At 38.9% G+C, this 123,166-nt stretch overlaps 4 protein-coding genes and 1 long non-coding RNA gene across 7 annotated transcripts; 3 read left to right on the top strand and 2 right to left on the bottom strand.

The window, feature by feature from the left end:
• Nucleotides 1-13,834: 13,834 nt before the first annotated feature.
• LOC131540400 (uncharacterized) lies at nt 13,835-14,953 on the bottom strand. Its single transcript, XM_058775164.1, has 3 exons — nt 14,868-14,953; nt 14,422-14,786; nt 13,835-14,340 (listed from the first exon to the last, which is right to left on the bottom strand). The coding sequence occupies exons 1-3, from the start codon at nt 14,951-14,953 to the stop codon at nt 13,835-13,837; spliced, it is 957 nt and encodes a 318-aa protein (XP_058631147.1).
• A 3,524-nt stretch (nt 14,954-18,477) lies between these two features.
• Nucleotides 18,478-29,447, top strand: zdhhc23a (zinc finger DHHC-type palmitoyltransferase 23a). Of its 3 annotated transcripts, none has more exons than XM_058776263.1 (9): nt 18,478-18,740; nt 20,002-20,353; nt 21,570-22,220; nt 23,551-23,718; nt 23,816-24,083; nt 26,193-26,310; nt 27,261-27,581; nt 28,709-28,797; nt 29,053-29,447. In XM_058776263.1, the coding sequence occupies exons 2-9, from the start codon at nt 20,232-20,234 to the stop codon at nt 29,203-29,205; spliced, it is 1,890 nt and encodes a 629-aa protein (XP_058632246.1). In that variant the 5' UTR covers nt 18,478-18,740; nt 20,002-20,231; the 3' UTR covers nt 29,206-29,447. The 3 variants fall into 3 exon arrangements, with proteins under 3 accessions (XP_058632246.1, XP_058632247.1, XP_058632245.1); XM_058776264.1 differs by having other exon boundaries at nt 18,478-19,078; nt 26,268-26,310; XM_058776262.1 differs by having other exon boundaries at nt 18,478-19,078.
• A 2,278-nt stretch (nt 29,448-31,725) lies between these two features.
• On the top strand, nt 31,726-34,843 carry ctsll (cathepsin L, like). Its single transcript, XM_058776265.1, has 8 exons — nt 31,726-31,867; nt 32,240-32,378; nt 32,502-32,624; nt 32,791-32,943; nt 33,051-33,275; nt 33,391-33,559; nt 33,706-33,823; nt 33,934-34,843. Exons 2-8 carry the CDS (start codon nt 32,253-32,255, stop codon nt 34,031-34,033), a joined length of 1,014 nt encoding a protein of 337 aa, XP_058632248.1. The 5' UTR covers nt 31,726-31,867; nt 32,240-32,252; the 3' UTR covers nt 34,034-34,843.
• A 396-nt stretch (nt 34,844-35,239) lies between these two features.
• Nucleotides 35,240-103,114, top strand: LOC131541459 (uncharacterized). Its single transcript, XR_009271513.1, has 5 exons — nt 35,240-35,614; nt 35,821-35,908; nt 100,465-100,566; nt 100,639-100,747; nt 102,999-103,114. It is a non-coding gene; the product is annotated as an uncharacterized LOC131541459 (long non-coding RNA).
• znf703 (zinc finger protein 703) lies at nt 49,555-53,366 on the bottom strand. Its single transcript, XM_058777211.1, is given in 3 exon segments — nt 49,555-51,111; nt 51,114-51,866; nt 52,636-53,366. Coding segments are annotated over 3 exon segments (1,779 nt in total). The 5' UTR covers nt 52,894-53,366; the 3' UTR covers nt 49,555-50,343.
• Nucleotides 103,115-123,166: the final 20,052 nt, after the last annotated feature.

Raw genomic sequence — 123,166 nt, 5'->3', positions numbered from 1 at the left:
AGATCCCAAGTAGGGACAGTGAGGGGACGAGGTGGGTTCAGCCTCCTGGACCCCTTCAGAAAACAAACGACTAAGTTGTTCCTGCCCACCGACTGGCCTGCTATAGGAGCGTGTGAAGCTGCTATAGCTACATAGACCTTGAGTGTGGAAGGGGAGCGGCCCTTGTCCAACAGCTCTTGCAGGAAGGACCCCGGTGGCATCAGGAAAACTGTGCCCAGCGGGCACATGCATTACAGTAACCCTCTGGCAGTCTGGTTTTGATGGATACAGCAATGAAAGGGTTAATCCAAACTATCAAGACTGTGAGAGACACACACACACACACAAACAAACACATACACACAACAATATATAACATTTTGGTAACACTTTCAATAAGCTTTCAGTTTTTAAATTAACCATATTAATTAATATGAACAATAATTATATAGCTTTTATTAATGTTAGTCTCTCTCTATCCTCTATCTCTCACACACACATAAAGAACAATATGTAAATCTTTTGTAACACTTTTCAACAAGTTTTTAGTTTTTAACATTATATAAGTTAACACGAAGTTAACATGAACAATAGTTTTATAGCATTTGTGACCCTGGACGACGTCTTAAGTGTCAATTATTCGAAATTGAGATTCATACATCGTCTGAGAGCTGAATACGCTTTCCATTGATGTATGGTTTGTTAGGATCGGACAATATTAGGCTGAGATACAACTATATGAAAATCTGGAATCTGAGGGCGCAAAAAAAATCAAAATATTGAAAAAAATCGCCTTTAAAGTTGTCCAAATGAAGTTCTTAGCTATGCATATTACTAATCAAACATTAAGTTCTGATACATTTACTGTGAGAAATTTACAAAATATATTCATGGAACATGATCTTTACTTAATATCCTAATGATTTTTGGCATAAAAAAAAAATCTATAATTTTGACCCATACAATGTAGTTTTGGCTATTGCTACAAATATACCCCAGCGACTTAAGACCGGTTTTGTGGTCCAGGGTCCCATTTATGAATCTTGGTGTATGATATGTTCAAAATTGACTACTACATTATTAATTAAAATTTCTGGTTAATGTACATTAGTTACTGTACCATAAACTAACAAAGAATTTTTTACTAACACAAAGAAATATAGTAAAACATATGTTGTTCATACTTAGTTTGTAAGTTTTGAATTAACTCATATTAAAAACTATATTATTGAACTATACTAGTTAGCATGAACAATAATTATACAATATTTATTAATGTTCAGTTAAAAATTTATTAATACATTATTAAAATTTAAAGTTGTATCTTAACATTAGTTTATGTTCTGTGAATTAACATAACATTAATATTTTTAATGTCAGTATTAACTAACATTAAATAAGATTAATATAATATAAAAATATATTGTTCTTTTTAGTTCATGTTAATTAATGTAATAACTTATGTTAACCAAAGAGACCTTAATGTAAATTGTTACCAATACTTTTCTATTCTATTCTATTCTATTCTGTTATATTCTATCACTATAAAAAAAAAAAATATATATATATATATATATATATATATATATATATATATATATATATATATGTAAAAGAATATTGACAGTACAGAACATTTCAGCTGATTCTATGCATTACTTTTTATTCTGATAGACATACAGGCAGCTCTTGAAATTTAATGCTATGCCTCCATCTGGTGGTCATCCTTGGTATTACACTCTTGGTATTAACTAACATTAAATAAGATTAATAAATGATTTAAAATTATATTGTTCCTTTTTAGTTCATGTTAATTAATGTAATAACTTATGTTAACCAAAGAGACCTTAATGTAAATTGTTACAAATACTTTTAATATTCTATAACTATTAAAATTTTTTTTATATATATATATATATATATATATATATATATATATATATATATATGTGTGTATGTGTGTGTGTGTGTGTGTGTGTGTGTGAGTGTGTGTGTGTGTATGTGTGTGTGTGTGTAAAGATACTGAGAGTACAGAGCATTTCAGCTGATTCTATGCATTCTTTTTCATTCTGATACAAAGACAGGCAGCTCATGAAAAATAAGGTCATGCCTCCATCTGGTGGTCATCCTTGGTATTACACTCTTCACCTTTAAACCAATTTCAGTTATAGTTTTAATTGTTTTGTGGCCCCTGAGCATGATACATTTTTGAAACTATGCATGTTTCCTCAGAATGACTTGTTATATTTATGTAAAAAGTTTTGAAGTGTTTGGAAACTGCACTTTAAAGATATAAGAAAATTACTGCTATTTGTTTTACTTTAATAAATCAGCATTACCACACCGTTCGAGATATCCTAAATCCGTCCGCAATTTAAAATCTTCAGTATATTGGCATCATGTTGACAAAGTTTGGTGTGAACTACTTGTTTCTGCTTGGAGGAGTATGAGTTTATTTACAGCCTGTTTTCTCAAAAAACAAACATTAAAATAAAAATAGCCGACTTCCTGTTGGTCGTAGCTAATGACTGTAAATTAGAAAGTTGTCCGGCTTAATAAGAACAATTTATGTACCGAGTTTGGTGTCTGTAGCTAAAACTAACCCCCAAACTTTTGACAAAAGGTGGCGCTATAGAGTGCCTCTTCCACGCCCATTTATGAGCTTTTGTTGGTGTCTAACTATCATTAATACGGATATGTGTATTGAGTTTCATGGAATTCTAAGCATGTTATCTGCCTCAAAATAACCGGAAAAAAATATTCAACTTTGACATATTACCACGGCAACAATATTTTAAATATCAATATTCCCTTCATAGTTTTACATCGGCCGTGTTTTGTCATTATTCTGATGAAGTTTGAAGCAAATCGGGTAAAAATAAGATGCTGAATTCAAAGCATTTTGAAATGGACACATTTCCTGCTGCCAGTTGGTGGCGCTATAACTTTATCTCATAATAGTCACATCTATTCGATCGGCATCATACAACGAACAAACCCCTGACGTTTGATCAAAATCAGACAATGTATGTGGATGTTATTAGACATTTCGTGTCTCTCATTTTTCGCCATAATTCATCACCTCGCCACGGGCAAACCGTTCGAGATATCAAAAATCCCTCCGCAATTTAGCATCCCCAATGTCTTGAGATCATGTTCACCGAGTTTGGTGGCAATCGTATGGAAGTCCTCAGAGGAGTATTTCAAATTCCAGAGCATGCGCTTTTCAAATAGCCCTAAATAGCCGACTTCCTGCTGGGCGGAGCCTATGACATGTAGCGCGACAGTTGTTCAGCTCATCTATATGTGTACCGAGTTTCATATGAATACGTGCAACTATGTGTGAGCTACACATCAAGTTTTCAGACTGTGTTCCAGGGGGCGCTGTAGAGCCCCTGTGCCACGCCCGGGTCCCAGCCTAATGGCCGCGGATTCCAACGTGTGTGCAAATTTTCAGGAGTTTTTGAGCATGTTAAGGCCCCCAAAAACCCCCGGAAGGTTGAAAAAAAAAAAATAATAATAATCCTGAAGGAAACAATAGGGCCCTGCGCCATTTTGGCTTGGACCCTAATGATATGTCACAGGAAAATGGGTCATTACCGCGGGTTGTGCACCAGGCAGACCAAGACAGACCATTCGAGGGCGTAGAGGCGTCTCGTAGACGGGGCTCTAGCCTGAGAGATTGTATTCCGAATGCTCTCGAGGAGGTCTGCAAGCTCCCATCGAGAGACCAAAGGTGCAGAGCCCACTGCCTGAGAGAGGAGGTGCCGTCACAAGGGAATAGGCCAGAGGACTGCAGCGAGCAGCTGAGACAGCTCCAAGAATCAATGTTGGTTCCTCCAGAGTGGGGCCACTAAGAGAACCTTGTGTTTGTGTTCCCTGATTCGCCTGATGGGCCTGAAGAGCATAAAGTAAGAGGTTGGACCAGTCGTGGGCCAACGCATCCATGTCCTTTGAATAATAAGTCGGGCAATGAGAGTTGTCTTTTGTGCGAAGAGGTCGACCTCTGCCTTGCCAAAGATCTCCCAGATCTTCTGAACCACCTGCGGATGGAGCGTCCACTCCTCTGAGGGGACATTGCTCCGTGTCAACATGTCCCTTCCTTGGTTCAGTCTGCCCGGCACATGCGTTGCTCTCAGCGAACGCAAGTTGAGTTGAGCCCATTCCAAGAGGCGTTCCACTAGAGTGAGTAGGTGCCTCGAGGAGAGTCCTCCTTGGTGATTTATGTAGGCTACCACGGTCATGCTGTCTGAATGGACCAGAACGTGGTGCCCCCTTAGGTCTGCCAAGAAGAACTGAAGGGCTTGACACAATGCCAGCATTTCCAGGCAGTTGATGTGGAGTCTTCCTTCCTCTTTCGACCATCGGCCAAAAGTCGGTCGAGCACTTGCACAGAGCTCCCCAATCCGTGTTGGATGCATCTGTCGAGACAACCTTTCTCCTGCAGACCATCCCCAAGGCCACGCCTTGTTCCATCCACTGATGGCATTTATGGCCAGAGCACTCTCCGGAGCGACCACTGCCCTCATTTGGGTTGAGTCAAAAACTGTTCCCAGGAACGATATCCGTTGGCTGGGGCACAGTGCGCTCTTGGCAAAGTTGACCCTTAATCCCAGGCATTCTAAGTGGCTGAGAAGGAAGAATCTGTGCGATAGCAATTCTGCCTCTGACTGGGCTAGGATGAGCCAGTCGTTGAGGTAGTTGAGAATTCCCATCTGCCTCAGAGGGGAAAGAGCCACATCCATGAACTTTGTAAAAGTGCGAGCAGCCAGGGACAGTCCAAAGGGTAGGACCGTGTATTGATAAGCCACTCCCTCAAAGGTGAATCTCAAGAACCGCCTGTGATGGGAGGCTATCTGGATGTGAAAGTAAGTGTCTTTCAGGTCAAGAGAAAAGATGGGTAGCCGGATGTGCAGGCTTCGCGGGCTGGGGAGTCGGCACAGACCTGGGGCGACTCGAGCCAGCTGCAGAGCTTGAGCGCTTTGGCAAGAAGTGTTGCATTGCCTGAGATGACTTCTGTGCTGCAGTGAAGCACTCTGCGAAACCCTCAACCGTGGGTCCGAACAGGCCAGTGGGGCAGACCGGTGAGTCCAGGAAGGGGACCATGTCTGCATCCTTGATCTCTGTCAGCATTAACCACAAGTGGCGCTCGAGCACCACTAGGCTCGCCATGAACCTGCTGATCGCCTGGGTCGCGCTACGCAGCTCCCTGAATGCTGCGGGGTCCTGGCCAGACTTGTCCATGCAGCAGAGGAGTTTGGCCTGAAAGACCTGGAAAACTGCCATGTAGGCGCGTCCAGCGAGGGCTGAAGTTGACCTACAAGGCTTGGATGGGTGGGCGACCTTCACCTTCCAACCGATGGCAGTGGGCGGTCAGAGATGCGTGGCCACCGACTCATCCAAAGGAGACATCCTCTATTACCCTTCCTCTTCAGCAAAGTTTACTGAGGTGAGGGCGGATGAAGAGAAAGCACGCAGGTGAGCCGAGTAGGGGGCGTGCCACGACCTGGTGAGTTCTTCGTGGACCTCCAGGAAGAACGGCGAGACTCGCTGACGAGGGGCCTGGTGGTGCCCCGGCAGAAACCACTCGAGGGGCGGAGTCGCTTTCTGAAAAGAAAGCTATCCGTTTCCGCAGAGAGGCGAGACTCATATCCACACAATGAGGACATTCCGTCCGGGTGAGTGCAGCTTCAGCGTGGGCGCTGCCCAAGCAGGAAGTGCACTCGCCGTGACCGTCAGCGGTGTGCAGGGGAGCCCTGCATGAGCGAAAGTAACAGCATGGCATTTGCAACAACGCAGAGAAATTTGCTCTTTGAAATTTGCTCTAAAAGTGCTCGCCAGATGGCGGGTAGGGGACCGTAAGAATATTTTAATTGAAAATATTAATAAATTTGCAACTGTTATTAAGAGTGGTGTGTATTGTTTTATTATAAACCGGCTGCTGCCACTGGTGGTCCGTAACGATGAGCAAAATGCTGGTGAACCCCATGTAGTTATCGCTGCAGCCCGGAGACCTGCAAGTGGGAGGAGCTTACTCCAAGAACAGCAAGTGGGAAGAGCTTATGCCGCAAGTAGGCTGGATTTCATCGTAGTTTAAAATGATATAAATATAACGCATTTTCATAGTAGTTTAAACCGAAATTCTTAGTTTTGTCATTATTGTGTGTATCCAATACCATTCACTCTCAACATTGAAATCATGTCTTATTCTTAGTTTTGTCATTATTGTTTGTATCCAATACCATTCACTGTCAACATTGAAATCATGTCTTTACACCTTTTGCCATGCTTCGTGATGGTGTCATTTTAAATCCTTCAACTGTAGTAATTTAAGCATATTTCTAGATATTACATTTTATTTCTACAATTCTTCTACAGTAGCTTACCAAGGAACATTAAAGTGAGATGCAGTTGCACTTAGGAGGTAAATGTGTGATACATAAAGAAAATGTTGAGTACTGTTAAGAAAATGTAGTTACCATTTGCCTGTACTGCATTTTTTTTTTTTTAAATCAAATTACAGCAAATGACAGACTAATGTTCTTCAGAACATGTTACACAAATCAGTGTATTAATTTGAAATCTCAGGGTGGGTAAATGATTTTATTTCTGATGAATCAAATTATGTACAATCATTCATTCAGCACAATAGACTTGCATGAAGTGGACACTGCAAAATCCCGGATGCATTGCTTCCGAGTAAATTCCACGGAGCTCGCCTTGCTTGCCCTTCCTAACATAACCTGGTGGGTAGGCAAGAAGCACAATGAGCACTACGGTTAACCCAAATTTAAAACATTCTCCCCATGCCATCCAATATGCATGACTTTATTCTCTTGTTGAACATGTACAAACATTTCAAGAATAATTTCTCAGCTCTGTAGGTCTATGCTATGCAACTAAATGGTGTCCAGAAATTTAGACCAACATTAGGCCAAGTAAATTAGACTTTATTACTATTTTTAAGGGGAGACACCGCAGGCAAAAACACTGTTTTTTCATGCACCTGTCAATTTTGAGATTTTGGGCTTTTTGGTTTTTCATAAAGTGTTTTTTCAGACTAGTAGAACGAAAACATCCAAAAGACACTGTTAAGTGTTTCTTTTATAGCACTTTATCTATTTGTGTCAATAGATTTCAATTACAATACATATTTTTAAAGGCCGTTTTCACAAAATGAGTTTTTTTTCCTACACTGAGCCATAAATCTCCACTTCAGTAGCACTTACAGACACCAAACTTCACATTTTTATTCCTGCCTATATCCTGAAGGTTTTTACAGAGGGATTTGTTCATATATAATTTGCTTGATTATATACAACATTTTAATTCCCCCAAAATTTTCAAAATATAGTGTTTTCTGTCTGTTCTAAGTATTTTCTGAATTATGGAGTGACAAAATGAGATATCCAAAATTCCCTCTGTAAAAACTTTTGACTGTAATATGTCAAAAAAATGAAACAAGAATTTTGAAACTGACTTCATCCAGTGTTTAGATTTTTGTACTAGAAATGTATGCAAATTAGTGCATATTTCATTAAATAATGCCTCATTTGCATATTTAAACCTAACATTTTAGAAAACTAGTAATACAAAATTTTTTTGCAATTATCAATGTAATCAATCAACTAGGTAAGTAAGGCGATAACTATTAGTAAAAAAAATTACCCTATTCACCTGCAGTGTCTTGCCTTAAATGAAGTATTTCTTTTAAAAACCACTAGACAAAAGGCTAGTTTATTCACCATTAATTTACACAAAACTGATTATTGATTATTATTAGAATTGATTATTTTTTTATTATTATTTAAACCATGTTTTAATTATATTACATTGTGGATTAGGAGGTTAGGAGATGTGTTCTAATACTTTTGAAAATGTACCTTATTCTTTAGAAAATAAAACAAAACAAAAAAAAAACTAAAGAAAACTTCAATTGGTAACACCTAAAAAAATAAGTTTTTTTCAACTTAATTCATTACCTTTATTTTTAATAAATTAAGTTGGAAAAAAAAATTAATGTCAGTTTTTCTGTTGGGGAACCATCAAAATAAAGTATTAGCATATATTTAGCAGACATACTACTAATACTCCAACGACTGCTAGTTGACATGCAGTTGCAGAGTTACTTAACAACAGCTGTCTAAAGGGTACCATCAAAATAATCAAACTGATATTAAAATAAAAATAGTTCAAAGCAATCTGATCTGATATCTGATCTTATGGCAGTTTGAGAGAAAAAAATTATTACCATTATTATTACTATACATATAAGTGGTCATTGATGGCTTTAAGTAAAGTAGCATAAGAAAGGTGGCAAGATATTATAATACATTATAACTATGAGAAATATAATCCATTGTAACTTAAGTGGATGCAATGTGTTCACTGTGTGTTATAAAATCATCATACTCTTAAAAGCTATAACCACTAAGAAGTAAATATTATAATACATTAAAACTGTTCTTATGAATATTCATAAGATGATATAACATATTATAAGGTTTTTTATAATGCATTATGCATTCATTATAATGCCTTAAAATACCCTTATAATGTATTATAAATATGGGCTTCATAGAAAGTGTTACAACATTTCAATGCCATGCAATTACATTACCTGCTTATGGTCTTCTGTATCCATAACCTGGAGAGCAAATTAGTTGTTTGTAGAAAAAAAAGATATTGCACATTACAGATTGTAAGCTGTGTGTGGTACTAAGAAAATGTTGTACAAAAGCCACCAAGAAAATGCACTTTTCACAGCTTGTAATACTTTTTACAAAACAAAACAAACAAAAAATTGTATATCACGCTTACCTCTTCCACTCATCTACTGTGCCGCCACTGAAAGTCGTCTTCTTTGTGTTTTTTTGACGGATTGCAAAAAATTCGCCCACTAGTGCCAACAGAAGCGTGAACCGATACTACAACCCACACAACATTAAACAAACCAATCAAAATGCTCTGTTGGTTTGTACAGCCCACTTGCAGCTTAAGTCCCACCCACTTGCGGCTGGCCCACCCATTTGCAGCGGGCTCCGACCTCCGTTTATACCCATCTCGGTGAACCACACCCATACAGAGCAGCCGGTATTTACAGCTGCATCGTCCAAACATTGGCCAGAGAGCATTTCCGATCAGCTGCCGATGTCGCGGTGACATATTCCCGATTAGCAAACGCTCAATGAGTGACATCTCACCGATGGAATTTTGTATGTCGTCGACATTGGCCCAACGTATGTGTGCTGTAACCAATGCGTGTTTGAACAAACCAATATATTTTAACAAACCAATATATACTCGAAGAAACCAGTTATACAAACCAATACATAGTTGTGAAAATGTCTCCGGTTACTGTTGTAACCTCGGTTCCCTGGGAGACGGGAACGAGACATGGCGTAAACGCCTTGGGGACTCCCTTCCGTCCTAACCTACCTGAAATCTTATTGCACAACGCCAGTGAAGTTGCAACTCTCACTGGCCAATGCCAGCCAAGACGGCTAATAGGGGCGGGGCTCCCGGCGCTATATAATACGTTGTTTTGGCGGCATAAGCTCAGAATCTTCCTACTGAACCAACAGCACAGCAGACCTGAGCAGCGAACACGGCGGCCTACGCCATGTCTCGTTCCCGTCTCTCAGGGAACCGAGGTTACGACAGTAACCGGAGACGTTCCCTCTCGAGATATACGATATGATATAATCATATACAACCGCATCTGAGGCGCCACAGTCTTAATATGACGATGGCCGCGCCCCTGATCCCTCTATACGACCTAGTCGAAACCGCCAGCACAGTCGAAGTGGTTGCAGGTAGAACCAAGGGCCGTACTCACTGACAGGACCTGTGTGGCTAATGACCACACGTCCAAATTGTAAAATCTGGCGAAGGTATTCTGCGAAGACCATCCAGCCGCCATACAAATTTCTTTGATTGAACTGCCCTTAGTCCACGCCCACAAGGAGGCAACCGCCCTCGTCAAATGGGCTTTGACACCAATAGGACACTCCACTCCCCGGCTCGAATATGCCAAGGCAATAGCTTCGACCACCCAATGTGATAGCCGTTGCTTGGAGACCGGCTGCCCTTTAGTGCTGCCTCCGAAGCATACAAATAGCTGCTCGGCATCCGATGAACTCGCTGACTCTGGCGTGAAAGCAGAAAGCGCCACCACTTGCACTCTGAACGGTGTTGAGAGTGATTTCGGCACATAGCCTAATCTCGGCTTGAGTGAGACGTTACAGTCACCTAGTCCAAACTGCATGCAGTCCGTATTCATAGAGAGCGCTTGTAAATCCCCCACGCACTTGACAGAAGCGAGGGCGAGCAGCAGTGTGGTTTTAAGCGAGAGCTCCCGCAAGCCGACAGTCTGAAGTGGCTCAAAGGGCGGAAGGGCCATCGCCCCCAGCACCAAAGCCAAATCCCAGGATGGCACTGTAGGGAGGGCGAGAGGGTTTTAGTCTTCTCGCACCTCTCAAAAATCTGATAACTAGATTGTGTTTTCCCACTGAGCGCCCGTCGATGGCGGCATGAAAGGCTGATATAGCTGCAACATAAACTATAAGCGTGGAGAGCATACTGCCACCTTCCATCCGTTGTTGCAAAAAATCCAGAATGTCAGACACGGGGCAGTTTTCTGGGTCTCGATCATTCGATTCACACCATCTCTCAAAGACTGCCTATTTTCCTCCGTAATCGTGTCCACCACGCGGCGAGGCAACGAGCCCTGGTTTACCGGTTCCTCCACATATGAAGTTTCCACCATTCGGGGTTGGGGTGTCACACCGAGCCGTCCGCCTGAGACAGTAAATCCTGTCTAAGTGGGATTGGCCACGGGGGAGCCGTTAGTATCTCCAGCAGATCAGGAAACCAAGGTCTGTTCGGCCAGTACGGAGCGATTAATAACACTGACGCCTTCTCCTCTCTGATACTGTGTAGCTTGTGACAAAATCTTCAGCGGGGGGAACGCATACAGACAGGCATTCGGCCACGTCACCGTGCGTGCGGGGGCCTAGGGGACAGCGTGACAGAGAGAAGAACAGAGGGCAATGCGTGTTCTCCTCCGTTGCGAACAGATCCACCTCCGCTTTTCCAAACCGTTCCCAGATCAGCCTCACTGTCCTGGGGTTCAACCTCCATTCTCCATGAGGAACCCCGTCCCTCGATAGCATATCTGCGCCACTGTTCAGGCATCCCGGAACATGCGCCACTTGAATGGAGAGCAGATGGTGATCGGCCCACAGCAAAAGGCGTGCTGCCTGTTTGCAAAGGGCTCCCGAGTGTACCCCGCCCTGGCAGTTTATGTACGATTCCATGTTGTCAGTGCGAATCAACACGTGATACCTCTGGACTTGTGTGATGAAGCTCTGAAGAGCCAAGAAAACCGCCTTCAGCTCGAGGCGATTTATGTGCCATGATCTCTCTGTATCTGTCCAGTAGCCTGAGGCCGGTACACCGTCGCAATGAGCTCCCCAGCCCGTCGTCGACACGTCCGTCGTGACCACATTCCGCCGCGTGACCAGACCCATCTGGGCGCCGCGTTGGTACAGGTCGAGGTTCTGCCATGGTTTCAGCGCATTCAAGCATCTGCGAGTGACCACAACGCGAGCATGGCCCGTTTTCCACGCCTTTCTTGGCATCTGTGTTTTCAGCCATATCTGGAGGGGGCGCATATACAGCAGACCGAGGTGACACACCGTAGTGGCCGCCACCATCCGTCCCAAGAGCCTCTGATATTCCTTTAGTGCCACGGGACGGCCCAGTCTGAATACATTAAGAGCGGACATTAAATCTCGCATGCGCTCCTGACACGCTCTCATCAAGATCGAATCCAACTGCACCCTAAGATACATGATTCAATGGCTGGGGCGTAACACGCTTTTTTGTTTGTTCACACAGAGACCTAGGCTCTGTAGGTGAAGTAGTAGAGCGTGTTTGTGGCTGTTGAGCACATCCTCCGAGTTACAGCTAATTTCAAGGCAAATAGAACAGTTTGCGCACTGCTTTGAGTAAAGCTTACTTAATGTATTCAAGTAGCCACAAAGGAACCAATGACATTAATAAACCAGTGAGAGGCAGCAGTGCACTAATATGTTGCAAATGTGCAACATAACAACAGAAGAAAGTATTTCTGAGGTGGGTCAATTCTTAACAGACGTTTCACTCATTTCCTCCATCTTTGACTAGTTGCATTCACTCGTTTCCCAAAGTCATCTTGAATTTTCAATACAACTGAAATATTTGAGAGAACATCACATAAGATGACTTCATAAATTGATGTTGATATTCCTAAAATGTTTTTTATTTATTTATTTATTTTTTACTCACTGTTACAGTGATTAATGTTCCCTTTGGTTGGGCACTTGGAACTTCGTTTATATTATTATTACATTATTAGCCTATCATTTTCTTTCTATTGACGTAGCAATGTATCATGAAATCAGAGTTGGTACAATTCAACAATAATCGGTAACAATTCAATTTTACTAAATTTTATTAATTGTAACAATAACCATTTTAATTGCTCTCTTTGTTGTGCTACTACTGACACAAGACAGCAAATAAAATTGGCAAATAAAAACAACAACAGTAAAACAAAGCAATTGCATAATTTATTCATACCGCAAGGCACTCTGGGAGTCAGTGAGTAGCTATATTAAGTCGAGTAAACCTAAAGTAAAGGATCAAGTACCCTCTACAGTTCTTGTGTAGTTACAAGAACTCTCGTGTAGGTAAACTATGCTAACAAAGCAGTAACTAACTACATATATAATCAGTGAGTAGAGTAACTAGTTACATGTAGCGCAATTACGTAATTTAATTACAAAATAAATGTAACTGTAATCTGTTACAGTTACTAAGAAAAAATGTGTAATTAAATTAGTTACTTATGAAAATGTTAAAGATTACAAAGAGGGTTACATCTGAATATTTTCACATACATACAGATTTGATTGATTTCTTTCCCAAATCTATCTATCTATCTATCTATCTATCTATCTATCTATCTATCTATCTATCTATCTATCTATCTATCTAAACCATCTGTCTGTCTGTCTGTGTCTATTTATCTTCCAATATTCTGTCATTGTACATAATCGCCTTCCATTATGTGCCATAACTAAATTAAGTGGCTTCTGTCAAAGGGTCTTTATGCAGTTCTCTTGATTCTGGCTTAAAATCTCCCGCAAGAGCAATGTGAGCCCTCCAGAGTCTACAAAGTGTCTGCAGAGTCTATTAGGGGAAGATTACATGATGACAAATGATGTGGTTTGTTGTGTTGAGATGTGCAGTAGATATGGTCATCTAGCCTGAAACTCAACTCTACTGTGAAAGAAAGGAGGATGAACAGATTACTAAGTAGAATATTTAGTTAGGCTAATGTATACCGGTAAAATAAAATAAATAACATTTTGTATTACAAATAAAATATGTATTAATCAAGCTGAATTTTTAGGTATGTTTATTGAGTTTGTTGAAATGCTGTCTGGCTGTTTGCAAATTCATGTCTTTCAAAAATCCTTTTAGGAAGGCCATTATGAATTTACATGCATATGGCTCATGCTATTTTAATGTGCAGGATATAATTAAAAAGACATTTGTTTTACAGTTTATCATTACTGTTACGGTGTTAGCTAATAAAGCACACGACGAGGGAGAATAAACAAAAACAGTCTTTTAATAAGAATCCAAACAAGAAACAGAGATAATCCAGGAGCGAGGGGTAGCAAACACGTAGATCAAATAATAGCAGACCAAGAACCAGGGGAGAACACAGGCTTTAAATACTAAAAGTAATCAAGAGGAAACAGAAACAGGTGAGCTAATTAACTAATCAGGGGAACTAAGGAAACTAGGTCAACATGTGACATATCGCCCCCTCCCGGAATGGCGCGTCCCCACGACGACAAAAGCAGTCCAACAGAGGAGGGAGGGTGGGGGTTTTGGAGGTGGGCGTGGAGCAGGGACGTGAAGGGCAGGCAATGGGAAAGGGGCACAGTTCATAGGGCCAGGGTGAAGTAGATGGAGGAAGGAGCCAGGGAGGAGCCCGGAGCAGGAGGAGCCAGGTGGCAATCCAGAGACCAGCCAGGATGGTGGCCCACGGTGGAGTTGATGGCGGGATGAGCCATGGTGGAGCAGGGACCGATGACACCAGGGGACTGACTGATGGAGACTGAGCTGCTGGAGATGGAGACCCAGGTGGAACTGAGCAGATGGAGAGCCGGAGCGAAACTGAGGATCCGCAGGGCCAAGGCAGAGCTGAAGGCTCAAGCGACTGAGGTGGAGGCAGGGATCCGGAAGATCGCGGTGGAGCCGGTGCGACTGAGGATGAAGGTAGAGCTGGAGGAAAGGAGGAGCCTGACAGAGCCGGAGGGATGGAGTGACGAGGCAAAGCCAGAGGAGTGGAGTCCCCGAGGTGGCGGATGATCAACGACTGACCAAGGCGGAGCTGGAGGGAGCCCGGTGGAGCCAGTGGGATGACGGGCCATGGTGGAGACGAGGGAGCTAGGAGCCGAGGTGGAGCCGATGGGTCGGAGGACCGAAGTGTAGTCCAAGGCTTGGAGGCTGGAAGTGGAGACAGGGGATCCGCATGTCTGGGCGGAGCTGGAGACTGGAAGTTCCGAGGCGGAGGAACAGAGCACATGGCAGGCACTGACTGAGGGTGAGCCGAGGGACTGACAGGCATCAGCGGAGATGGAGGCGAGTAATTAGCTGGTTTGAGAGGAGGCGGGAGAGGGAGGCTGGGAAGGAACACAGGAGGACATGAGCTGGACGGAGACAGCGGAGACGCAGGAGATTCAGGGCTGGATGGAACCAGCGGAGACGCAGGAGATTCAGAGATGTAGAAGACGCATAGTGAGCGGTCGGGGAAGTGGGTAAGGCACGCCAGATCTAGAAAGTCCCTTGTATGGTCCTCCAGCAAACGGTCCATCTGCTCCAGGCACAGGAGTTGGACGGCGAGCAGATCCATTCCCGGGAGAGGACGTAAAAAAAATAAACAGAAAGAAAAACGCTGATTAAAAATAACTCACTTTTTGGTCTGCTATTCTGTTACGGTGTTAGCTAATAAAGCACACGATGAGGGAGAATAAACAAAAACAGAGTCTTTTAATAAGAATCCAAACAAGAATCCAAGAGCGAGGGGTAGCAAACACGTAGATCAAATAATAGCAGACCAAGAACCAGGGCAGAACACAGGCTTTGAATACTAAAAGTAATCAAGGGGAAACAGAAACAGGTGAGCTAAGTAACTAATCAGGGGAACTAAGGAAACTAGGTCAACATGTGACAATTACAAAGGGTCCCATGTCACGCCCTGCTCTTTCTGTTTGTCTGCGCCTCTTTCAAACTGTCCAGCTTGCTCATGATTTTATTACAGAGTGTGCGTAGAGCAAATACAGCAGTCTCTGCAAAAATAGGCACACGCAATTTGTCTTTCTTCCTTGCTCTATCAGACATAAAATGCATAACGCTTATGGATAAACTGAGTTTCCGGATCATAATGTCATCTCCGTCAGACAGAGAAAGACAACAGGCTACATCCATAGATGCATTAGACAGACAGACTGCATTAGACCAAGTGCATTAAGCCTAAAGGTCGGCTGCCGTATATGAGTGTGTGTGAGCGCTAATCATATGCAGGCTTTTAACACACTCCTCCAGTTAATTCCGGTTCACTTTTAGTCTTCACCACAGAGAAACTCAATACCAACTGCATTACTGTAAGATATTACAGTAAGAGCTGCACTATCACGACAGAGCCTAGATAAGACTCCAGAGCCAGTGTGCTGCAAGATATTTTTACACACTAATGTTTTGTTAAGTTGATTATGGCTGTCTTTAAAGGGATAGTTCAGCCAAAAATGAACATTCTGTCATCATTTACATTTTCATTATTTTCCCTCCTCTGTGAAACAATATTTTGTTGAATAGTGCATGGGGGGCCTTCGAGTCAAAAAGGTTGAGAGCCACACAGTGTATGTGTGTGCTTGCCTTTTTTTCTTATTATTTCATTGTATAACCAAACAAGGTCTGTGATTAATTGTATTCTCAGATGAAATACTCACAAGCACACACAAAAGCACACCTGAGGTCCTGCATACCAACTGGGGAAATGGAGCCAAATCAGCAGATTATAAAGACCAGTTAGAAGGGATAAATTCTTCATATTTTGCTTGTGTAATCTGTTTACTTTGTTTTGCCTCAAACGATGAGGTCATAGCAGAGGAACACCTGTTGCATTTTATAGACTGATTATCAGCAAACTGCGGCTGTTGAAGCCTCTTGCACTTGAGAATGCCGCTTCGTGTGTTGCTAATCATGACTGGTGTTTATACCATTAAATGAACTGAAAGTAGACATGCATTTTATTTAGAAAAAAAAATGTCTTGCACATACAGCCTTTTTTGTAAAAGCAAGTTCATATAAAGCCAGGGCTTGCGCTTGAGAATGTTTTTATTAAGTGAATATTTAATCCATTTCTGTGTTCGTGAAACTGTAGTCCCAGTGTCATTTGCTTTTGACAGGTGCCTAGTGTGCTTTGCAGTAGCAAGAACCTGCACTGGTTTTATGAGGGAACATTGTGTCCCCCTGTTGGGTCAGGTCAGCACCTACAAGAAACCTGATCTCAGAGGGTGTGGTCACATCAAACGGAATCACGTCTGTCCAAACTATCGTGAGGAGGTCACATATCATCTCTGCTGTGACCATAGTTTGACCCTGACCTCCAAATATGGCTGCTAAAGATCAATGCGTCAACTGCTGAGTACACACACAACCAAATTTGGGGTGGAGGGAGTTATGAGCACCGTAAGTGATCCGATGACATGTATACAGCATCAGTCAAGACTTGGCAGTAACCTAGTATTTTGTTTTTGGATGGGATTGGGGACTGCAGGAGGTCCGCTCTCTGCCACCATATAAACTCCACGAGGGACCACTGGCTCTCCCATCATGTAGCATCTGCTGACCACCGGAAGGAAACTTTTAATGGCTGACTTGCAAGAATCGTGCTGGATGAGCAGTAGCACACCTGGTCTACGGGCATTCGTGATTCTGCTTGAGAAAAGCTCAAATGAAATGCCGATGTTTCTAGAAAGTTAGTAGCAGAGATGTCATGCCCATTCATATTCCTTGGTTTATGTAAAAAAAAAAAAAAACTTATATTTTGTTGCGATTTGAGCCCTAATAATCTGAAACTATAATGAAACACAATACTACCTGACTAAATGATATCATAATCATAAATCATAATATATTTATTAAAATTTGTTGTGCCACTGCAGATGTTTGGATAAGTGCTGCAGTGGTTTTGTTACCATGTCTGTGTTAGGAGAAAATTACATCCAAGAGGATTTTTATCCCAGGGGCCTTTATCCCCACTGTACTCTATTATATAGAATGTGTGAAGTATTTTTATATTTGAAAAAGCAAATGTATTTAACTATACAGAGACAATGCTTCTTACAGTTTCAGTCTCTCCCCGATAAACCCAGAACAGACTCCCTTAGAAGAGATTACGGTTACATTTTATTTGGTCCCACTTTATATTAAGTGGCCTTAACTACTATGTACTTACATTTAAATTAATCATTTGATACAATGCACTTATTGTGTACATACATGTTCTTACATTGTACTTATATTGTTAATAATACCTTTATGTAATTACATCTGTAATTAATTTCTGTAATTACATTTATAATTACACTGTTGACCCATCCCTTACACCTTAACCCACCCTTAAACCTACCCATACCACTTAACCTGTCCCTAACCTTACCCGTATCCCACCTCAATAGCAGCAGAAATGTTTTGCAATACAATATGAACACAATAAGTACATTGTACTTATTTTTTGATGTCCTTGTAGTACATAATAATTAAGGCCACCTAATATAAAGTGTGACCCTTTATTTTAAGGCATCCTTATTACAATGTAACTATAATACATGTAGCCTAAGTACTGAGTAATATTAATTAATTACATATACTTACTATATGGTTAGGTTTTGGATTAGGGTTTGGTTTAGAGTTACTTGCATGTAATTATGCATACTTTATTGTTATTATAATAGTAAGTAGCCTACATGCAACATGTAACAAGGACACCTTAAAATAAAGTGATAAATAATATAGGTCTAAATGTAATAATGAATATAAATAACAGTAACAATAAAATTCTAAGTATTTAAGGCTACAATGGAGGGGCAAAGGTGAAAGGTCTTGACATGTTCAAATTTGACGTGCAGCTCACAGATGTTAAACTTTTTAAAAAAAATAATTATTGTCATAAAACTAAAATTAACTTTCATTATGTTTGTTTACATACAATATCCCAATACTTGACAATAACAAAACAGTATTTACAGCGTATTTATTACCAAAAACGGGTTAAAATCGACGGGAACACAATAGAAGGGTTAAAAGTTGAGGTGAAAAGGCGACTGTGACCCAGTGTCTGGCCCGGCGGTTATGCACGGTATGCGCGCAGCCACCTCTCCGCGACGTTTCACGTTGTCGCTGTCACAGTAACACCTGCCAGCTTCCTTTTTCATCGCCGCCACCCAGCCCTAATCGGTAACAACGCTTGTAAACAGATCCTCTGACGCGCCTGCTCTCTCAGAACGCTTGAGAGAGCGGAGCGTTTGCGCTCAGAGTTATCTATCACTGCCTTCCGGACAGTCCTGAGAGGCTTCACGGGCTGCACCTCATAGCCCGATAAACCCTACAAGGACGCGCCTTTCTGTTTATTGGAGGTATTTTAAGGAGCAAACGAATGATGTATCTTTTTAAAAATATATATTTTGCTTTTTAAATGAAACGAAGACGAGCCTGGACTTCCATCTGCGTTCTTTTACGGGAAGTACTCATTTGACAGGGGACAAAAAACGGATTAACTGGAAAACTTCAGCTGGATTTCTGTGGATGGCATTTTGACACCTTAGGCTAATAAAAAAACTGGAGTGACCTGTTCTTTCGCCAAACTTCTAAAAGTGCTTCACAGAAGATGAGGAACTAATTAGGACTTGCCACAAATTAATGTAGCCTCTTCCTGGGATGCACTTCCACCTGTGTTGAGGCTGTTAAACCATAGGTAATGGATTAATCTTGAGATCATTTTAAAAAGTTTTAAATAAAATGATTGTTGATAGCCTACATATTTTAAGTGGTCTTCAGAAATGATAATCATCCTGTGTAGGGTTAATTTTAAATCACAGCACACTCAAGGGCAAACCTTTTGTTTACTCCAGGGAACAAATGTAATTTAGAACATGTCAGACACATGCCACTCAATTATTTTCTCTATCCAACAACTGTGATGGAGAATGGCCTCTCAGGGAACAGTTTTCTGATGGCCCAATTACGGGATCCACATGAGACGTGAGATGGCCTTAATTCAAGATACAAAGAGCGGATTCAGATATTAATATTTTCTGCTTTGATTCACTCCATGTAGATTATTTATAGACCAGTACTTATGTTATTGTGCATCCTCCTGTGCCAGTGAAGTGTTAGACAGTGTTTGTCTGTGACCTAAACCTAGTTAGTGTGTTTAGGCCACAAGTGTGTAAGTTGACTATAAAAATTATTCAGCTTCTTTGTATTTCTTTTATATTATTTTCGTATATATATATATATATATATATATATATATATATATTTATGTTCATGATGATGACGACAACAAAACACTCTCTAATTTCAAAGAAAATTGCTAAATTCGTTTAAAATAAAATAAAAGTAAAATAAATCAGAATCAATCCACCTGGTGAAGTTCATTGTTAAATCTAAGAGAGAACTGAGAATCTGCTGTCCTCTAAAATTACACAAAAGAACCGGGATGGCTGGGGTAAATGAGTTATTCACATTTCATAAATCTATGTCATAAGTCTGTGAATTGCTCATCGTGAATTGTCTGATAACAACTGAGATCAACAGGGGAAAAAAAAAAATGTGTACAATAAGAAGAGTATGGTGGTGGAAATCATTATTTTCGATTTTATGCTTTTTTTCCAGACAGTGAAACGCATGATTTTTACATGAAGCTTCTGATGGAAAGAGCAGCAGATGATGAGTAAAGAAGCTGAACAAGAAATCTGCAGTCATCTGTTCTGTCAACTATCTGCTAAAACTACCAACAGCCCTCTTCCAAGTTGAATTAACCCTTTCCACTCAGCTGTGATCTAACCTACTCCTAAAGAAAGCTTGATTTCACAGTGGAAGCAGGTTGTCTCTGACATAAAGAGATGAAACGAGAACGTTTTAAGCCCCCAGAACCAGATGACCCTCTGTGCTGCTGTGGAGACATCGACCAGCAAAGAGAGTACTGCTGCTGTGACTGTGAAGAACTTGATGATGCCTGTGAAAGGTCAGAGATCTATCAGTTAGGATCATTGCATGCAGAGGACGTTTGTCATTACATTTGTTCATATAAGCTTTTTAAAGTGTAGTTTACTAAAATATTCTAGGCATGAATTTTGTGCATTTATTTACTCACCTTCATGTTGGTCCAATCTCCTTTTATTTTTATCTGTGGAATCCCTTGTGACAGGGGCAATGAATGTGCACTTGTAATATACTTCTAATCCTAAAAGTATGTTTAAAAAAATTGTGCTTGCAAATATAATATAATCTTAATTAAATAAATGGCCACTTAAGTGTACTTAATAAGAGTGCCCTTTTTAAAAAGTGTACTTTGTAATAATGTCAAATTAAAATCATGTTTTAATAATCTTTGTCACTCTGTGAAGTGCACAAAAGTGTGTTACAAGTTACAAGTTTCAATGGAAATGAATATTGGTTAGTACATTAAGCAGTGACCCAGGACGACAAAACCAGTCATAAGGGTCAATTTTTTGAAAATGAGATTTGTAAATAATGTATGCTTTCCGTTGATGTATGATTTGTTAGGATCGGACAATATTTGGCCGAGATACAACTATTTGAAAATCTGGAATCTGAGGGTGCAAAAAAATCTAAATATTCAGAAAATCTCCTTTAAAGTTGTCCAAATGAAGTTTTTAGCAATGCATATTACTAATCAAAAATTAAGTTTTGATGTATTTACAATAGGAAATTGACAAAATATCTTCATGGAACATGTTCTTTGCTTAATATCCTAATGATTTTTGGCATAAAAGAAAAATCTATAATTTTGACCCATACAATGTATTTTTGGCTATTGCTACAAATATACCCGTGCTACTTATGACTGGTTTTGTGGTCCAGGGTCACATATAAAGATGTACTTAAGTCCTACTCAGCCGGGTTAAAGCACTATAGTTTATCTAACTGCATTTAATATACATTTAAACTATTAATACATTTTCATTTAATTGAAATGAATGTGTAAATATGTGTCTAAAAACATTACATTCAGTCTGCAGTTAGCTATATTCTTTTATATGTATTATGTCGGTTATAAGTGCTGATTTTAAAAGTATGCAACTTTTATCATTTGCAACTTGCAGTCAGCGATAACATAAAGGTGTGTAAATGATGACAAACTTTTATTTTTGGGGTGAATCCATCAACAATTGTTTAGCTCTTTTCAGTGAAATATTCTGTATTTCCTCTGTCATTAGGTTACTTAGAGGAGAGCCAGACAAGCCAGACATCTTCTCTCATTTCATCTCTCGTATGGCTGATCGTTTGGGTTTGCCATCTTGTGCCATAGGACCCCTTCGTTTGGAAATATCTGTCTTGCCTCCGATGGTATTAATTCCTGGCCTGCTGCGAGTGGCAGCAATGAACTGTGTGTTGGGAGTTGTAGTTCTAACTGCCCTGCCAGGACTGGTGCTTTGGTATTACTATGTGACTCACAGAAGGAAAAGACGCACATTGTTTTTCCTTAGCTTAGCACTTTTCTCCCTTGCCTACATGTACTACCTTTTCCTTACTGAGATCGTTCCCAGAGGAGACGTCAGTAATCTGCAGCTGGTTACTGCGACGACAGGCATGATGTTGACGCTTATCTCCCTTGTGCGCACCAAACAAGGACCAGGCCTTGTCAAATCCCAATCATTAGCTCAGGGAATTAACAGTATCTCTACAACCAATCAGAGCACAAACATACCTGGAGACTCTACCCCCTGCAATGGAAACAGCCAGTCAAATGGGGAAAAGGAAGGAAAGAAGAAGTTATGTCCTGTTTGCCGATTGGTGCGCCCACCAAGGGCAGGGCACTGCAGGATCTGTGGAGCTTGTGTCCTTCGAATGGACCACCATTGTGTTTGGTGGGTGTCTCATTCATTCTTCTTTAAAAATTGAGTATGAGCACTTTAATCCTAGTGTGAAGTGAATTGAACATTGTTTTTTTAAGCCTGCATTTATTTAAAAATACAGTAAAAACTATCAGAGATTATTACAATTAATATAACTGTTTTCTTTACATATATATATTTTAAATTTTATTTTATTCCTGTGATTGGCAAAGCTGAATTTTCAGCATCATTCCTCCAGTCTTCAGTGTCACATGATCCTTCAGAAATCATTCTAAATATGCTGATTTGGTGCTCAAGAAAAATGTCTCATTATTTTTAATATTTTTATTGAACTACATTTCTTGATTAATTGAAAGTTCAAAAGAACAGCATTTATTAGACATAGAAAATTTTAGTAATATTATATTATAAAAGTTCTTACTTGTCACATGTGATTAAGAAAGTAATCATTTATTTTTAATAAATCTTACCAACCCCGAATTTTTAAATGGAAGTGTAAATGCGGATATGTATATGCTAAATAATAACTCCCTTTAAGGATGTAACTTTAATCCATTTATAAGTCTCACATAGCAAATATGCACTGTATAATTTATAAAAGTGTTTATTCTTATATTTTATTATTTTTTATTATAATTAATGTTTTACAAATATAGAATTTTACAAATACAATATTCAGTTATTCAATAATTATTTTAGAACATTTATATAAAATCTGATATATAAACAATAAAAGGAGAGAGAGAGTCAGCTCGGCTTCACAGACTTACCATTGCATTGTAATTTTAGATGTTCATTAATAACATCACTTTATACTTGTTGGGTAATCAGTCAACTGAATATATTTTCTGTTTTGCGTTATTATTTGTGCTTTTCCTCATAAGATGCAAATCCCTACTACAGGAATAGTTTAACAATTACAAAATGAATTGTTTAACGTAGTGCTTATGCCAATCATTTGATTCCTTTTCTGATCTTTTCACACTTGTATGCATGTATTCCCTACCCCATCAGACACACACATATGTTCAAGCTGATTCCCAAAAGACGTCACTGGAGCAGGCAGGCTGGTGAGACATGTGCAAAGGCCACAGGAACGCAGCTTTCAGCACAGTAAAGGGAGCTCTCACCAGGCCAATCTGTCTCCATGCTGCCTCAACACACACACACACACAGCCACAAATAAAAATACGAACATGCCATGAGCCACATAATTCTCATTAAAGTCACACTGAAAGGAGAGAAGATAGCGTAACTTTTCTTTGAATGAGAATGTTTGTATGTGTGTCTATATGGCTGCCTACTTTTTGTGTCTTTGTATGTATGTGACTTTCCATGACAGGATAAACAGCTGTGTAGGTCAAGCCAATCACAGGCAGTTCATTTTGATGCTCCTTCTCTTCCTGCTGACATCGTTCTACGGGATCGGTTTGGTGTTACGGAGTATATGTCCAAGACAGAATCTATTCACAGCCATGTTATACTGCCCTGGAGTCTATAACCAATACAGGTACATAATCCATTACTCTTATTTGATGGAAAATATGCACATACAATAGTGTGTTTTCAGCCTAATGTAATGCATTTGTGTGTGTTTTTGTGTGTAGCACAGCGCTGTGCTTTACATGTGTGTGGTACAGCGTTATCATAACAGGCGGTCTGCTCCACCTGTTCATCCTTCAGATCATCAATGTCAGTTACAACGTAACAGAACGCGAAGCTCAGATCGCTTTGCGCAACAAAACTGGCAGACGGCGCTTCTGTGGCCTGGTTGTGGAGACTGGCGTCTATTCACGAGGCTTCCTCCAGAATTGGATTCAGTTCCTCACAATGAGCATGGATGAGAACGGTTCCCCTTTCACCTTCACAGACATGGTATGAGTCAAGGGACTACAGATGTGATCCTGGGCGGTATTTAAACTATAATCATGTGATATGTTAAACAACTAAGCGTCTGGTTAGGCTTAAAGAGTTGGTTGACACATTTACCTTGTTTGCACTGGTTGTATTGTTAAGGCAGTCAATTTAAACTGATGAACAAACATTAAATACCTAAGTTTTTGGTATTTTTTTTAGATTTTTATTCCAGCAATGTTTTCATGAAATAAAAACTCTGTTCTTAAAGACTGCAACTTTATTGCATAAATAACCAAATTGTATGAATGAAGCATGATCATTAAATGATCAGACATTAGTGGGAAATTTTGTAATCTGGGTAGCAATTAAGTGTGTATGTTGTTAATGGCAAGTATAAGAAATATTATGAAAATTTGATCTGATGATAGAACCGGGAGAAAAATGTGACACCCTGAAATGCTAATAAACCAAAAAATACATTTTACACCAAATTCATAATCCTTGTAATTGTAAAATATGCTACTACCTTTGTAGTGTGCTCCCTCTCAGGACAAATGATTTTGAACACTTCTGTAACTACAGGTTTCTGTGTTCAGTGCTCACTGAACAGCGTGTTATAGGGGTCATGAACTGATCTTTTGATATAAAGTCACTGTGCTTTATATCAACATTTTGTACATTTCAGAACTCAAAACTTGCTCTTTAGTCTAAAAACAGTTTATATTGAAGCCAACCTGTCAAAAGACAGGTTATGGAATGTGCTATTTTATGACATAATAGTGTGGCTAAACATCGCCTCCACAGAAGAAGATCAACGCTTGCTTCTACATCACTGCCTGTTTAGCCCCACCCACTGATTCACTGTAATTAATGAGAGAGGAAAACGCAAGTCTACGCAGAAATCGAACAATAAACTTTATTTGATGAATTTTAATTTTAATGAAGTTCCAGATTGCGTCAGTAAGAACTTGGTCCTTTGTTCACTTTTCCTTTGTTTTCATTTTTCCGCGGAGTTCTTTACAAACAAGGCACAATTCGATGCAGGTTTGTCAGATACTGAAACTAAATGATCATGCTGTGCCAACTATATTGGATCCGACAGTAATGTAACTGTTTTTATTACGTGGTCACTATTGCTTTTTCTGTTTTTACAGGTTGTTTGATATTTACTGAGTATTAATGTGTTTTTAACTTAAATCATAGCAGCGTCCATCTATGAAGGACGTAGACTGTCAAACATATACAATAGTTAGCCAGTCATAGCAGTGGGCGTTTACAATCCGCTAGGTCTATTCAAACAGAGCGTTCTGATGAGGGGGTCAAAACAAGACAGAAGGTAGCCTATTGCTTCTACATTATTAAGTTTTTTGATGTAAAAATATTGATAACATTATAAGTGGACCTCAGAGAACAATACAAAATAAAAAGCAAAGGCAGTTCATGACCCCTTTAAGCTATGTTGAGGTGTACTTTACAGTTATGTATTGTCATCTTGAATTAATGAGCATCCATCGTTTCATATGTGTAAAAATACATTTACAAAATAAATTAAATTAATTCTGTCATGCACAATAAACAGACTGCCACTCGCTTTAGTAAGAGTCATTAGTTGTGTTGATTACTGTGGAAGGGTCGTGTGAGTGACCTAGCTATCTTTGCAGCTGAAAAAGACAGGAAGTGTTTTTAGAGCAATGCTGGCCCTCTTGCCTCTGTGCAACCACAATGTAGATTCAGAGCAAAACAGAAAAAAATGCTTCCTCCTACAAATATGCAAAATAAAGTGAAAGTGCGACACCAAAATATTACAGTTTTAATTCAAAAAGATTGATATAAGAAATGTACAGCTTAAAATTTTATTTAAGCAAATTGCAGTGTACAAAGAGTGTCAAAGATTTCAAATCTGACTACTTTAAAAACAACATAGTTTTCAATCTAGAATAGAAAGTACAGTCACACCTGCTCTACTATACAGACCTTAGAAGTGATAATTCTTTTCATGAAGTACATTTATATACAGTATATTTTTTATAGATGTGATTTACTATGAGACCCTGCCCCCACCTTACGTGGTATAGAGCCATCAGTGTTGTCTTTGTGGTTACTGTCTGTCTCTGCTTAGAACTGTAGCAGACGGCATCACACGTCCTGTGTAGCACAACCATGAGGATTGGACAAAGTAATTCTTTTCTTTTGCCTGAACAGCACTGGATCCATCTGTTGATATTCTTTATAACCCTTATAACAGGTATGTGTGAGAGAGCATGTGACTGTCACACACACACACAAACATACACACAAAGAGAGAGGATTTACTCTTTTATATTTAGGCTGGGACCATTCAAAATGTTGAGGTCTATACGTTTTTTGTGAGGATTTTGAAAGAAGTCTCGTGCTCACCAAGGTTGCATTCTTTTTTAATCATAAATTATGTTGTCGTAATAAAATAACTGCCTAACTGTTTTCTTTTTAAAAGTAATTTATTCCTTTACATTCTTAAAAATAAAGGTGCTTAAAAGGTTCTTCACAGCGATGCCATAGAACCATTTAGTCAAAGGTTCTTTAAAGAACCATCTCTTTCTTACCTTTTTATAATCCGAAGAACCTTCTTTCACCACAAAGAACCTTTTGTGAAACAGAAAGGTTCTTCACATGTTAAAGGTTCTTTATGGAACCATTTAGACAAAAAAGGTTCTTCTATGGCATCGTGAAGCATCTTTATTTTTAAGAGTGTAATGGCAAAGCTGAATTTTCATTGTGAAAACAATTGTGCCACTTAATATGTTCGTGGAAAGCATGAGGCATTTTTTTTAGTATTCTTTGATTAATAGAAGGTTCAAAACAACATTTATGAAATATTTCATAACAAGGAGAAGTCTCTACTGTCACTTTTGATCAATTTAATGCATCCTTGCTGAATAAAAGTATTGTTTTCTCAAATTAATTTCATAAATGAAAAATCTTACTGCCCCCAAACTTTTAAATGGTAGTGTATTTAAAAAAAAAAAAAAAGATTTAAGGAAACTGAGTTAGATACAGGAAGAGAAAATAAAGATTCAAAAGCAGCTAAAAAATAAAGAACATTTACATTTACAGCTTCACTGATTAAAAACTAATATACTGATCACACTGAAAAAAAAACTTTGGACAATTACATGGTTCTTTATATGCACTTCTTTCTCTGTTTGTTTTTCATAGGGGCCTTTACAGATGACGATGTGATAAGAGCTCTGTTGGGTGGGAGTGCGTCTTTTAACTTTAAGGTTACAGCAGACATGAAAGTAACCCTAGCTGTATGGAAAAAGTGTCCAAATCAGAAAGTTTTTGTGTTCAGCCCCATCCATGGACTTACTATAGTTGACAAAAACTATACTGGTCGTCTTTCCGTAAAATCTAACCACAGCATTATACTGGATAAATTACAAGAGAGTGACTTTGGGACTTACTGTTACAAACTCACCACTTTCCCAAATGGGAGTCTTCAAGGACAAAATAAGCTAGAGAAAACAACAGAAAATGGTGAGAACATTTATTTTATAAGACATCTTCCTCAACATAACACCAAGCATTGTGTTGTTATTGCAGATATTTTATATTTATATAGAAATATAACCATTTTATGGCTATTTACCTAGTCTCACCCATATCTGACTGTCATTTAACATTCAGAATCAAGTATCAAGTATGAGGGTCACGATACACATAACATACAAGTTAAATGCATCCTAAAGTTTTGACAAACTTCTTCTTGCCATACAAAAAAGAAAGGATAACAGAGTGTGATCTGTGAATATATGTTTGAATATTTCTTTTTGCATACTTATAGGTTGTTTTGACTCGGTTGTAACTGTATAGACGGTTTCATCGGGCCCACGCGCCTGGACCGAAGTTAACTTCCGGTCTGTGTTTGTTTATCGGTCTTGTTAGTGGCACCGGCTACAAACACAGTTAAAGTTAAAGTGATGAGTAATGACGTTGGGCTCAGGTTGTTGTGCTGTGGGATGTGTTTCACATGCATTTATTTATTTGTGGCGACCCGCCACGATATCAAAACTGACTGATTTTCCGAAAGGCTTTGTTGAATAAACATGAGCACGTAACGCACGTTTAAAAATCAAAACGAGGCGCGGGTGTTTTTATATCACTGTATTTCTGAAGGAACACTGTCTTTAGAAAATGTTCGATGTCATTTTCATTTCATCTTGCATGTTATATGCCTGATAAAGCAGAGTTTGTAAACTCAGCCCAACAGCCGTTTCCGGGGAAACCTCTAGTTCTCCCGCTTTAAAGGGCCTCCTGCTGGCAGAGAATGAATTTGCATTTTTAATAAGTCCGTCCAAGTAGTTATCGCTGCATCTCAGTCCTTCTGATTTACGCAGCAAACATATTTTGCTTGTTATCAAAACATAATCTACTCTAGAGGTTGTTACTGATTGTATTTGAATGTCTACCGGAAGTTAAGTTAGGGCCACAAAAGCACGCATGCGCAGTAACGTTTGTTTATGTTGTTGCCTTTGAAACCGTCTATAATTTGAATATAAATGTAGTGATGTTTGTTTATGCACAGACCTGCATTTTTCGCAATAATAAGAAACAGAGAATCTTAAAGAAAATAAAAAAGAAACATTGTGTTAATCTTCTCACAGGTGATGTGCCCATCACGATAATCTCCGTGGGTTGCAGCATAGGTTTAATAGTATTATGTGGAATCATCGTTGGAGTGGTCTGCTGTAAGGTAATAATCCCAAACTCATCCACATTCTAAAGAACAAAACAGAATCTGCTGATTTCAACGCAGCAACATATGACCGAGTGGTTTAGTGAATGATTACAAAGAAATTCATTCTGCTAGTGTTTAATGAATAAAGACCAATGTGTGTGCCACACACTTCTTAAAAAAGTTTTGGAATGTCTTCTGTAAATGTGTTTTAGTAACATCAGGTGTCATGTTTCACCATATGTTTAATTTGACCGATGTCTCTTCTTCTAGAAGAGGAAAAGCAACACTGCGTTGCATACTGGAGGACCTCCTGGCAGTCAGCCCTCCGTGCGGCTGAAAAATAAGAAGCGACCCAAGCGCATACGCTCACAGAATGAAGAAGGGGTGGAGAATGAAGACTTCAATTACCTGAATATTAATTAACCTACACACTATGTCTATAATGGATATTACTGTGGATAATTTTTTACAATTGACTGTTTTAATGACAAAAAAGAAGTCAGTCCAATTTGGAACAATAATCCCACGTGGACTGTATATGCACTCATAAGCTTTTCTTCCTAGCTTTTAAATAGACTTTAGTTCAGTCTTATTTTGTATTCATTTTTATCTTGTAATATACAACTTTTTTTTTTTGTCTGTGGCAGTAAACATGTTGTCTCTTTGTTTTGTTGTTTATGTTGTTCTTTTTCCATCAAGGTAACTTAAAAATATGATTAGGATGATTAGAAGATGTTTATTGGCAGTTTTGTTTTAGTCATTGATCTGGCCTCAGTTAGATCAAAATCAAATCGGTGTTAACATCATTATACTCTAGCTGAGTTGCAGATATGATTAAAGTTTCCTTTCTTGCCTGAAGTGTTTCATGGAACGATCACTGCAAATTGCAGAAGTCAAAAGTGCAAAAAATCAGCTTAATTCATCCTACCAATTTGCATTACCCTTGTTATTCAGATGGTGGCAGTGTACAAGATTAAATGATTCTACGCTTGGCTGCGTTGCATATAATATTTGTGAAATACCGCTTCCAAAAGTATTATTAACAACAATGCCATTAGTAACTTAGCAGAAGTTTCAACTTTTGTGAACTGAAACGGAACTAGTTGCATGTGGACTTTTTATTCAGTTTCTTCAGTTATTCAGTTAGCCACAAGAAAAGTCACTTCCTGACTTCTGAGTGATCTTTCTAGATTAAACAGCTCATCAGCAGGAGGAGCAGAATGGTCTCTTTTTTTGTTGCATTGTTTGAAGTCTGATTTCCTCTCTGTTTGATCAATTGCTCTGACTCCTCTCAGATTCTGATTACATCACTGCTGATTGACTGAATTATTCATGACAGTACATTCACACAATAGTCATTAACACCTACTACAGATAAACATGTCACATCTCACTGCTTTCTCTTCAGCAATACAAACATACAAATAAAGAGCTCTTGCACAAAGCCACAGATTAAACTGTATTACATGTGATGCAAAGTGAAACAGGTAATATCCTGCTGTGTCTTTTAGGGTCTAACCAATGGTTTTTGTCATTGTTAAATTGCACAGGTTACATGTCAATTTAGAGTTCACTCCATCAAACGTCAAACCACAGTTTTGTTTTCTGTTTCCTTTTTTCCTTGCTTATGCTGTATGCAAGAAATATCAGTGGTTGCGTTGTGGTTTTTGGTAACCGTCAAAGGTTTGTGTTGAATAAGTGATTTTTATTATAAACCAAATACTTTATGACAACCTTTTGTATCAATAAAACATGACTTAAGCCATCATCCTTAGAGACTAGCACTTGTATAACAATAATGATATATGAAGAGTTCCAATGCAAAAGCCTCTAAAAGCCATCTTGGTCAAAAATGAGATAACGATACTGAGTGAATGCTCTCCACACATAGTATATGTTCATCAAGTACTTTCACTTCAAATGTGTTAAATCCCAGCCTCAACCTATTCAGAAGTACCAGTACTTACATACAAACCTATACATAGTAGCCAGAAAGAAATGCTAATTTTAAAGAAAAATGGTAGACGTACTTAGAAGCTTTTGCATCTGAACTCTTCATATGTTTATTAAATAAAAACAATCAAGTCCAGTATATATAATTTTTTTTATATACAATATACCTGTATTTGTAAAAAGAGAGTTTCAGGAGAACCACTGCATTAACAGACATTTCTGAAGGAATCAACTTTTTTTATTGCATTAAAGGCCACTTTTAATGTCCAAGAATCCTTCTAGAGTTTTCCATTCATGGAGATACTGTAGATTCTATAAATAATATAATTACTGGAAATTATATAAAGGTTATATGATATTCAGTATGTATAGTTATACATATTAAGAGCAACAACAACAAAAAGGTTTAAACTTAAAATACATTTTGAAAATGATGTCACGTGTGTTCTCTGCAACTGAAAGACCAAGCTTAGCCAATGCTAAGAAGTACTGTGTCTGCTACATTTAGTATACTGAGTCATACAAAACACAAGCCGCTGATTGTGCTTCAAAACGCTAAGTTAGGGAATTTTCTTTAGGGCCTAAGCGTTTTCACTTTGATTATTTTCTGTCTGAGCATGTTGCATTTTTCAGGCACACTCTTCATGTCATGATCATGACAAGCACAAATTAAAATAAAAATTAACACAGAACAGAGAAAAGCACAGAATTATCATGAGCACAATGCATCCTTTCCAATAACCTGCATTTAAAACTTTTATTTTAACTTATTGCTAATTCTCATTCAATCTCAATTATTTTCACACCACCAAATCAAATGTTTATTTTTCAAATTAAACTAAGTTCCCCTCGTATGTCATAAACGATTTTTATTATTTTTTTAAACATAGGAATTTAGGAAAAGAGTTATCGGATGCAACTTTTAATCTTGTTACAATGCAAGTGATGAGTTCTCGATCTTGTGAAGCTGCATCACATTAGTAGATAAGATTCTTGCTTGACTGATTGGCTGTGAACACTTTGCTCATCATCACCCTCAGCCAATGAGAGGCCCGCCTCTTTGATCAGACACGCTTTAAATCCCGCTCAGTTGTAAACAATGACAGTCAATTATTTCGTTCTCTGGTGAAAGGTGAGTTTATTATTTACATTTCGGCTTTAGTGTTTTTCTTTCTTTCTTTTATCTCCTTGTGTATACGGTGCTCGAATTATATTTTTACTTGGATTTCAGCTTCATCTGTAGAGGATCATTTGGTTTTGCAAAATCGCTTGTTAAACTTAAAAAAATGAAAAATAAAAACAAAAACCTGCTTGAATGTCTTCTAGGCTAGTAAAACTTCCAAATGAAAATTTCTGTTTTATTATCGTCGTATTATGTGGCTTTGTACATGTTCAGGGTCTTATTTTTTTTAGGGTAACTTGCACACTGAAGTTTTTCTGCGTCATTGGTTAGAACATTTACTGCTGCAGTCTCAGTGTAACTTGTTACATTCCTCTGTCACAGTCTTCCAGGCAGGATGATGTTGCTTGCCTCGCTCCTCACGCTATGCTTGAGTGCGGTGTCTGCTGCTCCAAGCTTAAACCAGCAGTTAGACGATCACTGGCACCTCTGGAAGAGCTGGCATGGAAAAAACTATCATGAGGTTGGTAGTATAGAGTCTATAGCCAAACGAATCAATTTTCAACACAATTGAAAAGCAACATCTTGACAATCTTTATACAGAACTAACTTTTCAATGGCTGCAATATCTGCTTTTTTTCCTCAGAAAGAGGAGGGCTGGAGGAGAATGGTGTGGGAGAAGAACTTAAGGAAAATTGAGCTGCACAACCTTGAGCACTCTGTGGGCAAACATACCTTCCGACTGGGCATGAACCAATTTGGTGATATGGTAAACTGTTCAATATGACTTCTGATTTGTTTTTCTCTGCAACATCTAAACTGATTGATCTGCTGCAAACTGGCATCGTTTTCATACTTCTGATTGACACTGGATTTTTTTTTTTTTTTTTTAGGGCTGTTTTATTAAACCCTTTTGTTTGCGTTTTCCCTTTTAGACAAATGAGGAGTTCAGACAGGCGATGAATGGTTACAATCATGACCCCAGCCGGAAATCAAAAGGCTCATTGTTCATGGAACCCAGCTTTTTTGGAGCCCCTCAACAAGTTGACTGGAGAGAGAAGGGTTATGTTACTCCTATCAAAGACCAAGTAAGCAGTTTATCAAACTAGTTCCTGGAGCATGTTTATGGATCTGTGTTCTAAAATCTGCATGTTGCTTGACTGTTTGGTAACAAAGTCCTGTTTTGTGGTTCTAGAAACGTTGTGGATCTTGCTGGGCTTTCAGCTCAACAGGTGCCTTGGAGGGTCAGCTGTTCCGCAAAACTGGAAAGCTGGTTTCTCTGAGTGAGCAAAACTTGATGGACTGTTCCAGGCCAGAGGGCAATCAAGGCTGTAATGGAGGCCTCATGGACCAGGCTTTCCAGTATGTTCAGGACAACAATGGGCTGGATTCAGAGGAGTCGTATTCCTACCTTGGAACGGTAAGAATCAGTGGTTTGCGCTTTCTGAGTTCTTCTGGTAGTGACTCTATTGTGGGTGTCTCATTGAATATTCAGTAACCTCAAATATAAAGTGATTTTTATTTTTTAAATGCAGGATGATCAGCCGTGCCACTATGACCCCCGTTATAGTGCTGCTAATGCCACTGGTTTTGTGGACATTCCCAGTGGTAAAGAACGTGCTCTAATGAGGGCTGTTGCTGCTGTGGGTCCTGTAGCTGTTGCCATTGATGCTGCACATGAATCCTTCCAGTTCTATCAGTCTGGTGAGTGATTTAGCCCTGAGCTGTGTAAACGGTCTAATTCTGATTAGTTTTGAATTATGCAAAAACTATGCACTTAAAACTACATGGCTTTCCTATAACCTGGAGTCAGTCTGAACATCTTGCTCATTTCTAACTTTCTGCTGTAGGCATCTACTATGAGAGGGAGTGCAGCAGTGAAGAACTTGACCATGGAGTCCTGGTGGTTGGTTATGGTTATGAGGGTGCTGATGTTGCTGGGAAGAGATACTGGATTGTGAAGAACAGGTATGACTTGCCTTTGGCATCCTTTTAATGATGCGCACAATTCTGATTTTTCAATAACACAACTTCATTTGCATGGTTTTTAAACTTGTTCTGTATATCTTTTTTTTAAGCTGGACTGAGAAATGGGGTGACAAAGGCTACATCTACATGGCTAAAGACCAACATAACCATTGTGGCATTGCAACATCTGCCAGCTATCCTCTAATGTAAGGCCACTGGACTGTTCTCTGCAATCTGGAAGTGCCAGTAGTTCACTTTTTCTTTTAATATTTCATGCTGTTTTAATTTTTTTATTTTGTATTAAATATTGTTATGCATCTGTTCTTTCTGAATGCTTGCTTCATTTAAGTCTGGAACACTGCAAGTATATTGTAGAAAGTTTCTTCTATTGAAGTTAAGCTATCTTGGAATGCACAAATCTATCAGAAGTTTGTTTTTCTTTTGATTCAATGAACCATTTTCGTTTGTGATGCAAGTCACTGTATTTTAAGCTTAATATTTTGAGCAGTGTTAGAAGTAACATTTGACATGAGCCATGTTCACATGCATTTGTACTACAAGTTGTGCTCTTTCTACTTTACCTGTAAATGGATGAATATTAAATCTACTGGTATAGAGTCATGAGTGTTTATGTACACATGGTATCTCATGCAAGCATGGTCTGTAAGAAGACCAAATTGTGGTAAAACCAAAGGGCCAAGCAACAGTTCTGTTCTGAGGAGCATCATTAAAGTTTAGACCCTTAAGCCATTTTCTCACTCTACTGAATTGTGCTGTGTAGCTCATAAGCTTTTTTAATGTTAGGCAATAGACTGTCAAATCAAAATCGACTAGGACAGCACTACCAAACTTTTTTCTTTTTTTGCAGAATACTGTACCACATCATCCATAAATAAAATAGTCTGTAATGGACATACAACCTGTTACTAAAGTTGTTTATGTGCTTAACATAATGCTTGCATTATCTTTGTGCAAATCCTTAGTACTGGTTTACTGCTCTTGTAGCTTAAACCATGCTTCCCATGCAAAGACACGCTTAAATTGTCCTCAACACTTAAATTGTACGGAACAAGCATGTTAATGGCCACATGAAAAGCGCTATTACTGAACTTATACATCTAACCTACTTGCTTGTATTGCAAGTATTATGCTTGCTTGCTCAACGTCATTGTCCGACCGGGTAAAATATATCTTTGTGTGTATCTATATTACCATAGCCATTCTTTTACCTTCTTATTTTACTACATTCACACGTAAGATTAATTTGTACCTATACTCCTAATTTTTATTCTCATTTACTCAAATTCATGAATGTAAATTTCCTTATTAATTCTTGTGTAAACATGCATTAGATGGACGTCTTTTAAATTTGTGCCGCCTCTTGTTACTTTTCCCAAATGTTCCGTATATGAGCGCAGTGTTAGGACGCCATTTCTTCTTCCTTGGTGTTTAATGGCAGTTGGCATCCAAAAAAGTTGCATTTCTGATACAGGACACCATTTCAAGTTAAAAGAGAAACTTCTAGGCCCTCAAAGTGTGCGCGCACGTTGAGGTGATCACGCGCGGACAGTTTGGCTCTCATGGCAGGAGCTCGAGATGGTAAACAACGCTAAATGACGATTTTCCTGAGAAGTTTGTCAAGACGAGAGCGGTGTTATGGAAGTCATTCAGCGTTAGTCAACTTCCACTTGATGCTTTAAAAGTAAGTGTAGTTGTCAAAGACATAATATTTGACTGTTGCATTAAAACTACAAAAATGACAGCGTCTTCGCCAGAAAGTACTGACACCAGGTTAGTAACGTTAATTTTGTTGTCAGTGAAACAGTACAAACCGTTTGGCCACTGAAAAAGTTTAGATTTTCTCATTTTGTTAATGATTATAAAATAAATTTGTTAATTTAAAATAAAGTATAATAATAAATAATAATAATAAAATATAAAAGACTCGAGTGCTGAGGGTTAGGCTATTATGTAAGAAATATAATTTCCCCTTTCAGACACTTACTGGATACAGGTCCAAGCTGTCTAGACAGTGGATATAAACGTGTATGTTAATTCAAGATCTGATGAAACAAGTCAAGCAAGGTACTGTACAGTGTATGCACAACACAAAATCCACCAGTACGTGTTGGTTATGTGCCTAGACATTGAGACAACGCTACTTAGCTTGGCTTTGAAGTTTGAGCTGTAAATATGAGAGGTCAGTATGCTGTGTGTGCTTGTTAGAGAGTCATTCTGAGTCATGTGCTTGGCTTTGCCATTTCACTGCTGTTCTAAGCAGCTTCTTGTTATAATATCAGCCCGCTTCATGGTTATCAAATGTTATCCATGTTATCAATTTCTTACAGCATTTGCTTTGATTATACAGGTGCTGGTCATATAATTAGAATATCATCAAAAAGTTGCTTTATTTCACTAATTCCATTCAAAAAGTGAAACTTGTATATTATATTCATTCATTACACGCAGACTGATATATTTCAAATGTTTATTTCTTTTAATTTTGATGATTAGAGCTTACAGCTCATGAAAGTCAAAAATCAGTATCTCAAAATATTAGAATATTACTTAAGACCAATACAAAGAAAAGATTTTTAGAAATCTTGGCCAACTGAAAAGTATGAAAATGAAAAGTATGAGCATGTACAGCACTTAATACTTAGTTGGGGCTCCTTTTGCCTGAATTACTGCAGCAATGCGGCGTGGCATGGAGTCGATCAGTCTGTGGCACTGCTCAGCTCTTCTGCATTGTTGGGTCTGGTGTCTCTCATCTTCCTTTTGACAATACATAGATTTTCTATGGGGTTCAGGTCAGGCGAGTTTGCTGGCCAATCAAGCACAGTAACACTATGGTCATTGAACCAGCTTTTGGTACCTTTGGCAGTGTGGGCAGGTGCCAAGTCCTGCTGGAAAATGAAATCAGCATCTCCATAAAGCTTGTCAACAGAAGGAAGCATGAAGTGCTCTAAAATTTCCTGGTAGATGGCTGCGTTGACTGTGGACTTCAGAAAACACAGTGGACCAACACCAGCAGATGACATGGCAGCCCAAATCATCACAGACTGTGGAAACTTCACACTGGACTTCAAGCAACATGGATTCTGTGCCTCTCCACTCTTCCTTCAGACTCTGGGACCTTGATTTCCAAATGAAATGTAAAATTTACTTTCATCTGAAAAGAGGACTTTGGACCACTGAGCAACAGTCCAGTTCTTTTTCTCCACAGCCCAGGTAAGATGCTTCTGACGTTGTCTCTGGTTCAGAAGTGGCTTGGTAGCCCTTTTCCTGAAGACGTCTGAGCGTGGTGACTCTTGATGCAGTGACTCCAGCTTCAGTTCTCTCCTTGTGAAGCTCTCCCAAGTGTTTGAATCGGCTTTGCTTGACTGTATTCTCAAGCTTGCGGTCATCCCTGTTGCTTGTGCACCTTTTCCTACCCAAATTCTTCCTTCCAGTCAACTTTGCATTTAATATGCTTTGATACAGCACTCTGTAAACAGCCACACTTTTCAGTAATGACCTTCTGTGACTTACCCTCTTTGTGGAGGGTGTCAATGTTCGTCTTCTGGATCATTGCCAAGTCAGCAGTCTTCCCCATTATTGTGGTTTCAAAAACAAGAGATACCCAGAATTTATACTGTAGGGATGGTCATTTATTCAAACTCAAATGTAAATATTCTAATATTTATACTTTCATGAGCTGTAAGCTCTAATCATCAAAATTAAAAGAAATAAACATTTGAAATATATCAGTCTGTGTGTAATGAATGAATATAATATACAAGTTTCACTTTTTGAATGGAATTAGTGAAATAAATCAACTTTTTGATGATATTCTAATTATGTGACCAGCACCTGTATGTCATGAACATAATTTGATCATGGTGCATGTCAGCAGTAAGTCCAGGAATGATATGGAGTTTCATTGTTTATTTGTAGATTTTGCTTTATTAAAACGTGCAGTTGATGGAGTTGAAGTGAAAAGGCTGGTGAAAAGTTGAAGTGAAAAATGATTGACTGGTTGTGAACCCTGTCTTTGTTTATTTTTCCCTGTTTGCAAGAATTAGAAGGCATTGGTTGTAGTGTTGTACAAGTGTTTCTTCCTCTTAAAAGTTCCTCTCATCTCGAGATAAAAAAAACATACATGTTTATTAGCTTGGAATACATCCGTAGTTTTAAAGTAATAACAATTACAAAGGTTGTAAAAGAAAGTCTTATAATAAACATTTCTGTAGCAAGAGCGCTCTCTGCTGGTAGAGACTTTCCTCAACATTCAAGAACATACTATAAATGGCAGCACAGTTAGTTTCTTGTTTTCCACTGAATAATCAGTCTATGGGAAAGTTCACCATTTCAAAAAAAGGTATAGTAAAAAAGTATAGTATTCCTGTGACATGCTTGTAGTTCAGACAAGGGTGGCAAATTAACAATGTGATTTATTGTGATATAGTAATATGGGGTAAACAAGATCAAGATCACTTTTCTATAGTTATATTAAGTCTTCTCACAAATAGGTTTTTGATTAAGATAGATACAGATTGTATTTATGGACCAGGACAGTAGAATACTTAGATCAATGCCATTGCCTATTTTTTATGTGAATAGTCATGCAGTAAATTCCACTTCTTTATTGCCTATTTTCATGTGGGGTGTGGCCAAATAAATTTCAATTTCAACTCATAAATTGAAATAGAGATACTACTTTAAGTGTGAACTGTGTACAGCAGTGTTTGTGATAATTTGTTCTCAGTAGACAGAATATTTCAGATATGTCTTAAAACAGTAGATCATTGTTGGGTTGCAAAATATGGGCCCTGATTCAGTAAGGATGGTAAGCACTTATTTTTTAAAAATATTGATTTAGATAGCAAAGCACTTGAATGTGTCCCAGTAACCACAGCATTTTTTCGCCAGTGCACAGTGTGTTATGGACATTGTGTGTTCAAGCTTGTAATTGCTACTTATCACTTGTGACTTTCTCTTATTTGCTATGTATCTCTGTAACAAGGGGTTCTCCAAAGAGGCTTGAAAAACTAACTGTAGTCCAAGCTACTGTACGCTGCACTAATGAAAACCAAATGTTTCCATGTTTGTTAGCTTTCAGTATTGTACTTTTAACCCAGGCTGGTGGCTTGTCTTCTACACAGAGTTAGGGTTAGATAGATAGGTTAGAAGTGTTCATCCTGTTATGAGATTCTTAGAAAATTTCTTTGATTTATTTGATTGGACTTGTCTTGATAGAATTACAGCTTACTAGCGTGGTAGGCACAGCAGATTAAAGACCACTCTTGCATGACAGTGAACTATTAGCACTGAACAGTTTGTAAAGGATATTCCTGCTCAGCAGACTGGTTATGACTCCCATTCTAGCTCAACTATGACTCAAAGTGTTTTGCAAAATGGTAGCAACTACATGAAAATGCTGCAGCGCTTTTTATGTATTGATGGTATGTATTATTTATGTATTTTCATGTATGGACTTACTTTGCTTTTAAATTGCAACAACAGAGCCCCCTGCTGGTACAGAGTACAGTCTTCACCGCAGAGACAAAATGCATTTAGAGAGAAGGCAACAAAACAGCACAGCTGTTTTCTCTCTTTTTCTTTTAAATATCCTTGATGCTCTTGTAACAGAACTGTAGTGTTCTGTTAAAATGACGCAATTTTAAGTTTTGTAACGTCACAGCATAGACACATATCACAACTTGGGGAACCGTTCTCCCAAGTGTGCTTTCTTTCCTATCCACGCTGCTGATTCTTTATGAACACTAACCATCAACAACATAGTTTGCATTTCCTTTCCATAGTAATTATGTTAATCATGTTGTTTAGATTGCCTTTGAATTCATTTAAATTTCAAATCCTAATGTAGTCTACAATGCAGCAGGCTGAAGGCATGTAAGATATGGATATGCAAGCTTCTTTTTTTCTGATTTACATTTTTAAAATGAAATGGGCAATTTGTGCTCAAATTCAAATGTTGATATATGCTGTTTAAAAAAAAAAAAAAACATATATCTGTTATATCTGATTTCTTCCCCCTCATTGCTTAAAATGTAATTACAATAATACAGTAAGCACATCATTTTTTTTTTTTTTTTTTTTTGCTACTACTAACTGCTAATCAGCGTGTATTATGTTCATCTTAAATTTAAAGAAAGTTGTGTGCCTTCTAAAAATGTCTGGCTCACAGTTCATCATTTTCAGTATGACTGAAAGTGGTGATGTCCGAGTGTGTAACTTGTTTTCTTTGTAATTTGTCCATCCACTTCCACCAATTTTACTAATTCAGGCCGATTTCCAGACCTGTTGCTAGCATGATAGGTGGTCATCATTGCATTGACAGGCTAATTATTTTTAAAGTATTTTTTTTTTTTTTGTGCTTTACACATTATTTAATCTTATATTTTGTAATAGTTCTGCCTCTTCTGAAAAAAATGCCACTGATCTTTGTAAAGTAACAATAAAAATGATATATTACATGATCTTCCACTGGAAGGCAGTAAGTAAAATCAGCGCATGTTGTTTGAGACACCGCAGACCTTGTCCTGTAAGGCCACTGCGACCTTTAGTTCTTGGAACTGAAGTTGTGGAATGTCTAATGACTGCAATCAAAACTACTCAAATCTGAAGTATGAACAACAACACGAGCTGCCTGAGAAACAGCCGACGTTGCCAGCGGTGTTATAGGCTGTGCTCCTCGACTGCGCAATAAATATGAAAAGTTTGACCTGTGCTTTTGTGCGGCGGTGGCAAATTTAGCTACATTGGGCTTCTCTTAAATGGAGCGGGGAAAAATAACTGGAACACAATGAGGGAAAAGAAGTTTGTCAGACTTCATTAAGTATCAAGGGAACATCGCTGGAACTGGCAACGCAAAGCGCACCGGGCCCGTGTGCCATTAATCACGTCTGACAAGGAACCGGAGCAGGGGGCGAAGGGAGGGAGCGCAGTACGCGGGTGCCGCTGCCAGCGGCTCTGTTTATGATTACTGCGAGGGGTCCTGACTAAGCTAGCAGCCCGAAGAGGAGTGGAGCAGAAACCCAAGATCAGGAAAAAGTCAAAGCCAAGGAGCTCTCATCCAGCATTACTCCTTCTCCCTTTCAAAATGACACAGCCACCAATATGATTAGACCAGGGCGCAGACTATCCTCCAAACAATTACTAAGCAGTTGAAAAATTGAATGGCGTAGAAAAACGCTGAGATATTGCCTTTCAAAGCAAAGTCATCAGTATATAAAGGTTCGCTCTACTTTAATTTGCCATTGTGCAGGCTTGTATCGGGGGAGGGGGAAAGACGGACGGAAAAAAAAAAGTCTGCTGACTGCAGCTTCATCTGCGTTCTCCGTTTTGTAAGCTCTCGCAGCAAGACCGTGTCTTTCCTCCTTTCCTTGGTCTGCCACCCCAGATGCAGAAAATAAATGGGAGTGAGAGAGGAGGAGAAAAGAGGGCCTGTGACTGGTGGAGATGGAGGCCTGTGTTAAGTGCTGTGCTTGAAAGCACGTCTGGCCTCATTAGATGTCAGTTGTAACAATACTGAACTGGCAGCAAGGACTGCTGTGAGTCTCACAACCATAAATCACACTCTGACAGCTCACTGACAGGGCTGGGAACCGGCACACATGCAAACACTGACTTCTCTCTCTCAGCCGCACATTCTCCTTTTTCTCTGACGCACAACATCTTTCTCTCCTGTTCTTTTCTTTCTTTCTTTCTTGCGCATAATCAGTGCACAAAACGAACACTGCGGGCTCTCTCGCCACGAATCGCACAGTGAAATTTGGTGCTCTTTTTGTTTTGTTTCTCTTTCAATAAAAACATGGGATTTTTGACACGCATGCATGTTCTTAATGTGTGTGCGAGTCTGGAGCGACAGGCAGCTCCCGCCACTGTCTGCCTGTGTCCATTAGGCTGACATGTGACGGTGTGTGTGTGACATCGTTGCTGAGGAAGGAAGCAAGAGAAACAAGGCCTGTGGGTCATTAATCACTACTCCCTCTGACACACACAAACAGAGCTTGCTTCTAGGGCCTCACACACACACACACACACACTCACACACACAGCTGTTCTACTCTCAGCTCTTCAGGAACATTGACTTCTCCATCCAGCCTTTCTACCCGTGCCCTCCATTAACTCCCTTTTGCCCGTCTGTTTTCTTTCTCTGAGCTTCTTCTTGTCATCATTCTCCCTCTCTGACATGTTTTATCTTCTCATGAACATATTGAGGGATATGTTCGTCTGGAGAGTTTGAGGCTGCCTTTTAAATCTCCATTCCCTTTTCTAATTTTTCATGTCATCATTTATACTGATAGCTGGTAATTTAGCATGCTTAGGTGCTTCTTGCCATCATCTGCTTATAGTTCTGACTAATAGAAGCTGTTTAGTCTGAGTATTAGAAGCCAGATTAATGAATGTTTTCTAGTATGTGTGTTTGAGTGAATGTGTTACAGGTCAGATCAGTCTGTTCAATGTCTTCCATAGGGCTGTACTGCTCTATTTAGTGTGAAGATATACAAAGGTACAGTGTGTGTGTGTGTGTGTGTGTGTGTGTGTTTGTGGCATGTGTGTTTCCAGGGAGGCACAGTGAGGGGTTTATGGGAACCGAGAACAGAACATTATCATGAGGGAAATGAGAGATGTACAACTTCACATTCTGTCATGTTAAGAGAGGTTCACAGCTGTTAACCATTTTATTAATGTACAGGGAGTGGAAATGAGAAAAAAAGGTCATAAGGAGACCTAAAAACTGAAGCAAAATAATTACAAAAATAAAAACAACTGCTGTTAGAAGTTGTTAAGTTTCCTGCTGCTCAAGATCTGTTTTGGGTATTTTTATACTGAAATAATTGGTGCTCTCTAATGAGTATATACATTTTCCACAACTTCAAACGCTACATCGAAATGTTTTATGTCTAATTTCATTTGTAGCATTTAAATATTTGGTTTTATTTTTTACTGTTTAATTTTTTTACATTTAGACAAATGCATTTTTTTTATTGCATTTTTTCATATCAGCCATTTGTAAGTTAATGTACACTGCCATTCAAAAGTTTGGAATCAGCAAGATTTTTAATGTTTTTTTAAAGAGAAAAAAATAATAATATTGTGAGATTATTACAATTAAAAAAACTATTTTCTATTTTATTGTACTTTAAAACCTAATTTATTCTGTGTGCAAAGCTGAATTTTCATCAGCCATTACTCCAGTCTTCAATGTCACATGATCCTTCAGAAATCATTTTGATTTATTACTGATTTATTATCAATGTTGGAAACAGTTGTGCTGCTTAGTTCTAATATATATATATATATATATATATATATATATATATAAACCTTTTTTTTTTGGACCCTGATACTTTTTTCAGGAATCTTGGATGAATAAAAAGTTAAGAAGAACAGCATATTCAAAATAGAAATCTTTTCTAACAGTATGTCTTTACAATCACTTTTTTTGTCGATGAAACACATCCTTGCTGAATAAAAGTGTTAATTTCTTTAAATTCTTTAAAAAAAAAAAAGTTTTTGAATGGCAGTGTACACAAGGCAGTGAAAATAATTACTGGCTTATTCAAAATAATTACCGGCTTATATTATGTCAGCCAGAATTGTACCCTTCACTGAGATCTTTACATTTTCTGAAGATTCTAAGAAATGTATCAAGTAATAAAGCAGTGGTCAGTTGGATGTGGGAATAGTCTAAAGAAGTACAACACTGGTAGGTTAGTGGCAAGCTAATTTTGTACCCAACATGTGGTTTGAAAAAACTGTAACCATTGAGTTTAAAGAAGACCTCCCAGCACAGAGCAATAGCTCTGCGGTCCATACAAGAATTGTTAGCCTGTCTGCGTTCCTGATGAATAGCTTACAGACCCATTGGTTTCCAATACTGTCAATGAGACAGTGGCTAATGAATGTGTGCTCTGTGTCATTATGCCACAGAAATCTTAACCAGTGAGAGAGAGAGTGTGTGTGTGCATGTTGTAACCGCCACTCTTTAAGGTCAGCAAAGTGAAATAGTCAGGTATCAGCACTTTAGCTCCTGCTAGGAGGAAAATCAGTCATTTCTAAGGTCATCTGTCTGACACACACACACACACACACACACACAGAGTCTCCCACAAACACTGCTAAGGTGTTCCATATGATTTGACTACTTCAAAACAATGCCGAGATCCTTTTAGAGCTGACAGGATCTGCTTTTCTTCTTACTCTAATGACTGTTACTTCACTGCAAGTCTGTCGTATGCTATAATTATTACCACGGTTATTTATGCCATAAATCACATGCGTGGTATTTGTTCAACAGCCGCAAGTTTGGCCAAAAACATCTAATGAGCATATTTGTGAGGTGAAGCCATGCAGCGTTGTTGTTTAAACTCATTAAACCTCTAAAAAGTGGCAGAGATAAAACTGCTGTTGACTAGTAGGAGCTTTCTCTTGTCTCGCTCCCTCTCTCTGCAACATCCTGTGACGTTCTATCTCTCTGCCACACTACACGTCCTTCCACTACCTAACACCTACCCCCACCACCCACTCATCTCACCTCGCGGTGGCCTCACGCACCAGCACTGCCATTAATCAGTGGCCAGGATCATGTCTGCCAGTTAGACTAAACAAGAGCATTTGTGAGGATTTGCTCTCCCTCATTAATCATCTTGACAGTTTGAAAAACACATTTCCCCTTTAATGACTGTATTTGGATAATCAGGTCTGTTCCCTTCCCTGCCAGCTTTTCTCTCTCTCTCTCTCTCTCTCTCTCTCTCTCTCTCGCGCACGCTCTCTGTCCTTCTCCTGCCTTCGGTTTTTCCTCTCCCCAAAATGGCATTGAGAACAGCTGGGTTAGCTTACCGCCAAGACAGAGAGGGCAAGGAGACCGAGTGGTTACCATCACCGCTGCTAAAAGGGAGGGAGGGGGCGTTGAGTCAGTAAAAATAATCACATTGCTCTGGAAAACTTTTGCTCTTACTTAAGAAACCCCTGCCGCTTCTCATAACATTAACTTGGCTGTTCTGCCGTGCACGCTTGCTACCACACACACACACACACACACACGTACACACGTTGACGGTCCATAAAATATCCCGACATAGGCGGAAGGAAAATCTTGTGACTTAGAGGCCTTGGGTAAAAGTTTCAGAGCTGCGTGGTATGTGCAGGCTTGTCACATTATGAAGAAAAATGGCAGGGTGTTGACAAGAGTACTTTTATCTTTGTGTATTTCATTAAACAAGACCTGACAGATTTCTATACCTTTCTGTGCCCTTTGGTTTTGAGTGTGAGGACTCGTATTTAACCTTTAATAGTAGTTCTATATATAGTGAAAGGGAGAAAAAGAGAATTGTACACCTTAGTTTTAACTCCGCCAAATTTCTTTCTGTCTGCCCGTTGTGTGTCAGAAGGCAGCTCAATACATGGTGTTTAATGGATTGGTTGACCTTTGGGTTTAACACATCGTTGTGTCATGCTCGCACCTAACATTGCCCGTTGGAAGTTTATAAATGATGTCATAAAGTCCACTTAAAGCCGGACTGCACATGACAGCAGTATTTAAACATTAGGACAATGTTATGCCAAGCTTGAGGCTGAGGGCAGCAGGTAAAATAAACAATTACAAAGCTCTCCATATTCCACATGTCCTCATAGTGGTGTTCACAAATTACAATATGCTAGTCATTTTATTCAAGAACATTATTCTGGATTAATGTAGCTAGTTGTTTGAATTATATGCTGATTATATATACTATTTATATATACTGACACTGAAGTGCACACAAAGCACAGAATGAACATAATGTCCAATCATGACATGAAATTAATCAAAATAATTACATAATGAAACTGAAAACATTCCCCAGCAGATGTCACTACATCATTCTGCAGAATCTATTATAGGGGTTGTTCAAAATATGACAGTTTGAATTTTTAATAGTATGTGTTCCTAGTATATTAGAGGCATTACATTTCAAAGATCCCATGAAATGGTTTGATGAAGGCAAGTTTTCCTGTGTTGATGTTTTCGTTGAAAACAGGAAGTTGGGCCGCTGGGACATATAATGGGATATCTTTTTTCTTTTCTTTTTTTTTACGTCACCGCCTTGAGCTATGATTCTTGCTATTCTCATTCTAGAGAGAGAGCATTATTTATTGGACAAAATTTGCATATTTCAATATTTTTTGGCCACTTGTTTCCCAGATGTGAAAAACCTTTAAATGTGTATATCTGCTAGAAGCACAGTACAGCATATGGTAACATTCGAAAGTTTGATTATATTTTTGTTGTTGTTGAAAGTTAAATAGATTCAGCAAGGATGCATTAAATTGATCAAGTTGCTCAAATTGACAGTAAACACTTTTACATTGTTTCAATTTAAATTCAAATTCAAATAAACGCGGTTCTTTGGAACTTTCCATTCATCAAAGAATCCTGAAATATTGTATCACAATTTCCAGAAATATTAAGCAGCGCGACTGTTTTCAACATAATAATAAAATATTTTTCTTGTTCACCAAATCAGTATATTAGAATGATTTATGAAGGATCATGCAACTCTGATGACTGGAGTAATGGCACCTAAAAATTCAGCTTTGCCATCACAGGAATAAATTTAACACATTATCATATTAATTCATTTTAAAATATATGAAAATAGAAAACTGTTATGAATATTAAATATTACTTTTACTGTGTTTTTGATCAAATAAATGCAGTTTTGATGACTTCTTTCAAAAAATTACTACTTTTTTTTTTTTCTTGCATATATGGTCTCAATGCTAATAAACATAAGACTAAAAGCACAAAAAACCCTCAGTTGAATACACTCTCTATCATATTATAGAGGAAGCATGACGTAACTGAAACATTTTCCTACACTGAGCAGGAAAAGGTCCTGTCACTCCGGGCATGACTCGGGATCAATCTTAACCCCTCCGTTCCGGTGCCAAGACACGATTTTTCATGCACACAACGTTCGTGACATCGGTGCCGCGCTCCCCCAGCGCGTTTGCAAATGGAATCCAGCTGTAGCGGTGGAATGCATTATTAGTGGTTAGCCATAATTGCAACACACTCGTTTGCCTGCGCTGTCAGGCTGTCGTCACACATGCACAGAGTTTCGCTAGACAAATGGGATGGCTAAGAGATCACTGGGTAGAGGTGCTCACCGCCACAATTTTTTGTTGTTGTTGCTGGCGTATGGAGCGGTATTTTGTGATGCGGTTGATGTGATTAAGAGTCCCGTGGAAAGTCCTCAATGGATTTTTTTAGTCATGAAGCAGCAGCAGTCGTGTGATTGATTGCTTTATGAGCTTGAGGAGTGTGTGTGAGAAAGAGAGTGGTCTGGTCTGTATCACCGTGACAAACAGTCATCAGAGTACTCATGCAGTAATTAACAGAGTGTAATGTATATGGAAGTTTGCAAAGGGAGAGAGAGAGAGTCTACATTAGGCTAACATAATCAAAGAGACAACAAGAAAGTAACAGGAGAGAAGCCAGGGGAAAAAGAGGGTGTAGGTGAAGAGAGACAAGAGACAAGATCTAAACAGAGAGAGACAGCCCAAGTAAAAGAGTTGGGGAGGGAGGGGTGAGCTAACGCTCTCCCTCTCTCTCATTCTTTTTCAGGTTGGGGCTGTCAGCCTCATGAGTTGCTGTGGACTTGGCGGCTAATTGAGGAGCAGCTCCACACCCTGTCGTCATTAATCACTGGGGCTGCCGGGCTGCCTGCCCGGGACACTGCTGTGATGGGCTGCAGCTCTCTCTCTCTCTCACTCACAGTCTTTCTCTCTTTAGTAGTTGACTGGACACATTGGGAATGGGGGGGTCGCACCCCCCCACCTCCATTCTAAGCCCAGTGGGACAGCAGAGAAAGGGAGAAAGAGATCAATCAAACAGGTGTAGCCCTGCTGAGAAGACACTGGTCAGGGACTAAATTAACTCCACACCCCCACCCACACATCCATCCAACTCCCCTCCCCTCCACAAGCAGGCGACAGAAACAGAGTGACTGCATATTGACTCAGCTGGAGCCCGGGAGACGAGGGAGAGAAAGATAAATGGCAGGGAGAGATTGATGAGGAGAAAGACGGAGAGAAGGATAGAGCAGGAATGTGATGAACGAGTGGGAACGGGGTGATGGCAGGATTAATCCTTCACCTTTGGATAAAATGTGAAAATTCCTCCTCTCCATTTAACCTTCCTGTACTTGCTTTAACTAATATTTTGTCTCTTTTTTCCCATTCTTCATCAAAGTACTGTTTACATGCTTGGAACATGGTATGTTATGCATTTTCTCATTTTTACAAAACAAATTGTTGACTAACTTCAGCGATTTCATATTATTTATTGAAGTTGCATTGCTTCACCACTAGGGGAGACGTAATCCATTTTATGAAGTTTTAATTCTCTTGGGTTGTGCCCAAATAGTCCGTAACTCCATTAAATAACTTCCTCTCTGAGTCTCACAGGAAGTTATTCAAGACCATTTCTAAAATAGACTCTTGGCACTTAACCTTACTTTTACATCTGTACTTCTCTTTATGTCAACAAAATGCAATACTACAGTTTAGATACTCTCCACTGCAGTTTTGGGTAATGCGAACTCAGAACCATAAAGCACACATGTTTATTCTCATCTCAGCTCTTCCTCCTTTAGTCTTGACCTCCTGGTTTGCCATAAGAGGAACCGTATGCTGTGTCCTTGCTGGATAGCCTGAGTTAACAGAGGCGGTGGAGTGATATATTCATTTAATGGCCCTGTCAAGTGACACCTGTGCTGCGTCCTCTCCTGTCTGAAGTGCTAATGAACTGAGAATCTGTGCGTACATGTGTGTGTGTGGTTCAGCTTAGCGCTTAAGAGCATTTCTACTCATCCTGTTTGAGGAAAATGGTTCTGAAGAAGAGTTTACACACTGGCCACTTCTGTTTGAGACATTAAGCCTGACATAGTCACGCAATCACATCAACAATATTGAATCTTGACCCTCTTTGTAGCACAGCATTAAGCAAGACTTTCTAAACCACAGGACACAACACACTCGGGTCAAACAATGGGGACTGCACTCCTGGGGGTCATGTCAAGCATTTGATAAATATTTCTCTATTAACAGCCTCCCATTGTCATCTTTTGCCCTTTGTGTAGCAAGGCAATCCATCAGAGTGCACTGGGAGTGAGTGCATGGCTCCCATGGGTTATTACCAGGCTATCATTGAGCTGTATTTAAGACCCAATACTCCCTTGTGCTGAGGCAGCTCTTTACACAATGCTGCAGAGGCACAAACAAGCAGCAGTGACTAACACTGCACTTTCACATTACGAGCAGAACAGTAAACAGACAGAGGACCTTATTTTGTGTTAATAGCTTGAACTAATAGGGAACAAAACTGTCAGTAGTGTAGAAAGCTAAAGTCAAAGATTAGTTGCTCAAGTGAAAGTGCAATTCTTTTTTAAATACCAACCCAAACAAAAAAATCTGTAAATGTTTAAATATGCATTTATTATAGGTATAATATATATGTAGCAGATATATATATATATATATATATATATATATATATATATATATATATATATATATATATATATATATATATTATAAGTTTTGAGATCAGTGTGTACACTTCTTCAAAATGTGACTGTTAACTATCTAACTTTTGCTCAAAATTGCATATGGGAAAGCATGCTTGTTATTAAGAGTGTAAGAAATGTATATGCAAGAGAAGCGAGGGACATCTATCAATGTAATCAAGTATCATTTATTACACAAAATAAGACTTTGTTAAATGGATAGCGCTGCCATCACAACATAGTACTCTTATTTGAATTCTTTTCCCCTCTCCACTTCCATCCCCAGCTTGCAGAGTCAGCTACAATAGAAAATATATCACATCTTTCCGTTTTATTCTTTGATCTGTACAAGTACAAAATTAACGCCAAATCATAAGGAACAAGGTAGCTATTGACCGAGTCATGCTCATCTGTTCTCCAGTAAAGAAAATGAGTTGCACAGATCTAACGCATGAAAGAAAGTGACATTAAAAGAAAGATTTTATGTCTGAGAGACAATGTCGTAGTCTGTTGTTGCAAACATTGCATTATTACAAAGTGTATGAAAGAAGCAACCATGTTCATACTGTGAAAATACTGCTCCTGTGTGAAAATGATAATGAATGAATATTGGCGGTAAATGTCCCATAGAAAACAAAAAGTCAAGCGCTCAAGTGAAAAATAAATACACACTTTTGGTAAATTGAAAAAAAAATGGATCAGATAAAATAAATTGGGTTCCGGCATTCTCATTCGCTCTTCACCTTAAAGTTCATATGGGTTCCCTAATATCCTAATTGAAATTTGGAATGACCATTATTTAAGCAACAGTCATCCAAAGCAGATGAGATTTTATTCCTCATTGCGAATATAACTATTCCATGTTTTTTGCTTCATTCTTTTTAGGGGAATCCTGCATGTTCCTGTGCTTTCCAGCGAGCTCATGCCAATATCTTTACACTGTCCAAAGTCTTTTAATCACTGGTACCCAAGAGCTGAAGCTGAGCCCAGTCTCTGGCTGTATAGAGCATAGGGAGAATAGTAGGGTGCTGTGGCTGGGAGAGAGTGCATAGGAAGGGATGGAGCTCCTGGCAAGTGTGCCTTTCCGTAGGGGTGATACCGTGCCAAACCTAGCCCTGGTGATCCACGCAGGGAGAGGGAACTGGGAAGGGCTCCTGGGCTGCTGGGAGGAGGCAGGTGGAGGTGGCAGGAAGCGGCAGAGGAGACAGATGAAGGGTAGCCGGAGAGCAGCTTCCCATCCACACCTGGCAGAGCTGTGTGCGTACGCAAATGGGCCAAGAGTTCCTCTGAGGTGGAGAAGCGTTTGTCACACGGGCCACCCACTGAGACCCAGTTACAGGCATGAGGGTGCGTTTCATTGGGCAGCATGAAACCGTAAGTATACAGAGGATGGGACAGAGAAGAGGTGGCGCTAGAGGACAGAGAACTGGGGTGGAGGGAGTGGAGGTGATGGGTGGGATACATAAGAGGGAAGCCAGTCTTTAGGGCAGATGATGGATCATGAACGCAGGAAGAGCAGTTGCTGCCCCCGAGATGGGGTGCATTGGGGTAGGTGAGGCAGTATGGGTCCCTGCACAACCCTTGCATGAAAGAGGGAGGCGAGGCCCCTGTGAGAGGACTGGAGCTGGGATGCTTTCCTGGAACACCCATCCCAGCACCAACTAAACTAGATTTAGCGTGATCCAGCCCAGGCACAAACTGAGAAGGATAGCCAGTATAGGCCCGACAATGGAGCCGTGGTAGCCCATGGTGGAGGATGGGAGGGGAAACACCGAGTGGCCCGGTTTGAAGGGAGACACTGGGGCGATGTGGCCTGCTCCCAGGCTGGGCTGAGGGGGTTGGGTGTCAGACTTACTGTCAGGTTGAGGACTGCTGGAGGAGCTGGCATTGCTGGAGTTCGCACTAGCACGTGCGTGACTGGAGTTGGCGATTTGTGCAATGTCCAGGCTTCCAGATTTACTGTGGTCTGAATCTTTTTTCCCATTGCGATCGCCACCGCTGCTGCTGTCATTCCCTGGGTCTGAACCCGCAGCTTTGGAGTCCATGTGGGAGGTTTGTAGATGCGTTGGTTTCTGCGATACGGGAGACTGAGACTGCCGGTGCGTGTGCGACTGTCCTGATGTCTGCTGAGAAGGAGAGCTGGCCCGTGGAGAGGGAGCATGAGGAGGTAAAGAGGGGCACGTCACAGCTGCAGAACCGCTATTTGGCACTCTGAACCCCGCTTTATCTGCTGAGCTGTTGATCCCAGTGCCATCCTTCCGGCATTCTGATCCAGTTTTAGAGTAAGGCTTAAAGCTGGACTTGTCATCTAGGTTCTGATGCTCCGCAGGCTTCAGGCTGGAGCTGTTGGAGCGGCTGTCCTTGTCTCCATGGCTGCTGGAGGAGAGGGATCCCAGTTTGGAGGAGGGAGGAGGATCTGGTTTACCAATCTGTGAGCAGGTCTGGGCCAGCAATGCTAGGGGACTCTTTTTAGCATCCAGCTATGGGGACAAAAAAGACATTTTCGGTTAACTCTATAGTTTTCTTCTCATGGACTGACAGAAATGACCAATTCAAAACCTATTCTAGGGAATGTGCTGAACAATTTCAACATTGCTCATATTTCTTCACAAAATATTAGGACCATTCTGTTAATATTTAGATTAGGTTTGAAACTGTGTGACATCATCCTAAAATGCGAATTGAGATGTTTTCGTGGTATAGTCACATTTTAAATATATTAGGTGGAATAAATTGCTTTGAAATCGTTTTTGCGGCACCTAAACACACAAAGTACGCTGTGCAGTGTTTTATTTAATAAACAGTCGTACACTGCACAGTGTAGGCTACTTTATGAACATCTATTGCTTTATTTAAATGTAAGATAAGCTGGTAGATAAACAGAGGCTTTAAAAATTTAAGTACCAGAAAAACACGTCAGTAGCGATCAGGAAATGTGAAACCTTAAAATGCTGCCAGATAGTGGAGCACGGCCTCATCCAGATCCGGGCTATCCATTCAAATCGGCGCTGAATCGCAATCTTGACGAATTCCGAATTAAAGAATTAATTCGAGGAGCCCGAGATAAACTCTAATACTGAGAAACGATATAAAACGTAACAAACGCGCACGAAACATCTATTAACACCCTTTCACTCAGTAGAAACGCAAAAACTCGAACAACCGAGTAGCTTTTCTGAGTGAAAATATTGTTATTTGTTTTATTAGAATGAAGTGAGAAACAGATGCAATAGAAAGGGTAACTCGTACCTCGATGCTCACTGGCGCGGAGCTGAGCGGCTGGAGATACTCTGGGTGAAGTATGTGACTTGTGTGAGCGGTCAACATTTTGAGAATCCGTATAGGCAGCCTTTTTTCCTGACGGGCGGGATCACGGTACGGCAGTGAGGCGATCGAGTCGGTTTGGGGTCTTAAACAGGTGGGCGAACTATCGTTGTTAATAAAACGACTTTTAAGGGTCTGCTGGTTCCGTGAACTGACTGCAAATCCAAGAGGCAGTTCGCTCATCTGGATCGGGGCGGATCAGAGACCTGTCGAGGGCAGCGACGGGGCGGGTGTCCTTCAGTTTTCATTTAGAGATATCCAGTGTTTTCAAAAAAGAGCCAAACGACATTATATCCTCTTCTACTGGCAGTTAAATATCCCGTTGAAACATCAGCTCTGTGTGTAGTCCAGAGAAAGAGAGCTGTTATAGTCTCTATGAAGAACGTACACTCCGTCTCCACATCGTTCCGTCGCCGAATCAGTGTTGCCTTGAACCCCAAAGCGATCGCGAGTCCTTTACGCGCAAACGACGACTTGTAAGAAAAATAAGAGAAGTCTTGTATACTTGTCGTAAAATAAAAAGAAAGAAACTACGCAACAGAACTACTGGGAAATATGGTGTCAAATAATGGCATTCCTTTGGTCCGTGCGCGCTCCGGTGTGTGCTCCACAGCCTCCGTACGCATATACACTCTGGTCGTGAAGATCTGAGGGAGAACTTCAAAGCGCTCCGCCGCCGTCCAATCGCCTGCATCTGCATTAATAATAAGTGGGTAGGCACAACAGAGGCGGAGACTGTCCTCCTCGCTCCTGACCCGCTGGCCAAGTGCTTGCTCGTTGTGTGTCAAAACATGCAAAGACTCTGACATGCCGTTTTACCATTTATTTTATTACTTATCTAGTTTTGTTAATAGTGGATATTTTTATAGTTAATTTTTAATCACCAGTAATTTAGTATGACTTGAATTAAGAGTAGCTTATTTTGTATTTAGGCTACTATTTATTACAATAGTAACTTTAATTAGAGTAGACTTTACACTAGTAATTAATTCCTTGCTACTAGTCACTTCAAGTAGGCTATCTTTCTTATTCTGTTCTGTGTTAATGTAAAAGTGGCCATTTTTGCCACTGAATTCTTTGGATCTGTGGTGATGTTGGCTCATTTATAAATATTTTTGAGTAAATATGTAAACTGCTACTAAGCTTGAATTTACATTAGTAAGTATTGGAATAGTCACTATTGGATTAGTCATTTTAAATATGAGTAATGCATTCTAGTTAGTTTTAAAGAATAAATATTGAAACACCTTGTGAACAAAGATATTATAGATTCATCACTAGTTGACAGTTTTTCAAACATCGCTACTAGTTATTAATAAGTAAACTAATTCAGATGTATTTATACATGTCGTTCAAAATGACATTCATACTACTATAATTTGTCTTTGCATGAGGTCCAAACGTTATATTAATAATATAAAATAAATAAAAGAGTATAAAATAAAGAGTATTTCACACTTATACACAAAATTATAATTTAATGCTGCCAATGCTAGTTTTACCGTATTTAACTGTAATAATAGAGCATTGTGTTAAAAGGAAAAGCTGAGAATGTGGTAGCAGTTTCTTTTTTAGGTCAAACAAGTCAAATGGTATTGAGCAATACATTCATACATAATAACAGCACATGCCTGTGTGTGCGCCTCCAGTTCTGGAATGTTAATAACTTTATTACATTATCCCATGTTACTTTGCCATTGAAGTAATTTAGCTAACTTAATTATGCAATGAATTGGCTTAATCATTGAAAAATGAAGCCTGACAGAGGCTATTACAGGGAGACTGTGCTAATTCGTGTCTAAGTAACTTTGAAGTTCAGTATATTTAATGGCTTTGATTGTTCGTAAGTGCTTATACCCAGTATTATTGAACCTCAGACATTGGACCGAGTTGTATTACATTATTTTGGCAAGCGTGTTTGTGAAGCAATCTTGCATGTATAGACAAAATTGTTTGTGACTTCTGTATGCAATCAAATATGATATGATAGCTTGCATATGTCTGTGTGTGAATTTATTTAATTTGATTTAGCTGTCATGTATTGATAATGCATTGTCCTTAGGATGAGCCATTTTTCAAACTGACAGCATAAAAGTTGCCCCCATTTGCACAGTGCTGTAAACATATGGACGGGAGAGAATATTTATGTTTCTCTGAATGGCAGTACCTGTCAGGTGAGTCAGAGAGATGAGAAAGGCCTGATCTTTGGAGCTGTTCTCGGGGTTAAAAACAAAGAGCACCTGGGAAGCTTCTTGAAAGGTGATGTTGCCTGCCTTAGTGTAATAAAAATGACAAAAAGACAGAATGCATGAACTGTTGACCTAGGGAGAGGAGGAGCCACAGGCAAACATGTGTTTGCAGGGCTTTGTCTCGCGTATCTGGGTGGCAGAGGTGAATATTCATTTAATAATGGTGTGCAGGGAGGAATGAAAGCCTCGGGACACTGCATTTCAGAGGCAGAAATAGTTTTAAGTTTGTCAGCAACCTGTCATTTTAGATCCCACATACAGCACACACACAAACAGCCTCCCACACTTTCACAAGTACCTACAGACAATCAAAGGTGACTGGAGTGGCAAAGTATTAAACCGCTCTCAATCATACATAACAGTTATTTCTGTCTTGCAAATCTAAGCTGTTAAATTAATTAAACTGTCACTCTGTCTCACAACACAAAGATCCATCTCAAAATATAGTGTTTGTTAGGTTTTAAACCCACGTTGTCTTATTTATTCAGGAACTACACATTGTCGAGTCAACGTACAGGCGCATCTGCCATTGTTAAACAAGGATCTCTTTACCCGCGGCGTCTAAAGCCATTTAACGTTCTGCACGTGTGTGTGTGTGTGTGTGCGCATGTGTGTTGAGAGATAGCAGCGATGGTTGTATGAAGTCACCTCTCCTTCTGTCAACAGCCCTGCTGTTTGCTTTGTCATTATTAGTGTCATCCATCACTTGCCACCTATACAGGAGTCTGTAATGCCTGTGCAAATCTGAAAAACTACAGAAACATTCAAATTCAGATGCACTCAGGGTTAAGTGATATGATGCGATCGCTTCCTTTGAACAGATCAGTTGTCTTTGCCCCACACAAACAGATACTTCAGGTTATGACAGGTGTGGTCTAACCTGTCAACGAGAGTATTAATGCGGGTAGACGTTTTTTTCCCCTTCTTTTACAGTCGATCCATCCCTGTTGCCACTCTGTAAAGTTTGGTCGAGATGTCTGGAATGTTTCCGTTTGTCTAGAAATGATGTTTCTAGTCAGAAACCCAGAATCACAGGGTGTAACCATTGTTGTATTCTTAGGACTGCAAAGAAAATGAAGGATCGCTGCCTTCTTGAAAATGCGGAAAAACCCTAAAACCTCAAATCTTAGAATTCCAATGGTTTAGAATTAAGATGGATTGCCTTACAAAAACATTTTCAGGATAAGTGAGTTTGGCAGGGGGCAAAGGTGTGGGTGGAATGGAGGGAGTTTAAAGGCACCCTAGAGGAGGAGGAAGGGAAAATAAAATAAAAAAAGAGAAAGAGAGTGAGAGAAAGAACTGAGGGCGGGCTGGAACAACGGGGAACAGCTCCTTTCAAGTCTGGCCTTGAAGTGGGCTGCTAACAGCTGTTTTGACGTATAAATGACGGATGGTCATTTCCTGTTGTGGATTTTAAGGGGCAGGCCTCCCCTTTAAGAGGCCTGTCTGACCAATCCCTGTTAAGCCCGAAGGCGTTCGCCTATGCATGACTGTATCAAAGCACGGGGCTTTACCATAACTTTGACTAAACAAAGGGGTAAAAGCAGAGGCTAGACATCCTGCTTGACCGTAGCCCACTCACATCCCTCACTGTTTCTTGTGAGAGGTCAGAACAGATTACTGAAGTGCAGAAAACCTACTGCAATTTTATAGCAGGCCATCATTCATGTTAATGCGAAACAGCAAAGGATATGTAACATGGAGAACATAGGAAAAAGAAAAGATTAAAGTACAAAAATAAAAACAATCATTTAATTAAAACTAAAATACCTTGTTTTGTCTGCTAAAAAAACTGGTGTTATATTTTTATACTTGACTGGCACAGAACAGTTTGTCACTCTTTGGTGCAGACTGAGAGACGGCAAAACCAAACAAACAAAAAGGATGCAAATCACTTGCATTTAATTACCTGTGACTGATTTATGAGGTGAGTGGTCTGAAAAGGGAGCCCAGAGGCAGGGAGTCTGCTGCTCATGCCTGCTCTGTTCTCCAGAAATAATAATCCTGTGAAAAAAGAGGGACAGGACAGCTTTATGGAGTGTAGCTGACATGTGAGACCAACCCTGGAGAACTGTAAAACGTAGCACTCTCTTTCTCTCTTTGCTTTCACAAACCTCACAATCCTTCGGAGTGATTGTGAGATTTTTAGGATCAGATATTTAAAAGTGCACTGTTCCACTGTGAAACTTGGTGGAGTATTTCTAAGAGTAATGTTTGTGCATGTGAAAGAGATGATCGAGAGAGCTTATCAAACGAGGAACGTATCACGAAAGGAGCCAAATAAAGAGCCGAGAATGAAGATTTATTTAGTTCGGCGTGAATAGTGCACACAACATACACGCAGGGGGAACAACTGGCACAAAAGGCTCTTCCCAGAATCCTCGGAGAATGGGAGCTTCTCAGGTTGATTTAATGACTCATCTCTGTGTTTTGGTATAATCAGACTTGAACATCTTGAGTCTCTCTGATCCAAAGATGTGAGTGATGGTGTGATGACAGGATAAATATTTGTGTGAAACCACATGCACATGTGACGGAATGGAATATCGTACAATAAGATGGATGAACTTGACTAGAGTAATAGTTATATACCCAGTAAAAGCTTATTTCCATTTTTTTCATGATATCGGTGATGTTGAGCGCTCTCACAGGCTTAATGGCTCATCTCTCTTGTCGCCTCTGTGATCAAGGGCCTGGCAGATCTACTCATCTTCCTGTCTCACTGATTATCTCTGAGTGATTATGTACATGCCCTACAGTTAATGACAGATCTTTATTTAGCTTTCAAACATGTCATGTGCACCAAAACACACACACACACACACACACACAATGAACTTAAATGCACCCTTCTTGCTCAAACAAAAGGTCCCATTGTCCTCCACATGGTGAAGTTATCAGGAGGGGTGGGAGAACTACCCGGCTACACACAGCAGAGCCACAAATCAGATTGCTCTATATTGTTGTGTGAAATCTAAGCAGACATCAAAAGGTGTTTTTTATCTGTTGCTGGCCCAGAAAACGCTAGCATGGAGCAACAGTCACTCCATTCATGAGGCTCATGACACGTTCCATTTTAGTAATGCATGGGGCAAATGAAATCTCTCTGTTCCTCAGGCGAGTCTGATTCACTTTTTAGAGTTCACAAGTTCCACGCTCATTCCCACATTTCATTTCTGAGTCATACTCGCTGGCGCGCAAAGAAATAATTAACTTTGTCACACAAAACAGACGTCAAAGTAAAAGATGATACTGACCTAGCCTGTGTTAGTCTTGTCAATCAGATCACAGTTGACTGGCAAGGCTCAAGCACTTGCCAGTTGATCTCTAAGCAGGTTATGTCATTGTGTCGCACATAATGAAAAGATGTAAACTTGCTGCCTGAACAATAACAACTCAACAGCCCGGTTCTTGGCGGCTTGTAAAAAGTGCAGTAAAAACACAGATGTTTTCCTTCATCACCTCCCTGGAGTCCTCCATCAATTCTGAAAATAAGATTACATCATATATTCATATACTGACAAGTACATGATGGTGCATTTTCTTCATTACAGAAGGCATTCTTTTTTCCCCCCACAATTTACTAATAGCTGTTAGAATAAAATACAGGAGATCACATCATTCACCATAACACATTTTTTTTCATCGCTATTTAATTAAAATATATTACTATATGATTTTTGGTCATTTCTTTCGCTTTATAACAATTTTGAAAGCATTATAAATGTTAATATTATTAAAAAAAATATATATATATATATATATATATATATATATATATATATATATATATATATATATATATATATATATATATATATATATATATATATATATATATATATATATATATATATATATATATATATATATATATATATATATTCTATTATTACGCTTTGGCACCAGATAGAGCACTGTTTCTGTCTTTTAGACCCGTCGTACCATAATCTGTATTCTTGTTTGTATTGCTGTATTATATTTAATAATACAGGATTAGAATGAATTTATGGAGTGAGATTTAAAGGTGTGTGGAAAAACTCTGGCAGAGTGTCAGCTGTCAGTCATCACGGCCCGCGGTATGGAGGAGTGCCCTGTCGGTCACAGTGACTTTGATGTGATGAGAGATGGAGGCGCTCAATTAAAAGCCTATCAGCGTGTAAGTAAATCAACACCTATCAGCCTTGTCACTTCAAACAAACGTTTATTATACTGCTCCACCCACCTCATTAATCTCGCACTGTTCGCCTGTCAAGACGAGGTCACAACCGAGGAACGCATAAGACAAACTGAATAAGGAAATGGATCTCAAAACATTTGGTCTAACTCAAATGCGAGCTCACTTGAGAAACAGGATATTATGATTATGTAGTCATAATTATATATTATAGTTTTAACATTGCAACTGTATAATGGTTTTTAATTTAAAAATAAAAGAGAATTAGTTTACTTTTGTTCTAAAAATTGCTCTGGCATTTTCTATCCGGTTCCTAAATAAAATGCTCTAATAAATGATGAGAAATATAGCAGAGGAAGAAGTGAACTTCCTCACTGTATAAGATGATAAAGTCATTTGTGCATACTCATTTCAGATGCTATGTTAAGGGTAAGCTAACAATAGCTTACTCTTGCAGTATCGCTAAAACTCTTTCCCCTTCCTCTTTCACTGTCTTTTTGTGCGACACTAAATTGCACATAGTAAAGAGCCAAATCGGCATCAGATGATGTTGTGCTAAAATTGTCACTGCCTCACTGAATTCTTTTGCCATTTCGTTTAGACACGATTCCTCTGGTTTTCCATGATTCGTTTGATTTTGTTTCTCTGTGGAGAGCAAACTCAGGTTCATTCGCATTTTACTTTTCTGGTCCTGTCTGGATTTGTCTCCCGTGCCCAATGACCTGGCCAAGTTTGAGCCTTATAAAAGGTTATTAGTTGCCAAGAGAGAGAGCGCACAAGCTTCTTCCACAAAGCCTGCCAGAAGGTTACACTGCCTGCGTGCTATAAATTACCCTCGACAGGCCGCTAGAACCGGGGAGCTGGAGGAGAGGAAGAGGGGAGGGAAGAGGGTGAAGAAGTGGGTGCAGTTTTCTTTTCGGTCCCCACTTGATGAATGAGCCTCAGAACAAGGCAGAGAATACATCATATCACCTTTAATAGGTACACATTTCCACCACCATAACTCAGCGTTTAAAAATAGAGAAAAGCGATGAAATACGGTGCCGTATATTCCGGCCATGACACTTTTACGAGTCCTCCCTGCAGTATAAAGGCATTGATTGCTATTTCAAAGTGCCGTGTCAGGCCCAATACTGAGTACAACCAGCTGCTACACCGAGAGAGTGAGAGGTGGGGAAAGAGAGAGAGAATGAGTTATGACTGCTGAGATTTGGGTGATCTTTTCAGAGAGTCATCCGTAGCTGTAAATTTACAGTGTTTGTGCTCGGTGTTATTGAAACCAAACCCAGAGCTGCCTGTCAGTCATCCATTCTCGGAGCTGCTGGAGAGCATTCCTCTCCTGACAGAAACAGTCCCTCAGCGAAAGGTGAAGGAGAGCACAAATTACACATGAAACGACAAAAGACTGGCGTTCGTGCTCTCTCTGTCTTCGTTTATGTCTCCCCCGCCTTTTCTCTCTCTTTTTCTGTCTGTCTTCGCACTCGCCTGTCTGAAGACTTGGAGACTTAGAGAGTATGTGTCTAAATTAAATGCTTGTGACTTTACCCTACATGCCTTTGTACTCATTTTTAGGACCTTAAAGAGATAGTTCACTCAAAAATGGATATTCTGGTATCATTTACTCACCCTCATGTCATTCCAAACCTGTATGACTTTCTGTATTTTATTTATTTATTTTTATTGATATCACTGATATGCAGTATTGTTTTGTGTTCCAAAGAAAAAAGTCATACATCTTTAAATGGCATGATAGTGGGCAAATTCTGGTTCTTTTTGGAACTTTTTTATTAATTTATATAGTAAAGAGCAATAATAAAGTGTGCAACCAGTAACACTTCTCACAAGGGCAAAAGGAGGTCATGAAAAAAATGGTGGAGAACTATGAAATGGGTGAGTCTTTTCAAGTGAAAATAAATAGTTTTTGTAACTAGTTTTGTTTTTGTTTTTATTATCTAGTAATGAAACAAGTAAATATTGAGTGAGTCGTTGAATCATTCCATTAATTCAATGAGATTTTGTTTAGTTGTCTAATGTTTTTTCTTCAAAATTATGAGAGAACCACAACATCCATTTAAAAAAAAAAAAAAAAAAAAAAAGTCTTGATTTATCCAGAATGGTGCAGCTCTATTTTGCACACAAACAGCTCTTAATCGAGTCCAGTTTTTTTGTTTCAGCAGCAATTAAATGTTTTGCGAAAAGAGACACAGAATAAACATGTTTTATTTCTAAACATTTGACTTTGAATCAAAAAGCAGAATCAGAATCGGAATTTAAAAAATTCAAACAATGTGTTTAAGATATGCATTTTATCAAATGTATGCATTCCCTAGGAATCAAACCCATGATCTTGGTGTTGCTAGCGCTGTGCTCTACCGTCAGGAATGCCGGTTGAAATGTTTTAACCAGATGCTGGTAGCCATTTTGTTCCGTTCACCTCAGTAGCTTCCCTTCCTGTCTTTATTTTAGAACTTGTAAAAGGCGTTTGACCTTCGTATGCTTAAAAAACTTGAGGTTTACAATATATGACCCCTCTTCCTTCCACAAACAGAGCTAAAGCTATCATTTGAGTCCATTACCATTTGTTAAACATGAGGGTCTTAACTGGCTCGTATTAAAGCAGTGATGAGAAAGACAGGATGCCTGTAATGTTATTCAGCAGTCTCCCTGCCCTTGCTTTTTATTACCTATGATATTTATACACTGTTTTAACCTCTGACTCTTTCCAGTGTGCTCCGTAGTCTGTGCGAGCCTGTCAGATACATGCGGGGTGAATGTCTTCTGTTTCCAGCCCCTCTCCCTATAGTCTATTAAAATCTGCTCTGGACTTCTGCCATAGGCACATCATTTATCTCAGCGCTGGCCAAGAAGAATTATTGTTGTGTAAATCTCAAAGCCTTTTAGGAGATCAAAGTTCCAAAATATAAATCACATTTCTCTGTAGATGTAAAACGCACACATGCTCTTGCACACATGCGGCGGGGGAAAAACGCACATTCGCCTTCCCCGTGTGTGGATACGAGGGAGGTTCTCCACCCAAATCTCTTCCCACAGGGTAGAGCGAAGACGGCCTATCCTCCTCCTTATCTCCCCTTCTTTCCTCTGTTCCACTCCTCCACCAATTCCCTCTTTTCTTTTTTCCACAGAGGATGCACTTAATCCTTTTCTCTTTGTTAACTTTAGCTTTTTTCGTTCTTTTTTTGAAGTCTCTATCCATATTTTCACCTACACCTACACCCCCATTCTTCTTCAATTTAAGGGAAAAATATTTTAACCTGATTTAAATCACGATGGAATATGATTGATTTCACTATCATACATGGTTTTTTTTGTAGGCTAGGGCTCACTTGGTGGAAACAGGAAAGCTTAAAGGGATAGTTCACACAAAAATGAAAATTCTGTCATGTACTGACACCCAAGTCTGTAAACTCTATTTCTTCTGCTGAGCACAAAAGATTATATTTTTAAGAATTTGTTTGTCACAGTGAATTTGTAGTGTTATTTACATGTTATTATAATCTTTATTACTATTTTTAATTGCATTTTATATTTTAAGTTTTTGTTTTAATTTCAGTTTATTTTAGTACATAAAACATCTTCTGTTAGTTGTCAAGGCAATATTTTTTCAAGGCAAGTATAATTTTGGATAATAGTTGTTATTTCTGAATGTCTTTTAATAGTTTCAGTTTTAGCTTTAGTTAACAATAACAACAAATTTTTTCATACAGTGAAAATCAGTAGGGTCCAAAACAACATTGGACACCATTGTCTTTTTTATTGTGGAAAAACAACAACAACAAAGAAACAGAGAGAAGGAGAGGCATCTTAAAAATATCTTCTTTTGTGTTTAACAGAAGAAAGCAAGCAGCAACTGTTTTGGAATGACATGAGGATTAGTAAATGATGACGGTTTTTATTTCTGTGTGAACTGTCCCTTTAATCGAATTCTGTTGTATGAGCTACAACAGGAATGCTGTCTGTTAGATCATTTAGCATTGTGTCACTATGATCAGTTGATGTCCCATCTAGGTGTAATGCCATCATAAATCTTTTCTGATCCATCTTAGATATATGGCTGCCATCTAAAAAGCAAATATCTTATTTGAATACAAAAAATATATTTTTTTGTCCTACACATTGCTCACCCTCTGTGGTAGGATGTTTTGTTTTTATATATAAAATATGATGAGAATTTTTGAGTGGCATGTTAAAATAATCTCACTTCGGTGACAGGGCCTATATGGCGGCATTATTTTGACATCTCTTGTCTCTGCGATGAGTGTGTTTGCGTGTGGCAGCGTTCTGATATGTGTTGATCTCAGTCTGCAGGCAGATTCTATCTACAAACACGGCTCGCATGTGGGAAGACTAAATGAAAAAAGGGGTTTGCCATTAAACTGCCAGGGATTATATACTGTGCGCTCTGTGATGTGCCAGCAAAACAGATTTGGTGGCATTGATTTGACAGAGAAAAGAGTGACAGAGAGAAGAGAGGGATTGGGGTGAGTGAGGGGTGGAGGGTTGATGGAAGGAGCATTTTTTTGGAGTTTCCTTTTTTTTTTTATCCTCTCAGACACTTTGTCATTGTGTACTCTGTGCTTAGAAGTAAGAAAGTAAATATCCTGGATTGACTGCGGCTGTCAGGACGGGTAATTTGCTGCATGTGTGGATTTAGTGAGATTTAAGTTACGTCTGTCTGGAGAAGTTCTCTCGGTCTTTGAGTGAATGCTTTAGATCAGAATGGATGATAGGAGGAGCCTGTGGAAGACAAGATAATGTCTGTGAGGAAGGACAGATCATATCCATGCACAGCAACTGCCAGTGGAAACTTTTCTAGTGAATAAAACCTCACCGTGTGTTTCTTGTCCAAGCTGTGCAACTTGGAACCTCTACGCTCTCCATAATGTGGATCGAATTATATGCGTTCACTGGAAATATGCCATTCATATGGGGCTCATGATATTTTGATGGCATAGAGGGTTTTACAAAAAAACCTGGAGATGAATGACACTCCGTGTTTGTGCAATAAAAGAAACCTTCTCGTAAGCGCTGACTCAAAGCCAAATACAGTGACCGCAGCTTACTAGGTGGTATAGAATTTTACAGAGCCATAACAGCTTCATATCCGTTTCCTCACAGAGGTGGGATGTTATGTGTGAAGCAACCTTGAGTAACACCATTCTCCCCTTTAATGTTCTCTTGAAGCCAACTGTAGCATTGTGACAAAGTTTACACCTCATTGACAGGCTAATATCCTCATCCTGACACAGTGGGCGGCCGTCTATGGGAGTTTTAAAGGAAGCTGCTAAATGGGACGCCTTTGCTCATCAAAGTCAGCACACACATTTATAAAGCTGTGAATCCCAGCACTCCAGACCTTTGAAGAGAAGGTGTGGGTTTATAGTGGACAGCTGTTTCTCTAAAGAGCAGGAGCTGGCACTGCAGGGAGGTGAGGTATGTGCTGTTCGTGGGATCACGTGTCCGCTGTGTGCGCGCGCGCGTGTGACGAAGAGCTGACGTTGATGTGTTAGATTAATGTGTGAACTCAGGGGGCAGAGGGCTATGGCATGAGTCAGTGTGAGTTTTTCACCAGTCTATGCGAATGGGGTCAGGAGAGTGAGAGGTACAAAATGGAATAAATGTGTCAAAGGGCTTTGAAAATAAATCACAACCTCCAAAAGTGACCCTACTTCAGCTCATCTGGACTCCAGACGATCAATATTATCTGGAAAAAGGGAAACTCATGCAGGCACTGAAAGTTGCAGGAACTGTGGTTCACCTTGGGCTTCACTTTTGAGTGACAGCACAGCTTCTCCCATGATTAGAACGTTTTATTAATCAGTATTTTTGTCTTAAAAAATGTAAACATTGTTGAAACAAGTTACTTGATTTTCTTTTTTTAATGAGTAAAATATTTCAAATTTAATTAGATTTATTTGATTATTTAAAAAAAATTGTTTTTGCATAAACATTTACAACTTCCACAACACCAAGCCTAAAAAAAACCCCGTAAAAAATAAATTAATTTTAGACCTGACTTGTTTAAAATATGACAAATATCAACTCTCAGTGTCTCTTCCTGACCTCTGTTGTGTTTTTGAAGCTGTTCATTATTACAGTTAGGTAATTTTGACTTTTTGATTAGAGCTACTTTAAGTTTTTTGTTACTTGTATAAGATATGACATGTTTTCAGAGAATATGTGTCAGGTTGTTTATTATTCTTTTATTCATAAAACAATTTATAAGAATAAACAATTTGACTGAATAACAAGAATAGTTATATTCTCTGAAAACAAGCTGTTTTGTTCTCATGTAAATTTATCTTGTTTAAGAATGTTTACTGGAACTAGGCAGAAAAGGCTGGGGTTTTTTTGGGTTTTTGTAATGTACCAAGATGATAAGCCAGTGTACTTTACAAAGCTCTAAAAACATATACTGTTTAATTTTTATTTTAGGTTTTTACAGACTGAAGGGTATGGAAGCCTGTTTCCACCACTGAATAATAATAAAAAAAAAGGTATTTTTTATCTCACAATTCTGACAATTGCCAATCCCAATTTTCTCACAATTGTGAGTTTATATCTTGCAATTCTGACTTTTTTTTTCTCAGAATTGTGAGAAATGAAGTCAGAATTGTGTGATATAAACTCGCAATTCTGAGACCATATCAGTCTTTTTTTCTCCTCAGAACTGGACTTTATAATTCACAATTCTGAGAAAAAAAGTTAGAATCGCAAGATACAAACTTATATAATTAGAAGAAAATAATTATTTCTCGAAATTGCGAATTTATATCCTGCAATTCTGACTTTATATCTTACAATTCTGACTTTATAATTCACAATTGTGAGTTTATATCTCACAATTCTGAGAAGAAAAGTGAGAATTGCGAGTTAATATGATGCAAATCTGAGATGTTAACTCGCAATTGCGAAAAAAAAGTCAGAATTAACTTTTTTTATTTTTTATTTAGTGGCAGAAATGAGCTTCCATAGAAGGGAGCTGAAAATTAGTGGAATGGAAAATGGAAGATGGCATAATAGAATCAAACCTGCATTTCTCACATGAGCACCACGTGCTAACCACTAGGCTAGACTTGTTGTTGACGTCTGAAAACTATAGTTTTTTTGGCAAATCATTCTTTACTTTGCCTTACAGGGTAACATGTGATGCTACAAGAGTGAAAGAATAAATATCACATTTGTCCCACTTAACATGCCACATATCAGCAAAGAGATTCAATTCTCTCTCGCTCTCTTTTTCTCTCGTTCTCTTTTTCTTTGCAAGGTGTCAGCCTTCAGTTGTGAGAAGGAGAGAACAAAAGACATGGAGGATGAAGTAAAGAAAGTTAACGTTCCCCTGTCCAATCCTTACCCTTAGGGCACAAGTCTCCTCTATTCTCTCAGCCTTTTATTTATCGTTCCCTCTTCTCCACGGACTGAAATGATACACTCTCCTTTTTCTTTCCTCTCATTTCTCCCCAGTCTAAAATTCATCTGTTTGAGCTGCCGGATCGAGTCTCGTGTGCATGTGTCTTTGCCATTGCGGTCGACAGAGGTCCTCAAGTTTCATGGGGGCCCGCCGGTCCCCCACGGGCGACAGCATGATGTCAGCAGCCATGTCCTGAGCGCTTGTGTCAGTGACTGTCTATCATCCCGAGCCCATCAATGTGCCGTGGCAGCCATTCGTCACTTTGAGTTACCGCGCTTACTGTCGCCGCTCACAGCACAAACACTGACACTCAGGTTTCGCCTTTGACTATCACCATGGTGATCCTGAAAAACACAATACACGTTATGCAACGGCAAAGAGATCAGATACGCAGCTTAGGTCTATTTGTTGATCGCCAAAGCCGCTGTAGCAGTACACCAGATTTTCTTAGCATATGTGTGCGAAACTATATGTGTGCGTTGTTTGTGATTGACAGCCCTACTGAGGCAAGGCCAGGTGGCGTCCTGTTGTAAATTTGCTTCTACCTTTCTCTACGCACTCGTTCCTCCCAGCTACAACCTGTCATGCTTGACAGCACACACAAAGGAGGAGAAGAGAGAGAGAGGCAGGGGAATGAGGATTAAAAAGAAAGAGATAAAAAAAAAACTTTAAAAGATGAAATTAAAGAAAAGAAGATGAGCTGACAGCAGCTTGTGAGAAGGTATTGTCTGATGGGGAAATGTATCTGTGAAAGGGAGGCTTTGATCACTAGAGGACACGAGAAGGGGGGAGAGCTTGTAAAACGGCACTCTTCAGATGGCTGAGAGACTGCAGGAAAATAACTAGACCTGCAATTACAGGAGGGGAAACTACACTAGTGCTAATGACACTACAAAATAGATGCTGGGAGGGTCAGTGACAGGAGGATCTCTTGTTTGGGTATTCTGATACTGGCGCTTTATTGTAGACGACCTCATAAAAGTTGTGTACAGGAACTAGACCAGAGATTTAATCGGTTTACACTACCGTTCAAAAGTTTGACGTCAGTATGATTATTTTCTTTTTTGAAAGAAGCAAGGACGATTTCAATAATGTTTCAGTTTTATCTGTTTCTACAGTATTTTTGTTCAAATAAATGCAGCCTTGTTGTGCATTAAAGACTTCTTTCAAAAATATTATTGAAGTCTTTCTGGACCGTTTGGATGTGACCAGAAACATAAGATTTTAAGGAACAACAGGAACACAATGGATTAGTATGGAAGAACAGTTCCTATTTCCCAGGATGCTATTACCTGTTGAATTGTTTTGAATTGCAAGTCAGTCAATTCCACTTTCTGTCCTTGCCATTCACATTCCAATTTGACTTCCTGTGGTGTGTGGCCAATTCTATTCAAAATCCAAGTCATGAATGGAATGGTATTTGGATCCTAAAAATCATTTGAGGAGCTCTTCTTCAACATTTCTTGTACATCCCTGTCAATATAAGTGGCGAAAGACCAAAACTACAATTAAAAAGAGAGGAGTGAAAGCTCCAACAGAGAGAGAGAGAGACATTTGTGTGGGTGTGTCTCTGGGAGCTGGGGGTGAAGGATGGTACAGAAAAACCGCTGATGGGTGAGGTCTGAGATAATCAGCCTTATTTAAGGATTTGAGGTGTGTGTGTGCTGAGCGTTGCTTCAGTGCTCTTCTATAGCTCTGTGGCACTTTGATAAGCAGAGCAGCTCGCTGCTGGTGGGGGAACTCATGAGGGGGCCTGTCTGATGAGGACCTGCCGCTGTCTGCGTGGGGTCTCTGACTGGAACATGGCCTTTGATGTCTCTCTCCTTTCTTTTTTCCCCCTCTCTCTGTGTCTCTCATTCTTTCTTTTTCTTTAACCCCCTCTGGCTTAACACAAGAGCATTCAAGTGGCCAATGTTCCACTTGAGTGTACTTCTGTATTGACAAGTATCTGCTGAAGTGTGACCTGCCTCTCTGTTGTGTTAATTCAGGCTGAATTGCTTATGAGCTTGGCCTTTTTTAATGCCCTTTTCCTTTTTGGTGAACTCCTGTGGTTTTAATCTTTTCATAGATGGTTTAAACAATTTGTGTTTGTATCTAAAATGTAGGTGTATGTTTATGTTAGAGCTTGGGTGTCAGAAATGTACACTTGTGAGAATGTGGTTCGGAGTGCAAGGGAGAGTAGAAGAAATGGAAAAAGAGTCAAGCTGAGGTTTGTGTGTGTGTGTGTGTGTGTGTGTCGACTCTGATGGAGGTCAAACAGCACCTGTCAACAGCCTTGCTGCTTTAATGTGACATATTAATGTGACCTGCCAATGCCAATAAGTCACTACACATTGCACATGTGCACATATTTATAAGCCTCCATAAATTCAAGTGGCTTGTGAAAAATTTAATCTCCTCTCATGCCCAGAACTGCTGAGTTGCTTCATAAAGCTTTGAGCAAACTTTTTTTTCTACCTGTTGTAAAATTGTTGTGGCATTTTAAATTTTTTTTTACCTCACTTATGATTAATATATATTTATATATTTCTGTACAATCTGTTCAGATATATTCAGATGCAATGCCTAAACAGAGGCTTCAGTAATATCAGACGGCTCAATTAATTAAAGGTAAAAAACCTTGACTAATTTATCCTTGTCATCTCCTACTTATTAATTAACCTCATCACTGTATTAATTATCAGATTATCTCAGTTATGTGCACACGATTGTCATAAATGAAAATTACTGGAATTTTAAGTCCACAAATGTCTACAAATTATAATGCTTCTATTTTGCATTTTCTCATTTATTACCATTTTCATCGTGAGATATCGTAGTCAGCATAACTTTTGAGTGAAAAGTTTAATTTCAAATTCTTAGTAACTTCCAGTGTTAACAATGGCACACACCTTGTGAAGTTGCTAGATAAAGTAATTTTCACAACTCAATTGTCAGAGTCTACTGAAAGTTTTCTTTTTTTTTTTTCTTTTTTTTTTTAGGAAGGATGTTTTGTCAAACGGATAATTGGTGTGTTGTGTACACTGAACACACTGTGCTTCTGTCCCTCACAGCCTTGTTTTCATTCCTTTCAAAAATTAAATATGGTAGGGTGACCATATTTTAGTTTTCCAAAAAGAGAACAGTAGGGGGCGGGGTTCGTGGGCAGGACTTCGCCTAACAGTATACATAGCAAGGTTCATTTTTGTTTGTTTGTTTGCTTATTTTGTTTTTATAATAAATAAAACGAAAACAAGTAGATAGAATAGAAAAAGAATAGGGAATGCCAGTGTTAGAGGGTAATTTTTAAATAAAAACAAGCCAATAGAACAGAAAAAGAATAGAGAATGCTAGTGTTAGAGGCTCTTTTCTCTTTATAAATAAAACAAGTAGTTAGAATAGAAATAGAATAGAGAGTGCAAATGTTAGAGGGTCAAATGAAGATGAAAGAGATGTGTTTTCAGCCGTTTCTTGAAAATATTAAGGACTCAGCTGCTTGGATTGAGTCGGGCAGGTCATTTCACCAGGAGGGAACAGTTAATGTAAAAGTCCATGAAAGTTTTATCATAGGTAGAATGCAAAATGTTTCAATACAAGCAGTACAAGCCCAATACTGTGGAAAAAACGTGGACTTGGCAACCCTGCATCCAACAAGAGCTGGATAAGGAGAGATGACTGACAAGACTATGCTTGAGTATTTGCTGCTCAACAGATCCAGAGTTCCTTGACAAATATCTGATCTTCTAAGATGTGCTCCTTTTACACAGAGTGCATGTGATCGCGAAATCGAAAGTGAAAGTAAACAGCGCAAACTCTCATTCAAAAATATTTAAATACACCGCATATAGATAGCGGCTCCCTGATGCGCCAAAATTATATACACTATTAATCTAATAATCTTTACTTTATTTGTCCCTCATGAGGGAAATTTGTTTTGAGCAATACAGGTAAAAACTGCATAACAAAATACCAACATCAATAATAACGATCACACAGTTGTGTCCCTTGAATTAGAGTTTAACAGCCTTGTAGCCAAAGAAACAAAAGTGTTTTTATAACGGTTATATCTAGACATTGGAGTATGAAAACGTCGACCAGATGGAAGTAATTCAAATTCTTGCTGAAGCACGTGAGAAGGGTCCCGAGTCATCTTCATTGCCTGTTTAAGAATAACCTTATCAAAAAAAGACTGAAAATTGGGGTAAACCCCCAGACCAACCACTTTCATAACAGTACACACCAAACGGTTCAACTGGGATCTAAGAGTAACTTTCAAATTACTGAACCAGGCCGCTATACCATATAGTAAGATAGATTCAATACAGGCATAATAAAACAACAACTTGACCCTTTGAGCCACCCCAAATAATCTGAGCCTCCTTAAAAAGTAAAAAACTCTTCTGCAAAGATTATCCACGTGCACCTCCCATGAAAGTCTATTATCCATAATTAAACCTAAATATTTGTATGAAGCAACCTGTCTAAGAGGCTCGTTGTTAATTATGATAGGTGAGTGATTGCCCACTGATCTATAATCAAAGATCTTTTCCTCTGTTTTACTGACATTTATTACAAGACTATGTTCTTTACTCCATAACACAAAGTCAGCAATCTCTGTAGTGTAACGCTGTAGGTTCTCATCCTTATACAATCGACCAAGAATGGCAGGGCCATTCTCAACATATTAGAATGTTTAAAGGAGTGGACACGAGAATCGCGGGAGCAGGCAGCAATGGTCAGAAATTCAGTGGGAGCTGGACTAAGAAAATAGCCGAATCCCAGAGATTTTGAGCGATTAAGAAATCCTGGCCGGATGCAATTTTGTAGGTCCAAAAAGAGGACATGTATGGGGAAAATGGAGGACGTATGGCCACCCTAAAATATGATGCTACCCTGTTAAAACCTGATGATTATTTGAGAATGATCCAAGGCACATCTTGTGCTTCAGTGAAAAAATATCTGACCATCTGTACACTGAAAAAAAGAACTTAGGATTTACTTAAAAAAATCTTCATAACAGTTTGCACTTACACATTTAAAGTCAATTTTACTGCTACTGCTCTGTACAGTCTAATTACTATTGAACTTAAAGGGTTACTCCACCCCAACATGAAAATTTTGTCATTAACCACCATGTTGTTCCAAACCCGTAAAAGCTTTGTTCGTCTTCGGAACATAATTTAAGATATTTTGGATGAAAACCGGGAGGCTTGTGACTGTCCCATTGACTGCCAAACAATTAACGCTGTCAAGGCCCAGAAAAGTATAAAAAACATTGTCAGAATAGTTCATCTGTCATTAGTGGTTCAACCGTAACGGCTGATACGTTCCAAAATGGCACTACGCTGACACAATACACAAAGACGGTATAAATGTGTCATTTTGAGTAGAAAATGAACTCCAGATACAGATAACAAAATTGTTACTTATAAAACAGTGTAAATACAGCTGAAAACAGGGAAAAAACTACCTTGTTAGTTATTCATGCCCCAATGCATGATGGGAACACCAGTATTAGAAAAGTTGAGTAGGTTTTACTTAATTTTATAACGTTTATATTTATGCTTTAACTTCTACAAGCTTGAAATGAGTACCAATACAGAATTTTCTTTATTTTTTTAAATTATTGCCTGAACTAACTTTTTCATGTAGAAATTACATTTGTTTTTCTGTAGTATTTATTTACTTCACCACAGAATCATTTTTATCTGTGTACAAAGTTTACATGATCCGTGTCACAAAATTCACTAGAAGCAGTGCAGAATCTTATGTTTCTTCTTGATTTTCCATCAAAAAGTTTGTTTTAAATTGTTCGAATTTCTAAAATGTTCTGCTAATGTGATCTTAGAACTTTTTTACAATTTGAAAATGGGCTCATATCTCACCTCTCCTGTTTGATAATTCAGAACATATTCAATGCACTTTATTCCCATAAATTTCTGATCATCAGAATAGGTAAAACAGGAAAAGGGAGGTACGTCAGATAGATTTGCAAGCTCTAGTTTGAAAAGAATACAGTTAGGCTGCTCTCTCTTAGTCTTTGTCTATGTAATTTTCTCTGCTCTCCTCAATCCTTTCCCCCTGAAGTGAACGAGGTGGATGCAGTTTGACAGATCGACTGGGTTCAACCTCCTGACAGAGTTTCAGCCTGGAAAGCTCAGTGACTTCAGTCATGCCCTCGAGTAGAGTGAGGTTACACAAACTGGCCCCTAACCACCAACGCTAATCACAAACTTACAGTCCTCTGCCATAATCAATGTCACACATGTGCTTTACTGCTGTTATCTGCCCTACATCAAAACAGAAACATAAATAAAAGAAATGCCTGAACCCCATGAGGGAGAGTTTCAAATGAACTCTGACAGCTCGACACACAATATGGCATCCGTAATGTGATTACGGCCGTATGGCACTCGCTGCCTACACTCACAGCTCTCTGAGGGAAAGTCTGGACTGGCAATTCCAAACATATTACCACAAGAAAGAGGTAAGCGGGCTTTTTAGCCACTAGAGTTTACGTTTGGATGTTTCATGCTTTAGGAAGCCTACGGATGACGCTAATGTTGAATCAAAACATGCACGATTACTAACACATGTGGAAAGACCCGGAGAGGATAAGAGAGTTGATGACGTTAAGGTATATTATGAATCTTTCGAAGTTAAAATGGATTGGTTTGTGGCATAAGACTATTTCAGATTTCCTGGCTTGCCCTGCTTTAGCAAGGTTGGAGAGTTGTCAAAAAACGAAGGGCAAAATGGAAAAACTGGCAATACAAGGCAATGAACTATGCCTGTCACACCTGTGAAAAAGTAAAATGGAGAGAAATGGAAAGAAAGAGAAAGAGTGGAGGGAGCAAGACAGGAAAAATGACTCTTGCTGTTAAGTCCAGCAGGACATCCAATAAAAATTCTTCAAAAGTCCACAGCTGACATTGAAAAACAGCAAAATTATAAAGTGGGGCAGGGTAAATAAAGAGAAGGGTTATTATATTTGGCAGGACAGGACTGCATTTTGAAATGAGCTGACAGTAAGAAAGGGAGAGAAAGAAAAGTATTGTGGCCATGTTATGAAACAGATGAGATGGGAATACCATGGTACTTTGATATTAACATGGTACTGAATGATATGTATATAGAATGTATCATATCGGCCAATAATCTGTATGTAATTGTGCAAGCATGCTTTCCAGTCATCTAACGCTGATTAAATTGTTTAAAAAAATTGACAATTTAACACTTAAATATAATCTCAAAATCCATTTTTCATACAATACGTCAGAACATTGTGATGCCTAAATTTTAAATTTGCAGAATTTAAAATTATTATTTTTATTTATGTTTTGTATCATTGTCAAAATAGAATTTTAATATAGCCAGTTATTGGCCATAATTTAAAGGTAACCATTGGCCAAAATGTTAATATTGATGCATCCCTATATTTACATATTAAACCACAGTGTTATGCCAAGTTGCATGTACACTGATTGCGCCTCTTCTCACATAGCCAAACTATACCGCTACTTTTTCTATTGCTTGTTAATGAAACACTATTTTGAAAACAACTGAGCTATTGTCATGTATCTCAAAAAATGTAGCCAAGTTAGTTTCTTGTCGGCACTGTTCAGCAATGGTTTATCCTCTCTCCTCATACCAAAATATTTTTGTGTGTGTGCTTTTGAGTCATATGCTGAATGAACAGTGATAGCATTGGTTTTAAGAAGAGAGAAGTGAGTAATGTTTGCATGGCAGCCTTTGAACTGGGAGTGTGTTTTACAGCCCAAAAGGAAGGTATTATTCTGCCAAACAGAGCAAATCCTTTAGTCTCCAGAAATTACAGTTATTCTTCAGCACTGTTTTAAAATGTGTCAACAGCTATGGAGATGGGCTGCATTTGCCAGCGGTCTAGCTTTGCTCAGTTCTCCTCCCCCATTTCTTACCCAATAACATGTTAAATGCTCCACTAGCATGACCTGCTTCTCTCTCTCCCTCTCTCTGAACAGCCAAAGCTCACAAACCCAAAGTCCCTAATAAAAGAAAATGAATGCTATCCATCATTTTCTCTTTTCACATCCAACCCCGTTAAACACATGCTCACACAATTTCTGGATCAGATGTTTGTTGTGGCAGAGGTGAGTGACAGGCTGAAATTGTGGCATTATGACTTAAGAAATGTTGTGAATTCTTAAGGGGCGTTCACACTGACAGCAATCTGTAGAAGTAAAGCGATGAAAAGTCAGTCATTTTCAGAGAGTATTTGAGGTGATGTGATGTGGCAGTGTCACAAAGCTGAGGAAAGTTTAACTTTATGCCTGTGAGACAGGCTACTGGAATAACACTCAGTACTGAGGTTTAGCATCTGCAAAATGGATAAGTTTGTGTTACTGTGAGCTATTTCTTGGTTCTGGTTTGTGTGAAAGTATGTGTGGAAAATCATTAAATCAATCAGAAATTTTTAGCGTTTGATTGTCCATTGATAATTTGTCTTGTTCATGATGCGTTATGCACTGGCACAATTTATGTAAAAGATTTTCACTTAGTTTTTTTTTTTAAAATAACTTTCAACACAGATACAAAACAGAAACAAACACACACTGCCAGATATACAACAAAAGAGAATACAGAAGCAAAATTATACATAAGATGACAAACAGAGCATTGTATCACCGATCAAAATTAAAAATAAAATCTGGGGCGGAGTACATGAATCGTCTATACACCTCTAGGAACACTATGTCATACCAAACCGCAAAATGTCACAGGTAGAAGCATTTATGCAATTAAGGTAAGGTGTCCATATACGATTAAAAGCATCTGTTGTAGAATGAATAATACAGGTCAAGAGTCCCTAATAACTGAATGCCAGGCCTATCACTGATCCATGACATCAGTAGATTCTTCCTGGCAGCAAAAGTTAACAGACTAAAAAGTCACCTTTCAAATTTAGTAGAAATAAGCTTACAGGGAAAACCCAGAAGAAGTGACAAAGGATCCAGCTCCAGATCCAAACCAAAAATGTTATTTAATTGAGCCACAACTCTGGACCAGTAAGCCTGAATCATGTGACAGTTCCATACGCAATGAATATAATCTCCTATGTTAGACTTACATTTAGGGCAAAGTGGCGAGTGAGATGCATTGTATTTATGTCTTAAGTGTGGCGTTATATGTATTCTATGTAAAATTCTGAGCTGAATGGCTCTTGCCCTATTACAAACTGAGAGCCTGTTAGCTTGGAGCCAGACTGTCTCCCATTCCTCTTCTGGAATAACCACCCCCAGCTCTCTTTCCCAAATCAGTTTTAAATATGAAGTGCTAACTGCACCATAGGAGCATAGAGCTTTATAGAAAAGGGAAATCAACTTGTATGGAGGAGGGTCCAGAAAGATTTCCTCAATGACTGAAAAAGAGTATTTAGAGGTGAGTGTAGTATTTTTGAATATGTAATCTCTAATTTGCAAAAATCTAAAAAAGTGCTGTCTAGGCAAATTATATCTTGAAACTAAGTTATCGAAAGATGCTAGGGATCCTTCCTCAAACAAGTCACCCATCCTACATATACCAAGAACAGCCCATAACTTAAAACCCGAGTCTGTAGTACTTGGTTATGTCGCTCCTGCCTTCCAGCCTTCGAATTGCACGCCATGCCTTGAGAGTATTGCGTACTAAAGGACTATTACACAAAGTTCTGCTAAGCTTTGAGTTATGAACAAATAATAGATTTCATAAGGGACAACTGGACTGTGAGGATTCGAGATCAAACCACACTGATTTAGGGTCTTCAATAAGCCATTCATTAATAAATCGAAGTTGGCAAGCCAATTGATATAATCTAATATTTGGAAGGTCCAAGCCGCCCTTTACACTAGAGAGCTGAAGTTTCGATAATTTCAGTCTGGGTTTCCTTTTGCTCCAGATAAATGAACTTAGCCACCCATTTAACTCTTTTATAGCCTTATTGGACAGTAAAACAGGGATCATTTGCATTGGATACAATAAACGGGGCAGGACATTCATTTTTATCAGAGCCACCCTCCCCAGCCAAGACAGAGGGAGAGCCATCCACCTGTTCAAATCATCACGGATTTTTCCTAGCACTGTTGTGAAATTGGCTTTGTACAATTGCTTGAAAGTAGGGGTTACATGTATACCCAAATAATCAAAACCATCTTCAGAGCATTTAAAGAGAGAGGAGAGAGACTGGTTTGTAGACTTCTTATTACCTAAAAGCATGGCAACTGATTTAGAAAAATTTACCTTGTACCCAGAGAATTGCCCAAACTCCTGAATAAGGTCTACAATTTTTGGCACAGACACCTCAGGATCTGAAAGAAAGAGCAGCACATCGTCCGCATATAAAGAAATCTTGTGCTGCCTACCTCCCAAAGACACCCCTGACACAGCTGCCTCCTGTCTTATCATCTGAGCAAATGGCTCTATTGCTATTGCAAAAAGCAATGGGGAGAGGGGGCAGCCCTGTCTGGTACCCCGAAATAAAGGAAAATTGTCAGATCTGTGACCATTAGTAATGACCGCAGCAAGAGGATCCACATAGAGTATTCGCACCCACTTTATAAAGCATTCTCCAAGGCCAAGGTGTAAAATAAATAAGGCCACTCAACAGAATCAAAAGCTTTCTCTGCGTCTAGAGACAAAATAAGAGAATTAAAACTCAAATTATGGGAAAGTTCAATAATATTTAGTAGCTGCCTAACATTGTGAGCAGAACTTCTCCCTTTAATAAACCCTGCCTGGTCTTCGTGAATAATAAATGGTAGAACCTTCTCCAATCTTAGTGCTAAAATTTTTGACAACAATTTTAAATCTGAGTTTAACAATGCAATGGGCCTATAGGAATTGCAATTTTCTGGGTCCTTGCCTTTTTTTATTATAAGAGAAATATTTGCTTCACGAAGTGAAGAGGGTAAGCTATCGGTCAAAAATGAATGATTAAACATGGCTAAGAGAGGGTCTAACAGTATATGCTCAAATTCATTATACAATTCACATGCAAGGCCATCCGGTCCAGGTGATTTACCAGATTTTAAACTATGGAGTGCGATTACAGCTTCCTCTCTTGTGATAGGAACATTGAGAGATTCCCTCTGTTCCTCAGAGACAACAGGAAGAGACAAGCGATCAAAGAATGACACCATAGAATTATGTCTTTGAGAAGAATATAAAGCATAGAATAAAATTGTTTAAAAGTATTATTTATAATATAAGAATCGAAAGATTGCACTCCGTTACGATCGACTATAGAAGTAATGAATTGTGAATCGAATTTTGATTTCGTCAAGTGGGCTAGGTATTTACTAGGTTTATTACCCCATTCGTACAACTTCTGCTTTGAGAATAAAATATTTGAGTGAGACTGTTGAGTAAGCAATGAGTTTAAAGAGACCCGCACGGAACTTATTTTTTCTAAGGAAGAAGGTGAGGGATCATTCAGATAGCTATCAGTGGCAGTATTTAATGCTGACTCTAGATGTTTTTGTTTTTCTAATTGTTTCTTTTTTTTTTTGAAGCGAGATATGAAATAGAAAGGCCTCTGATGTATGCTTTACAGGTCTCCCAAAGAAGTGAGGGATTATCTATGGATGCTGAATTAATAGAAAAGAATATCTTAAACTCTGAATTAAAGTATGAGAGAAATGTATCATCTTAGAGCAACAGAGTATTGAATCTCCAACGTCTAGCTGGTCTTATAAACCTCTTAACACAGACATCTAATACGACTGTAGCATGATCAGAAATAAAGATATCTCCTATGTAACTGTTATAAATTGTTTGCATCAGAGCCTTAGGAACAAAAAAGTAATCAATCCTTGAGTGACAGTTATGAGGGTTAGAGAAAAAAGTAAATTTCTTCTGATAAGGATTGAGAGTACGCCAAACATCCATATATCCTAATTCCTTACAAAGTGCAGAAAGAGCTTTAGATTGTTTGGTGACGATAGAATTCCTGGGGGGAAATCTGTCCAATAAAGAATTTAATAAACAGTTAAAGTCCCCTTCACTTAGTTTTATTGTTATTTTTTTGTGATCATATTTTAACAGCTATGGCCAGTTGCCCCTACAAATTACACTATAGGGCAACTAACGGAAGAAACTCCCTCTGTGAACAACAAAGTAGTGATTTGGCAACCTTAACCAATACAATTATTGAATGTGTGAATAGAGTGTTATTCAGGACAGTAATGGGCATTTCACACATGAAACTCTTAACCTAGTATCGTTCCTAATGATGCTTAATGCAGTACTGGAATAGTTTGTGCTGTTTATCACATTTATATTACATTTACATTTATTTGAAGGCGCCTTTATCCAAAGTAACTTACAAATGAGGAGCATCAGAAGCAATTTGTCCTAATTTGTCATTCGCACTACTCATACTTCAGCCTGGGTAAACTGATTTCTTCATTTCACCACGTACTTTTGCATATTTATGAGGTTAATACAAACAATCGATGTTATTCTATCTGTGGAAATGTTGCCATAGCATGTGGACACTTTCATGACTGTACTAAGTACATGGAAATCTTTCTGATTGGCTTTCTGTAATTAAACAGCTTGCCTTGACATTTCAGACTGTATACACTACTGTTCAAAAGTTTGGGGTCAGCATGATTTTTAATGTGAAATAAAATACTGTAATATTGTGAAATATTATTTTAATTTAAGGTGACAGTTTTCTCTTTTATTATATTTTAAAATGTAATTTATTCCTGTGATGGCAAAACTGAATTTCAGCATAAATGTCTTTACTGTCACATTTGATTAATCAAATTTGTTCTTGCTGAATAAAAGTGTTCATTTCTTTCAAGTCTTACTAACCCCTAACTTTTGAACGGTAGTGCTTTTTTTGGCACAGCAATTCTCCGGGGGAGGGTTACATAACCCTAGATTAACTGCCTTATAAAAATTACAAACATAAAAACATTTCTTTACCCAGGTTTAAAAGTAGCTTTAACCTTAGGTCAAGTGCAGTGTAAAAGACAAAGACAGACACAGGCACATTAACAGCTCCTGATGGGTCCGTTCTGAAATAATGGAAAGTATTGAAGGAAAATATACATTAGAACCTGTTAATATCAGCCTGCTGTTAGCGTGCTTAGACATAAGGTGGTTGCCCTTGCCCCTGTTAGCCTCCAGCCTGGGGACAATGAGGACTAAATGGAACGGGCAGTTCCTCCTTTAGCAATCTTAGTCATAAAGTGCAGAGAACTCTTCGAATGCCATTCATTTTTCTTTGTCGTGCTCAGTGTGTCACAGTGTCATATTTCCACGTGCTTATGAACAACACAACATGTCATACATGACATTATGTCTATGTGTGTCACGGCCTACTACATGTTTTATTCATAAAGTCGAATAATGACTTTGTGTGTTAACCTGAGGTTGAGTTGTACTTGAATGTCTGAGATCTTTTGAAGAACAATAGAGGTGTGTTCTGGGGACAGGAAGGTTTCATAGCAGCAAACTAAAGGTGAAGTGAAGCATACTGTTCATGGCGTACGTGTGTATGAGAGTGTGTGTGGGCTTACCGCCTTGGCTGCAGGCCACCTCGTCAAAGTCACTTACTCAAACTCTTAGTGACGCGTGTAGCTCCAAGCACCTTGGCTTAAGTTACAGTTCCAGTAATAGAGAAGAAAGGCCTCATACTTGCTGTTTGGCATCGATAATAATATCTTAGTTCCACTTCATCTCTCCCTCTCACTTTCACTCTCTCTCTCTTTCTACTCGTTCTCATTTCGAGAAGCTTGCTGCAAACACATCCACCTCGTGCTTGACTGTTAAACTAAAGAGACAGTTTGCTGACAGGCCTTCTACCGGTGAACTACAAGCCAACAAGGAAGAGTTATGAAAATATGCTGTCTGTCGACTCTTATGCACTTTAAAACTCCTCTTTATGTGAAGGGAAGGATGTGTGTGTTGGTGTGTTTGCGCCGTTCAAAGCAAAAGTGAGAGTACCTCACCGGAGCGTGTTTTGATCTTGAGCATTTCGCCCTTTGAATGACTTATTCATCTAAACTTACCCCAGATCGTCCCAGGTAACATCTTTGATCAGGCTGATGTGCTAATACGCGGCAGGCTTGGAATAAATGCATCTTTCACTTTCATTTTTGACTCTCTTATTACTTTTAATAGGCTTCCTTCAGTTTTACAGCACTGTTGAAATGAGAGCTGGTGACAGGGATGTCAACAGTAGTTTGTTTCGCGCTATGCGGGAGAACAGTACCCTTCTCTGTTTCACCCCGGACCTCTCCACCAAGCGCTCTAACCGTCTTCCGCACCACACGTACGCAAACGCCAGACGGTATTACTGTCAATCTCCCAAGCATTGTAATGACGTGAGGAATCACCCCGAGACACCTCCGCTTTCTCCAAACCTACCTTCACCTCGCTGTCAGAATGAATAGGACATTAACGTGCCGTGACCATGCCAAAGCACCACGAGAGATGGGCCGTGGAGGGTTGGGGTGAGGGGGTTTGTGAAGGCTCTCTGCCACACAAGTCGCCGGCACGCTCTTGTATTGAAAAGCTTTCATTCCAACGTATTCTCCCAAGCACAGCTGGGATCAGCTCCACTGTTTCTGTACGTTTTGATTTACACAGCAAATATAACTCATTGGGTTAATGGATGGAATATTTTTCTCCTACAGCAATCGGTCTTGACTTTAACTCCTCATTGGAGGTTAATCTATAGCTATATCCCTCCCGTCTCTTCCAAGTCACTTATGGTAAATTATGGCTGTGCGTATGAAAAATCCCCACCGTATAGACCAAACCGTGATAAATCTTCAAGAACATCCCCCTTCGCTTGGAAAAAAAATGACCGCCTCGTCTCCGAATCCCTCCTGGAAGAAGAAAGACAACCTTCTGTAATAAATGTAAACGATGAAAGGAGGGGGAAAAAGTTTGCATGTGGCAGAGGGATTGATTTTTGTGATGAATTAGTTAGTGCGCTTTCAACTGTCAAGCTGTTAATTTATGAGTGTGCAAACTTCCAAGTGTTTGGCTTGGCCGTTTAGCTCTGCCTCCCCTCAGCTCTCTGAGGTGACTGTAAAATGAAATATGGAGGCAGCGTGTTACTGTTTTATTTATTTCACTGCCTGGAGCTCTCACACAGCTATTTGTTCAAATACTCCAGAGTGCCGTGGAGAGCTTGATTCCTGCTCACATTAATAAAGATAATATTTTGCAGACCGAGTATAATGGTCGAAATGTCACCTCTAACAACGCTCTCTCTCTCTGACCGTAACTTAACAGCCGTCCTTTTTATTTGCTAGGGTTTCTACCTGGTTTTAAGACTTTTTTTTCTCAGTGTTTGCACATATAAGGTTGTCCAAATGTCACCTAAAGTAATTTGAAAGTTTTAGTTGTCAAAGTGCTTTATGGCTTAAAGTGTCATTTCTCTTCTGTCAGTGCTCTTAAAGGGATAGTTCACCCAGTTCTTTGTATATGGACCGGTGTTGTTATTGTTATAAAATTAAAACGGTTAGAAAAACTTAATCATTTTGCTTTGGCAAAAATGAAATAACATAAGTTTGAAATAAGTTGAAATACCAAAATGAAAAAAATACTGAAAAAAATAAATAAATAAAAAATAAAAATTGGATAAATAACTGAAACTTAATCTAAAATTAAAATGAAAAACTAAAAACCTAAACAAATAAAGCTAAAGTTAATGCTAAAAATGTTAAAAAATAAAATGTTTTAATAAATACTATAATAGTACATAAATAATGTTAAACTTGCACTATTAAGGAATATATATATATATATATATATATATATATATATATATATATATATATATATATTATTATTATTATTATGTTTTTTAATTTATTTATTTTTTTGTCAAAATATCTTGTATCTTGTGTTTCATAGAATAAATAAATTAATGTTTGAAACATTTATTCTTGAGTAATTTTTTGGGGGGTAATGTTTTACATTCACTTTTTTTTTTTTGAGAGACATTTTCATTTTGTGTAAACTCACTTGGTTTAGGTGAGTTCTCTTTAACTCCTGGTTTGTCTTTAATGCTTGCCACCAAGCAGACACAGTCCTTGTTCTCCCAAGAGTTCCTGTCCTACTAGAATAATAAAAGAGGGGTCATGCTCAGTGCCAACCTTTGGAGTAACAGAAGAAGAGAGAAGAAAAGCGAGGGAGAGGAGGGTCAAAGGCAGGGGTTGTTAAAATACGGTTGCAGACCTTGCCATAGCAGAATTTGTCCGAGATGAGCGCAGAAGTCAGAACATGCAGCGACACTAAGAATTTAAGGCTGGGATGAGATCATCACGAGAGCAGAAGACCGACGGGGAGGAGGAAGAAGAAAGAAGAGGCGGAGAGTGCATGGGGAGATCTAAGGGAAGCAGAAGTTGTATTTCAGCCACAACTGTCCCATGACCCGGTGACCCTCACAGACCACAAGCTTCTGTGTATCAGTCTGATGGACGAATGGAGCGCTTGTCAGCAGGGGAGGGAGGCTTTCTCTCTTTCTCTCTCTCTCTCTGAGTTCAGGAGAGTCTGTGGCTGTGTGTGCATCTGCATCTGTGTGTGTATTTGGGCCTGTGTGTGTTCCTGAATTCCTGCAAAGTTCACGGTGAGGCCAGCCCCGTGGTGGAGTGTGCTGTGGGCTCATTAATTAAAGGCTGTGACAGTGGGACGGCAGGCTGTAATTGATGCCTCCTATGCAGCAGGGGGGCCGCTCAGACACACACTGAAAGGGTCACTGTTTAGACAGGCAAAACACGCAGTCAGCTGTATGAAAATATATACACACAGATTCTCATACATACTAAACTAATACAGATACTAGTCCAGGATACACACCCTATCACATATACATATACAAAGTACACATATACATAGTATGCTAGCTAAACTCTTTATATTTTGAATCAGCGCACACTTTGGGTTTGGCAGTTTGAAAGTGTGTGTGTGTGTGTGTGTGTGTGTGTGAGTGAGTGAGTGAGTGTATGTGTGTGTCTTTGCTCCCGTGACTCCTATTCCTTGTCAGTGAGGAATGAGAGATGACCTGTCAATAGTGAGGACAGACTGCCTCTTGTCAGGGTCCTCAGAGTTCCTGCTGGGCGTCCTTTGATCTGCCTGATGAATAATGAATAACAACTGACAGGCCGGGTCAGACACACAACCCTCTAAGAGCGCTTTGAGTGTGTGTGAACTTCTCAGTGGGAGGGGGTTCACTTTCTCCCTTCTTAGTATGATTGGCCCCTCTCATGCTTTTCCAGTGTGTGTGTGTGTCTGTGTGTGTCTGTGTGTGTCTGTGTGTGTCTGTGTGTGTGTGTGTGTGTGTGTGTGTGTGTGTGTGTGTGTGTGTGTGTGTGTGTGTGTGTGTGTGTGTGTGTGTGTGTGTGTGATCCTGTTGCATTACCAAGCAGTGTTGGAGGTGTGTGAGGAGACAGGTATGATTGAGTAGGCATGATAGAAGGGTCATTCAGAGGTCGTCTCCACGGTTCGGTTGTCACTCTGAACACACCCACCCACACACAGCTTATGTTCATAATATCAGCGGTACTTTCAAACGTTAGCTCGGATTTTGTTATTGTATTGAATATACTCCACAAGGTTGATATTTACACAAATGCTTAAAAAAGTTTCCCGTGTTTACTTTCCTTGTTTCTATTTATGTTCTCTAATACAGGGTTTCTCAAACCTGAGTTCACAAACTTCAGGTGGTTCTTGAATGACTGAAAAAATAGTAATTAATTAAATCATTAAAAAGTCTAGAAGTAAATCAAATAAAAATAAAATCAGAGAACCATGAACATGCAAATGTGTTGTTAAATTATTGAAATATTAACTTAAAATCTCAGGGAGGTACTTCAAGTAAATATTCTAGGTCAAAGAGGTTCGGCTGACAAATAAGTTTGGGAATGCTTGCTGTAATATATTTATTGAAATGTGCATTGTTCATTCTATGTTGCCAATGGCTGCTAATGTATCTATGGATCTATTGATCTGTCTGTCCTTCATTTAATCATCAATCTCTATCATGGTTGTGTGCCATTTAGAATAGAATTAGAAATGCTTTTTGAAGAGGATGCAGAGTTACAATTTGAATTGACAGGTAAGGGAAAAATTTAATGAATTGAAATGTCAGGAAATAAGTAACTAGACTAAATACGTCAAAAATAAAAGTTTGTGAATGTTAGCTTGACAAATCTTTTTTTTTTTAGAAAATAGTTCAAAAACCCTGGAAGATTCAAGATTTTATAGGCTAAGATTTTAGACATGTTTGAAATGCTACTTATAGACATTTGTATTGAAACTAGGGGTGTCAACGTTAACGCATGCGATTAATCTAAAAATTTTAACGTGTTAATATTTTTTTAACGCAAATTAATCGTTTGATAAGGTTTGACCCCAACTTCTTCCTGTCATCGCAGCACGGAAGGTTATCTATCGTTGTGTGATGAGGGTACAGCACCAGTGTTGCCAGGGCAGCGGCACAAGTGGGCTATTTTGAAAATACAGTCACGGGAAAAATTACAGAGCCGTGGGTTGCGTTTTTTTTGGGCTACTTTTATAATGTACCGCGGCCACCCAAAGTGTATATAGACAAATAAAAATTTAAATAGATCCTTTAACTAATGTGTATTATACTTGGAATGTATCACTGGCAACTTAAGAACGGAGAGGCGGTAACATCACAAACAACGTGAGTTTCAGCAGAGCATACATGTTAAGGCTTTTACACAGCAGAAATAAACATGACAACAGCCACTATAGATTATATAAGATAATAAACACACGATTACGATAGGATATTTTCATGTGAGGAATGTGTACATCTATGCTAATTTGTGCAGCGATATAAAAGGCTATAAATAGCATATTTTAACAACAGTAAATAACCAAATTCCATGTGATCGCAAAAGGAAGTTATTACAAACAAAAGTGTACTATTAATCTCATAAACTGTCTGAAGCATGATGCTAATATTAGCTCTAATGCACCTGCAGAACAGGTCCAATTCTTCTTCATAATGCATTTTGTCATAATACTTCACGTGAGGTCGCAAGAAAATGTTTTGTTGTATTTATTTAGAAATACTTTTGATAATAGTTGGGTAAATGTATACTGGGATTGAAGCGATATGGCTTGGTAAACATTTTATTGCCAGTATAAAGACTGATAATGGCTGAATAAAAACAAAAGAATAATAAGGATTATGTCTCATACCTGGCAGAAGTGTGAAAGGTTCTGTTTCCTTAAACTAGTTTGTCATGCATTTCTTTATTTCAACACATTTACAGGTAAATCCTAGTATTTTAAATGTGTGATTAATCATGATTAATCACAGTCCATGGCTGATTAACGCGATTAATTTTGAAGAATAGTTAAGAAGAGGAAGGAAGAATATTTTATTTCCCAAATTGCATTACCTGTGTTAAATTTCCTTGAATTGCAATTTAGTAAATTCTTCTTCCTGGAATTCAAATTCAAATTCCGATTCACATTCCTGTGGGGTGTCACAATGCAAATTCACACTCATGAACTAAATCGCCCTCATGTTGTTCCAAACCTGCATGATGTTTCCTTTGAAAAAATAGTATTAGTTCAGGGTTTTTCCCAACTTCTCGTCCAATTTTTAACATGTTCTTAGTGGTTGCCAGGGCTCAAAAATAAAGATTTTTTTTTTCTTCTGCTGTTGAGATGGGCAAGTACTTAAATTTTTACTTCCCGTACCCACTTTTCACTTTATCCCAAAATAAATTTCCATTTTAAGCAATGTATTTTTATATTTGCTGGAAATATTTATATTTTTCAGGGATAATTTATCCATAAATGAATATGCAGTCATTTACTCCCCCTCATGTCATTCCAAACCTGTATGACATTTCATCACTTCAATTCAAATTTGTCCTTGTGAACTGAAAGGGAACCAATTCTTCTATTCTGAATTTTGCCCAAACCCTGCTGTCTTTATCTAATATTGTTCTGATGAAGCTCTCACACACACTCTGCCTGTCTGACTCAGTGAGCCAGAAAGTGTCTTTTCAGAGGAATTAAAAGTGAAAGGTGAGAATGATGGGCAGGTGTGGAGGTCTGGGGCAGGCTCTGGTCATGACCACTGCTGCAGGACTTTAGAGGTCAACACCGGGGCTACAGAAAGAGAGAGAGACTGGGGTGAGAGCCCTGGATCCTGGTTCCTGTTTGTTAGTTTAGACCCTGCTGTCAGAGTCACACACACACACACACACACACACACACACACAAATGTTTGTATGCCCCTGGGCCAAACTCCCCAGTTCACGTAGGAGTCAAGAGGCTGAGGAACAGGAGAATGTGGTTTCAGCTGCTTAAAGCCATCAGTGAAGTTTCAGTCTATTAGGCTCGGAAATCACATTTGCAACAGGTCTGGTTATAGTTAGCCAGGGCCCCATTTCAGAGTCATGCGCATGTGCGTGCACGTCGGTTGTTAATTTGTCTTCAAAGATCTAGTGTACTCATCAAGACTGCGCTGAGATCACTTCATCGCTGGGATTTGTAGCGCGGCGCGTTTGGTCCTCACCCCAAGCCCTGTTAAAGTCTGAGATCACACACTCTGTCAAACACTCACGCTGTCAGACACACCCTGCATGACACTTTGACAGATTGAGACATGAAGAGACTTTAAAAAAAAAAAATACTACCTGTTGATGATGGGGTGAGGTCAGTGAATGAATGACTGGGATCAGCCTTTAATCTAGTAGTTACTCATTTCCTTTATCTGATGACATTATCATTGAATGGGGTGTGGAAGATCATTTTGGTAAATTCTTTTCATAACACTTGATGAAACTCCCCTTTTAATAGTGCTTTTAGAACACATTTTTATGGCATGTTAACTAGACTTACTGTCAATGTCAAACTTTACGGAAACCGCTTTGTGAAAACATTATAAATATGCTGCATGGCAGAAAGTTGGCATGAGATGTGACTTTCAAACAGATGAATTCAGATTTCCTTGGAAGGTTTGAAAAATAGCAGCAGGTTCAGGATTTTTCCCCACTTCTCACCCAATTATAATACCAAATCTGAAGCATCTTCTTGCACGTTCTGAGGTTAAGGTGTTTTTAATACATATTACTATGCGGTTGCTCAACAGCAATAGTGATTTATTTGTTTCTGCTGGCAATTTGGGCCAGTGCTTACAATTTTTACTTGCCCTGCCAACACGTTCACTTCATAACAACTTCGGGACAACTTCATAAATTCATAAACACACTATCACATGGCTGTAGGTTTCACCCCATACTGATGCTTTCAAAAGTATTAAATTGTTTTTGTTTTTATTTGTATTTATTTTTGTATTTTGCACACTGGACAGTTTTATCTGTTAGCCAGATAGATTACAAGAGCTTTGCAAATGAAGTTTTATTTAACTAAATTTGAATTTTAAAAATGGATATACAAGGTAAATGCAAGATTTTGGCCTTGGTCTGCGATTTAAATGCCAAAATATTTAGAACATGTTTTTGAGAGACTTTGTGCATCATCTCAATGATCTTTTTGAGTCACGATCAGTCCTATATATGAGTGACTGCAGGAAAGAAAGGTGCTGTTGACATTTAAGCAGACAGGCCAGGCATGCAGTCTGCACGTACACACACACACACACACATACATACATATACTGAACTCTTCACTCCACAGTGTAAATACAAGCGCCCTCATATCCCCCTCTATAGAGTTTACGGGAAAGACAGCGCCAGTAGAGAAGTGTCCAAACAACATGAGTTATCGCCCCGCGGACACTCGGGGAGCGCGAGGAGAGAAGACGCTAAGCAAACACAGCCAAAAATAAAGGACAAACAGGAATAAATCTAACACTGTGAACCTTCAAGGAAGGAGAAAGGAGAAGGAACGGTGATTTATTGGCTTATTGGTATAGAATTTACAGAGAGAGCAAAGTGAGATCTTTTTGCACGTTTCCCCTGTTTAACCCCGACTGCTGACAGCGATCCTCCATGTCCTGTACACCTACAAACAAAAGAGATCAGGACCTGCTCTCACGTCACCGGAGCCATGCCAGACGCAGATAACACCGACGTCAACCCAAGTGTGTGTGTGTGTGTGTGTGCTTTAAGTGCAGTAATGGAAGCCGAGGAGGAACGGTGTTATGTGGTGCAGCTTGGCAGGCCTGAGGTTGTACGGTGTCAAAGTGATGTAATAATAGTTACCAAGCGATGAAAGAAGTCTGCGTCTCATTTTCTACATCGAGCTAAAGGAAGAGAGAGACATGGAGAGTTCGCTTTGGATGTATGTGAGCGATATATGAGTGTTGAGAGAGCAAGGGAAAAGAGGAAAGAGAGAGAGAAGAAGAAAAAAAAAGAGTAAGTGAGCCAAAAGCTCAAGATTTGACGTGGGCGTTTTTCTGACAGCTATAATTCTCCAGCCTACAGAATTTCATCAACACGAGTTGTGTTAAAGCTCAGCCCGAGGGCCTCAGCCCTTTCAAGTCCCCCGCACTGACAGGTAGATTTATTAGTCCTGAAATTTGTACGGATCACACGTCACTCATGGCAAACTGTCAGAGTGTCAGAGCAACGCGTCCCTCCGGGGCCCGGCGCCATCACGCTCTGCTTTAGCAGCGACACACACACACGCAGGCCGAAGCATGGCCCTCAAAGACTGTTCAACTTAGCACTTCATGTTCACGTCTAAATACACTGTTTATTTAATGGCTACATACTGTGTGATTTTTCTTACAAAGTTTGGGATCAACTGCAGTCATTTCTGATTGCTTCCAGTCTGTTTGCGCTCACTGTAAATGTTTTGATCCTAATGGTAAATTAGACGTAATTATAAATACTCCTGTGAAATTTGTGGTCTGTGAGCGACGGAGGAGGATTATTAGGTACGGGGTGATGAGCGAAGAAGGAAGAAAGGTGATGGAAACGAGAGGAAAGTGCCTGTGAACTGCAGCATGTGCAGCGTAGCCAGGAAATTTACTCTGGACCTCAATATGACAGGTCACACATTAGAGCCGAAAGAGCCTGACTGAACATAAAATGAGTAAGGGGGAGAGAATGAGAGACAGAGAGAGAGAGAGAGAGAGAGATTGGCATGTTCTTTTGGCTGCTGCGTAGAAACTTCCTTCACCCGAACATCTGGTTCCTATATTTCAGAGTTAATTAGTCATATTGGGGTTGTCTGAAGATAAATTTATCATCGAGAAAAAACACAAACAATTTGAAAAATGAAAGGAAGTGCGGTGACACACGGCTGACGTTAAAATAAATCATTTCAGTGTGATTAAAAACTTACAGCGCTGATGATAGAGTGAGTGAGAGAGAGCGAGACATGATGGGATTTATGGTCCTTCCATCTCAAGTAAAGCCCCATCTGTATTTCTTAATTATTGGTTCTGATTTCTCTTCTTTTGGCTCTTTTTCTCTCCTCTCTTTTCCTGACTTTTCTTATGTATCTGTTTGCGTTGATTTACAGTGTCATCTTTTGCATGTTGACATGGCTCATTCATATACAAATGGCTTTCAGTGACTCTATTGCACATCATAGATTTAACGGCCGACTGGGAACGACAGTTGGTCATTATGGTGACATTACTGTAAGAATAAAACATTGGTCCATTTCGGTCATTTCTGTTTTAGCTGTGTTTGTCATTCAAAGGCTGATGACAAACCAAATGTGATGTTAATTTGTGTCTCAAGGGGCCTGTGAGATGGACAGAGTGAGGAAAGACAGAAGAAGGGAGGAGAGAATATGTCTGTCAGACTGTCTGTTAAGGGAAGAGGCATAATTACACTCTCAGCAGTGAAGCAAACACACACACACTCACACACACACACTCTCTGACAGTTTCATTAAAATCTGTCTTCAGCCCTCTTCTCTAGGAAACTGAGGGCTGAGATCCAGAGGAAGAGAGAGAGAGTAGAAAATGAAAGAAGCAAAAGTAGAGACCAAAAAAAGAGAAAGTTTTAATCGCTCTTTCTGTTCACACATGAAACTACTTTACATGCTTTTTCATTATCGAGACAGAGCAGCAACACCAAATACCTGCAGATTTAAAGGGATAGTTCACCCAAAAAATTCTGTCCATACAGTGGAAGTCAATAGGAACCAAAACTGTTTGTTCACTAGCATTCTTCAGAATACCTTCTTTTGTGTTTCACTGAAGAAAGAAAGTCGTACAGGTTTGGAATGACATGAGGGTGAGTAAATGATGACAGAAGTTTCATTTTTGGGTGAACTATCCCTTTTATGTAACAAAGATAAGTACTTCAGTAAATACTTTGGAAGTCAGATTCTATATAAACCTCAATTTTTGAGAAAAAGGGTGATTGAACACATCTTTTGAGAAAACAAAAAGATAGTAGGCCTTGGCCCATGTCACAGTATCAGTTTTTATTTTATTTTTAAAAAAATTATGGGAATAGGTATGTTCGTGTCAAATTAAAATGTTTTAATCTTAATATAGTCCTACTTTGTGACAACTTGCACGTGTCTCTTCTATGTATGAAGTAAGCTGTATTTTTTTTTTAAACTGTCGTAATTCTTTCTAACCTTTTAATTATTTCTAAAATGGAAAGGAAGTGCTGGATATCTACACTGTAAAAAAAAAAAAGGTTTTTAGGCAACCAGCTTCAGCAGATTTTTGAGTTTTCTCAACTTGTCATTTCAAGTTTATACAACAAAAATTTGAGAATCTCCCACAAAAATAAGTTGAGCAAACTCAAAAATCTGCTGAAGCTGGTTGCCTTAATAAAATTTTAGGTTGGCTCAACATTTTTTTTTTTTTACAGTGTAGTAGTTTTTCTGAGCCCTGACATTCAGTACACTGTATAAATAGTTGACATCCAGTGAGTAGCTTTTAAATGTGAGTAAAACAAACTCTCTCACTGGCTCCGATCTGCAGCAATGATATCTTATGGAAAATATTATGCCATGAATGCCGAACTCTGGTTATAGTGGCAAAGGCCATCGTATCAAAGGAATTCTCGTATTTTGCTTTCATCACGTTTCCCATAAACTTGCAGTGATAGTCTTGATAAGCAAGAGTTTCTGTGGTTGTGATGTCAAACTGCCACGATGAAATGCCCCATGGGTAAAAAGTGTGTGTTTGATATAATCGTGTTTGACATCGCAGTGTGACACTCTGCACATTAGTTTGACAAAGCCAGACACTTTAGCTATTCTGTGACACTTGTGTGTGTATGTTTACTGTCTATTTCTCTAGGAGACTGTTTGAGGGTTCAGAATGAATGTAAGTGTTTTTATGTAGCAGACCATTAATAATAGGATAATACGAACAGATAAGAGAAAACTGTCTCGTAAACAGAACTGTTGTCTCGACTGGCGTCAGAGCAATTATATTAGATTGATGCTGCAGGGATTGTAGCTAATTTATAGTGTTACAGTGAGAGTGGGTGTGTGTGACAGAGAATGCGCTATTCTTCACAGAGAAACCAGCTTTTTGAGGTCAAGCCTTTACATATTTCATATACATTCGAACACATGTGCAAACACACATACTTCTCCACAAAGCGGTTTGGTCAGGTTTTGCTTTTCTGGAGAAATTTTTGAAGTATCGTCCCTACAACCATAGCAAAACCTGCCCACACACAGATTTTGAATTGTGTTTATATCAGAAGCATATTAATGCGTATTCAACTTGTGTGAAACACACCGGTACTTGGAGGTTAGCTAATCAAAACAGAGGTCATTTATATACAGCAGTCTTAAAGGTACAGAAGCAAAAACAGCCTGTGTAACATTTAGTCAGAGAGAGGACAGAAAATGCTTATATAAAACACTTTTTTTTCCATTTTATTCAGTTAGCATGCACTTAGCATGCAGCACTACAATACAAGAGTAAACCAGAAGTTTTGCTGCCACAGGAAAATTGAACTGATATGTAAACTTCAGGTAGAAAAGAAAATGCTGCAACAATGTGGAGTATCTTGGCAAAACAGCTAATGCTAATGTCAACCGGTGAGGATTAGATTGAACTCTCAGCCTCATGAAAAAAGCTAATACACACAAACAGTTACAGATGACTGTGCGGTTGTCTGATTGATTTTCTTTTAAGTCATCAGAATGGAATAACTCTTATTGTTAGACAACCTTTAGAGTAGACAAACTTAAGACTCCATTCTTCTCTCTGAGGGAATCCAGCTTGAAATATTAGACCTTCGCTCCTGTTTTTTTTTCTCTGTTCTTTTTGTCTTCTGCTCTCTCCTCCCATCTCTGCTGAAGGATAATTTACTGCACCTTCAGCTGTTGGAATGTATTTGTAGTTGTGTATAATGGAGGTCATCTATCCTGCCTGTCAGCAGCGGGAAACACTTTTCTGACCGCAGCGGGGAGAGCTATGTGACGTTCAGATCGCTCAGATCGGGGGAACTGTTTCTGTGGCCAAAAAAAGTTTGCGTGCGTGTGTGTTTTGGAGACGGGTGGGACTTTGTGGGTGTCAGAGTTTGAAAGACTGATTTTGTGAGGCAGCCTGTTTTCTGAATGAGTGCACCTCCAACTCTACATGACCTTTACACTACAAAGATTCAGTGTTACTTCTTAGGAATTAATGCTTAGTTGGTACTTGTAAGAGTGAATTCCATCCTGTTTATCGTTACATTCTGTTCAGCAAACACTACTGTTCAAAAGAATGGTGTTGGTAAGATTTTTTTAATGTGTTTGAAAGAAGTCTCTTATGCTCACTAAGGCTGCATTTATTTGATAAATATACAGTAAAAAACTGTTATATTATTAAAAATTTTAAGACATTGCCATTATTCCAGTCAATTAGAATGACATTAGAAAAGCATTTCTTATTATTATCAATGCTGAAAACAGTTATGCTACTTAATATTTATTTGGAAATCATGACCCCCACCCCCAATGAATAACAATGTAAAATCTTTACTTTCACTTTTGATCAATTTAATGCATCCTTGCTGAGTAAAAGTAATAAATTCCTTATTTCAAAAAAACAAAAAAATCCCCAACTTTTGAATGGTGATGCACCTTAAATGTGGGATCTGAACCTTGTATGTTCAGCTCAATTTAAGTTGGATGCAATACAGTGCCATAGGAAAGCCCAACTACACCAACACTGAAAGTCCAAAGAACCAAATTCTGATTGATTTGATGTCAGTTTTCTGACTTGAACCATTGATCATAGTCTTAAGAAACCCATCTGTTTTGATGAAATTAATAGCCACTGTGTTTTGCGCATGGCAGAACATCCCCACACATTTCAAATTCAACATGGCCGCTCACACTGTCTGTTACTCATTAGAAATGTCAGGCCGACCTTTGTCAGTATTGCTTACAAATTAATTGGATTCATTTGCATAAATTTCAATAATTAAATCTTTCTGTTGCTTGTAGTATCACTCTGTATTCCCTATACAGCATGCAGTGGAAATTAAGTACATGAAACAGATCATGTGTTACGTGTTGCATGCAGTGTATAGTGCAAGTCTCTATATTTGAACCAACTACAGTTGGATTACTAAGATGAAACAATAATATAACAACTACTGAACCACTGTTTTCTCGTCCTGCAGCCCTCTTGACCTATATGCTTGAATGCTTGAAATTTGGACAATGGACACTGTAACCACACCATCTGACTACAAAAATCATTCAAATCCAGCGTTATTAAAATAATATCTTTGTCTTCTAACAGTTTTTAATGCATTAATAAAACAAATTAAAAAATCACAAGTATTCCATTATATCGTGTAGATTTTTACTAGTGTCGGATTTGGGCTTTTAAGGGGGTAGGTTTTGTATTGTTACATCTTTAGTACAGTAAGTAAAGGAACAAAGTGTATTATTTTTCTATGTTACCTGCACCAAAATATCCCATTTATTTGTCAGCAACAGTCCAACAGATGATGTAAATGCGTCATCTGGTGAACTTTTAACGGATCCAGGGCTTTGTGAAAACTATAGATTGTACTTCCACATTTTTATATCCCTGCTCACAGATAGTCTAATCGAGCTCAGTGCATTATGGGTGTTGAAGTTTTCTTCCTTTTTTTTGCCACAGCCCTTTTTCTTTGTTTTCTCTAGTTATGTAGCACTGTCTTAGACTTAGTTCTCTTTTTGCCAGCAGTGAATTACCGTTTTAAAAGTGTGGTCTTTCTAAGAGACAAAGTAATTAACTTTTTTTTTTATATGATTAAGATATGATTGTTTTTGTCACTGCATAATTCACATACTTCCATTTACTTCATATCATAGATAAATGACTTCACTATTATTCTAAAATATGGAAAATAGTAATAATAAATTATGAGTAGGTGTGTCCAAACCAATTTCTGCATATTTGTCAAATTATTTTACCTTTCATTTATCAATACTGTTCAAATTAAGTTTGAGTATTGCTATGTTCAGTATTGGAAAAAGGACACAACTTATCATAGTATCCTACTTTTTCACTGCATGTGTAATTTCAATGTGTGATGACCCATCTTGATCAGGGATACAGGAATCACTCCTGCATTCACTCATGCCCTATAAGCGCCACACTACACGGTAAAGGGACGTCTGGAAATGAGTACATTTCTTCTACTTTTCCTTTTTTTTTGGTGGAGGAAACAAAATGTCAGAGACTAACGGCTTTGAGAGATTCCAGTGCTGTGAAATGTCAGCCCGAAGAAAGTGTGTCATTTATCATGGGAGAGGGAGTGAGTGAGAGAGAGACGGAGAGGATAAACACAACATTCACAGTGGACGACTCTTCCCATACATGGCCAGGCTCTCCAAAACACCTGTTAGCACAACATTAGTCCATCCAGCACCTGCATCCCCTCAGTCACTCCCTGTGGAGGAGGAGACAATCTGATGTACACACTGAACAATAAACACCACACAACACCTTTTAAGGACATGTTCTTTGCTTATCGGTCTTGTTTCTAAAGTGCATAATTAACAGTAAAATTTGAAGTGGGTTACACTGCGTCTGAGTTTAAACAGTTTCTCCTGGTTCAAGTCTATAATGAGATGCCTTTTCAACGAGAAAAAAAAAAATGTAGGGCAGGATTTCATTCCATTGGGAATAGATTAGATTCCTTAGATTGTGAAAAGTGAGCATTCCCTGTTATAATTGAGCCTTTGTTTTATTTTTGAATATATATATTTGAATGTATATAGCTTATATTTCATTACAATTCTGTTTTCAGCTCTGTCAGCCATTCTGCTTTTCTTCATGGGTAGAATTTGGATCATACACGGCCCCCTGCCCCCTCTCAGTAAGGCCGGTGTAGGGGGTAGGATTAACGAGTGATTAATTGATGTCATGGCTGCAGATAGACAGTAAAAAGCACTGGGGTCCTGGAGGCTGTGTCAGTGTGACTCATTAATGGCCTTACTGGCCTGGCCTGAGCTCTGTATTACATTAGAGCTGGTGAGTGAGTGAGGGAGAGAGAATGACAAAACTAATTACAGTGATGTAGTGGCTTTGTTGCACTCTGCTGCACATAGCCGCCGAGTGTGTTGCACAGACACGCATGAACCAAAAAAAAAGTGAGTGTATTTTTTTCGCATAAACCAGACTTTTGAAAAACGGCACACTTCAGCTCCCTCGCACATGTGCTGCGTGTAATGCAGATGGATTGGTTATACAGACACAGGCTGTGATGACACTGGTGTTATATCTTTCTTTTCGGTCCAGATGTTCGATCTGTCTTAGGGTACAGCAGGATCTTTGCACTCAGACATGGCCTATTCATTAGGCAACAATCAGACGGTAGGATCTGGAACAAAGAAGAGGGAGAAAAAGAAGAAGAAAATGCATCAGGAATGGGTAAAAACTTCTCCAAATTGGTCTCATCTGCTGGAGTGTGATTCTGGATCACTGACTTCAAGTAATGATTCACACTAAGTTTACTACATTAGTAAACACTTTGCTTTGACGCATCAAGGACCAGAGGTTTAACAGAACTACAAACAACACAAAAGTATAATTTTAACAGTTTGATTTTTAATTACTCATACAGTATATTTGACAGTTTTTTTACGCTAAAAATTGTTCACATGTGTCTGAAAAGTTAGCTAAATGGATTGTTTGGTATTGGAGCAATTAAATAATAATCAATATTTTTGCCCAAGTTATAGTTCACCCAAAAATAAAATTACTGTCTTCATTTACTCACCTTCAAGTTATTCCAAACCTTTATGAGTTTGTTTTTTCTGTTGAACATAAACAAAGACATTTTGGAAAATGTGGGTAACCAAACAGTTGTTGGTCTTCATTGACTTCCATAGTATGGAAAAAATACTATGCAAGTCACTGAGGAATAAAAACAGTTTGGTTACTCAAATTCTTCCAAATATCTTCTTTTGTGTTAAGAAATTGATACGGGTTTAGAAAGTTTTGATATTGAGTGAATGATGACTCAGTATTCATTTTTGGGTGAACTATCTTAAAGTCAAGATGAAACAGAAGTAGCAACAGATCTCTTTTGTTTTGTGCACTGTACATCTGAGTGAAACCAATTATGAAAAAGTGGAAACTTCTATCCATCGGTTGATCTGAATGTGAGTTTGCTGGGTTTAAGCGGACTAAATAACTGGAGAAGTCTGGCAGACATCATCAGAGAGAAGTCTATCATTGCATGGATGAATTGTTCACAATAAAATCAATTTAGAAAACAGATAGGGTGACTTTCCATTTTATGCTTACTTTAAGTAATTTATTCTAAACCACTAACCTAAGCATTTGGTATGTATAACTTGGATGTAAACAAAACATTATAGAGATATCTGGGTGAGCTCTTTTAACTTGGCCTGGTAAGCAGTCATTGGCAATGTCCTAGCAATCACAGAGTAATGCCTTTCCATGCACTTACAATAAGTGCAGACTGCATAGCAACGTCCTGTTGACTTACTAAAACACCCTAGAACTGTGCACATGCAAGCAGCACTCATGTTTGAATAGTTTGCATGTATAAAAACTGGGCTTAGATTAAATAGACATTTAGATAAACAGATATTGTTTGAAACTAGATCACACCCTAAAACAATAGATGAATGAAGGACAAAAACAGACATCCTATGCTGAAGGGAGTTTGGCTCTGTTTCTGACCCATAGTAAAACTCCAACTGAGCACGGGGGAGAGATTCTGTCACTGTTTCTAATGTGTCGTGACGTTGATCACAGGCCCCAGATGCGGCCTACTATGACTACAGCAACAGCCTGCAGAGAGACGCTGTGAGAGAGTGCTAGGATGTAGAGGTCAGCGTGTAGAGAGGGTCAAGAGGCAGACCTGGAGCAGTAGGTTAATCACAATGCTCATAGCAAAAAGCCAGCGTCACCAATAGAATTTAGCCTTTGTGTCTCTGTTAACTTTACACCTCTGTGGTTGCTCTTCGACACAGTGTCACCTCTTGACATTGTGAGGAATTTTTTCCAGCCCATCCTCCTGGTGTTTGTGAGGCTGGAACAGCTGTGGACTTCAAGTCAAGCATTGTTCTTCATTAGGTTAATAACACTGCCTCAAGAACTGGGTCATCAACGATGATCACTTATGGTGTCAGTCATTCCCTGTTATTTCTCTCTAATTAAAACATGTAGAAATGATAACTGCTTGGGAATCAGTTTATGTTTTAGTATTGTTTTCAATCATTCTTATAACTGGCTTGAAATTAGAAATGGCAAACCTTCATACAGTGTTATAAGAAATGAGTGAGATGTTTTTATGGGTAATAAATTGGATTATGGGTAATGTTGGAAAGTGCCAAGTTATATTTTATATCATGTTATATATAGTAATATTACTATTTGGGGTGGGTGATAGACCAGAAGACATGATTAACCAGTAAAAATGTGTCAACTGATAAAGATTTTGGACTATCATCTCTATGGCGGCTACACGCTCACGAGACATTGCTGTGCTTCGTAGTCACGAAAACTTATCGTTTGCACACATTTTTAAGCACTGCAGTTAAAAAAACAAGTGATTTTAAGTCAATGAAAGATAACTGCACTCTCTGAGAGACTGTTTCTGAGAGCTGTCAGAGAGGCACGTGCACATGAAGATGGTCCTCATAGAGCGTAGGAGTATTAAATTGAGTTATTTTTGCTGCTTTATAGGCCTTAAATGGTTAAAAACACACATTTGTATGTGTCAAAATTCCTGTCTTTGCAAGTATCCTCGTAAACACAGCTATTTAGGTCTTAAGTGAAAGCAAACAGCTGAGAAAGAAAACGTGTATATTGCATCCAGGCAGCTCTTAAAGTGACAGCAGTCTAATATTCCTGCTGTCTGTCATGTTAATCCATTGGTCTCAAACTCAATTCCTGGAGGGCCACAGCTCTGCAGAGTTTAGCTCCAACCAGCTCCAAATCACACCTGCTTGGAAGTTTCTAGTAATCCTGAATTCCTTGATTAGCTGGATCAGGTGTGTTTGATTAGGGTTGGAGCTAAACTGTGCAGAGCTGTGGCCCACCAGGAATTGAGTTTGAGACCAATGTGTTAATCAAACAACAAAAGAGAGAAAATCTCTTACTACTCTTGACTAAATCACCTTTGTAACTTTAGTAAGAAGAAATACATATTTAATTTACACAGTCAATAATATTTAGTGTTTTTATACATGTGATTACTTTATAATATGTTTTTGTCCTATTGCTTGTAATTAGTTTTAGTTGAGTTTTGTTTTGTTTTTTAAATTTAGGCTAGCATTAGTTTTTTGTGATATTGACACCAGTGACCAGAATTATGAAATTTCTACGGTATAAAATTGTTGATATCATAAAGGCCTTATTTAAAGCAAAAATAACTATATCGTTATATATATTGCTATGGTGAAATAAAATTTCAACAATTTCTTATATAACACAATATAACATGGCACTTTATTATTTTCATTTTTATTTATTTTACTCTTTAAAAAAATATTTTTATTTTAATTTATAAAATTTTAAATAATCAGAAAAGAATGTTTTATAATATCAAATCCAATTTAGAGTCAGCACATCTGTTTTACAGTGTTATATTAGAACAATGTAAGTGTTGCGCATGTCACGTAAGAGCTGTATTCATAATATAGCCGTTTCAGCCATTATCATCAGTATGCACTATTATAATCTATTGATATTAAAGACGATATAAAAGGGAAGCAGCGCTGAATCTTTTTGTGCTATTATCTGCTCAAGACTGTTCCATGTTTCAGAGCCCTGCTAACATTTCATCCTTTTTTAAAGGCCTTTAGTGAGCATCTGAGCACATTAATACAATTAATCCCAGTGTAAGGGGACATGTGGGCACTCATGATCATTGAGCTTTGCTACATTAATAGTAAAACTAATTATTTCATGACGGTAGATGGCTAACGACCTGCAGCGCACCCAGAGGACGGGCCCATGATAAATGGTCTCATTTACCCTTATAAGGACGCAATCATTTAACACAAGGCAAGAATCTCTGCAAGCATTTAATCCTGTTTAATGGTTAGGCTGAGAGAGAAAGCGAGAAGCCGACGAGAAGAGAAAATAGATCTACATGAGAAATTGGGATTGTGTCTGTGTGTTTGTGACAGACAAAGAAAGAGGATAGTAGGAGGGGGTAAAATCACAAATGAACTTAACAGTTAATCAGAGAGGAGAAATGGTTGCTGGGTTTATGTCCTCCTAATTAGAAATAGCTCAGATCTATCCTCTTGCCGCAAGTGCCTTGTTAACGACTGTTTCACTAACGAGCTTAGCTCAGTGGCAGTTACGCAGATAAAAACCCTTCCTGATTGATCTGAGCGGCCTTCTGAAATTTGTTTCACTCCAGCGTATTGATTTAATTCTGTTGCTTGAAAAGCTCTAATTAATAATGATAATAAAAGTGTCCCAGCTCGTTAACATCAGCTGGTGTTTTTTTTTCCCTTCTGCACTCATCCTTTCTTCTTTTATCTGCTCTTGCTCTCTCTCTCTCTCTCTCTTTAAGGTCTGCTGGTGAGATGTTTTCTCTCCTGTTGTGTCTCTCGGGTTTAATCAATGGAGAGCTGTGTGGGTGACTATGAGAGGCCCTTTGGTTCTTTGAAAATACGTAAGTGATAGCGAATTTTAGAAAGAAAATTCAATTTAGCTGGCTCAAATATTTGATCTGTTTCTACATCAGACAAGATCTTCAGATTTCTAGTACCTGTTGAAGCAGCAGCCTCGGGACAAACACTGAGAACACAACAAGACAGAAGTGTTTTTGTCAGCAAAAAGACAGAAATGTTGAGGTTTCACTTTCTTTTGTTCCAATCAATGTAAAGTGGTGTAATTAGCCACGAAATGCATCTGATTTCATGTTGTTTGATATTATGTTTCTGTCTCTAGTGTTTTTTTTTATATCATTTTTAAAAATAGTTTGAATTAGTTTTTTATTTTAAAGGTCCCATGGCATGAAAATTTCACTTTATGAGGTTTTTTAACATTAATATGAGTTCCCCAAGCCTGACTATGGTCCTCCAGTGGCTAGAAATGGCGATAGGTGTAAACCGGCCCTGGGTATCCTGCTTCGTCTTTGAGAAAATGAAAGCTCAGATGGCCCAATCTGGAATCTCCCCTTTATGTCGTCATACGGGGAAAGGTTACCTCCCCTGTCTCTGCTTTGCCCGCCCATGAGAAAATGAGCTACTACCGTGCGAGGCGAGCACAATATTTTTTTTTCCTCGAGAGACGTCATGGCTTGCAAACGAGCAAAGCATGGCAGTTGCTCAGTGTTTGGATGTACAAATGAACACCAAAGTATTTTTTTAGTTCCTTAATCCGAGCCTATGGCTAGCATTAGGTACATGATAATAACTGTAACAGCATACATAAACAAACCAACTAAAGTACCGTATCGTCTTGCTATAGCGGCTGAGTTGCAACTTCTTCATCCGGTGCTTCTCCATCCGGATCAGATTCTGGGTCAAACTGAAAAGCTTGAAGATTGTGTGTCTATGAGCCACTGCGATACATCCACTGTTAACATTAGCGCATGGTAGCGCAAGCTGGTTAAGGCCACACACCCACCCTCCACCTTGCCCCGCCTCTCTCCTCCTCATTAGCATTTAAAGCTACAGACACAGAAATGGCACTTCCTAAGGAACAGTGTTAATTTCGTCGACGAAGACGAAAAATATTCGTCAACGAACCTTTTTTCTGTGACTAAGACGAGACGTTGACTAGCTAAAATTAATGTCTGATGATAAAAACTATGACGAAATTAATGCCGCGTCTTCATTAACAAGACGAGACGGGACTAAAATGTTATTTGAGGACTACCGGACATTCAAAATACATCCTAAATCCAAAATGTGTGTCTCTTGTCATTGGATTGCAATCAGATGAGGGGCGTATCTAGTCTCAGTATGGCAGCCGCAGTGGACGGATAGGCTATCAAAACGCAAACTAACGATCTGAAACAATAGCCTCAGCACCCGAAGGGTTAGGGATAGGGTGACCAGACGTCCCGTTTTTCCCGGGAGTCACAATTCGTTGTCGATTAATTTAAAGTTGGTGACGGCGGGATAGGCGGAGTCGCGCTGATAGAAGTGCTCTCTCTCGTGCGCACGCTCCACTTCTTCAGTTCTCATACAGCGCGCGATCAGTTCTCAGTTCTCATTGCTCAAATACACACACAGCAGTCCTGTGTCTATCGTGTAGAGTCAGAGTATCTCACATAAATACAGTCAGTTATGGCTTAAGTGAGCGTAAACAGGTGGGTGAAAACTGAATGTGTGTCAGTATTACATGCATGCCTTCCGTCTTAAAGGGACAGCATTCCTAATTATCCGTGTCATAAATGTTAACCATGTATACTTAAGTAAAGCTACTGTATCTGAAAAATGAGTTTAATTTGTATCTCTACCAAAAAATGAAAATGTATTCCAGTTTTTCCTAATTCAATCCTTGATTCAAATTTCTCATAAGCTTAATTCATTTGGTCTAAAGAGAGAAGAATTGATGCCTATTTTTGTTTGAATACTACATATAAAATAGCTACCAAAATAAATGTTGTTAACGGCACTTTGACTAAAAGTAAAGACTAAAAGTTGACAAAAATACAATGACTTTTCGTCGACTAAAACTAGACTAAAACTATGAAATACTCAAATGACTAAAATGTGACTAAGACTATTAAGCATTTTCGTCTCAAGACTAAGACTAAATCAAAAATGCCTGCCAAAATTAACACTGCTAAGGAAAGCTCATTGTGGGACTGGTTCACAGTGGCTGAAATTCTACACCAAGGCTGAATTTCGGGAAACAGACTTCAGATACAGTACTAGGGACCACTTAGGCCTATATAAAAGCATCCAAAAAGCAGCATGTCATGGGACCTTTAAGTTTCATATTAGTAAAATTTTTAGTAGCTGTGTTATGTTTGTCAGTTTTGTTCATTTTTGTTTAATATGTCTATATAGTTTATTCATTTTTATTTCAGGTTCAGTTTTAGCTATTTTTGTACATCAGAATGAAAATCAGAATTTGTCTTGGTTACAGGAGCTTCTAGTGCACAAAGTACAGATATAGTGCAGACATACATATCATTTAAGGTAATAAAATAAAATAAAATATAACACTAATAATAAATAGAATAGACAATAAATAAAATAAACAAATAAATACACAACTATTTGTTGATGGAAATATAGAGAAAAAAACTAAAGTTGAACTAAATGAAAAATAGTTCCCATGGCTACTAGTTTAAGATATATTAGGTTTATAAAGATTAAAGTTTGCCATTTGTTTTAGTTAACTACTACAATAACCTTGTTTCTCTCTGTATTTTTACTTCTCACTTCACAAACGGCTCTCTTCTTCCACACCTGTGCCCTCCCTCTTCTCCTTCTCGGCCCGGCGGGGGGCGGGAGCGGGGGCTGCGTGGAGGCGTTGGGGGCTACTGATGAAGATGAAGCTGTCTGGCTGTGTCACAAGGGGCTGTTCCACCACATTCTGACTGAGGGAGGAGATGGAGAGCGAATGAAAGAGAGAAGAAGAGAGAGTGAGAAAGAGTGCCTAATCCATCACGGGAAGGGAGGACTGACACAACAAAAGACAGAGTGCGGAGCAAGGCTTTTTGGCGGCTAGGGCCGAGGCAACTTCGACAATATTTTTTGGCGCCTGTCAGGCTGTCTAATAAAGCAGAGCTGGAATATGAACTATCTCTCACTGCTGTAATACGCCTCATAAATCAGATTTAATTACGCGGTGTGGGGACAGGCAGTGGGAGCCCTGGCTGGATTTATGGGGCCTTGACTTGGCATCTTAACAACTTTGCGCTTTTAATATCATTACACTGTCATCTATTTTGCCTCCTGCCACAGAGCACGCCCAAACTCCCTGTGTAACAGCACATTTTTTTTCTCACAGAGCCATCTTTTTTCTTCGCTCCCTCTTTTTTCACCCTGAGAAAAGTGTGTTGACACCACGTATAAGCAGCCGTTACGCCAGGCGCACATGCCTACAGGTCAGCACATTTCCACCCAGAATCTGTCTGTCCATCCGCTCAAGATTTCACTCATCTTTTCCTCTTTCCTTCCTCATGCTTTTTGCGTCATTGTCCTCCTTTCGGCACCAACTCCTTTCCTTCGCTGACCCCCGTTTCCTCCCTTTGCTTAATCTCCTTCGAGCCTTTCTCACCGGGCCGTTTGTCTTGCCCATTCTTCCTCGTCTGCGGTGCGGGCCTTTTGACAGAACAATAAGAGAAGCAGAAGACAAAGAGGAAGGAAAGGAAGAAAGGGGGCATAAAAAATGAGCGCGGAGTGAAAGCAGAACCCTCTGCTATCCTCTTCCTTGTCTTACTAATGGCCCCTAGAGCGGCGTTCCACATAGCGCGCAGACGCTCGTGACGTTAGCCATCTTGTTAATGCTAGCCTCTAAATGCCTGCGCGAGCTCGGTGACAGTGACATATTAGTTTTGCAGCCCTGCGTAATCTGATATTTCAAAGCATGCTGCTGCACTAAAGATTTGATTAATGCTGTTCCATTTGGGCTCAGTAATTGGCCGAGACTAGAGCGGAGAGAGAGGGAGAAAGCGAGTTAGCCGGTGAGAGAGAGCCGTATAGAGAGAGTGTTAATGAGAGAGAGGGTTAATTAAGCTTCTGGCATCATAGGGACAGTTACTGATGACTCCCTATAACAAACTGCCATTGCTAATATGCACTTGCGCACACGTGCGTGCACATGGTGTTGGTAAAAGCTGTGAGTTTAACCTCATCCCGGCTCACGGGTGGGGAACTGGCTGCTTCAGGACAGCAGGCCTCTGTATTTTAGGCCCTGGTTTATTTTAAGGTACAAAATGCAGTAATTACAGCAAATTCAAGAAGCTAGGTGAGTTACGATGAATCCATGCAGCTGGACCCAGTATTTGCGCTTGTACTTAAATGGAGTGACTTTAAATAAGGTGCTATCATGAACTAAGTCGCTATTAGGCATCGAGGCTGCGTGTTGTGGGAAACGACTGAAATATCAGATTTATCTATGGCTCATTAAACCTGTTCAGTGCCCTATAAACTGCATGAGTGATTCAAACCCACGCCAGGGGCCTGGCTATTTTCAGCCTGTGCTTCACCAAGCCAAACCGCTCACTCCATCAGAGCAAACACTCGGACCAATCAGAGCCGAGGTCATTGTTTATGCATGTGTGGAAGTATTTACACAGACCAATGGTGTAGTAAAGCTCAAACTGATGGAGAGACACTTAAAATGCCATTAGTCACCTTGTGTTGTTAACAAATCGTGAAAGTGAGCAAAACAGACTTAATACCATTTGCTTTATAACATCAGCGATGCACAAATATAGCTTTTGTATGAAGGCCCTTAAGGTCTATCTAAACATCGTTCATTGTGTCGGGGCTGTAGTTTGGGTTATGTAAATCAGCTGTGTTGCGTTTACACAGAAGCAGACAGCACCTTTCAATGTAATCAGCAATTGTTTCATACGCGGGGCAAAAGGAAATGTTGGTGACAGACGCTTGGATTGTGATCTGGAGTGGTGAAACTTTACAGCAAAGGTTATGTCAACATTAATCAACACGATTGTTAACATGAACTAACAATGAACAAGACTTTTACAGCAATTATTAATCTTGATCAAGGCTATTTTGCTGATGTATTTTATACATTACAAATTAAACATTTGGCGATGCATTCATGTGAACTGATAATTTGGGATGTGCTTGTTATTAATGCTTATGCTTGAAACTAATAAGCCGATCATTATGTTCATGTTAAGGTCAATGTATTTTGTAAAATAAAACACTAAAACACTTAAAAATATATAAAATAAGTAAGTAAATAGGCATCACAATGTTATTATGCACAGTATAAAATATTGAGATTTAAAAAAATCTCTAATTGATATGCAGTGGATACAAAGTAAAATATCCTGTTGATTGATCATTGTTAGTTCCTGATACCGAATACTTCAAATGTATTGTAAGTGTTACCAATGGAGTAAGCAAGTGTCATATATTGAACTTTTATTGGCACTGATACTTCGAAATAAAAACAAATTGGTAGCCGAGAGCTGTGTAGTGTGATTACGATGTGTGTGTCTCTGCATGTAGGAAGGAGAGACGTTACGAGAGGGAGTGTCTGTATTGGTATTTATGGCCACATTATTCTGTCATGATATGTGTACACAAGCAGTGTTTATTGTTTGGTCGTATTGTGCGGGAAGGTAGAGAGAGCCGTATTTCTTCCTCTCGGTCCGACAAGCATCCTCTTTGTGTCCCCCCTCCTGAAGACGAATTACAGAAAACAGAGGGGAACAGCATCTGTGGCTCTTCAGGGCTGTCTGAAGGAACAGGGGGAGGAGAAAGACAAGAGGAGAGATGGATGTGGCACGGAGGAGGCCGGGAGGGGAGGTGCAGTTGGTGCTGTATTGAATGTGCCCCGACCTCACTATAACCTCACCACCTCTCCCTGACCCTCACACACAAGACCTGCAGGAGAAAGGAGGGGAGGTCAAAAAGTTAGTCACTGACTTATGAAAGAGAAGAAAAGAGATCCCCCTTTCAGAAACATCTGGTGCAGGGTCTTTCAGGCCGGCCGGGATGAATAGAAACGGGCCGCCCTCTCCTCAAAGCTACTAGAGTAATTAGGCCTGGTGCAAAGGTTCTGGGCACGCTGTTCATCTAAAGAGCCTGCTCAAGTTTTATATACACCTTGAGTAAGCGCTTTATGTTTGTCAAACCGACAGGGTTTGGGAGGAATTACTCTTCATTTGAGAGCCATAATGAGGTTGTTGAACTGTTGAGGAAATTTCAAACCATTAAAGTCAATATACTTTTTTAAGGCACTTTTTTGGTCTCATTGCAAATGATTTATTGGTGGATGTTTCAGCGTTTGTCTTAGTAATATTATTCAGATGCACTGCTTATTGGACAGTGAGCATGTAGCTATTGAGGGAATGTTTAAGCAGACTCGCATTAAATCTGGCTCCAACTACCGGTCAAATTTTTTAGGAATTAAGACTTTTTACGTTTTTTAATTTTAAGTATCTTTAGCTCACCAAGGCTGCATTTACTTGATCAAAAATACAGTAAAAACAGTTGAAATTGTGTATTATTATCATTACCATTTAAAAGAACACATCATCCTTCAGAAAGCATTCTAATATGCTGATTTGGTGTTGAGAACCAACATGAAACATGAAAACACATGAAAGATTTTACTGCTTAATAATTATGTGGAAACCAAAACCAGCATGATTTCAGAAGAATCATGTGACACTGAAGACTGGAGTAGTGGGTGCTAAAAATTCTGATTTACCATCACATGAATAAATTATTTTAAAATATATTAGCTTTGGTGAGTATAAGAGACTTCTTTCAAAAAGATTAAGACATTTTTCTGAGCTGTGGTCTGACTCTCATTTTTCACAATCAATTCCTAATAGAACAAATTAAGTCCTGCCCCACATTTTTCACAATACATTGTATTGTGAAATCAAAATAGCTTTCAAATGGCAGTTCACTCCAACTTGACGTTGTTTGGCCTGTTATAACTTGTGCTTTTTGCTTTCATTTCTATTCTTGTTGATTTAATTGTTCATTATTTCCAGGCTGGGCTTTTTTAGGGTCAATGGATAGATAAATAGATGGATGGATGGGGAATGGAAAATGGAGAGAATGTGAGAGAGAGTGTATATAGATGAATAATGCTCTGTGCAGTTAGGGTTGTGTGTGTGTGTGTGTGTGTGTGTGTGTGAGGGAACTTTCTGTAATTAAGTTTTACAATCTTCTTCTCTGTAAATGACACATAAATCTTGCCCCTCCTCATCATGCAAAGATCGTAATCCCCTCCTCAATTTCCTGTCTCTGTGGACACTCACTTGATTTAATGGTCTTTGATGATTGCTCAGTAAAACAGTACATGAGGTTTCCACTAGAGTTCCTAGAGGGCAGTGTGTGTGTGTGTGTGTGTGTGTGTGTCTCAGTCAGCATTTGTCAGTGAACAGTTATGTTGAACTGACATTTGTTAATGTGTTTCTATGGCAGATCATCAATTGACATTATTAAATGGAATTGCAAATTTATGGTTGTTTTTTTTTTGCACAGGTTTCCTGAATAATCCTCTGATCTACCATTTGTTGGACAAACAGTCAGTCCCACCTCCTACCTCACGCCATTGGTTAGGCCAGTGTTATTGTGTTTGGATGCCCATTCAAACAGATAGTGCCCCATGTTTTTGCATTTCATGCAAATCATCCTGCAAATGACTTACTTATAGGTGTCTGTACATATTAAGCCGGAATATTAGAATGTTTCAACAACCTTTCCTCTCCATTTTTCCTGATCCACTACAAATATTTCCTCACAGTGCATGAAAATAGTCTATTCTCATTAGTCTTTCAGCAACCACATTATCTGCGCAAGTCAAGCAATTAAATCAGCACGTCTTAATGTAGCTGTTATGATTGATCATGTTTATTGGATTGACTCAAGAGCTCTTGGGTTCTTCATCAGTTATCAGACATGAGAGCGGCAGAAGGACGGGGGGTACGAGTGGCAGCGAGAACAGATAAACACTCACCTTGCTTGTGTGCTAATTGTTGTGCCTCCTTCTGTTAGCGTCCCCTTCCTTTTGTTTCTCTGCTGTCAACTCTAATCAACCATTAGATCTTCAGCAGATGGAAGAGACGAAGTGGGAGCGACAGAGAGAGACCGTGGGAATAGCTGCTCGGTTTTAGCAACGCTGCCCTCTATCTGACAAGGAGAATGTGTTGGTCTTTCATTGCACCACAAAACCTGATACAATTAGAGAGAAGTATATATAGTTGATTGTTGTTATAATTATTGTTTTCGGGTTCGCTCCCTACTAGCTCATGGCTTGGACTACAGTCGAACAGGAAGGTAATTATTTATTCCCATGGTGCACTGTGATTTCCATAAACACAAGCATGCAAGCATATTGGGTTCCTGCAGATCATATTTTACACTATTAATACGCCATCTGCTTCTGCTAACACACACACACACACACACGCATACTCACAGTCAGCAGAAGAGCTGAGAATGCACACTAAAATACAAATGATCACAGGGAGACCAAAATATGCAGATACATTGACACCAAAACACGATTTTGCACACTCGCTTACACAAGTCAGTCCAACAAACATGCAGGCGTATGAGATTTTAAAGTTGGCATGCAAATTCACCCTATCTGTTTTCTAAATGCATTTTTGATATTATTGTAAATGATTCATCTATGCATGTTTCATTTTTTACATTTTTGTCTTGCAATTTTGAATCTTCTGGTAAAACGACAGACTTCTTTTAGGTGTTGTATAAGCCAGACTTCTCCAATCATTTATTCAGCTTAAACTGTGCCAATTTCTTACACTCAGCTTTAAGTTTGCATTCAGATCTTCATTCAATCAATAATTGGTGGCTTGTTAAATAAAAGATTGTCGCTATGTCTGTTAAATCGTTGACTTTATAGATTAAAAATCAAAGTGACATAATATTATAACAGGAGGTTGCAAATTTTACTTCTATATTGTTATTCTGGCTGAAACAGGATATTCAATAAAAAAAGAGGGAATTGGTTGGATTGAGAAAAGTGCAGCCATTTAAATAGCTATTCAACTATTGCTTAACAATATCTAATAGCCTGTGTGGCCTCAGTTACGTACACAGAAAGGAAAGACATTCAAGGGGAAAAGAACCTTATTAAACTGTGATTACAAAGACAAACAATGCTTTTCTTTGGAATAATATACACCAATGAATCATTCGCAATTAGACCAGGAATGCGTATTAAGAAAATAAATAGTCGATTTTGATTTCGTATTGACTTTAAAGTCTCTGGAAGGTTTTAGGGGGTTATCGGTCCATCTCATTTTCTGCTAGGAAAAAAAAATTAGACGCAGGATGTAAAATCCACAGAACAATTTAGCAGAGGTCTTGCTATTTATTTCTCAGGTCAGTCAAGAGTCTCTGTTGGATTAGAGTGGAGGTCAATGACAGGTCGGGAGATAACTGCAGGCTCACCGAGGAAACTGCTTTAATGAGAACAGCTGATCAGCTGTCATGGATTAGCATTCCTGCCATACTACGGGGGCTCTGATGATGGAGGGATTACACTAATGACTAATGCATTTAATATGTCTATCCGTTTGTCAGCAGTGACATCAGGAATTACATGATAGGGGTCGACCTGCTATAGTTGTGCAGATTTTTCAAGTGACTGAGGGTTTTGTTTGCACATGAGAGGCAGAGAGAAGAAAACGGGTTGGATCACCAACCAGCCAGAAACTAGAGGAGAAAACCAGGCACTGAGAAAGTGACAGAGAGAGAGAGTAAGAGAGAGAGAAGGAGGAGGGGTGTTCTGGCTGGGTTGACAGCAGCCCATTCATCCTCCATGCTAGAGGAGACAAAGTGCTGGCTGGCTCAGGACAGGCCCCATAAATCACCTTCCATAAGACACACTACCTACTGCTTATTACATTCAGCATGACAAAGCCTCTCTCCCTTCCCCTTTTTCTGTTTTCTCCTCTCCACTCCTTCTCTCTATTCATTCTGCCTTACCTTTCCTTTTCTCTGTGCTTGTTTCCTTTTTCTGTCTTCATGTTTTTCCTGTCTCACTTTCTATAGGTACACTATAAAAAAAAAAATGAAAAAAAAAACACTTAACAAAATGAATGGTATTTAAAAAATATTTTAAATCATGTATAATCACATTAAATTAAAACTCGTATCATTAGCCTAATAAAAGCTGATTTATTTTACATGCACCAAGTCACCTCATGGGGGCGACATGTTGAGATCACATGACCCACTGTCTTTTTCGGTTTACATCAGTAACCTTCTTGTTATTTGACAGTTTTATTGGCACATCTTTCCACGTAATGAGAATGAATGAGGATCCAGACTGTCAAGCTTTAAAATGACAGAAAAGCACCATAAAAGTATCATAAAAAAATTGTCTGCTATGTTCCATGTCTTCTGAAGCCATAAAAGAGCTTTATGTGATGAACAAACCCAATTTTAAGTCATTATTCACTAAAAGTTATACCATCTGTTAAAAAATGGAGCCTGTAGATGGAAACTGTCAGGTTTAACAAACGTGTGTCATGTAATGCAGCAAATCTGAATATGCAGAAGTGTAGTGAGGTATCTCAATGAGAGCTACAGTGGAGGTATATGAATAATGGGAACATTTTGATTTATTTCTCAAACAAAGTTATCATATGGCTTTAAAAGACTTGGAATATAGTGCATAAGTTCTAATTTATATACAGTATACAGTTGTGCTCAATATGATTCATACCCTTGGTAAATATGATCAAAGAAGGCTGTGAAAATAAGTCTGCATTGTTTATCCATTTGATCTTTCATTTAAAAATTTTAAAAAAGTCTAACCTTTAACTGAAGTAAAAAAAAAAGTGAAAGTGGGAGAAAATCACATTATGAAATAAATATTTTTCTCCAATGCATGTTAGCTACCATTATTGGCACCCCTAGACATTCTTATGAGTAAAATATCTCTGAAGTATATTCCCATTCATATTTACATTTTTTATTACACCAGGTGACTAGGAACATGAAGTTGTCCACCCTTGGCTTCCTGTTTCACAGGATTATAAATATATGGAACGCAAAGGCCAAATTCCCTTAATCATTGATCACAAGAAGTAAAACCAAAGAATAGATTCCTGATGTGCAGCAAAAGATTATTGAACTTCACAAATTTAGAAAGTGGCTGTAAGAAGAGAGCTAAAGCATTAAAAATCCCCATTTCCCCCATCAGGGCAATAATTAAGAGCTTCCAATCAACTAAAGATATTACAAATCTGTCTAGAAGATGACGTGTGTCTATATTGTCCTAACGCACGGTGAGAAGGAGAGTTAGATTGGCCAAAGACTCTCTAAGGATCACAGCTGGAGAATTGAAGAGATTAGCTGAATCTCTAGAAAGCCTAAAAAAAGGGGGGGGGGGGATGATTCTCCTCGCTCATCCAAAAACAAACTCCAGCATATTCAGTTATCAGACACGACTGGAACTTCAAATAGCACTGGCTCCTATGGTCAGATGAAACTAAAAAAAAAAAAGCTTTTTAGCAGCAAACACTCAAGATGGGTTTGGTACACACAGGGATAAAAAGTACCCCATGTGTACAATGAAATGTACTGCTGCATCTTTAATGTTGTGGGCCTATTTTTCTGCAGGAGGTCCTGGACATCTTGGACATCTTAGACACATGGCATCATGGATTCAATTAAATACCAACGTATAAAAATATTTAAAACTGACTGTCCATGCTAGAAATCTTATAATGGGCCGTGGTTGGATCTTCCAACAGGACAATGATCCACAAACAAACATCAAAACCAAAACAAAAATGGGTCACTGAGAACAAAACCAAGCTTCTGCTATGGCCGTCCCAGTCTTCTGACCTGAACCCTATAGAAAATGAGTGGGGTGAACTGAAAGAGGAGAAGCACCAACATGGAGCTGGGAATCTGAAGGGTCTGGAGTGATTCTGGATGAAGGAATGGTCTCTGATCTCTTGTCAGACGTTCTCCAAACTTATCAGGCATTATAGGTGAAGATTCAGAGCTGTTATCTTGGCAAAAGGAGGTTGCAAAAAGTATTGAATAAAAGGTTATGATTAATTGTGGCCAATGTGTATTAGAGAAAAACATTTATTTCATAATGAGATTTCTCTCCCATTTTAAATTGTTATTCTCCAATGAAAGGTTAGATTTTTGTAATTTTTTTAAATAAAAGATCGAAAGGATTAATGATACAGATTTATTTTCACAGTCGCCTTTGATCATATTTACCATGAATAATTTTGAGCACAACTGTATATATATATATATATATATATATATATATATATATATATATATTAGTGCTGGGCTACGATTAAATTTTTTTATCATGATTAATCGCATGATTGTCTGCAATTAATCGCATTGTTATGCACAAAATTCAATAATGAATTAAAAAGTAGTGTATTGCGCACTTTTTTCATTTAAAAGTAGCCTACTGCAATATGAACAAAAGTGCAATAACATTTTGTTTGGAAACACTTTAAACAAATAAGGTGCTTTTTTTTTCCTTTTCTTTTTTACCGCAGTATTCCTTTAACATAGCCTAGTAGCAGTTAAAATATTTCTTGTAAATCTCAATTTAAACATTAATGTAATCTAATGTAAATTAAATATAAAACCAAAGCTGTTTGCCACTGCCAGAGCATTATTGTTTTTATAGAAAATATTTTATATATGTTATAGTAAAACAAGTTATGCTCAAAGTCCAGAGCCTCGATCATAATATTATAACAGGCACCTTCCGTAGAGACCTGGGGCCTGTACCATGAAGCTGGTTTAGCTGGCTAGCCAGGTAAGTTTTAGTTTAGTTTACACCAATCCTGGGTTTTAGGTAATGAAAGTTGCTTGGCTCTTAGCTGCCTTCATTGCCATAGTAACTTATACAAGCTAACCTGCTCCGGGGCAGCTTATATTCTGAGTTAGAGATATCAAACTGAAATTGGACCAATCAGATGCGAGCAAATTGACACATGTCTGACGCAAAAAAAGTCACTTCACAAACTCAGGATCAAAGCCTGAGTTGACAAAGAAAGCTGATGATCAGCATCATGCTACCAATAAAGCCAGATTAGAGTGGTCTGGTTTTGTCAACTCAAAACTTATCCTATAACTCGTAGACGTGCTCAACCACAGACATTCACAGGTTCATTTTGAGGTATTAGCAAAACAACAAAGCTAATGCTTTTCATGGATCTTACGTAATTACCCATCATACACTGTGATATAGCCTGGTTCGTTTGTCCGTTGGATCGGATTGCTTTCTCACTACAACCGTTTTCACATATGCCCAAACGAACCGAGCTAAGGGGGGAAACGCGCCAGGTTCCGAAACAACGGGCCAGGTGTGTGTACTCACACTAGGCAATCCTAACCGTGCCTGAGCGCATTTGACCCCCAAAGCCCGTTCGTTTGACTAGTGTGATCACTCCGTGCCGCGCTAGGGCGCGGTTCGTTTAGCTGGCACTGGCTCGGTTGGAAGAGGTGGGCCAGAGCGCGGTTCAGTTGGGCTCGGGCGCGGTACGCAGGTAGTGTCGGAGCCCTGAACTTCTGATACGTGCAGCATGATTGCGTTAACATTTCTGAGTGGCAAAAATGATAGATCTGTAAAGCAATATATTGTGAGAGGGCCGTGTGTTACCGCATCCCAAACGACTCAAAATAATAAACCACAAAGTTAACAAAACGATGCACTCCACTGTGCTGCGCGAGAGTGCTTCTCTGCTGCCTTCACATGCTATCGGAAACTTCCTATTTCCCACCTATGAAGTGATTACAAGCTCATTGCATTGTTTTCTTTTAAAAATAACAGTGAACAGTGGTTTGTGAATGTAGATGCTTAGCCTAAATTATTTTATCGGGAGCGTTCATGTGAGCGCTGCTGCAGTCGTAGGCCCACCCCAAATGCTCTCATTGGTTGACATGTGTGATGACACCCATCCCAAGCCAGTACTGATCAACATCCCACCCCTCCTGTGACCCCATGGTTTGTCTGTATGTAAATTCAGAGCTAGTGAGCAACGAGCTTTCAAAATAATAATAATAAAATAAAACACTGCGATAATGCGCAATAAAATAATTGTCAGCGTTAATTAATTAATGCATTAGCGCGATAATAACGCATTAACTTGCCCAGCCCTAATATATATATATATATATATATATATATAATTTTTTTTTTTCTTTGGAGGTTAAAAGCTTCCGACCTAGTTCATTGTGATTGCATATAAAAGAGAGACCAACAGAGTCTACAAAATTTCTCCTTTTGTGTTCTACAGAGAAAATAATGCAATTCATATTTGACACACATTAGGGTGAGTAAATGACAGAATTTGTATTTTGGGCTGAACTGTTTTATCAATCATGTGAGGCTGACAGAATTCTGCACTGATAAATTGCCCCCTACTTATTTTTACTTGGTGCATTCACTGTTGTTGTTGAGCTATATTTTAATTCCTCATAGCAAGACAGGGTGGGTGGCTGCGTGCCGGCTGTCTTTGTCGGACATGTCGCTAATGCTATGAGTCAGATAAGTATAAGTCAGATAAGTAGAGGCCAATAGAGACGATATTAAGATGGAATTGCAAAATACGTCCTTAGGCGCTGTGCACAGGACACAGAATATTCCAGTGCTATTTTGATGCATCGTGGCCTTTACCTGACGTAACCCTGGTAAGATTTCATGAGATATTGGGAAAAGACTTCGGCCTCCATTTTTGTCCATGGTTCAAAAGAAGCCCAAACCCCTCATCAATCTCCGCCACTACATTATAGAAACACAATATTTTCATTTCCCTCTCCTTTCCATTCTTTGTGCGCATATGTGTTTGTGTGTGCTGCTTTAATGGAGGATGCGTTACAGCAGGGTAATGATCTGTGCGTGTGTGTGTGTATTGATCAGAGTGTGATTTATTTCAGCTGTCTCGTGATTATCGGGTCGTTCATCATGCCTGAATTACCCTATCAATACTGCTGCCTACACAGACCATGAGAGACTGCGCAGAGAGAGAGAGAGAGAGAGAGATTTTTTACGAGGGCAGGAGCGGAGGGGATGCAAAAGGAAAGAGGAGAGGAGTAGAAAAACATTTAAATACTTCCTCCCATCTTATCCTACATGTTGTAAACAACTGCCTTCTCAGCAGTTCCTTAATACGTTGAAACCCCACTACGTTATTGGAGTGGAAGACCAATCTGTTGAGCTCGCACTCTGATTAGAAACCTTGTGAATAAACTCAACTAACAAGGTTTTCCTGAACAGGTTCAGCTAAATGTGTACGGCCTGCATAAGTAAGTAAGATTTCATTTACACATAAACTTAGGATCAGTTTAATGACAGACAACTGAGACTGAGTGAGAGGAAGGTTTGAATAAAAAAAATCCCTCGCTATGGAAGCCAAAAGCTTTTGGGGCAGTACCATAATTAGCATCCTCTAGGCTTATGGTGAACGAAACGGAGCATGAGGAGGGTCTGGAGAGGTTTTTAATATGTCTGGACACATGTTTGTGTTCGCAGCAACATCATGAGCACAAGGGCATTTCTTATGACCGTGCTGGTTTAACCGCATTGAAAAACACTCCATTTACAGCACTTTTGGCAGCTTAATTATATTCTTTGTGATCTCTACCATAATTGCTGGCACAGATTGTCCCTTTGAGTCTTTCACTGTCACCTCCTTGTCTGCGTCGAGGGATGTCTGCTGTTGCTGTCTTTTTATGTGGCCAACATCATAATTTTAAAAGCTCAAAGGGCTATTCTGAAAGCCAGCGAACATGATTAGATGCTAACTATATGCCCCAAAGCATGTTAGCATCTTAGCAGCTAGCCTCGAAGCTGTAACTCAACACAGGCACTGGCTTTGGTGGTTAGCATGGGTGTGTCCTTAGCTCATCTGTGGCTCATCCTAGAGCTCTGGGGTTTAACATAATTGAAAAGAGTCTGGACGACAACACTTTTTGAAGTCTGTGATATGTAATTATTATTATTTATTTTTTATATATGTGTTTATACTGGAACATAGCAGACAATACACCAAAAGGTCAAAAGGTGATTGTTTTTGGGGTTTTTTTTTTTTTAATAAATGCATATCTCTTTGGCAGTTGGGAGTTATTTGATCCCAGTCATCTTTGCTTTTTATTATTATTTTTATTTTTTATTACATTTATTGTATTACTACTACTATTATTATTATCATGTCCGCTTTTTTCTTTTTTTTTCTTCAGTTTTTGTATTTGATTGTTGTAAAGCACAACTTGCATTGTTTTTAATGGTCCTATAAAAAAATTAACAAACTTGGCAATAAACAGTGCTGTAAATGAATTAATTAGCACTTTTAGAACTGTAAATTAATACTTTTGTTTAGCAAGGATGCATTGATTAAATCAATCAAAAGTGACAGTAAAGACATTAATAAAATTGTAACATTGAGATTTCTATTTTATATTGAAACTGTTATTTTAAAATGGTGATAAGATTTCACAATATTAACAATATTATTGTTTTTACTGTATTTTTGATCAAATAAATGCAGCCTTGGTAAGCATAAAAGACTAATTTCAAAAGCATAAAAAAACTTTTCAAAAGACCTAAAATCTTTGAACCGTAGTGCATATATATATATATATCGATTTTTATGTATTCAGTCATTAAGATGACTGAATTTTTAATATCATCTGAAAAATCTCCAAAAAAAACAAAAAAACAACGGCATTGTATACAGCTTGAGACAAAGCAGTAACACTACAGTCATCCCTGCCAAATCTCCCTGAAGCCAGTGAAGCCACAGTCCCAAGATATCAACTCTATGAACTCCATTTTGAGACAGACACTCACTTTCCAATACCTTTTCATATAGTCATGCCCAATTCATTCATTCAGCCAGCTTGGAATTTTGCCAGATTGAAACAGGACTTAAACTAATATGGGTGCTTTACATTCAGGCCTCAGAGTCTCTCTCTCTTTCTCTCATGCTGTTGGGAGAGATTATACTTCTGAAAGATGAGAAACACTGTAGACAGTGTGGATGGGATAATCAATCAGGCGGTGCAGGGGAATTTGAAAGCACAGAAGCTGAGGCAAGGAGAGGGCAGCAAAATAAAATACATATACACGGTTATGAGTGCAGGCTGCATCTGCACCAGGGAATTGGAGCCATAAATCAAAAAGGCTGTCAGAGGACAGAGAGTGAGAGAGAGAAACAGAGAGAGGGAGAGAGACAGAAAGGCAAAGGTAGTGTGTGTGTGTGTGTGTGTGTGTGTGACACTGTCACTGACTCCTCTGCTCCCTCCTTCACTGGAATGCAATTTCCTGGAATGTCAGGCAGAGAGATGGGGAGCAGATAACGTGCCATGAGCGTGAGTGTGTCTGTCCTCCACCCCGTCCACAGCGGCAACGCAGCTCAACCCAAATCTCATTACAGAGACATGATAGAATTTGCTCAGTGTGTAACCTCATTATTCTCACTCACAGATAAGGCCTGTAATTGGCCAGATCTACAGAATGGAGGAGAAAGAGGGACTGGCAAGGCAGGTGTGTGTGTGTGTGTGCGTGTGTGTAACTGGCTAGGACTACGCTGTGTGAGACAAATGACTGACGTTGCAAGATGTGTGTATGTAAGACTGACCAAAAGCACGTGAGCGAAGAGGAACTGTGGGTGCAGGAGATCATTGCTGTGGAAGTGGGGTTCATTGCATCATGTGGAATTAAACAGTGGTCAGACCTGTATACAGTTATACAGAGTGTGGGTGAGAGCCCTCCAGGCAAACACTGTTACGGTTTTGTTTTTATCCAGTCTCAGTTCCTCTATGCTTGCCAAAAAATCACAGTTGATTTGAGGAATCCGTATGGAAATTGCCTGAAATTGCAATATGTTTACTTTCAAGGTGATTTCTGGAGGGACGTTGGATGGAAATTGGTTCAACTCTGGGCAATTGTACATCTAATGTGATATGGGAGAAATGCAACTTTTGTCTTAATTGTGTCAGAGAAAGATAAATAGCATAAAATAATAAAATATATATATTTTTAATTTCATTTTAGAGCTAATCTTAAATACCACAATATGAGCAAATACAAGAATGAAATATTACATTATATTATTCATATTTTTGGTCAAATTAATTTTTTAATAAAATAAAATGTATTTAATTTTTTTATTTTTATGTTATGTTATGTTGTGTTGTTACATTTTGTTTTTTGTTTTGTTTTTTCAAAACAATACCATCATGCGCTTCTACTGTATATCAAAATACCATTTTACAAACTTTTTGACTAAATAAAGTTGGATTTTCAAAGTAAAAATATATAGACATAATGAAAGTCCATCTTTATTTAGTCAAATTGTTTCTGGAATATGACATTTTGACAGAAAAATAAGGATTCTAATGAAATTTACTGACATTTTCCATGGCCGTTCACTATATCTGTGCTCTGTAGTAATTCATAGAAGTTCAAAGTGTATGCTCAGGCTACATACTTGCTAGAAACCACAAAAGACAGATCTGAAAGCCATAAAACCTCTGAATCCCATGTTTCTCCATCAGTGCAATTTGTCAAACAGTACATTGAGCTAGAAATCACCCAAATGAGAGAATAATAACTGTAATGTGATGGAGACCGCCGTAACTAAATATTGTGTGTGTCTGTGTGTATGTTATCTGTCCCAAGGACCACCCATCAATCCGTCCACCCCACTGCCACACACACGCAAGCCTTGAGGTCACTGCAGCTTTCACTCTCACACACAGTAAACGTACCCTATCCACCGCACACCCTGTGCCGGTTCAGGCACACCGTTCCAAACCTAACATGGAAAATCACACTGTGGCTGCACTAGTTCAGAATGGACGAGTGTGCTTATTCTGCTGGCCTGTTTCATGTCCAATCAAGCCCACCACAGAGAGTGTGATCAAAACATAAACATTTATTCTGTATTTAGCTCTCTTTCTGGCTTATTATTTCTCATTAAGAATCACTGTATCAGACCACTGCTCAAAACCAAAATAAACAGGCTTTATAAATATGTCTCTTTTGGGTCTTGATTCTCTTGAAAATGCTCCAAATAGAACCAAATAGGGTTATTTTAATAAGTATTAATTTATAAAACAGTAGATGCTGTTCAAAATGAAAGAAACAGTTCATCCAGAAATGAAAATTCTGTCATCATTTACTCAAGCTCATGTTGCTCCAAACCTGGAAGACTTTCTTTCTTCTGTAAAGAAACACAACCGTTCAAAAGTTTGGGGTCAGTAAGATCTTTTTAAAAAGAAATTAAGGTAACACTTTATTTTAAGGTGTCCTTGTTACATGTTACATGTATTACTATTATAATAACAATACATTTTGCATAATTAAATGCAAGTAACCTTAAGCCAAACCCTAACCATGTAGTAAGTACATGTAGTTAATTCTTATTACTCATTAATTAAATGTATAATTACACTGTAACAAGGACACCTTAGAATAAAGTGTAACAGAAATGAACATTAAATTGATAAAAAAAATTACATTTAATATGTTACAAAATTTTTCTAATTGAAATAAATGCTGCTATTTTTTTATATTTTTGATCAAATAAATGCAGATTTTATGAGACTTTCACAAACATTAAAAAATCTTAAAAAGCTTAACTTTTAAGTAGTGTGTGTGTGTGTTTAGAATACCTTCTTTAGTTTCACACAGATTAAAAACATGACAGTGAGTAGAATAAAGGCTTAAAGTGTTTGTTTCTGATTCAAAAACCTTCCTCAGCACATCTCTTACATTCACATTCTTCTTTCTTTGTATTTTAAGACCCTCTGTCTACTTTATTTCCACAGCCATCCCCAATCTGGATTCAGATCCCCACTATTACATGAAAAAAGCAGGACTGATCTCAGATCAGTGGCAGCATTTGCTCTCTGAACCACAATCAGTGCCGGAGTCTGGAGTGTGACATATTCATCTGCTGACAGGGGGTGGAGGTGGGACGGTTTGACTACACTGGGACCTGCCAGGGCTGTCATTACATACTGAATGGCTTCTCCCACACACACACACACACACACACACACATACACAGGCAGCTGGTTGTCTGTCCTCCGAGGAGGCAGACATAATAACAGAGAGAGAGAATTCAGATCAAAACAGGAAAACAAAGTGAGAGGAAGACAGAAACTGTGGATTTGCGAGTTAAAGAGAGCGAGAGACAGGGGGCGTATCGTTATCCCCCTTTTTTCCCTCTCAGTGAAGGCATGTTGACATGTCGTGAATTCAGTTCCTGCTGCGAGCCAGCTCTGTGTGTGTGAAGTCAAACAGCAAGAGGGGCCCATTAGTGTCACACACACACCTAGAAAAACACACACAGCTATCATATAAGGGGGATTATGAGTGCGAAAAGGGCAAGCAGGCCCTCTTAGAGAACAGGAAGGTGTCCCAACCTGACTGTGTGTGTGTGTGTGTGTGTGTGTGGCGTCTCCTCCTTCCCTTTCAAGTGTGACAGTGATTAATGATTCTCAGCTGTCAGGTACATTACTCACATGACCTCTCCTTTTCACTGACACATTTTCTTTCTGTCTCTCTATACCAGAGACACAAACAGAAAGACTGGAGAATGAAAAAAAAGGAAAAGAGTGGAGGGTGGAGGAAACAACATGTGTCTCCCTATGGACAGTAAGTAGGAGTGCTTTCAGCATGCACCGCTAATGAGGGGACAAATATTTTCACATATGCATCAGTGTGTCCTCATGGCTTTGTCAGTTTGAAGAAACCAAGGCGTTAGTCCATCTCCCTCCCTCCCTGGATGATGGATGGAGAGGAATGAAAAGTTTCCTCTCCTGGATCGAGCCATCGTCAGCAAGCAGTCATCTGCTTTCCATCTCCGCCTTCCACCCGGCCGCAGATCTCTGAGCAGAAACCTTCCTAAACCCCGACATAGACTGTTACTGAAGGAACCGATCATAGATCTGCTCCGTCAGGCAACGACAACTCCAATCTGTCTCTCGAGGGTCAGAGAGGAGGTGTCGCGGTGAGGAGAATGGGCTGGCAGAGGAGGAAAACCTGACGAGGCATTGTCTCGAAAGTTCTTTAGGGAAATGACTTTGCTTTTAAGCACCACAAGTCAACCAAGTCTTTGATTTATTCGACTGGCTTTTTCTTCAGATAACAAAAAGACTGGACTCAGAGCGGGTTCGTCTTCTGAGGCCTAGAATATCGTAAACCTTTCAGAAGTGCGCTAGCATCACAGAAATCCTCCTTTAGCTCTCCTCCCTCCAACACAGAATACAAAAGAGAGGATTCTCTGTGGGGGAAAAAAAATGAAAACAGGGGAATAGGAATAAAGCGCTCCAAACTTCAGAGTAATTACCCATGAGGCTCCTCCCAGCTCTCTCTCTTTCTCTCTCTCTGCAGGGCTGTCACAGAGTTATGGCAGGAGTGGAAAGTATGTGAATTTAAACAAACGATTTTAATCGCAGCAGCGCAAGCCTTTCTGTCACATTTGATTTATTACCAACAACGGATTAATGCCGGAGAGGTGAGGAGGTCAGCGGCTACAGAAAAGAGAGAAGAGAAAGAGATTTTTCAGGCCACACAACACAACTGTCATGAATGTGTAAACACGCTTGTCTGGTGTTTTCCGTTCGTTTGCTTACAGCTGCTTCCACTTCTCAATCTTTCGTATTAGTCAGGAGGAGGAGAAAATTCTGAAAGAATTGTATTAACTGATGAAGGTAAGCATATTTGGCTGCACGTGATGGAGGGTTTGAACATGAGACTTGACTCAAGCTCTTAATACTCCCTGCACCTTTTAATCAATGACAATTATATAAAATCTGATACATAATAGAAATGAATGAAAATAGAGATGGTGAGATGCAGGAAGAATATCCGTAAGCGGCTATATTGTGATTGACAGGACTAGATGGATACTCTCCCCAAAATTAATTTAGAACTTCATTATGTACAGAAAGAATGGCTGTGTCTCAATTCATAGACCATCTGTCCTAAATAGTATATGACAGTGGGAGTTCCACGTTTTGAATGTCTCCTTTATTTTACACACCCAATTTATCAGCTCATTAGCAGAGACTCCAAGACCTAAGTGGGTGTGTCAGATAAAGGAGACATCCAAAATGTGCAGTGCTGGGCTGCTTCAGGACCACAACTCAGAATCAGTGGTATGTAAGTCAGGTCATAGGCAAGTTTGTAAGCTCTCTATCAACATTTGTAGTTCTTCAGTTGTAAAGCTGACACAGCAGTCTTTAAATATATGAACAGAAAATGTTAGCATTAATGAATTTTAAGATAATGAAAAAAAAAAGTTGCTGTATGTTAATGTTTACATTACATGTAAAACAGATTTTTGTTTTGTTTAGTTTTTTTATTTTGGTAGGTATTATGCTACTTTTGAGTTTTTTTTTCCCTGTGATGGCAAAGCTACATTTTCAGCAGCCATTACTCCAGTCTTCAGTGTCACATGATACTTCAGAAATCATTCTAATACTTTTATTTGCAAGAAACATTTCTTATTATTATCAGTGTTGAAAACGGTTGTGCTACTTAACATTTTTGTGGAAACCTTGATAGAGTTTTTCAGGATTCTGTGATTTGAAACCCTTTTTAAGCCC

This window comes from Onychostoma macrolepis, chromosome 05 (assembly GCF_012432095.1).
Source record: "Onychostoma macrolepis isolate SWU-2019 chromosome 05, ASM1243209v1, whole genome shotgun sequence".
Taxonomy (NCBI): domain Eukaryota; kingdom Metazoa; phylum Chordata; class Actinopteri; order Cypriniformes; family Cyprinidae; genus Onychostoma; species Onychostoma macrolepis.
The sequence above is the reverse complement of the archived record's forward strand: the minus strand, read 5'-3'. Positions and strand labels throughout refer to the sequence as shown.

Excerpts from the sequence above, each read along its gene's own strand:
- LOC131540400 (XM_058775164.1), bottom strand. The coding sequence starts at position 14,953 with ATGGATCTGCTCGCCGTCCAACTCCTGTGCCTGGAGCAGATGGACCGT. Across the intron at positions 14,787-14,867 it reads AGGGACTTTCTAGATCTGGC|CCCTGAATCTCCTGCGTCTC; the intron begins GTGCCTTACCCA and ends GGTTCCATCCAG. Across the intron at positions 14,341-14,421 it reads CTCCCTCCAGCTCCGCCTTG|GCTCCTCCTTTCCTCCAGCT; the intron begins GTCAGTCGTTGA and ends CGGCTCTGTCAG.
- zdhhc23a (XM_058776263.1), top strand. The coding sequence starts at position 20,232 with ATGAAACGAGAACGTTTTAAGCCCCCAGAACCAGATGACCCTCTGTGC. Across the intron at positions 24,084-26,192 it reads CTTTCACCTTCACAGACATG|CAGACGGCATCACACGTCCT; the intron begins GTATGAGTCAAG and ends TTAGAACTGTAG. Across the intron at positions 26,311-27,260 it reads CTTTATAACCCTTATAACAG|GGGCCTTTACAGATGACGAT; the intron begins GTATGTGTGAGA and ends TGTTTTTCATAG.
- ctsll (XM_058776265.1), top strand. The coding sequence starts at position 32,253 with ATGATGTTGCTTGCCTCGCTCCTCACGCTATGCTTGAGTGCGGTGTCT. Across the intron at positions 32,379-32,501 it reads ATGGAAAAAACTATCATGAG|AAAGAGGAGGGCTGGAGGAG; the intron begins GTTGGTAGTATA and ends TTTTTTCCTCAG. Across the intron at positions 32,625-32,790 it reads TGAACCAATTTGGTGATATG|ACAAATGAGGAGTTCAGACA; the intron begins GTAAACTGTTCA and ends TTTCCCTTTTAG.